At 40.0% G+C, this 141005-nt stretch overlaps 3 protein-coding genes across 6 annotated transcripts in view; all 3 read left to right on the top strand.

Annotated features, from left to right (window-relative positions):
• Positions 1–49814, top strand: part of SPATA13 (spermatogenesis associated 13) — a 69561-nt gene extending 19747 nt beyond the window's left edge. The window contains exons 2-13 of one of the 2 annotated variants that reach the window (XM_066175884.1): positions 5167–6963; positions 19803–20165; positions 23304–23448; positions 32050–32186; positions 32760–32939; positions 33997–34182; positions 36246–36425; positions 37078–37310; positions 39674–39803; positions 40363–40735; positions 44537–44611; positions 45825–49814. In XM_066175884.1, the coding sequence (XP_066031981.1) occupies positions 5326–6963; positions 19803–20165; positions 23304–23448; positions 32050–32186; positions 32760–32939; positions 33997–34182; positions 36246–36425; positions 37078–37310; positions 39674–39803; positions 40363–40735; positions 44537–44611; positions 45825–46006 (3822 nt within the window). In that variant the 5' untranslated portion in view covers positions 5167–5325 and the 3' untranslated portion in view covers positions 46007–49814. Of the gene's footprint in view, positions 1–5166; positions 6964–17677; positions 17762–19802; positions 20166–23303; positions 23449–32049; positions 32187–32759; positions 32940–33996; positions 34183–36245; positions 36426–37077; positions 37311–39673; positions 39804–40362; positions 40736–44536; positions 44612–45824 lie in introns of those variants that run through there. The other variant, XM_066175885.1, reaches the window with a different exon arrangement.
• Positions 49815–53545: 3731 nt separating this feature from the next.
• On the top strand, positions 53546–59162 carry LOC136285922 (complement C1q and tumor necrosis factor-related protein 9A-like). Its single transcript, XM_066177433.1, has 4 exons — positions 53546–53635; positions 55169–55360; positions 57106–57168; positions 58096–59162. Exons 2-4 carry the CDS (start codon positions 55195–55197, stop codon positions 58899–58901), a joined length of 1035 nt encoding a protein of 344 aa, XP_066033530.1. The 5' UTR covers positions 53546–53635; positions 55169–55194; the 3' UTR covers positions 58902–59162.
• A 1254-nt stretch (positions 59163–60416) lies between these two features.
• Positions 60417–127669, top strand: MIPEP (mitochondrial intermediate peptidase). Of its 3 annotated transcripts, XM_066175881.1 has the most exons (19): positions 60417–60609; positions 63618–63791; positions 65638–65726; positions 66459–66545; positions 67514–67577; positions 69271–69453; positions 72031–72187; positions 72603–72651; positions 73289–73349; positions 73995–74047; positions 88181–88334; positions 89282–89359; positions 90331–90535; positions 93349–93458; positions 99103–99177; positions 104812–104931; positions 118842–118963; positions 119785–119858; positions 126627–127669. In XM_066175881.1, the coding sequence occupies exons 1-19, from the start codon at positions 60436–60438 to the stop codon at positions 126719–126721; spliced, it is 2124 nt and encodes a 707-aa protein (XP_066031978.1). In that variant the 5' UTR covers positions 60417–60435; the 3' UTR covers positions 126722–127669. The 3 variants fall into 3 exon arrangements, with proteins under 3 accessions (XP_066031978.1, XP_066031979.1, XP_066031980.1); XM_066175882.1 differs by lacking the exon at positions 104812–104931; XM_066175883.1 differs by lacking the exons at positions 104812–104931; positions 118842–118963; positions 119785–119858; positions 126627–127669 and adding an exon at positions 100018–100531.
• Positions 127670–141005: the final 13336 nt, after the last annotated feature.

The following is a 141005-nucleotide window of genomic DNA, read 5'->3' as shown; positions in this document are numbered from 1 at the left end:
CCTGTAGGATCTGTCAGTATGTAAAGATTCCTTGGAGGTTAATTGCTTGCAGAAGAGACTTTGCCTGGGATCTGAAAGGAAGGTGCAGACTGCACAACTGGAGCCTCAGCTATGTACTGCAGCCTGGAAAAGACATTGTGATTTAAAGAAAAGGGATCTCTTTTTTCAGTAATCCTGCATCGTAATAATTAAATTTGGTCATTTATTTATTGAGAGTATGTCTTAGAGAGTTACTTCCTTTGCCATCTTGCCCAGTAGCTGTGGAAGTAGGACAAGTGCTTTTATGTTTTATTGAAAGTATTCCTTTTGGCTTGTTTTTGTTTGTACTCGCTTTCAAGAATCCTTTTTTTTTAAAAATCACTACTTTGAAGTAGACTTTTAGAAAGTATTTATAAAAGACACATGAAAGAAATAACTGTTGAGGGAGTGGAAGAGAGGATTTCTAAACGAAGTAGATCGAATCATTCTTATTTAGACTTTTCAGATTTATGTGTGTGACTTCATTATATAAATGTTCCCTTTGCTATTCTGAAAAATCTAAGAGATGTATCATTACCAATTAAAATCCAGGGGAAGGTTGTTCCTTCATCTTTAAAACTCTATATTCATTCTCCCATGTCACATTTTTTGTAATCCTTTCCCACCTGTATTACACTTGGAATAATCCTTCTCACTCCTTGTCACATGTGCATTAAACCTCTTTTAAAGAACAGACTTAGAGCTTCTAAAACAAGCATTTCATTTCTGTTGTGCTAAGTGTGATGTTAAGTCACTATTAGAAATCTCACGCATATACCAATCTAGAATTTATTCTGAAGTTCCTTCCTTCCTTCATAAATTGCTGTACTTGGTCAACCATAACATGTACTGCTGGCATTGCCCTTCTGTTCACTGCAGCTTTTGTTGTTCATCTGGAGGCAAAATATTAGCCTGTAAATAACAGAGTATATAGCTCATTCTTCCGGAAATACCCATGCAAGTGCTATGAATTTGTTTGCACTAGCAAGGATTCTCAATGGCAAATGGTAATAGTACTCTCATTTTGCTTTTTTAGGATTGTAGAAAAACCTTAATATAGGAAGGACTGATCTCTTGAAACTTTGGTTTGTAAGTTTGAGGAAACACTACGGCTTGTATGAAACTAAAAGAGGTTTAAGTTTATAGTTGGAGAAGGGGTTTGCCTTTTTTCTCATGGCAGTTCTGTTCATAAATTCTGTTTCATATCATTTTACTAGACCTTGGTGTGATGGCACCTGACTACTGTATACATTTATCAGCCTTCAAAAAAGAAAGAATTCAGATTAAGAAAAGATTTTGTTAATTATTGGTTTCCAGTACAGGAAGTCAATCCTGTTCTCAGACACACTCCTCAGAGTACTGCATCCAAGCTTCTCTGAATAGCACACCCATGTGGAAGGGCTGACTGAATGAGTGAACCTGCAAGATTTAGGAGAGGGTTTTACTGCACTACCAGCAGAAAAGCTATGATGAACAAGTCTGGAAGATTAAAACTATTTACTTTTAGAAACTTGACAAATGTCTAATTGACTAATACTGTTGTATATTATCTAAAGTGAGTTTTAGGGTGGCTTTCTAAGGAAATTAAGTTTTTGTGAGCACTTGGTTAATTTGTCAATACCTTCTTTGATAATTTCTAGCACTTCAATCTGTGTAATCTGTTGATGAACTTCAAATACATTTAAAAGATGTTTTCAGATCTCAGTTATCAGGATTTCCTAAGTTTCAGAAACACTGTTGGCTGGATAAAGAAAAGACCCAAATTAGTGGCTCAGTTAGCTCAACAGTTTTCTCTGCTTTGTCTTTTTGTCCAGCTAGTGGATAGAGGAGACCTGAGGAACTCAAGGTTCCCTTCTCTGAGCAGCCACAGGTTGTGGATTAAAAAGTATACTCAAAAGCAGTGTGATGCATATACCTGGGGTATCTCTGTACAGGAACTGAAAAGAACATAGGAACACAAATCCGTTGAAACTCAGGGTTGAATAAGCCTGTTAGAAGTTTTTAAGTGACCAGGACAAATCATTATAGATACCAGGGAGGCTGTGTGATAAGTTTAGTAAGACCTGTTGAAAGTGGCTTTTAACTTCTGACACACTTCTTGTCTCACATAAATGAAAATTTCCCCATAATGTTGCCACTTAAGGTCCTTCTCTTGCCCGTTTAATCAACTTCACTGAGTTCCCCTTCAGAAACGCCCCTTTCCCAAGGTCTGAAGCAGATACCACTGACACGAGAACTCCCCCAGGCCCAGGTAGTTCCAAGCTAACACAGATCACCAGCTGTGGTCCATATGGACCCTCTCCACATCATGTCACCATTTCCAGTCTTAATCTGCATTTATTTCTCCTTTGCTTTCCATGCCCAGCACTGTAAAGCAACCATGCTTTGCCCCCTCATTTAAGTCATTATTCCAAATTCACTCCTTCCATAGGGTGTACCAGAAAGCTGTGTCTGGAAGAGCAGGGCTGCTGGCAGGCTGTGCCTGCTGCTGCTGACTACTGGAGAGTTCTGTAGTCACTCCCAGTTATTTGCTACCTCATTTGACCTGCATCCCTTAAGCCCATTTGTTTGCCTCATCCCCTGACTACACCTTGCCTTTGGGAGTGTGTCTCTACTGCTCTCCAGAGAAGTAATTACACTGCATGTGCAGTCACACCAGTCTTGGAGGAGAGGCAATGGGGCTGATGGCCTTCACTAGTTCTCTAGGGCATCTGCTCTACCATGCAGTCTGTCTTCCCCCAATTCTTTTTGTATCTTACCTGAGCTACAATAAAACTGTTGAAATTATCTCTACAGTTCCAGTCCAAGTCTAGAAATATTTTTTTTTTACAATAAACTGTCTGAGCAAGGACTACCAGTTTGTACAGGTCTTTGCCAGGAGTCGTGACACAGGGCTTTAAGACATTGTCTCACAAAATTTTCTTTGTAGTATCAGATTGTGCATAAAATGTTGTTCCTGCTGTTAAGTCTGAGGAAAAGCAGCAAGCCAAAAAGTTGTTCAGATTTTGGATAGAAAGGCAGCCTGGGAACCAAGCGTGAGTTTGGTCAATGGGCCGTCCAAACTGCACTCGTGAGCAGGACATACGGACCTACGGAGGGAGAGGCGGGGCGGGGCCCCATCGAGGAAAATTTTAAGGTTCTAAACGTGACCATCCCTGCGCGGCTGTTTCTTCCTCGGGCGCAGGGAAGGAAGGCAGCCTCCTTTCAGCCAGCGGCAGCGCGGGAGCCCCGGCGGGAGTCCCGGGGGCGGACGGACGGGCCGCGGTGGGCGCGGGGCCGGGCGGAGCAGCCGGGGGTGCGCGCCCCGCCCCGCCCCGCCCCGCCCCGCCCCGCCGGGCGCCGCTGCCATAGCGATGCGGGAGCGGGCAGCCGCCGGGGCGCGCGGTGGTGGCGGCGGGCAGCCCCGGCTCTCCGCAGGTAAGGGCGCTGCTCCGGGGCTACTTCCCGGAGAATCTGTTGCGGGCTCCACGCTGTGAGCTGGGTTTATAATCTCATCTCGCTGTGTTTGTTCTCCCGCCTGCCCCCCCGCGCCCCTTCTGCCCGCTCAGGTGCACTTTCTCCCAGAGCCTCTTTCTGTGAGAACTGCCCTGCCGAGAGCAGTGTCTTGTGCTCCTTTAGCGTTTGGTGTTTTCTTTCCGCGTGGAAAGTTGCAAGTGGTACCAGGACGCAGGGACCGGCCGAGGGTTGGGTGCCCGGCGGGCTTTTGTCCGGCCCGGGTGCCGTGGCGGCGGGGTTCGGCCCGGCTCTGCCCTGCCCTGCTGGCCCGCAGGCTCCGCCGCGACCTCCTCAATAGCGGGGATTAAAAACTGCGGCGGGGGATGTTCCAGGCGTCTCGCTGAAGCGCAGGCAAGTCCTTTTATCCGCGGAGGAGCAGAGGCTCGCAAAACTTTCAAAGTGCGCTCAGGAGGGAGCAACCCGAAAGCCAGCGGGCACGGGCTCCGGGGCTGCCGCGTTTCACGTGGAAGTGGGACTGGCTCTGCGGGTCCCGCCGGGCTCCCCGGCGGTGTCCTCGCCATGGAACCCCCGGCGGGCTCCTGCACCTCCTGTCGCTGCGCCTCCGCCTCGCCCAAACCCCCGGCCCCGCTGCCCCCCAGCCGCCCGGCCTTTGCCATGGGGAAGAGACAAAGAAGGGTCGGGGGCTGCCGCCGTCCCCAAAGCGCAGCTGTACGCGTTCTCTCCTTGTTTCGGGACGAGGGGGAAGTCCCCCAGCCGCCCCCGTGACCCCTCCCCCCGACAGTGGCAAGTTTTCGAAGACCCTCCTGTCCCTTGCTGAACCCCAGGGGTTTTTGGGGCATTGTTTATCTTGGTGGGGAAAACGCCTGCCTGGCAAAGACCCCTGGCTGGGTCAGGAGACACATGGTCGGTCGTCCCCCCACAACTTTCCTACCAGGCACTGGACTGTGATGTGGTCTGCTGGATCTCAGGCTCAACTGAGCAGGGGATCCCTTACAGCATGTCCCAAACACTGCAGTCACTTCCCGATTCAAGTTTTCATCTTGCTGTCACCACAGCATAGGGTGGCTTCTGGGCATACTGCTTTTAATTCTTGTTTTCTTTTGTAGGGAAAATGACTTTGCTGTGCACTTGATGTAATTTTTCAGGATTTTATGTGCCAGGGGACAGACAAGTCAGTCAAGTGTCACACAGCCTTCCAACAGAAACAAGTCTAGGAAAAATTATGCCTGTTTTCCTTTTCCTTGCCTCCTGTTTGAGAATTAGGTGTCACTTGATGAACGTGTTTTATATGAAAACCTCCCATGTGTCTTGGGGCTCAGTGCAGAGCACGTGAGGTTGAAGGCTGGATTGCTGTTACTGGGAATTTCTTTCTCTTAAATGTGTGTGAGAATTGTATTTACCATTCATTGTAAGTTAGGTGTGCTAGTCATACTAATTTATTAGCTGATTAGCATTAGAGAAACAAGTACATATTGAAATTATTCTGGTCTCTTAAATTGCTAACTAAAGCAATTAAACTTTGAGGGAGTTAAAAATGCCTTCTCTGCACCCCTGCAACACACCTTTGTTCACCATAGAAGAAATCCTTCATTTTGTGTGTGTCTTTGTTTCCTACAGTGTAGCTGAAACTTCTTTTTGTTGGGGACTTGTTAAGAAAATTTCTTGATGGTGGCTTTTGTTTTCCTGATGCAGGCAGCACCACCTGAGGAGCTCAGCTCACCCAGTCCATGTGAAGGCAAGGCAAACCGAGGTGTAGCTGATGGAGGGGAGGCAGTGAGGTCAGCTGGTGGAGACAGCAGTGTTGCTTTGAGCTACCCCAGCCTCTGCCTCCATGCCTACAGCATCGAGGACATGACAACATTTCCGAATGGCTGTGGAAATGGCACCACCGTTACTTGTATAGTTATGGATAATAAAGAGCCCCAAAACCAGACTACCTGTGCCAGCCATAATGGGGAACACAGCACCAGCAACAGTCTTGAGGAGGAATTTCAAGAGGATAAGCTCAGCCCTTCCAAAATCATGCGTTTTTTCACCACCCCTAGGAAACGGGCTAATTCCAGCTCCGACAGGCCTCGTTCTCTGGTTGTGATGGGCAGCTCATCCACATGGAATGCCTTTTCTTCTATCAGAAAGATGGGATCTTTCAAGAAGCTGAAGTCTTCAGTTCAACAAGGAATTCAAACAAGGGAATGCTCAGACATCTTAAATGAGAACAGCATAGGCAAACATGGTTCAAATGGAGCAGTGGTGCGAGTTCAGACTAACAGGTATTCCTATTCGGGGCCTCTCCATGATTTCCAGAATGCAGTGGATGGTTTAGCTTCCGACTGCTCTGATGTGGAGGAGAGCGACGAGTCATTCCTGAGAAACACCCATCGCTCACGCAGCATCAGGCGGGCTTACGGTGCTGGCCGCATAAACTTGCTAGACACAGATAAAGTTCCGAGTCGCCACAGCTGTGTTAGGCCAACATCACCTGTCATCACTGAACCAAAGATCTGTGAAATTTTGGTGAAAGACTCTGAAAACAACAGGATCATCTATTGGAGAAGCCGAAGTTCAGATAATTTGAACTTTCTGAAGAAAAGCTCATTCAAACGGAAGTCCACCTCAAACCTTGCTGATCTGAAGGTTGCGAATGAAAAGCAGCTGCCATCAAGGACTGTGAGTGTTGCTTCTGCTGACTCCGACAAAAGTAGTGGAAACCCTGAGAGGAGATCCAAGCGGTGGAAGAGCCCTATCAGAGCAAAGGATTTTGACCGAGTTTTGAAACTTGTCAGTAATGTTACAGATGTTGCAAGGAAGAAGGATAGCCCCAAGAACATGGCTCCTTCTCCCAGTGAGCTGTCCCAGAGAACAAGGTCGAACAGCAGGCTGCACGATGACTACTCCCGCAGGGTTTCCAGCAGCACAGATCATGACAGGAAGAGATGCACCTCCTCGGTGTCCAGTCCAGACTCTTCCTTGCCGGGAACACCTTGCTTGCAAAGCCCTGTGATTGCTCAGGATAAAGAGGCTGAAATGATTGTAGCTGTCACTGAAGATAAAAGCCTCAGGACGTCGTCAGGTATCCCAGACTCTGATAGCTTTTCACCTACTCTGAATGACATTAGTCCATTTCCCAATGAAGTCTTTTATTCGGACTCAGAGGAATCAAAAGCTACCCAACAGTGTACAGATGAAGCTGAAAACCTTCACATTCCAGTCAGGCCAACTACTCCAAAGCCTCAAAGTCCAGCTGCAGGGAAGGTCAAGTGCAGTATGAATTTCCAGTGTCCAAACCATCACAGCACGTTGTCACTGAGCTCATCAGAGAGCGAGGAGAGAGTTGAGGTACCGGCGCTGAAGCTGGGCAGGAATCCTGTTTGCTTCCAGGACTCAGTGCAAACTGTCTACTATGATGATGGAAATGAAGACAGTGGCATTAGCAGCCACTCTCAGCTGAGCCTCAATTTAGCCTCTAGTACTGAAGAGAAAAAGGAAGAGGTAAGAAAGAAAGCAAAATCCTTCAGAAGCGATGTATGTTTCCTGTTGGGTTTTGTCTTTATTAATGCAAAACAATGCAAACAATGCAAAGTAATGGCTGCTGCAGCTTGTTATTGCTAAAATATGCTGACAGCAATTATTTCCTTTAAATATTCTCTTTGGATGCTAATGTACAATTATTTTTTCTTTGCACATTAATATCAAAGGAAGTTTTGGCAGCAAAGCTATTAATGTACCTTTTCAAGGGCAGCTCATTGCACCCTGCAGATACACCACCTTATCATGTGGCCTTGTCAGATTCGACCAGCCTGAACAGGATCTGGCTGTGTTTCTTTCACAACTAAAAGGTCTTTTTTAAAGAGTCCGTATATTCTGAAGTAGTGTTGACTTACTGTAAAACACTTTGCCTGTGGAAACCTTGCAGAACATGGTAATATTTGTAGAGCAGTGTGGCGTGAAAGACACAGCACAGAGGTTTAAGCATTCAGTTGTATCCAATGTTTTCCCTGTGCAGTGATGAGCATACTGAGGGCAAACTGCTTATTTTGCTTGCCTGCTGCAGGCAGCAGTACTTTAGGTGCTGGGCTGAGTGTGTTGCTACTGTTGTTTTGGTGAAGACACTGTTGTTTTCACTGCACCTAATGAGTGATTTCATATTCTCAGTGAATGGGTAGGTAGCTACATTGCAGCACCTCTGAGGTGGTATGCTGATAACACTGTGCCCCCACCTAAAATACGGTGTGAGTTGGCACCAGAGAAGTTGCTATGATTTGGCAGCCTTGGTGAAGAGCTGTCAGACATACCTTGCACCTGTCTGAAGCAGTCAGGCTTAGCTCAGCCCCAGCTCACTGGGGCAAAAATCCATCTGGATCTGTATAAATATGCAAGTCATTCACAAAATAAAGCTGGCATATCTTTTAAGCCACCTCACTTTGACTAAAGTATCTTAGACCTTAGGTATGAGATAGGCAGGGCAATGCTGCAGCTGCACAAGCTTCAACCTTTCATGCTGTGAAGTTTTCAAATGTCTGTGTAGCTGTCCTACTTTTAAAGGCTTGGCACAGTTTTTGCAAACTAGCTGTAAATGGTTACAGAACTTATCAGTATTGTCCTTCTGCTGGAGAAAAGCAATTTTGTTTACTGTTGAGTTTGCAGCATTGGTAAGATTGGAAAAATAAACTCAGTGTATATAAATGGCTGGACTTAGAGGTTATTCCTCTTCTGGAGCCCTAGACCTGCTCCAACGATCCATATTTTCCAAAACTCTCACTTACATGCAAGAAGGAGCTTTCACAGTGGCAGAAGAGGCGAGAGCCCTAGTGTGGATGGATGCCAGTTGTATTTCTCAGGAATAAAATGGGAGGTGGAATTAATGCTACTCATCTACCATCTAGTGGTGAGCTGCCATCATGACCCAGGAGAAATTAATCTGGCCCTTCCCCTTGGCTCCCAACAAACCAGTACAGTTTTTACATGAATATGTGTACATTGGGTGGATAAAAGTTACTGCAGTTTTTAGTTTTAACACCACGTTCTGTTATTATCTAACATGCAATTTAAGCTTTCTCTTTATATTATAACATATTTTAGGGTAATTGTGAGTGTCTTTTAGTGCTTGCTTCAGTTGTCTAAAATACAGAGTGTGCACTGGTGGCAGCTCTGGGTTTGTGTAGTGGGCAGGCAGACAATATGGGATGGATCCCAGCAAAAGATGAAGGAAGTGGTGGCCAGGAACAGGCCCTTTGGCTGTAAGCCCTCACTCTACTGAGCCCCCGTGCTTTGTAAAAACAGCTGTGGCTGCTCACATGGTGTAGCTGCATCCAGACAGAACTCTCTTCTGATGGAAAAAAAGTTTTTGGAGGTGGTAGTTGTGGGTTGGAAGCAGGAGCTGTGCAGGACAGGGTCTGCTTATATCTTGCTGTGCAAGGGATATAAAGTCTGTTGTTTTGTTTGTTTTTTTTTTTTTCCATGCCTGCTTCTCATCTCATACACAGCCCTAAAGCTGTGGCACTCAGAGTGACTGCAAAACAGGTAGAGTGGTATGGTTTCTTCCTGCCATTTCTTTGGAGGATTTAATTTCCTGCTTTACAGCATGCTTCCCTTAGCATGGAGCTAGCTTGGCACCAAAGATACTTACGCCAGGTTATATTTTAATCGGAGTTTATTCAGCCTGTAGGCACTTTCATGAATGCCACATGATCACATAATGAGGTCACTGGGGTTTGAACTTTTGACTACAATTCATTTTTTACCTTACACCTCCGCGTTACTGAAATGTACCTGCCCAACAAGTTATTCTGTGATGGCTTAGTTTGCTCTCGACAATCATTTGCAATGTAGTATGGAGCCATGGACATCACACATTTTCAAATATTTTTCTGAACCTTTAATATACTGTGTTGATGGACAATTCTGCACTGTTTCCATGTTTCATGGATCTGCCTTTCTGTACAGATTTCATGTATAAGCCAGTATTTATTCCAGTACAGCCACTAAAGCTTGAAGACATATTTCTGTACAAAGCTTCGAAGGTCCTAACCAGTCAGGCTCAAATAGGTTCTCTTTTCAGGACTGGCTGCTGTCGCTGGAAGCAAGTGTAGCTTATTCCCTTCCTCACTCACCTAGTAGATTAGTCAGCAAATGAAATCTGTGGAATTTGGACCATCCCTGTATTTTCCCAAATATGGAAAGTAAAACTACCTTGTGTTTCCCCACCCTTGTAAAGCTGATTTTGCAGTATTCTTGCAAGGACATCTATTCCTTCATCAGAATTGATGTTTTGGGGTTTTTTGGGTTTTTTTTCCTTACGTGATTGAGTCTTGAGATCCTGTCACTTCTGTTGCTTTGTTAATTTCACCAAAATGCAAGATTTGGACTGGAGCAGGGGAGATTTCTTGGGTTTTGGTCCTGACAGGGGTTGCTTCCCAGGGAAGAGCTAATTAAGTGCAGCCTGGATCCTTGCCTCTGCACTTCTGGAGCTACAGAGGTGTGAGTCACCAAAGCTCACCTGTGACATCCCATGCTTTGCCACTGTCTGCTTCATGCTATTGTCATTTATATTCAATATGTTCCTTTTAAATAGCATGAAGAGATGATTAAGTACAAGCTTATACTTGTTTGGAGTGTTTCACGTAGTCTTTGCTTTCTTGAAGAGAGAGCCTCGTGTCACTGGAATAATGAAAACTTAGTCTGCTTCAGACTGGCACGTGTCAGCTGCTGAGGCTGCCTGAAAAAAATACTGTTCTGAATTTGTTACAAAAAAGTAAAAATCAATTTATTTGACATTTCACCTAGTCTTTCACAAACTCTTAGTGTCTGGTATTTAGGTTGCCTTGCTGGCATCTGGCTTCACAGTACACCAGACTTTTTATTACTTAAGTACCTTATCTGCATGACCATAAGTGAATGATAAATTACAGTGAAGAGGTAACTCTGCTGTAATTATGGTTGAGTCACAGTTTATTTGCAGACAATATTTTAAATGTTCTAAGACCTGTCTGTCAACTCATTTCTGTTCATGCCATACAAATGTCGCTGGTCCCAACTAGTCCACATCATAAAGTTCCCAGTGCTCAGCTGTTGGCAGAGTTGAGCTGGTTTGTCCTGGACAGGTCTCTGGGCTCTGAATATTGAGCACACCGAGCTTAACTTGGAGGGCAGCTTATAAAGATGGAGAGGAAGAAGAGCTTTATGGGTGGGCTACAGAGGACTTGGAAATGTTCTCACTGTTTGTCCTCAGTATTTCTAGCTTCAAAAAGTGTCCTTATAGTGAAGGACCAAAGGGTGGTAGCTTGATGTGGTCATGTTCAATGCCTGCAAGGAGCAAGCAGTAGCCAGGATCTGAGGGTGATCATCTGTAGTACCTCCCTCAAGTTCCTGAGTGCCATGGGGCTGGGCATGAGCACACCTGCTGGGAGCTAGCTGCATTCGACTCTCTGAGCCCTTCTTTTTGGATTTATTCACCTCTGGTTCATCCATGTGCAATTTAGAGTGTAGCTTAATCACCCTAACGTGTATAGCTGGAAATGTGATAAACTGAAGGATAATTTGGTGTAGTAGTGGGGGGAATTTCTTAAACTGGGTTTATTCCTAAGGGGCTTGTAATTTAGAGTGAGGGCTCTCCACTCCAGTGGCACCCTGGTCTTGCTGACTACGGGGCCTGTGGACAGAGCAGCAGAACCCCATCACAGGCTCTCAGCAGCATCTTACAGAAAAACTGAGGTTTCAGTTAGTCCAAGCAACAGTGGATTTGCACTTAACTCTGAGCTGCTCTGCACAAGTCAGGATGCACTCACACAATGTCCCCACAGTCACTCAGTGAGTGACTTCCAGACGCGTTTGCCCAGAGCTAGACTAGAAAGCACAGCGCATTGCTAGAAACCTAAATTGCAGAATCCACTGCTGCAATAATGCAGAAGGGAGCCCTCAAATGATAGCAGTATCTTCCTATTGCAGCAAAAGCTCTTTCAACTCTCAGCATCAGAGCTGTCATCCATTTGGTGCAGCCTATAATCATTTGTTGCTGTATCCGCTACTAGGAAGAAGAAAAACAAGGCAGTTGTGGTGGTAATCTGAATTCTGGATTGGGTTGAATTTTAGACCAAGTAGCTTTGCAGTTCTTAATAAAACTGGCCATTCCTGAAAACTGTAGGATAGTACAGGAGTTACTGTCATTCCTGCAGAAATGTTTTGGATGGTGACAGGGAGAGCTCAGGTGGACTTTAGCCTGGGGTAAGCTGCACCCTTCATTGCATTTGTGCACCTCTGCCTTTCCAGAGTGTCTCATATTTGAGTCTGCTGTAGCTGTCCAGTGGCACCTCAGTAATACCCAGGTGTTGCTCACCCTGGGGTCAGGAGTAATAAATATTACCCCAGAAAATGGAACAGCACCTCTGGCCATGTAATTTAGTTTCTTATATCAAGTGCAGTGTTGAGTTGTTGGCACTGAAAATCCATCTCAGTGCTAGGTGAAATAGGTTGAGGTAGCCAAAGTGAGCAGAGGCAGCTGCAGAGTTTCCCCTGAGCCACCTGCATTTTCCCTTTCTGGCATCTGGAGGCTGCTATGTTGCTTGTGGTGCCAGGATGCTGTGGCAGGCTGGGAGACCAGCCAAGTGCTAGGGGGAAGTGAGCACAGCAGCCTTGCCCCCGTGCCATGTTCTAGGAAGTAATAGCTGGCAGACGTAGAGTTGCCCAAGGCAGCTCCACCCCTTGCAGGCTGGGGTTTGTGACTGCTGCTGGGACTTGCTTCGGGCAGGGCTGGGACTTGGGCAGGGATGATGAGGCTTTGCTCTGGAAGGGTTGAGAGAGTGAAGAATCAGAGGACCTCATTTTGAGAGACTCTGAAGAGAGGCAGAGGCTTACGGCTTTTTATGTTGTGCTTTGTTAGCATAAAGTTCTACTTCCAGCCTGTGGTCATCATCTGGCTTTTGAGATTTGCTCATGGGTATTACTAAGATAGCCTGAAAAAAGTTTCTCATTTTGCCAAATAAAGGGAATTTTTTTTTTTAGACCTGTTACTTGTTCTGGGGTGTTCTGAGTCAATTCAGAAAATACTTAGGGATTTATTTTGGATTTTTTAATATCTATGCATCTAAAAAAGCAGAGAATATGAATACCCCTTTTCTGTACACTACATGCTTGGTGTTCCAGTTAAGATACTCAGGTAAAGAAAGGACAGTATGAGAGCATCATCCAGCCATCCCCAAGTATCAAGTCACCAGAAAACTGAAGGAAACACTTTTCTGGTTTTATCACATTTGTGTTTTTATATGACTGATAAGATTATTTCTGCAAAGGAAATACATTTCCCTGCAAACTCCTCCCCTATGCCATTCGGAAATAGGTTAGCTGACTTGGTTTTGGAAATGCATTAGAGGAGAGGGCGAAGGAAATCCTTGAGGCTGAGGAACAGATTTGAGAATCATGAGATCTGCTTGTCATTTCCAGTCCTGCCCTATGCTTCTACATGACTTAACTGTTTTGTGTCTGTTCCTTATCTGTGAAATGTGGATATTACCAAGGTGAACTCGCTAATCTTGGTGAGACATATTGCTGAGAGGGAAAGCTTTATCATGGATTGTGATAAGCAAGCTTTCAAGGATCAGGTTAAATGAAGCAAACCTGCATTAAAAGGCCTTAGGAAATAGATGGCTAAATTTTCTTTGTACCTATATAGCCTGATCTCTTAATGTAGTTTTATAGGTGCATTTTCTGGTTAGAACACTACAATTGCTTTAGTGTCCACAGATCCCAAGAGGAGAATTCTATACATTTTCCCCCCCAATTTTTAAAACTTCCAAAATGAGTATTTTACCACAGCAGTTTGTGTTGCTAATGGGGGTTGCTTTTGCCATGTTACAGGGCACAGTAATATCATTTTTCTTTACTAAAATGCATACTATTCCCTGCATCTATTCTGTGAGCTTATACTGGTGTAGTCCAGTGGTATTCCTTTAGGGAGTTCCCCTCAGCATCAGGACTTTGCAAATTTTAGAAGTGTGGCTCCACACAATTATTTTTTTTGTATGGGGGGAAGGGGAAAAGAAAAAGCAGGTTATCCTCTAAGCAAAACTTGTGTTAAATGTTGGCCATGGTTGTATTACTTTGATTGCTTCTGCTTTGCTTGTCTATATAGGTGTAATTTAAGCAGTTTTGGGTTTTTTTGCAGCTATTTCATGGATTGTATTTTGCAGACTACTGGTTGAATTGCCCTTCGTATTCTAGGGATAGATAATCAATGCATTTATGTGGGGTCTTCTCAAAGGCTAATTGAAAAGAGATGATGTTAGTGGCACAGGAGGCAGAGGGATGTAAAGAAAAAGAATATAATGCAATTTGCATTTAATTAGAAAGGAATAGATGGAAATTTTCTTGGATTGGACTGGTTTAATAATTCTCGTTTGTTTGTGATTGAAGATGCAATTACTGAAAGTGTGCTTACTTCTACAGTAAAAGCAATCATTTCCTTCGTAGCTATTGCTGTGGTATCACTGTTGGAAATTGTCACTTTTGGATCAGTAGGGAGTCACTGGGCTCTCTTAACACTTCAGAATCTTTTTATGAAACCTAGAAAGAAAGCAATAAATAAATTTTCTCTGGGATGCTTTATTTATCCAGGGTTTCATAATCTCTGTGTCTGTCGCAACAATTTGCAAAAAAGAGAAAGTATTGATCATATCCATGAAACATAAAACAAGCTTTTGACCTCATTTAGCATTGATGATAAATGAACTTCAGCTAATGCTCTCCCAGCTGCTATTTATTAACAAGAAGTGCAGTGGTTACCTTTTATCGTGTACCTGGGTGGAGACGTGTCAAGACTTCTACTCCGTTAGGTCAAGGTGGTAAAATAATTTATAGCTACTAGGTCACAATCACTTCACCCTTTTTATGTTGGTGGCTTGTATAAACTGAAAACAAATTCTACTATTACTGCTGAGTTCCTGAGATTGGGCAGTTATTGCCTTATACAGAAATAATAGCTGTTTAGTAATCACCAATGTTATGTTATATAGAGCTGTCATTGCTAGTGTAAGACATTTGTACATTTTTATATAGACCCCTAAATATATGCAGAAATGTATATTCTTGATCAAAATACAAAGATACCTACATGACCTAGAAGTATTGTGATAGTTTCAAGATAGATTCTCATCATATGCTTAATTAATCACACCTTTTAATAAATTGCATTTGGAAATTAATACGCATTTTTGTAAAGACATTACTAGGTTTTGATTATGTGTTTTCACTGGGTTAGAAAAAGGCAGCAGTAGTTAGCAAAATTACATTTCAGCCAGGCAGCTCAAACATACAGAGATAACAGAACAAGAAGTATTGCAGCTTACTGTGTAACTAAGGAAAACAAACAAATAAACAACAACAACAAAAAAAGCACACAAAAAAAAAAAGGAGGAAAAGAAAAAAAGCAGAAGCAGAGTCAGGATGCTCTTTTGCCTGGAGAAAAGGAAGGCTGGGGATCTGTATCCAAGAGGCACCTACATGTGATTCATGTGACTTCCCAGCAGATTACCAGATAGGGAAAACCTTTCAGGAGAGGTGTGTCCTCTTATACCTTTGTACTTGTCTGTATGTGCATGTTATGGAATATTATTGCATTTGAAACATAAAGATAAAATTTTAAAAATACAAATAGGTAACAGTAGGGGTTGAAATGCAGATTAGTGGTCAGAGAGCCTCAGCAATGTTCACAGTCATCAAGACCTTCATAAAGAGGGAATTTTAATTAGGGAGTTTATTGGCTAAACACGTTGACAGAAAAAAATCACTCAGGGCTTTTCCTTTGCTATCATGGTGTCAGCCCTCAAAAGTGTCCCAACAGCAGGAAGCTGACCAGCAGCAGGTTCTGTTGGGTCAGACTTCTGGTTTGGGCTTTCTCTGCAGCAGAGAATGGGGTCAGGTATAGAGGATGCAGGGTTATTTATGGTTGGTGTAACTGCACCAGCAGAAGTCCTGCCATGCAATTTCAGGTACTGGCAATTTCTTTGCCATATCACTGATAAAAGTTGCATCCACATAAGCAATATTTTATCAGTACTGTAAAAATCACATGTTGTGCTCCTTGAGCAGCACTTCCCCTGAAATCAGTTCTGAGTGCTAAATTTATCAAAGGTACACAGTGGTCTGAGTAATAGTTGGAGAACCAGGCTCTAAAGACTAAGCTCAGATTTCAGTGATTAAACATCTGATGCTGATGTTGCTTACCTTGGTTATTAATGAGTACAGAGAATGCCGATAGCAGTCATGTGCCATTAAATGGGGCAGGGTTGTACCAGTGCCAGGTTGAGCTGAGTGAGATCATGATCAAGTCCTTGAAGCTGCTGTTCCTGGATTGGGAAATCAGTCTGGGCCCAGGCACGGGAGGGGTTTGGTCTGGCTGGGCACAGGCTCTGTGGTGTAGCTGTTTACCTGGGAGCAGCCTGGGAGAGCTCCCACTGTAGCCCGTTGGGTGTGGTCAGGGGGTCCTGGGGAACACAGCATTAACAGCACACCTGAGTGTGACACCTGGAGTTGAGCCCAAATAAAAAAAGCTGTCAAGTGAAGTGAGGGACAGCTATCAGAAAGCTGCACACAGCTGGAAAACACTTTGTGGTGAAGCTGCACATTTCTGGAGCAGGAGGTGAGGACCAGGCAGGGTTGTCCACAGCACTGGGGAACATGATTGTAGCTCCATCTAAACCTACCTGCAATCCAGCTTGACACCTGATTCCTCCCTGTAGTGCTGCCTGGCTGGTCACTGAGTAGGCTTGGCTGATGGTCTTGTTTAGGGGCTCAGCTTGATTCCTGGAACATAAAAGACCCAGCACTGCTGGAGATGTCCTGACAGGCTTCCCTTTGTTCCCAGGGGCTGATTCTGGATGGCCCAGGTCTCCCATAGGTCGTGTGTCATACTTGCATGATGCATGGCATGTGGAGATATCTTAGATTCCTCTGGACATTTGAAATGGCCCTGGCTGCTTATGTTCAGGCAATGAAATTTCATCCTAGATTTCTTCTGGCTGTGATGACAGCTTTATTATCCAGTTAATGTACAGACAGCACTATTGCAGAATTGAAATTTAAATGTGGGAATCTGCAGCTAAGAGTGACATATTTGAAGGGAACTATAGCAAATGTAAGTGTTACCTGGATTGAAGTAAATGTTCATTTTAAATGGTTGTATTTGTAGATACACTGGTGTCAGGAATAATCATTGAAATACAATGATGCAACTAATTTGCTGTTGTAGAAATTTAGTTATTTGCATCAGGACAGACAAGCAGAGCTGTTTGCATTTGCAGTCTCAGAGGAAACCTGAAGATACAGCCTAAAAGGCAAGATTAATAGTCTTGATTGCTAGTATTGGTGATCCTGTGCTGTTGCTAGACTAGCAGGTATGAATTTCAGAAAATCCAGTGTGGATTAATCTTAGACCTTAACTTCTCAGAAATCTCAAAATGCCTTGAAATTTTTGACCAGCACTTAAAATGCATGAGCTGGTGCCTGAGATTTTGATTTTCATCCTATATGAGGTGGCATGTATATCTCTACACATCTGTAAATGTTCCCAGTAATAATTGTTCAACATCAACCTTCTTTCACTTATAAAAGATTCATTAGGAGAAGGTAATTTGAGGTCAGCAGTGGTGCACCAGTATAAAGCCAGTCACAGGTGGAATCCAATTGTTTCCTCAGAATTTTTCCTTAATGTCAAGAATCACACTTATGCTTAAGTGACTGCAGTCACTGGAGCAGACTGGAGCCTATGAGTTATGTACTGGATATTTTTATTCCTGCTAGTAAGTGGTCACTTGATCAGGTCCTGCTTGAGCAGGCTACTTAGAGGGATGTGAGATTATCAGTCCAGTTTCCCCTGGTTTTTGCAGTGACAGTATTATGTTTTCTCTTTTTGTTTTATTCAGTGCAGTTTATTGATCTAAGACTAAAAACACACACCCTTCAGCATTGTTTGTTGTACAGCAGAGATTAATCTGGCTGTCATTTGGATCACTACTGTAGGTGGAGTCCTGCAGAGTGAAAGCAGTCCTCTGCAAATGTTATTGCTCAAGATAAGGGTGTAAGCAGCAGATTATGAGATGACGTGTGACGTGTCCTTCCCTCAGTCTAAAAGTACAGGATCATGGTATGAACTTTGCCTGACTGGTTATGCAGAGAGTGTGCTCTCATTTGTAGCTCTTATGGACAAGACTTTGCGAAACAAAAACATAAAATGACTCTCATGAGCTCCTTTCTCAGTCACTGCATATGTGGAGACCCTTTACCTGTGTCTGATTCTGAGGTAAGAACTTTATTTAACCCATGACTTTGCTGCTCAGACTTGGCGGGGCTGTGCTTAAGGGGCAGCTTTGCTGAAGCTGTGTTAATGCACCAGCCGGGCAGTGACTCGCTGCTTAATTAAATGCGCTGTTAAAACTGGTGCTGAACACAAATCTGTAGAGAACCTGAAGTTCTTGCTTGAGTGACAGGTGTCATGCCATAGAAACCAAATTTTTTAAAGTACTCTGTTTAGAATAAATTTCATTCTGTAAGTGAAATAATTGAATGTAGAGCAATGTGTGATGTTGATTTTTTTTTTTTCTAATTGCAGTAATTGTGTTAAAATATTGACTGGTTAGTAACTCTGCGTACTGGCTAAGTGCTTTGAAAAAAGCACTATGATGTGCTTTCATACCATGGAATTAATCTTAAGGTGTGTTTCAAACAAAAAGCAATATCTGCTCACTGTGGCTTAAAAAAGACTCGTTTTTGTAGTGGATTTTGTAGTAGACTCGGATTTGTAGTGGCCTAGCTGAAAATGGCAGGTGGACAAGGAGGTGACAGAAGATAAATCCTCTGTCACAGACATCATTGTAAAAGGCTGCTTCTGGGCTGCATGTTTGCTTTGGTTATGCAATATCTGGAATGCCTTCATCTGGTCTTGAACAGATGAACGAAATAGAGTTAGAGAGAGACAAAATAGTGCTTTTCTTTCTTGGAGTACTTACTAGCTTTCTCTCTTTCTTTTCTATTTTTATAAAGGAACTGGGAAAAGCCAAGAAACACCAAGAAATCAGATATTTGAGGGAAAAATGAACATTAATTTTTGTGTGCAGGTTTTTTTTTCTGAAAAATTGCAAGGGTTTTGCTAGAAAAAAAATACAATAGTATTACTTCAAATGCATTGAAATGCTTAAAAATGTTCCCTCTACCAAGTATTTCAGCGGAGGTTATTTTATTTCCAAACTTGTAATACCACTGCAGTTGTGATACTTGAAGGCATTAACCTCTATGAGCCAGATGTGCTGTTAAATAGGAACAAAATGCTTGTTTTCCAAGCTTCCTATCTAAACCCATCATTTTTTCCTGTGTTAGTGCAATAATATATCTCTAATATAATCTGTATAACTTTAACCTCTCAGAGTGCATGGGAAGCGAGCTTCTCCCTTCCAAACTGGATGAGCTTGCTCACTTAATTCACTCCTGGCTGCAGAATCTCTAGATCTGACCAAGTGGGGTTGTGGGAGTGAGTGGTAGGAGGGAGTGTGACTGCCCAGTCTGGTATCAGCTTACAGTTACATGGATCTGCAAGCGGTCGAACTGCAGCCTTGCCGTTCACTTTCATCACTGAACAGAGGTGAAACAGAGAAATTCCATAGAATGGGTTGGCTTGGAAGGGACCAAGATCATCCAGTTCCAATCCACCAGCCATGGACAGGGACACCTTTCACTAGACCAGGTTGCCCAGAGCCCCATCCAACCTGGCCTTGAGCAATACCAGGGTTGAAGCATCCACAGCCTCCCTGGGCAACCTGTTCTTGTGCTTCACCACCCTCATGGTCAAGAATGTCTTCGTAATTTGTAATCTAAACACACTTTCTTTCAATTTAAAATTGTTGCCTCTTTATCCTGTTGCTACAAGCCTTGGTAAAATGTCCAAAACCCCAACTGAGTTATTTTTACTGCTGTTACCTGTATTATCCAACTTGTGCATAGAAACAGGTCCTGTGAGCACAGAGTGATCTTTCCAAGATACTGTTCCACGAATTCAGTGTTTGAGATAGGACCTGTCTGTTCTGCTGAGGCAATAGCTGAGTTTTTTAGTGTTATTAGTCTTGTTTGCCAAAGAGGTACTGATTGTTGGGTGTTTACCTTACTCATCACAAGCATAATGTGTCTGCTTTGCAAAGTTATCTCTTCCTGAATTGTCAATTGCATTTGTTTTATTTATGGTAACTTCTTCTGTTTTAGACATGTTAAGTTGATCTGCCATATGACAAACTCATAAATGATTAACTATCAGAAAATTCTGTGGCTTATTTGACTTGTTCACATTTAAAAAGGTTGTTTCTGATGACCACTGGAAGAGGTCCACATCCCAGGATGAAGAAAAGGCAGACTCACAAAAGGTCACACCCAGGAAATGGGGCTCTGGAAAAAGATCCCGGCCCAGACCTCTCTCAGACTATGGGCAAATGTGCATCCGAAGTTTCTCTATACCAGAAGATGCAGTTGCAGTGGAGTCTCACAAGACAGGCTGCACAGATGGAGAAGATCAGCCAGGACTGGCGTCTGTTGGGTCTGTGATCCAAAGCAATACTGTAGGCTACCACAGAGGGCGAAAAAGAAGACCCATCTCTGTAATAGGTGGGGTCAATTTCTATGGAGACGATCAAATAGAAGAGAGAGAAAATCTGCTGACACAAGTAAGATAAACAGATGTGCTCTGCAAACTGCAAAAGACCCTTTCACTTCCTTGTCTCTATCTTCAGCCTAGAAAATAGAATGGATACTTCCTTCTCTTCCTTCCCTTTTGTCAAGCTGACATCGTGTACTTAGTATACTGCTTTCCTGGTCACTAATTGCTTTGTCTTCTTGCTAAAAATACAGCGTGGAACAAACCTGATACTGACTTTGGGATAATCTTTTCTGTATTGTAAATTAATCTGATTTCTTTCTTGGCATGGTCGTTATGTCTCATGTTTGTGTATAAGGGCATATTTGTGTGTAAGACGGATGTGTGTTTAGTGTTACTGTTGGGCCTGAGGAACAGAGTAGTACAATCAAACACAATGATAACACATGATTTATTGATCATTTCAAATTACCCAAAAGCAAGCCTGTTCAAAAACTGTGGCATTAAAAGTGGGGTTCAAAATCCTAGTTTTGGCATAGCAAAGATACTTAAAACTAATGAAGACATTGCTTGAGAACATTGGTAATAAATTGAGATATTAATGAAATTAAGAATTTTAAGAAAACTGACAATATGAATACAATATCTGTCTGTGTACTACTAAACTGGTCAGATGAAACAAAGGTAGGAAACCTATAAGCAAGCAGTGTGTACTTGAGTAGTACCTGTATTTTCCATCTCTGTTGGCTCAAGTAAAAGAGTGAGAAATTAAAAACTGAAAGGTAAAAATTGCTCCTTACTCCCTGGAGGTAGTGCTGAGCAAATACAATGTGTAGAGGAACTTACTGTTGTGTTGTGTTGGTGGTTGTGGACCCATCTTGCACTTGGTTGCAGAGCTTCAGGCTCACAGGCTTTTGTAAGAGTGCGCTCATCAGGTATTTTCTACTTTCCAGGAAAGCTGGAGGACTTCTGCCTAAAGCCATTGTCAACCTGATAAAGCAACAGAAAAAAGAATTAGTATTTGCATCCTCAGAAAATTTAATTCTGGTGATTGTTAATGAAATTTGAGTCCTGTTAAGTATTTCTCAAGCCACTTCATCTCCCACTGGGAACTTTAGTGACGGTGAAGTGCTGAAACAATGGCAGGATTTTCAGTTCCATGTGAAAAACTTTTTGTAATACGAGCACTGTTCTGTATTACATACTTTTTAAGTCCCTGATGAAAAAATGCATCTTGATGTAGAGCCCCGGCTGAAGCCAGTGGACCTTTTACTTAGGCAAAGGCCTTGGTTTCAAATCATATGTAACTGAGATATTTTAAAATTAATTCTATCTCTGAACTTGGAAGGAAAAAAAAAGAGGAAAATTATTGTTATAAATTCTAGGCCATCTTACGCAAGAATAATAGATGGATTTCAAGGGATAGTAAGTGTAAGAGATTAAACACTCTCCAGGCCTTTCATTTAGTGCTGAAACCAAATTGATCTTTTTTCAAACCTTGTTCACATCACTTTAATAGTGAAGGAACATGCATCAAGGCAGCTATTTGAGTTGACTCTTTCCGTGCTCCAGTGCTGCCATGAGAGCTTGGCTGGGGTTGAATCAGCAGATTGCTGGATCACTGTGGCCAAGACCAAAACTATGGAGCATTCCTAACAAGGGCAGATTATTAAACCAAGTTATGGCTTTCCCACTGCCATAACACTGTCACTGTGTAAAAGCACATCCATGTCTGTCTGGGGAAAGGGTTTGGACTAAAGTCTTATAAGAAAATTGTAGTTGCCCCGAAGTAGCTTTTTTTTGCTTACTCAGCCAGTTATTTGCACACAGTAATTGCCATCACTTCTATTAGCTATTTGATAGAACAAATCAGACTTTCTGTGGTGAAGGATCCTGGTATACTGATGAGAAACTTAGGAAATGAGGTTTAAAGATGAGGTTGTAGATAAAACATATTCCGTACGCATTGAGGTTTTTGGCAGTCATAATAACAACTAAACTTTTAGCCGGAATGTGAGAAAGAACTCATCAAGCAGGCACTAAAGTATTTTATGTGGGGCTGTCAACGACTGCTCTTCCCACTGGTGATTTTTTTTCTTTAAAGCTTTGAAAACTCATGGGAATATTTGAAAAGTACAAAGCTAATTCCTTATCCTCTGTATTTTGTTTTGGTCTGACAGCTTAGGTGTGAGAAAACATTTTCAAACAATGCTGTCATTGGATTTCGTAACAAAGTGTCAAGAGATAGTTCATTAAACCATCCCTGATGTTTCAGATTACTTGATAGAAGAACAGTAACAACTGAACAATAATAGAAGGTCTAAAGAAGAGTTTCTCTGAAGTTCATGTGCTGAAGCCTGGCTTTTTAATGTTGAATGCTTATGCAAGATCATTCAGCCTGGCTAATGTGGAGTTGTTCAGGGATAACATAAAATCAGACTCAATTTGCAAATAAAACAGGGGTAGGTCTTCCAATCATAATTTAACAAAGGAATGATTTATCCTGAGAAAATGGCTTTGAGATAAAATTGCAATAAACTTAGTATTATCTTCTTTCTTACCAGACTCCTGGGAACTCAAAATAGAGCATCATTTAGACAATTATTATTGTCTTGTTTATTTTACTGACAAGCAATATTTTAACTGATGAAAGCAGAAATTCATCACCTCTGCAGAAAACCTGTTCCAGTGTTTTACCATTTTCATTAATCTAAATTGACCTTCCTTCAGTTGAAAGCTGTTCCCCCTTGTCCTATTACTACATGCCATTGTAAAAACTCCCTCTCTAGCTTTCTTGTAGGCCCCCTTGGGTACTTAAAGATCATAGTGAGGTCCCCCTGGAGCCTTCTCTTCTCCAGGCTGAACAACCCCTGTTCTCTCAGCCCAGTCTTCATAGGAGAGGTGCTCCCGCCTTCTGATTGTCTTCAAAAAAGTGTATTACAAGATGAAAATTACAGAGCATGTCTGACCACAACAGAAGGCTAAGGAGTTTTTAATGTAACAAAGAACTGTAATGTAATAAAACTTGTTCTGTGATGCTGGTGCACATGGTATGCAGTGTTTAAGCAATGTCACTTCAACACAGGAGATTTTACTGCCCGTGTAATTACCTGGACTATCTGGAGAAACCTTACTTCATACCTGAGCTTTGCTCAGTTGGACTTGCCAGTAGCTTAACTAATACTGGATTTTCCTGTTTCCTCGGTAGCCTGTGGCACGGCCACCCGTTCCAGCACACAAGGTGCCCCCGTACAAGGCTGTTTCAGCCAGGTTCCGGCCGCTCACCTTCTCACAAAGTACCCCCATTGGCCTGGACCGGGTAGGACGGAGGCGGCAGATGAGAACATCTAATGGTAAGATGAGTATTTTTAACTTTGTAGATCAGAAAGCCACACCCCAAGCTAAGCAAGAATTAGAATATAGTATGGAGGGCAAAAGGGTACAGGCCAACTCAGTGACAAAGTAATACCCAGCTAAGTTGCTTTGTTTTGTGAATTTCTTACTAGTCGATGCTGTTCTTATGTAAAACTTTTTTCACATCTGCTCTTTGACATTGCTATGGTTTATTGTTCTGTACCACTTACACACCTGTATAATCCACTCTCTTATTCATATACTTGCCTGAAGTCAATGGATTATGAAGGGAGTTCTAGTATGCTTGAGTTTGTACCTGAACCCTAGCCACACCACCACACATGTATTTTTAATTTTGTGTTTGCCATTCATTCAGCCTTATTTAGATGGGCAAGCCTTAAATAATTAAGTAGCTTGCTGGTGAGTGTAGCCCAGCCAGAACTCTGGTCCATGAGGGGACAGGTTCTTGGTAAAAATTGCCTTTTTGGAAGCATTATGCTTTACCAGGCTTGCTGATGTGTCCTGTGTAATTTTGCTGTAATTCTTTACTCTTAGCATGCAGTGCTATCTGGAGTTAATAGAAGTAGTCTAGTAACTAGTCTAGTAGAAGTGGAACGTTCCTTCACAGGTGGGACCAGAACAACTTGGGTTAACACCATTTGTGGTCCTTTAGACACTAGCAAGAGTTGGAAATAAAAGCAAAATTCTCACTTTGTATCTTACACTGTTAATGGTGAACAAAGCACTCTTGGGAACCTTCACCCTGAACCCTTCTGGATCAAGGCTTCCCATGACTGAAGCAGGAAACTTAACCAATAGCATTTTCAACGTTTATTAAAATTACATGTGTGTTTACAAGTCAGTTACTTGGCTTCTATGTTTCTTGGCTGAGTTTTAGCTGCAGCGATGTCCAAATTGTGCCAAAAATGCTTTAACTACAAAGTTGTTTAGGTAAGAACATGTTAAAACTGAATTCTCCTGTTTTGAATAGAACGTGACAGTTTTTTTCAGGTGGTGCTCTTTAAGAAGCAGACTTGAGAATTTGTAACTGTGGCAATAAGAGGGACTTATCCACTGAGATGAGCTCAGTTGGTTGCAGCATGGTGTTGATAATGCCTAGGCTGTGGGTTTGATCCCCATATGGGCCATTCACTTAAGGGTTGGACTTGATCTTAGAGGGTCCCTTGCAACTCAAAGTATTCTGTGATTCTGAGATACATTATTATGCTGGTTTAGACAGCTGGTTTAGGGAACTAAACTCCAAATGAGCCACTCCCTTTTGCCCTGCCCCTTCTAGTAATGGAGGGACAATAAGGAGAAATGTCAAGATACAAGAGAGAACAATTTACTAAAATCACAATAACAACAGCAGTGTTAATGGCAAAAAGAATGCAAAAAGCTGGTGCCCACAAAAAAAGGGCTTTTACTACTCTGAAAAAAACCCCCAGCGCTTCTTGAAGACAGGTCCTGCTGTGGTCTCCACACAAAGGCAATATAATTCTATTCCTGCATCTGGGCCACGTGGTACTTGGGACACAAAGGCAATGTGTCAAGGAGAGCTTCCTCTGCTTAATGTTCTCCCCCATCCCAGTAGGAAAACAACAAAGGAGTAGGACAAGCAAACCCCTTGGAAGCTCAATCATCACATTGGGCCACACTACCACCTCAGACCGCTCCGCTTTGCTGGTTCCATTCTGCACAGCTGCCTCTGGCACTGATGTTTCTCCACCCAGCTGGGCTCAGTCCCGCACTGCTGCCTCCAGCACCAGTGCTGCTCCAGCTGGGCTATTCTGGAGCTTGGGCTCTGTAGCTCAGCTGGGCTTGGCTCTGTGCTGCTGCCTCTCTCTTGCTTTTTGTTCTCTTGGAGTGGCGTCCCAGACTCATCGTCGCTGTCCTTCAGCACTGTGTCTTAAAGCTGCGACTTGAAGGAATGGGAGAGGGACTGACAGTGGCAGAAAGGGTCTGGGTCCACTTGGCTGATCCCAATACCTTCTCCCTGGAGAGATCCAGCAAGATGACAAACTTTGGTTTCCAGTGCCTGGCTGCTCCTGCTAAAACCACACCCCCAGCGATGATGTGGGTGGTATGGAATAAATAGCACTACAAGCTCCACCCCCTCATCTCTCTAACCAGGGTGATTATATACACTCCATTTGTATTTTCCTTTTAATTTATATTGTAACAAAATATTAGGAATTACTTTAAAACCTGTGTCTGGAGTGTGTTCTGCTGTATGCTTCTTGGTACACTTAAGGATCCAGGTCAGGCGCAAAGTAATAGGCCTACCATAACATAGTTAATGAGAAAAAGGGGCTCTTTTATTATCACAGAGTGGAATTATTTTTTCTATTTTTAGTTATCCTTTCCAATTCATGTTTGGAAACCATATGAAATAGAATTAGTTACTAGTAGAAATAGTATTATTACTAGACAACTGCCTGAGAGCAATATCTCTTCAGGTATTTAGGATGTGAATAACTGGTCTCCTAAATGTAAGCATCAGGATGACAAATACACAAACTAAGATTTCTGCCACTTCTCAGTACAGTGAAGCCAAAGCAACCTTGATTGTGTTAGGTGTGACTTTTATGAGACCTTACAATAAACATTGAAGTAGAGCAGGAAAAGTTTCTGAAATCAAAACTCTGAAGGAAAGTGGGGAGTATCATGGACTTCACAGTTTGAAAGCAGTTGCAAAAATCTATTAAGTAGCTCCAGAAGAAAATCTTAAAGTGACTAGTGTCACACATTCTGATCTCTTTCCTTTTTTCTCTTAAATCACAAGGCACTTCCTTGTCTTTCAACATGTGAGAGTTTTTTGTTTGCTCATGCACAGTGAAATTTGATAGTACAAAAGCCCTTTATTATAGAAAGTAATTCTAAACCCAAGCACTGAAAACCAATGGTATCTTACTTTAGTTAGTTGCTAAAGCCCAATATGTTACATGCTTTCTTCTTATAGGAATGGCAGGTAAAAGTGGAGATGTAAATTTTTAGAAAACAGATGTTACAAGACAGTGAATCATCATCTGTAGGAAATAGAGTAAGAATCAGACGACACAAGGGAAACTGCTCTTGAGACTTAGATTGTTACTCTTTTGCTTTGAAGGGTTACAAGTTGTAAATTATATTAAACAGGTTGCCTATTTGTCACTGCAGAGCAATTTTTATAAGCATCTTAAAAACTAACCCATCTTTTTTTGCATATTTTTTGTGTTGGACTAGAATTTGGCCTGTGGAGCCAAATTTGGACTGTGTGGAGCACAGCTCGGGAATGACTCAAGAGAGTGGTTGGTTTTCTTAAAGAGTGGAATCAGATGGTCAGTGTCTGCATGAATGATGTGGAAAGGGAGGTATAAAATGAAATGGTAATTCTTGCTTGTTTGCTGAATTATTCACGGTAGTATAAGTGAGACATGAGGCACTGCACTGGCATCAGGTGTTGGTAAAGCCAAGGTAATGCACCTGGATGAGGAAAAGAGCCTGATGTGCTTGCAGAAGGATGGACTTTGAACTGGATATTGCCATTCAGGAAAATGTCTTGCAATCTTAACAGACATTTACAGAGTCAGTGCAGTGCATAGTAACAGTCAAAACAGTAAATAAAAGGGCAGGAGTTTGTAGGAAATGAATAGAGAACAAAACAGAAGGCCCAATTGTGCCACTGGTGTGTGTGGGGGCCATCTCCCCATTCCTTTCCATCCCAAAAGGCATTCTTTACAGGGGATGACACAGAAAAAAAGAGAAAGACAAGAAAATCGATTCTGTGTGTGTCTCTGGAAGGGGTGATTACTGCGGCTTGGGCTCTGCTACATGGAAAAAAGCACAGTAGGAGAATAAAAGTCTGTTTGGCATGGGAAAAATGAACAGATAATAATAGTTATTGTTTCTAATAATTTCAGAACTAAAGGGCAGCAAATGAAATCACCAGAGAGCAAGCTCAAAATAAAAGGTAGTTTTCACAGTCTGTAAAATTAAGCTATAAAACTAATTGCTACACATTATATTTCACATCCCAACAGTTTAAAAAATTCAGAAAGTGGTTTGAAAAATCCAGTTCATTAAACACAAAGTTATAATTTCTGCCCCTGGAGGGATCTCTCTGATCTGCAGATAACTGGAATTTTAAAAAGTACTTCAGAAAAATGCTATCATATGCCTCATCTATTTTTATGTTCCTCCCTGGGGATCTGGTACTGGCTGCTGTCCGAGAATTGGTTGGGGGTGACTTGTGGTCTTCCCCAGGATGGAGGGTTCTGTGATACCAGAGTGTTTCTAAAACTGAATTTTCTTGAGGTGGATAAACTAGCTTTTCGTATTTTAGTAAGTGCTACCCACAGCCTTTTCAGAGTGCCCTGTGCAGTGGCTAAGCCAGCTCAGCATGCAGTTGGACAAGGTCACTGTGGACTGCCACTACAAAGGACAGCCTGTGCCTCCTCCTGTCCCTCGCTGTTCTACAAGGAAATGAAGCCACCACCACCACCTCACCCCAAATGAGTACTTTTGTGATGGTTCAGCTTGCCAGATGTGCCCATGCAAAGGAGGGAGAGCAGACCCCCCTCCATCTGAGCAGGATCTCACGGTGGCAATAGGTTAGCACAGTCTGTTTCTTTCTGCAAAAATCAGACCAAAAGAGTTTTGCATTGTTTTTCAAAGGTTGTTTTTGAAGTGTCTTGTAGAAGAGCTGTATGGAGTTTGATCTGGTTTTCCTTTGGCAGTTGAGCTGTTTTTCCCTGATGGGCAGGGGTTTGACATGGCAAAGAGCTTGTCCTCCGGCTGACATAAAGTGTGAAATTTTCACTTGCAAGTCCCAGGATCATCAGCACTTCGGTGTCATCAGTGTCACTTCTGCTTGCCAGCTTGCTTTTTTTAATGATTTATGCCAAGAAAAATGCTGTGTATGAGGATCTTACGTTGTAACTTGGTCTTTTTGTGCTATCCAACTAAAGTCCTTGCAGCAAGAAATAATAGGGAAGTTTGAGACATTCAGAAGGTGATTTCTGTCAGTCTCCCATGCAGCGCAGCACAGATAAATTTTTGCAGGAAGGCGACATTAATATTGTAGGGCTATGTTTGAACTTTCCTTCTCTGTCTGAGGCAGTGCTGGGGAAAACCATGTGATTTTAGTGGGTGTTGAGAAGTTGCTGTGTGCAGAAATGCCTCCAGGGTTTTGTGAACACATCCCTGGAGGAGGCAGTCCCCAGTTACGGGCCAGGCTCAGCTGAGCAACAGTTTTCAGGTAAAGAAGAAGCCAGTAAGTTTTTGCGGCTTTCCAAATTAAGCGTGGTGCTGTGTACAGACATAGGTTGCAGCAGGCTTTGCACTCTCCTGATGGGAAGAGCTCCTGCCTTTGCTTTCAGTGCATGGACTGATCCAGCTTCACTGCGGGAGGACACAGATGTAAGGGTTAATGCTGGCCCATGGTGAATGAATGAGGTTGTGTTCTGGCTGGGTCAGACCCAGAGAAAGATGGATGGTTTGAGTGCTTTCTTGCTTCATTCCCTATTTCATAGAGCAGCTGAATTAGGTTTGTAGTTTCAGTGAGAAAACGTCTCCCTCCTCTCCTGTTTTCTTGGGAGCAGTCTGCTGCAGCCTTAACACTTGTGCTGTTTGTGCCCTAAAAACGATATGGCGTTTGCCTGTGAAGCAAGAGAAATTGTGCAAAAAATACCTTAGTTGTTTACTTCTACTGGAATTTTAACTGGTATAGTATGACAAAGATAGACCGATACTCTGAACAGTGTTGTAATACAAGGAACTCCCAACTCCCATCCAAACAGTCTCTCCCTCTGGATTGCAGTCATTTGAATATAGATTGAAATCGCATTTAGCTGCTTTAATGAAAAACAAATGCACTCCCTGGCTTGCGCTGTTCGCGATGTTCAGGCTCTGTGGGAGCAGTCTGAGCGGCTGCAGGCACAGCGCAGCCAGGGCCAGGCAGCCAGGTTTTTGTTTCTTTTCTGGAACTTCCTCCCTAAGGGCACCCCATGATGTCAGAGAGCCGGGAGCAGCCAGGCTGAGCGGCTGAGTGCGCTGCTGGCAGTTCCCAGCCGGGCTCAGCCTCGGAGGCACCGCCGGGAGCTGGAGGCAGCCGACAGCCTGTTCCTCCAAGCTGTGGGTAGCTTAGAGCCTCTTGTGATCCTCCAGCAGCCCTGCAGGACTGAGCATCATCACCTGTTAGAGGTCTGACAGCAGCATGGTAGCCAGGGGGGCAATGGCACATTTTTGGAGTCTGGAGAGCCTTCAGATGGGTACGTGTGAGTAGAACATGCTCGCTCTTGCTTTTTTCATGGTGTTTTTTGATTGAGGTGGTAAACAGTGGCAGTCAGGGGGCTTGACTCTGATGACACTTACTCTGTGTCATCCATGGGAACCTGCAGTGCTGGTGAAAAGCTGCTAGGAGATCTGCATCAATCCCAGGCTGTCTTTTAAGTTTTTTGCATCCCGTTGGTGCAACTGGGAAAGCACATCCCTCCCTCTGGTATTTCTGTATACAATAAAGGAAAAGATGCAGAATGTGAGATTTCACTTGATTCTACCCTACAAAGTGAGTGTAAGCTTGTTGATTTGGTACAGGGTAACAAACAGCTTTCTGTCCCAAAATTGTAGTTATTTTTGTCTGGAGAATTAGGTTATTTTGATGTGCCATTATTACTGGAACAACCCCACAGGCAGTACGGATAGTACAGTGGAAATGTATAAAGGATCACTGGAATTAATTTTTTGGATGTTGCTTTATAAGATAAAAATTGATTTAATGGAATATTTATTTGCATTTTTTTAATAAAGCATTTTCAGTAAGTTTCTCAAGCTTTATTTTAAAAGTTTATCAGTGCTCAGATTAGTGAGTTTGTAGGGGAAAAAAATCTTGATTTTTTTTTAAAATAGGGATTCTGCATCCTTCATGCTTAGGCAGATTATACTGTTAATGTGAATGTATATTTAAAATACTAGAGGGTAGAACAGAATGGCTAAATAGCCATGTTCTGTTGTATCAAGACTATCCCATATTTTTCAGTTTTTAATGCAAAGAAAAATCTTGCAAGTTTTTAGTGAATCTCTGTGGCGATCTGCTTTGATCTCTCTGGCAAATTAATGCTCAGATGAGCGAAGATGCCGGCGATGGTATGTGTGCCCTGAGGAGGGGGTTGCAATATTTTTCCCTTTAAGGTAAATAGCAGGTGGCAGCAGAGTGCCTGGTGGTAGTAGGTGCATGGAGTAAAGCCAGGAGTTGTCTCTTTGTGACTCTCACCCATCCAGAGCCCAAAGCCCAGCAGACAGGCAGTGCCTAGGTCTGAAGCAGAGTAGAGAAGAGGCAGGGTCAGGATCCTGCTGCTCGGCCTTGCTGCTTGTTGGCATTGGCAGGTTCAATAATTCTGCTTAAATGTCCCTTCCCAGGCACTCGGGAGTAAGAGCTGCTCTGTTGACTGTGTGGCAACTTCCCTGGGACACACTAACCTTCAGCAAAGAAGTTCAGTGCTAACATCTATTCTGAATTTGACTTTTTACTTTTTTAATGTGTTTTTGAGCATTGTATGATGCGTCAGACTCTCTAGTTCACAGTTTGGGCTTGCCATAAGAATAAATCTTTAGGACTAAATTAACAAGGACCAGAGAGTGCACTCAAGCATGAGGCCACTGGTCATGAATGCTTCTTGATCCCGAGTGGTTTGAACGTTGCAGGCGGCTTTCAAAGGCAAACCCACTTGGACAGGGTCCAGCACTGAGCAGCGTGGGTGTCAGTCAGTCAGTCAGACTTGTTCCTGAGATCAGCCCCCAGTTCCCTTCCTCTGCCACTGCGGAGGTGATTGCCAAAAGGATCTGTTACCCAGTGGTGTACCCCAAATGGGTTTTATAGTTTTATACAGTAACAGTATTTCTCCTGGCTTATCTGGCTGTGTACTCTCTTTCTATACAAAACTGCCTCTTTGGTCAGAAAATGTACAACTGTCAAACCAAGAAATTGTTGTGATTTGGGACAAGTAGAACAGGTTTTTTATAAGGCCGTTCCACTCTGCCCAGTCTGGACTCCTTGTCGCCTTGAGCCTTTCTACTGCCAGAGCCTCCCCAGTGCATGGGAGAGGTGGCAGCATCCTGTGCAGAGCTGGGCTGCAGGCAGGCTGCCCACCCCTCTCCCGGGTGGGGGGCACGGAACCATTGGGTCCTTATGTCCTGCAGGGGATGTGATGGTGTGAGGGCACGTGGCCTGGGGGTGACAGTGTCCCCACTGACTGCTGGGGGCTGCTGGGGCTCTCTCATCCTGCTGCCTGGGAAATGGCATCAGGGCCTTCCTTCTGATACAGGTCATTTAAGGTTTCCTTTGATAAAAAATAAGTAAGGAATTGTTGCAGTTCCAGTTTTTTTTGCGTACAAAAGTTTCTCAGTTTTATCAGCTGCTAAATGAGAAAATTCTAAAGAAGAGTAAAATACATTTAATGACGGAAAGGTGGTTTTCCTGAGTGCTCTGCTGCCCTCCACTTCTGCTGTTATTGTTTTATTCGTGACAACAAAGGCAATTTCTCAGCAATTCCTCTTGCATTGTTGTCTTTCTTTGAATCATAAAAATGATGAAGCAAACAGCTGTTGCACTTTTGTTTTAGTTGCTGCAGATGGTGGGACTGAATCTTCAGCCTTAGTGGATGACAATGGCAGTGAGGAAGATTACAGCTACGAGGAGCTCTGCCAAGCTGCTCCCAGGTACCTCCAGCCTGGAGGGGAACAGCTAGCAATTAATGAGGTAATGTCCAGGGCTTTGCCTTGCTGGAATGATGGGCCAGGGAGAGGTGGGGGATGTGGAGGGATGTTTTCCACAATCTGAGATTTCATAGTCATAAAAAATGCAATGGAAGTAGATAGTTTCTTTGGGAGGCATTTTTGTTTGCTCAGTGGTAAATACCGTTTTGTGGGTAAAACTTTCTTTTGTACACTCTTTTACTAGTATTGTTGTGGTTATTGCAGTTTTTCAGTAAATTGTGATTCCTTTTATAACCTCTCCTAGTGTTTCCTCTACCATAGGAAGGGAGTGGGTGAAAGGGGATAGTTTGAGTGGGTTTAATTTTCCCTCTGGGTTTTAAACCATCACAGACTGTAACTGTTACCCTATGTAACTGCTCTGGAGCAGGATTCTAATTGTTTTCACTAATGAGCATATGCACAGATTTCTGAAAATCTGAAATTTTAGTTTTATCCTGTAACAGGAGCAATAGTAGGCAATCTAGTGAGCTATGTTGATCTTTGATCTCTTCATAGTTTATAAACACTTCATAGTTTATCTTCTGTCCTTCACAATCTCATTTTCTGCCTATCTTAGCTGATAAGCGATGGCACCATCGTCTATGCGGAGGCTCTCTGGGACCATGTCACTATGGATGATCAAGAGCTAGGCTTCAAAGCTGGAGATGTCATTAGAGTTCTAGAAGCTTCCAACAAAGACTGGTGGTGGGGAAGAAATGAGGACAAGGAAGCCTGGTTTCCAGCTAGCTTTGTCAGGGTGAGTAACTCTTTTGCTTCTTGCTTTTGCACCATTGCAAGATTCCTATCAGAGTGCAACAGTTGTCATGGCATTACACTTCATACCTGATCCTCAGCATGTTTATAGCAGAACATCTGTGGGGTAACTCCTAAGGGAGTTCACAAGGGAAAAAAAATAATAGAGAATCACACACTAAGATCCCTTAGCTCCTCTGACAACTTTTATTTTGTCTTCTTCATTTGGTCTCTTTGTAACCAAAGAAATTTCTCAAACAGAGATTACAAGAGCAGAAAGCTCAACCAGAAAGTCATCAGTGTATACATAGAGGACACAACAGTTCTCGTAAGGATTGGGGAGAGCTGTGCTGCAGGGATTTCTTGGTAAAATAGGACTTAATTTACTATCCATGACATTGCATAGAAATCTGGTTCACAGTCTGAACTCTGCAGGCAGAACTCACCCAGATTAATGACAGTATAACTCTCAGATGGTAAAAATTGAAGTATGTTTTAGATAATTATTTGAACTACCTTTTGGGAACCTGTAGTAAAACTTGGGCCACACTGTGTGAAGTACTACATACACAAAGAGCAGCAGGTGGTTCTTCCCTTTCCCCTTCCTACATCTCTAGAAAACACGAGCAATCAGACAGAAGTCAAAAAAGGAGGGACTGCTGTCTATATCATGGGGGTATAGGGATGGGGCACAGGGAAACTATTTAAAAGTGGTTAAATGTCCACTTTTGTAATTTTTGTGGTTGGCCAAACACATTAACTATCAGTAAGGGTCAGAAATCAGCTTAACCCTGAAAAGTGCGTGGACAGTACAACATGGTCTCTCTCAAATACTGTGAGTAGAAAGTTGTGTATTTAACCAGACAGAAATCTCAACACTTTATTTGAATATGCAGTGAGTACAGTGAGATAAATCCTGTTGTGAAGCCCCCTCAGTAAGATAAGAATGAGAACATGTCTGTATCCACTCTTCTCTTAGCTACAAGAAGTTCGTAACTGTTTTACCACATTTTGTAAAACTTTCTGCTTCACTCTAATTGCTTTGTTTGTTCTGGCTGCAGCTGCGAGTTAATCAGGAAGAAGTGCCAGAAAATTGTTGTTATATCCAGGACGAAGAGCAAGATTCAGATATTAGCAAGCATCGCCAGAAAATAGCTGAAAACAGGGATCAGATGAGAACCAACGTTATACAGGAAATTATGAAAACAGAACGAGTCTATATCAAGCATCTCAAGGACATCTGTGAGGTACATTGCTTTAACCTGAGGATGTTCTGCTGACCTAATGAGTTCAAATCATTCCATAGAAGTTGAGAACCACAGTGGTTTCTGGTATCAAAATAATCCCAATTGCTATTCTGACGCTGTCAGTCAGATTCTTCATTTCCTCTTACAGCTTTCCTCTCTGATGACTGCCATGAGCCATTACTTCCTTTCGTTTAAAAAAACTTCCATTTTTGACACCGAAAAAGTGCCTCTTTGACTGCTATTTCCATAATAAATGAGAGAAGGAAGTCCAGTTTATTTAGAGCTTTTTGCCACTGTATAGAAAACTTTGAGTAATTGTAGTAAAATAATTTACAGTTCAGTGACAAAACTTCTTGGAAGTAACTTGGAAAGACTATTTGCTAAGTATTTTTTTCCCTTTTTCTCAGGTGAGGAGGTTTTTACTAGATCCTTAGGAGTTAAGAAGAAATTTATGTGTGTTTAAAAATGCCTTGCTTGTTTGAACCATAAAACGGGGGTGTATTTCTGCTTTTTTTCTCAATATTTGTTGGAGGCTCACACTTGCGCAAGAAACTTCTTAATATTTTTCACCAAAGTTTGCCTCTTCTGATGTGAGTTGTGATGCATTTGACCTGTATTTGACTTGTCTTAGTGGTTTGCATCTGGAATGGTTCTAAGCAACCTACCAAAATATTTTTTGTAGCCTTAGTGTGCTGGGTCTGTCCTTGTATTTGTCTTGCTGTCATCCCTTAGTCCACCACTTCCCATTAGATTATTTCATTCACAGCAAAGTAGACAAGACAGCAGTAGGTTTTGAATTTTTTTTTTTTAAGATCAGGCCTTTTTGATGCATCTTGAAGAGAGAAAAAAGGGAGAGAAAGGACGAAAATTGACTACTAACTGGCTAATTTTAAAACATTAAATGTAAATTTTGTCATTTATATTCATCATTTACTTAAGCTAGTAAGATTGATTGTGTGCATGAAAGATCAGGGAAGAATTTGTATACTCTGCTATGCTGCTCCCATGGTTAGCTGAGCTCCAGGACATGACTCTGATATTTTACTGACCTGTTAAGACTTAGGCATGTATTAATTAATTATTTTTCTCTAATATGTATATCTTTTATCTGGTTTTTAATATCTGGCAAGCCTCTGAGTTTAGTACAGGAGAGCAAGCACACATTTTCCAAGAAGAGAAGCAATGGGCCATGCTCAGCATGTGGGGTAGAGATTGTCTGCTGTCCTCAGAGTGAATCTGTAGTGTGGTGCAAGTAGGACATAAGGCTGAAAATACACTCAAGTAGGACTAAGCCAGAAAAGCTACACAGATAGTAACCCAAATTTGCAAGCTCAGCCCTAGAATGAATTACTCAGGCTGGTTGTAGCCAGGATCATGAAGCTAGAGTATACCCGTAAAACATGTTTTACATTCAAAAAGTGTCTGCAGTCCACATTACAGGAGGTATTAGCTTCACTTGTTGGTGCAGTAGGAAATGCAGTGGCTGGCTTGCAGCATAGCCACTGCACAGCTCTCAGACCAGATGGCTGTGGAGACAGGAATATTCCTAACAGTGCCAGCAATAGCCAGTGTTGCTTCCTGGTAAACCTCACTAGAGCAACTGCAAGGCTAATTCAGCTGTCTGCTCCCAAAGCTGTTTGTGGGAGGCCTTGCCTGACAGCAGCCAAGTGGAGGAGCCTGGCAGATAGCCCCTGTCACATCAGTTAACCTTTGCCCTCCCTGAATCCTGGTGCCAAAACTGCTGTGAGACACTGAGCACAGCAGCTGTTCCTGGAGCTTCAGTCCCTGCAGTGGATTTGTAACAGTGAGATGCAAGTGGGCTTTACACTCAGGAGGTTCCCTGCTTCATTTGGGGTACCCCGAGACAGGGGCTGGACCCCAAGAATCCATTTGTGAACATCTCAGGTGCAAATCTGAACTTGTGCTTCTGTGTGTGTGTGTTTGGCTGGTGAACAGCTTCCTTGCCTAAAGACCACAGGGGTCTTCCCAGCTCAAATGATTTTGTTCAGGGTAGGACCTGTCTCACATCCTCAGACTAAGGAGTGTTTTTTATTTCGTTTCAGGGTTACATTCGGCAGTGTCGCAAACATACAGGAATGTTCACCACAGCTCAGTTAAGCACCATTTTTGGAAATATTGAAGATATTTACAAGTTCCAAAGGAAGTTTCTGAAGGATCTTGAGAAACAGTACAACAAAGAGGAACCTCATCTAAGTGAAATAGGGTCATGTTTTCTTCAACATGTAGGTTGAAAAAATTGATTTTATTTACGAAATTAACAAAATATGATAATAAAAAGCCAAGTTACTATATTAGGAGGGGATTTTACTAAAAAGTGTTTCTTAAATACTAAAATAATTAAATACTGGCAGCATTTTAGAGTGTAAAGTAACTTGCAATTAATTAAATATTTGTTTTAGATTTCTCCTCATCTTTAGCAATCACATAATTTTGTAAACAGTTGTGAGGTTCCTTGTCAAAACTGTAGTGATCACAGATGAGCTGGATTATTTGCAGTGATCTCATATTCAGCATGCAAGAACTCCATAAAGACATTAAGGAAGGTAGGTAGTGGGGAGATAGGCTGTCAGTTCTTGATAGAGACTTGCTAAGCCTATAGCTGTCTTCCCCAAAGAAAAATACTTCTTAAAGTGGGTTTGATTATCCTGATTCAGGAAGAGACCTTTATTTCTGTGTTCTGACAAAGAAGGGTGCATAGTTTTGAGAGCTGCAAAGTAGATTTCTGCATATTTTCAAGGCTGATCAGCCTGGAAGCAATATAGAAAATGGATTACTTAATCTAATTATATATAATAGATATTACAAAAATAGCTTTTCTCCTTTATAGATAAATACTTTAGTAAAGTTGTAATTTTTTTTTTTTTTTTTAAATAGCAAGAAGGCTTTGCTATTTATTCAGAGTATTGTAACAATCATCCCAGTGCCTGCATTGAACTCTCCAAGCTGATGAAGCAGGGCAAATACCGGCACTTCTTTGAGGCCTGTCGCTTGCTTCAGCAGATGATTGACATTGCCATTGATGGTTTTCTTCTCACGCCTGTTCAGAAAATCTGCAAATATCCTCTGCAGCTTGCAGAATTGCTCAAATACACTACCCAGGAGCACAGGTGAGAGAACTAAAATAACAAATTCTATAATAGTAGTAACACCTAATTGCTCAAGTTTTCTGGGTGACACAACACTGAAGCATTTGAGATGGGGATCAAAACTGCCATGGACCGTGATAAACAGGGCATCTTGGAACCATCACAGTCAGTCACAAAAACAGTATTGAAGGTGCAGCACAGGGGACTGAGAGGATGCAAGACACAATGAGGAAAAAGTCAAAGAGGGAGAAGGAAAAGAAGATGGTGTTTAAATAGGATGCAGGGAGAAGGATTGTAAAGAAGAGGGGAAGACTCATAAAAGTTGTGGATGTAAGAAAAAGTAAAGAGTGCCTTAGAAAAAAAAAGACAACCTGAGCAAGTTTGGAGGTAATCTGTTTTAGAAACTTAGTAGTAATAAACATTACCTTAGTTTGCAGTAAAGTCCAGATATTAGATTTTCAGCTGGCATAAATAAAATTTGAGGTTGCAGATTATTAGCCTTTCTGGTATACCCCTGTGCTGATTAAATCTTTGACTAAATTCAGATTTTATCTATAAGGGTCTGTCATTTTATTTTGCATAATTGAAAGAATTGTGACTCCTGTGCTTAAAAGTCCAAATGAAGCCTGAGACTATGCTTCCTTGGCCAAAGTCAGTACTTTAACTTTGAGAAAATTCCCCCTCGGAGACCACTGGATTTTTGCCAGGGGCAAAATATGAGGTGTGTGAAGTACTGCCATTTAGATGTGAAATGCCTCTGTTCAGTTCTGTGACTACCTGGGATGTACTGCAATAGCAATTACTTACAAGGGTTTCTCCTTCACTGCTACCACTTGTAGAAAGGTTATTCTGTGAGCTATTAAACCTTCAGATAAAGTGACATCGAGGTCTTGCCACCTTCCACCCTAGTACCTGTTTTCCTTTTGTGTGGCACAGCATCCAGAGATGCCTTCAAGCACAGAGAGGTGCCCACTGTGCAGAGATTCCCACAAACATGCTGACCTACACCTACACAGAGCCTTGGGAAAGCTCCAACCAGCTGGGGGTTATGGTAGCATTTTGTTTTCATAAAAAATTGAAGTTCCAATATGCACAGCCTGCTGTGAAGGCCACAAGTTGTGTAGCAAGTGTGGAATAAATACCAAGAGAGAAGAAAGGAACTGAGATAAGGAAGGGCAAGTGTGGCAGTGTGGATATCGTGGTCACCCTGTGGGACATCTCCCTGTGATGTGAGAAGGATCCTGTTATTGTTAATCTCGCTTTCTGTATTCAGTGTGGCAGAATAGAGTTTCCACAGATATAAATGAGGAGAGGAGAGAATGTACACATTCAGAAGAGGGAAGCACATCCATCAGCAGTAGTCAATGAAAATTGGAACTGAGACAGAAGCAGATAAAAAGGACAGCAAGGCTAACCCCCTGGCAGGATTTATTTCTGGTCTGTGCTGTTTTCTGCCTCTGGCTCCCTTTTCTGCAAGAGGCATTCTAATGAAAGAGGAAAAGCAGCTGCTCTGCTGGGACTCCTTAGGCAAGAAATATGTCTCTTCCCTTCTGTCTTCTGAGACCCTCCATTTGAGGAAGGTGAAGGAGTGATGGATGCTATTCAGGGGAGAAAAAAAAGCCTGCCTGCAAGCTTGGGGAGATCCATAGGCATGTTGGGAGCTCAGGAAAGGAAGGAGGGGAGCAGACCATTGTAAGGACAGGAGGACTGGCCTGAGTTGATTGCATTAGTCCTGAAGCAGGAAGAAGGTGGCCATCATGGATGGCACTCAAACATTTGTCCCGGGGAAATGGGATGCTTTCTTCATATTGTGTCCTTTAATCCCTCTCTCTGGTGCTCCTGTTCTTGTGTTCCTCTCTCACCCTGTGCAGGGTTGCTTTTGGGTTTTTTTTCCTGTCCACGTAACATTCTCCATTTGTCTTCATTGACATGGTCACTGGGAACAAGAAGGAGAAAATACCGTTGTTAAGCAGGATTAAAAGAATGCCCTTCCCAAAAAAATGCCACTAAAATCTTGCTTTAAAACACAGTCCTTCGGTGAAATACAGCTATCACTGAAGTCAGTGGGAGTTCTGCCATTGTTTTTAGTAGAGACAGTGGACAGTGTTGCAGTTCATTATTCTATCTCCTCTGCCTCCTTCCACCAGTCTAACAATTTGCTCCTGGACAGGCCCAGCAGTACAGCAGTACTGAATTGTACAGGCTACTGGTGTGGGGTATGGAACAGCAGGAATCAGGTTTCTCTTATTTAAGTGCCTGAGTATGGGGATAAGTGCATAATGTGGGCTAGTACTGCAAGCGCTGTGGTTGCATCATTTCCATGGTTTGTGATTGCATCCTGTCCATGGTGTAAGTGATCCTTGAAATGTGCTTATATTTCCCAGTGATTATAGCAACATAAAAGCTGCATATGAGGCCATGAAGAACGTGGCGTGCCTGATCAATGAGCGAAAACGAAGACTAGAAAGCATAGACAAGATTGCACGTTGGCAAGTCTCTATCGTAGACTGGGAGGTGAGTGTCAGCCTGTGCCTTTGCTGGGCAAAGGTACTGTGTACAATACTTGATGTCCCCTGCAGGGTAGGTCGTTCTGCGTAGGTGGTTGTTTATGGTGCCTGTTTTTCAAGTGGTCATTGCTCAGTTAAAAGTCCAGTTATTTCATTTGCAATGTTTCTGTTACTGATTAACCTTGTTTGTAGTTCAGGAAGAGCAGCGTGTATTAACATGGACACTTGCCTTTGAGTTGAGATTACAAAATGGAGCTTTTAAAAATCTAGGCCTGTTGAACCTCATTTGGAATTTTGGTAGTTCTGTCAGAACGGGAACCTGTTTCACTGACTTACATGTTTCCCTCTGTTTATGCAGAAATGAAGTAGAACAGAGCCACATTGATTGAATTTACCTGTGCGATATTATTTACATTGTGTAACATTTTCAAATCTAATAATAAAAATACAAGAAAAGTGAATAAACTTAAGACTTGATTAATATAGCAAGATTGATTAGACACATAATCTTAAAATATTATTTACTTACTACATATCTCTATATATCTATGTATCTATCTTCCTAGGGACCAGATGTGCTAGCCAGAAGCTCAGAGCTGATCCACTCTGGAGAGCTGACCAAAATATCAAAACAAGGCAAAAGCCAGCAGAGGACTTTCTTCCTTTTTGACCATCAGCTTGTCTTCTGTAAGAAGGACTTGCTGAGAAGGGACATCTTGTATTACAAGGATCGTATTGACATGGATGAGATGGAAATTGTGGACACCGAAGATGGTAGAGACAAAGATTTTAACATCAATGTCAAGAATGCTTTTAAGATAATAAACAGAACAACAGAAGAGATTCATTTGTTCTGTGCAAAAAAACAGGAGGATAAAAAGAGATGGATGGAGGCATGTGAAAGTGAAAGGAGAAGAGTTCGAGAAGACAAGGAAATGGGTGAGTGGAACAATTTCTAAACAGTGGTTAAAACAAACTTGCTTTTGCAGTTCTTTGTTTTTTACAGATGTGCACTGTCTTCTTGAGCTGGTGTCCCTTTCTTACCTGACATAATGTTCAGCTGTGTAAGTGGAGCCTGTTGAGGTGTGTGTGCCCTGTCAGTGTGGGCCAAAGGTCCAGGGCAGCTAGCGTCACCCATATGATTCTGGTGCATTATGGAGCAGAATGAGAGATGAGATAGGACAAGATGTAATTCACAGTGACCAATCAATAATAAAAATCCATCTAAAATCCTAGCACTTTTGTATGAACTATTGGTCAAAAATATCTGTTTGTAAAGGACACTTTTTTACAAAGCCAAGCAGCAATAATTGTAGATTTCTACTGTCTGTGTCATGTAGTGGCACCTCCTGTGTCCAGAAAGCCCATGCAGTTGTATGGTGTCATTAACTACAGACCAATCAATAGCACCACTGGGCAGTGTACAGAGAAATGAAGCCAAACCTTGAGTGAGAAGGAAAAAAGTTAGCAAATCCTAGGAGCGGTTTTAGACCTGCAGCCTGTGGGACACTCCAAGGACAGTGTGTCTTCTTTGTCAGTGGATAGTTAGGATTGCTTTTTTGGTTTTGCATGATTTCATGCTTCCTTTAAGATCAGTGACAAAAGCTCCAGCAAAATTTCACTGGCAAAACTTACACAAAGAAAGCAGCAACACTAATTAAAAACAAGAAAACTCTTCTTAGTATTTCTAAAAAGTCATGTTAGTACATCTGTTGTATGTCAGCTGCATGAGAACTTCTCCTGTTCAATAACACTCTTGAGGCTAAGGCTTTGGACTGACGTCAGGTTAACACTGGAAGTGGAGTGAAATGGATGATACAATTCAGAAATTATTAAAACTTAAACAAGACGCCAAATCTTACGTTCCGTGTTCATGTAAAACACCTGGTCAGAATAATAGGAAGACAGGAACAGCCCTTACATTACAAATGCAACCCTTTTGATCTTAGTGGCTTTCTCTTGTTTGATACTGTTGTAAGTATGATGAAAATAAGGCCTTTTCCATATGTATTTTAGATAGTCCATAAGCAGAAGAAAACACTTAAAAGTTTGCCAATTCATTCTCATTTTAAAATCAGTTTTAACCCTTCTGCATTGCACCAACTGTTCCAATTAATCCCAGTCATCTTGAGTCTAGACTAAACAATGAAGGAGCCGCAGCTATATTTCCTTCAGACTTTCCAAACGTGACTCTTCTCCAGTGCTGAACGTCAGTGTGACATTATAGTTGGTGCTGTTGGGCACAGTGCTGATTGCTTTCATGCCTTGCTCTGTGTGGAACCTTGCGCTCACAGTGATGGGAGGTAGCTGCCTTCCCTAATTCACCTGAACAGAACTCTAAAATAGTGGATATTACAAAAGGGTGAAGGTGATCAGAGGGTAATAGGGCAGTGCTGAGGATCTGATCATAATTGTCCACACAGTCCCTCTTACAACAAAGTTACAGAACGACTCCACTCCAGTATACGATGAGAACCATAATAGAGTGACATGGAAGGATGCTGCTGAGTAAAACACAGCTCCTGCACTTCTGTGAACAGATTGAGATAAAGAAGATCAGAAGTGAACAAGTGAACACTTCCATCTCCATTCATTCTAAGAAGAAGCATTCTTGAGCTCTGCACCTCCTCCTGGGTGGTTACTTTATGGAGCATTGGGAGAGTGTGTTGAGCAAGTTAAATGCTGTCTGTCAGGAAGCTCCTGAAGCTCTGCCCTGGGCAATCACAGGTCTGTCTTGGTGTTACCATTCCTCCTAAGTGATGCTGCTGCAGAAATCTCCAAGCATGAGGAAATTGCAAAGGTGTAGCAGCTACAGCCCTAAACTATTTATTCTGCTGGGACCTCATGAAAATCAACATATGAGATTCAAAGGAGTAACCATTCAACAGTGGTGGCACTGGCAGTGAGATTTGTCATAATAACACTAACCCTTATTTTGGGGCTAGGTCACAAATTTCCATGGTTGCTGAGAACAAGAATTGCACAAAGAGGGTCCACTGTGCTTGATGCTCTTCAGGCACAGTGCAATATAGTGAAAAAACCCCAAAAAACCAAACCCAGTTAAAAGAGAAACTGTATGTTTGATAATGGCACATAGTTATTATGCAGACATGCAGTCTTTTCTGCCCATGTAACATCCAGCCTTCTGTAAAGTTGCTTTTCAAGTGTTGCAACTCACTATTCTGATATTCCTGTTTTGGGACAGGTATGATGAGCCAGAGGAAAGATAGCTGAGTTGTAGTAGCTAATGTCCATCTGGTCTTGTGAGTCACAGTGGCTTGGATGTTTTCTCCATTAACCCTAAGACTGTTTCTTTTCTAAAATTTCTTCCTTTTTTTGGCATAATTGAACATTTCCTTTAGCCAAAACCAATGGAAAAATGCCACTATTCTCAACCTCAGGTTTAAATTTGTCTTGTTGGTTTTGTAAGCTATCTTGCTGGACTATACACAAAGCCTCTAATCTGACCACTCAGAGAACAAATAATACTCTTTCAATTCAGAACTGCAAATGGCATTTTACTTCTATTTTCAAAGACAATTCAGTGTGAGTCATTGTGTCCCAAACTGTATCTAGCTTTTCTTAGCTTTTATGAATATATGAGAGAAAAGGCCACAGCCAGAAAATCCTTCTCCAAACCACTAATAGTAACCCTAAGAAAGTGGTCTGATCTCTCTTGATGAAATTTCTTTCATTTTTTAAAATCTGTTTCCTTGTTTCTATAAAGGAAAAAAAAAAACCCAACCAACCCTGCAGAATAAAATCAACTTCTGCTACCCAAAAAGCATAGATGTATTAAGTTAATAGACTGATTTATGATAACTTCTTCATAAGTTCAGGATAAAAAACAAAGGAAATTTTAAAAGTATGGAGAAGTGAGGGAAGATGCAAAATGGAGCCAAAGCAGACACTTCATTCTGGCTTTGAACCACAGCTTCTGTGCTCTTTCTTTGCCTATGTGTGAAATGAGTGCAGCCTTATGCATAGCATGAAATGAAACAGCATGTGCACCCTCTTGTCACCTTGTGCAAATGTGACATTTCCATGTATCTCCGCTGTGCTGTGCACAGGGAGAGGAAACTGGAGTGCTTCCACCTGGGCTGCAGACAGCACCAGTCTCTGGTGCCACCTTCTAGCAGATGTCTGTCACCTCTGTACTCCCCACAGCTCAGCTGTACACCTGTCACACGATAGTGAATAGCCTGGGCTTCCTGTAAGTTACACGAGTACGTGAGCAGGTGCAAGAGAAACCCGAGTGAGGGATCCAGCCCCAGAATGATGCAGCCAAAACCACATCACAGCCTGCTTCAGCGTCTGCCAGATTTTGTGATACTCTGCTCTGAGTAAAGGGAACAATACTCAAATTTGTACTACTGCAATAGCACTGACTCCAGTTTGTTACCCGGGTTAGCTCAGAGTGAGTGAAAAACAAAAGGATTCTGCATTTGTGATCTATTACTTGATGACTTGTAGATTTCAGAAATGTTAATTTACACTCCTTTTTTTTTTTTTTTTTTTTAAAAAAATCTCTTGTTATCTGGAATTATCTATCATTATCCCTGTGGAAAACCCTCTTAAATATATGACAATATAAAACATACTTCTAAAAACCGCAGGTGTATTGCTGCTGAGATGTACTAAAAATTGTTTAAGATGTTTACTTATTTGTTTTAATTTAATGTAATCTAGTATTAGAAACAGTAATTCTGTACTAGTGCCCTAATTTACACTTTGACATAGGTATGGAAATCTCAGAAAACCAGAAGAAACAAGCCATGCAGAATGCCCGTAAGTCAAGGCAAGGAAAAATTAAAGGTGGGTGTTCAGAATTGCATTACCTTCTTACTGTGTTCCATTGATCTTTTCATTAGGAAATAGCATAGTCTGGCTGTGGCTGAGTTCCTCAGTCTTAAAAAAACATCTTTTATGGTTTACATGGAGCCAAATAATTGCCATTAGCCTGTATTTTAATATTAAATACCAGTCTCTCAGCATCCTGAGCTTTGTCAAACAGACAAGTCAGTATTCTGTATATTAGAGAAGAAACTCAAGAGATAAGGCAAGCTGTTTATTTTTAAGCTTGTGAGGAATTGGATGCACAGGTTAAATTAGAAATAAGTGTTAGAATTCCTTTCTTTGCTTTTACTCAAAGAGCTTGTTCCTCCTTACCAATTCTGTGCCTTCTTTAAAATGTTCTAAAGTTCTTTTTGCAAGCCACATTGTTATATTATTTACAATAACAGTCAAAATGGCTTCTGGCATCCCTCTAGAAGGAAGGATGGACCAGAAGCTTGTTTATTGGGAGATGGCTTTTTTATTAATTTCCTCTCTCAGGAAATAATCACAACAGAAACAAACCACAACAGATTCTGTCCTTTTCCATCTTAAAGTCAAACTTGGGTAAATTTCTATTGTGCTGAGAGAAAAGTGGAACAAGATTTAAGTCTGAGTTTAGGAGTGAAGGAGTTGATGTTGAGTTGTCTTCTATTCCCTGGGATTAATATTCTTAAAGTATTTTCTCTTTATCGATCAATAGATACCCCTAGAACCTGTCTGGATTTTCAGGGGAGTGGCTCAAGTTTGTAAGTTTGTGATTAGGAGATTCTGTTCAGGATGCACAGAGCTCAAAGTCTTAAGAGCATTAACCCAGACAAATACATTTCAAAAGGAAGAAGCAACATTCTTGTTGGTAGCAGTATTTTACCCAGCCTTACTCGGAGAGTGGATTGAAGTACTAGTAGCTGCTGTTTGAAGTCATTACTTGGAAATACCAAAATTTATTTGTGCAAACAATGTAGTCCAGCTGTGTGAAACAGCTGCTTGTTTTTGGTAATTCTTTAATATTTTTTTAGTGGTACTGTTGTCTTCTTAAGGCAAATGAATGCAGCAATTAAATGTCAAATGTCAGAAAAAGTGACCCATAGTAGTTCTGACGTTCAACATCATGGCAAAATTCATCATGTCCCCTGGCTGTGTGCTTAAATTTCCCTGGCTGACTCAGGTGCTTTCTCTAACTGTTCTTCTGCAGGTGTGAGCTATAATGGATGTCCTGTGCCTCCTCCACACCAAACTCTGCATCCCCTTCACCAGCGACACATCACCGTGCCTACCAGCGTCCCGCAGCAGCAGGTCTTTGCCCTGGCAGAACCCAAGAGGAAGCCATCCCTCTTCTGGCATACCTTCAACAAACTCACTCCCTTTAAAAAGTGAGGGGCCAAGGACCGGGAAGGGCATCAGCACAGAGGGAGGGAGACTCACTCCAGAGGAGGATCTTGGAGACACAGTCAAGCTTACTTGAGCTCAGCAAGTCTCCCATTTTGGAGGCAGAACCTTGGGTTCTCTTGAGCCAGGAATGCAGCCTTTGTCTTGGACAAGAAAGAATTTTGTCAGGGCTGCTCTGAAGTCTATGTTGCCAAGTGTCAGCATTGCTTATGAAGAGCAGTCTCTCTTCCGACAAGGACAACTTGCTGTTACTCAGAAACAGCAGTATTTGATCTCTTTCTTAGTTGTGTTGAAGTAGTGATGGAATCATGCAGGTCATTGTAACATTTCATTTTTTGTAACCTTATGTTGATGGCCAAATTTTGGATAGGGAGGAATTTTTCCGTAGGGGTGCATCAGCAAGGAGTCTTAGGAGAATTTTCTCCTTCCTTCTGGAGCACTGAGCACAGATTAAAATCAGGTGGACATACCCCATGTGATTAACCAGCTATTGCAGAATTTAGTGGACCCTAATCCTTCCTGTCTTTTTTCTATTACATTGCCAAATGGCAGGAGAACATCCCGCAAGGCCTTACCATATTCCAGATTGGAACAGGGAAATTTTATTCTGTCCTATAGAAACATGAACAGAGTGTGAAATGGACTGTAAAGACATGTGCATTTATTGCACACAAGTGGGAACAAGAGCAGCCCAGACCATCTCAGATTGATTTGTTTCAGTCGGGGCAATATATTGCATGCATGTCTGCTCTTCAGTGTAGAGCTTTTATATTGCTTTTTCATGCATTTCTTCACCTGGGAGACTCTTCTTTGTATTTCCAATATTCTTACTTCTCTGTGTAAAAAATACATTTTTATTTTCTCACGGTGATAATGTGAATGTACAAAATCAGAGTTGAGACAGTACGTGGTGACTGCTGGCTATGTTACATAGGTCTCATGCTTTTTATTCATAAAGTTGGACTTTGAAAATGAATAAATAGTAATGTAAATGTATTGAAACGGTCTGGATCCATGCTTCTTGTACACAGTCAGTTGACAACGGGTTTTGACCAATAACTTCTTCAAAAGGAAAGAGAAATCCTTACTGGAAGGGACAAAGAAATCGTGTGGACCAGAGATGGATTTTTGTCTTGGTGTCATCAGTCCCCCTTGGAAGGGGAAAAACCTGACTTGATTCAAGGTTAGCTCTGGCCAGCATGTGCAATCCATGATTTTGCATTGCTTCAATTCATCTATGGTATGAAGTTGATCTGGGAGAATACCTTTTAAAAAGCCACCAGGAAGAAAGAGGATCCTGATATTTGTAGTACTGATAATTTCTGCTTGCTTGCTCTCATCAAGGATGACTGGACTGCTGGGAGTATGGAAGGAAACAGACTCAATATATTTCAGAGCTGATTTGCTATGAATGTCTTTACAATACTTTCTCCTATGCTGCTGATTAGGGGCATTACCTGATGATTAGGATAGATCCAAGAGTATTCTTTGACAATGGGCACAATCAGCTTTGTCATGGATCTGTAATATATGAAAAACAAACAAGGGGCTAAACGCCAGGCATTTTAACAACAATGTAAAAAAGCCTTATTTTAAAGATGTATTTGTTCCCACTACTATTGTTATCTCCATATTTTTATTTATCATCAGTGTTGTAAAGCGGACTAGTAAATAGGTTTTGTGATTTCATAACTTTGTGGCCACTTCTGCAAAGCCCAGGTTTGTGGTTTTGATTTTAAATTACATCTTTTGACAGCAGTACATTTCAAATGCCTTGTGTATATAGCTCAGCAATAAGGCAAAGTTTGGTATGCTCAGCCAAATTGTGCTCTGCATAGTGAACTTCATTGCTTGTGCTTTCCCATAGCAGTGGGAGGTGCCCTAAAATAGTTAAGAACTGGAAATGCACACTGACATTTGTAACGATCCAGCTGAAAGAAAATACACGGGGAAGTCAGTGGAAGAAGCTGCTTGTATATTTCTCTTGATATTTAAGCCAGCCACTGCTGCTCAGATTTTTAAAATAGATAATTCTAAAAATTTAAACACAACGAGCAGACTTCCAAATGCAGGCATGGATGCATGCCCTTCCCCTCAAATGAGTAAGCCTTTAGTGTTTCTTACATACCCATTTTCGTGGGTACTTCACACGTTCAGGCCTGTAAACCAACAAGATGCATGTACGATGCGAGCAAAGATGATGCTTTTCATAATCACGTTTGGAAAGACTTGTTCTAAATGCAAAAAAAGGCTGAAGTTGGATTGCAGTGCTCACCCAGAAACTTTGCCAGCTGGACCTGAAGACATTATGAGATCCACACTTACATATGTGTCTTTGCTGAAACCTGCTTCATTCCAGCACTTGGTTCTGTGGAGTGCTGGAAGAAAAAGGTTTGGGGATCTTTCTTCTGACATGTCAGTGCCCATGAAGGTTCTTCCCATGTATTAGTGCTGGTGCCTTAGCCCTAAAAATGAACAGAAATGCTTGCATATGGTTTTGGATACAGCAGGTATTTTCTCAAGAAGTGAATTTCAAAGAGCATAAAAGAAAATATTTCATGGTGCAGATTACTCAGGACAGTTTTACATATAGTACCCTTCATACAGACATGGTTGTTTAGTAATACTCTCTGTCTTTCTTTGCAATATGAACTTGCAACAGATTTAAGATTGAATACAGTAAGACAGGCCAAATTTATACTATGCCATAGTCTTTTAAACAAATTCTAGTGAAGTGGAAACACAATTATATTATTCAACAATTAAGACAAGTATTTACTTGGGAGTTAGCCTCACTTCAGCATCTGTGGGACGGAGTTGTAACTAAAATGTAGAAGTTTGATCTTGCCCCGATTCTCCTTCTGGTGACAAAACTTATATATGTATCATCAGAAAGCTGTGATAGCAACATCTGTTCTTTTCCACTTGCATACTTTAAGTTACTATAAAAAATTCTAGGGCAACTACTAAGAATATTTGTGCCTCATTTTGACAAAGCCCAGCCAGAGCCTTCCTGATGGCCTGCTGAGCAGATAACCTCAGACTTTTTGCATGAAATGCAGTAAAATATAATTGTCCTCAAATGTGTTCCCACTGAGTTTGGAAAATGCCAAACCATAATTGCATCCAACTCAGAGCATTTGATGTATAAAATAATAAGATTGTTTTACAAGTGGCTCTTGCCATGCTAAATTTCACATTGAATTTTAGTGGTCAGTGTAAGAACTGAGTTCAAAGACAGACTTCTCAAATGTTCCACATTTTAGTTGTCTTTTGGAAATAATTATATCACAGTTTTGGAGCCAAAGGTCTTTAGCCATAACTAACCCAGTACCTTTTTCTGACTGCCTTTCTGCTTTTTTTTTTCTTTTTTTTCTGTATGTGTGGCATTTGTATGTAGGAGATGCCTTCTGAACGATCTCTAATTTAAAACTCTTTGTTGTAAATACTAGGGATAACTTGCATATATATTTTATTTTGGTAAGTGTTTTGTAACATTGTACCTTCCATACATTGCTTTGTGCATCTTACCCTGTGTGTGTGCTGTTACACATGCTGTAAATGAAGTGTTCTGGCTGCAGAGCAGAGGAATTGGCTGTTGACAGCTGAAGTACAATGTATAGGACTGCAGTAGCTTTATGCGCATTTGTTCTGGAGTAACTGCATTGCAAGGTTTATTTACTCTTCGAACGTTGTTTGTCAAATGAATCTATTTTCTGGAAATAAGTACAAACTTACATTCCTATTATTTTTCTCTTATTGTACATGTTTGAATTAAATAATATACAAAGCCGAAGTTCCTCATCTGTGTCTTATAAAACTTTATTGTGCAGTTTTAAAATTGTTGTGGTTTATTTTATTGTCTACAAAACTTCCTTTGTGGTGCAAAAACATATCAACAATGACACAAATGACACAAAAATGTGTCATTTTTCTTCTGTTATTTTAAAGAAAAAATTCACACCATCCTCTCTTGGTTTCCCGGTAACAGCTTCAGTACTTCCCAGTACAAGTTCATTTTAACAATGCCTGGGTCTGGTATTGAAGTCTTCATTGTTCAGGCAAAGCCCTTTACTCGTTGCTGTCTCAGCCCATGATTACTGCGCTTTACCTTGTCCTGGCAGAGGGTTCATACAGTACCCCTTGGCATATATGCAGGTGCAGCTTCTGTGCTAATAAAGCTCCTGCTAGCAGAGGATGGTGACTTAAGAACTGCAGTGCAGGTAAGGAGGATTAAATTGTATTTTCTTTGGAACGAAAGCAAAGCCATTTAAAGGGGTTCACCCAAAAGGCATGTTCTGTACATATATGTGAACAGGCTTACCTTCCTGCTTGACAGCAATGGTTAACACAACTGCAGATTCAACTTCTCTGGTTCAGGGAAGTTTTTTGTATCTCATTATTCTGACAGGGCAGAGGGCCATGTCTGAAAGGTGTGCCTGTGTCCTTCCTGCTCCAGGCTGTGTCAAAATTGTGTTTTGCTGAGACACACCAGCTTTAACAAAATACCATACTTCTCTGAAATCTTTTCATCAGAAATGTTTCGACGAGGTCAAATCCTAGCACAATAGTTGGTTTGCTAATTCTTTACCTCTTCTTCCAACATCCAGGCTCTTATCTCCCTTGGTTCGTCTCAAAGATGAGAGTTTCTGCCTCCCAAGGCTGCTGCTGCTGCCGTGGGATGTGTGCTGAGTGCTCCAACATTAAAGTGAAAGGCACAGTTTGAGCACTTAGTGAGATAGATTGGATGACACAAAAACATACCCTAAGGAAACACTGGAGTAGGATGTAGCAGTCTATAGGCTTTCTAAGGACCCTGTGGTTCATCTGGCCAGGATGAGCTCATTTGTGCATTTTATTTCATGCTTGAGAAGTCAGGCTAAATCCTATAGATCATTCTGTACTATCACCTTTTAAGTTCCTTGAGAGCTGATCTATCAGATGGAGCTTTTAGTTTGCATAGAAATAGCACTGCTGGTCTTAGAATTTTTTTTGTTGTTGTTTGTTTAGGCTTTTTCCAAAGGCTGCATAATGACGTGTGCTTGGTAACAAAGACAACAACTCAGGCCTTTTCATGTTCCAGAATCAAAGGAGAAATGAAAAACTCAGTAGTGAAAAACAGCACACCATGTAGCTTGTAAGGAAAGCATACAAATACTCCTTACACAAATAAATGTGTCTCTAAATGCCTTACAAAATCTAGTTTATCTAGAGGATATGTAATTGTGACAGTATGACAAAACTGTATAAACTGTCAGCACAACACTTTTTTGTTAATCTTAAGTCTCTTTTAAGTTCACTGCAATCAGAGTTTGTCCAGTGCCTGGGGCTGAGAACTCACCTACTGCCACTATTAGGTATTTAGGCTCTGATTTAAAAAAAACAGACGTGTGTGTGTGTGTGTGTGTGTGTGTGTGTGTGTGTATGTACATGTGTTTACACCTACACCTCCTTTGTAGCACCCCATGTGGCATCCCCAAATGTCTCTGCTGGCACCTACAGCAGGTTGCACCAGATAAGTGACCTGCATCCATCACACCTTCCCTCTGTTTACATTACACCATTACATCCTACATTACATTCTGTTGTGCATCTGGGGGTGTGTGGGGGGGATGTGGGTGTGTGTGTGATTGACACCTGGACAGCATTTATCTGAGCGATTTTAATGTTTTAAGCATTCACCTGCAATGGCAGCCAAACTGCTCTGTGGACAAGCAGAGGTTGGAAGGTGTCCGTCCACGTCACTGAAGTCGTGTTAGTGAAGTTCAGAAGGGCAGATCTGAGAAGGCAGAGGTCAGCAGAGGAAGGAGTACCACTGCTGAGTTTCTCTCCAAACACAAGGTGATGTAGGATTTATCAGCTGTTGCTCCTAGGGATTTTTTTTTTTTTCAGGAAAGCTAAAACTGCTCAAGAGGAAAGGAGGAGCCCCAGGTGCACCACGGCCCCTTCCTAGAAGCACATCCAGACTTTAGAGATACTGACTTACTGAAAAAGGGTCTAGAAACTGCTTTGCTAATAAGGTCAGGTATATCTGACCATCATGGTCATTGCTGTCATATTCATCTCCTAACAAAGAGAATTAACACAGCAATCAACCTAAAACCCCCTCCATCTCCTGCCTTTCAGATACAGTGTTTTTTAAGAACAAATGACGAACTCTTGCTTCCATGTAATTATTTTAAAATCACTATTGGCTGATGAGACAAGACAATAAAAAGCAGCTGAAGGAAACTTTTGTCTTTAAGGCTATTTCTACAGCACTTCTATTGGTTGTCTGTTAAAAATGCATCAAACCAGACTAACTGCAGGGTCCATCAAGGTATAGGTAACTAATGAATGACGTTATTCCTAACTGGCAGGATGGGCTGTTTTTTAATGACCCAAACTTTTAAGTGAGAAAGGAGGCTGAGGCTTAACAGGCTTAGAAAGTTTCAGATGATGCTTAATGGGTAAAGAGAAAAGGATTGCTCATTGTGGCTCCCGTTTCTTCTCAGCGTATCTAATATGTTAATTTGGCTACAGAAGTTCATTCAAGTAGAGCAGCGAATTGCTGCGCATGGTCCTCCCTTTTCCTCGGAGCGCGGTGTGGACACGACGTCCCAGGTTCATGCAGGGGAACTCAACTCTTGCAATATTTTGGTGTCGCCACAGGGTGGTGGTGAAGATCTTACGGAAAACTTCGTCTCTCTGCGGTGCTGAGGAACATTGATATGAACAGAGCACACGTGTCACACCTTTGCAGTGTGGTGACGCCCTCGGACACTGTTTGCAGTCACTCGAACCATCAAGGGTGAATTAAGGCCACTTCCTGTAACACATTAACTCCTGTTACTTTTGGTTTTATCCTTCACTGTTGATGATCAGTGTTTAGGGAGTTGATGATAAGCTCACTTGACTTCCACTAGGCCTTAAGCAGCAGTTTCAGTAGTTTCAAGAAGACAGTTAAGAATTGAGTTATGGCTTTTTCAAATTATTTACCAATATTATATAATTTAGTAGCACAATAGCTTTGACAGTTGCTTAAACAGTTAGATAGAGAGCCTGCTAACTACACATGAAAAACTTTGTAATTCTATTATTTACTTCAATTCAACCTTGTTACCTCTTTTCCATAATCTAATAATTGTAATGCCCCATTCTCAGCCTTTTTAGTTTTAATTTTCATAGTCTTTGTCCCTAAATCCATTGTGAATTACCTGATTCAGAAATGAACTTCATTACATATTTTAGCAGCACAATCATAGTGTGACACACCTTCCATCGAACAAATCAACCAAGCTGTCAGAAACTAACATTTGTGTGATGTATTTGTACAAAGGAACAGGGAAATGAAAGCCTTATTGATCCATTTTAACATTTTTTCTTTCATGTAACAGTGGTAAAAGGCAAAGTACGGAGCACTTCAACTTAATATTGGAATAAATAACAAGATTTCACTTTAAACCTCTGTTTTAATTATTGAACAGCTCTCAAAATTAAATCACTGACCTTTGAGAACTTAGTGACCAAACAAGTGCTTGTCCTCAAGGCACATCTTGGAGTGTGCATTCCTTTACATGAAGCTTTTACACTCTGTTTAAAGATGGCCAAGAACACCGCAGGTACCAAGTGAACGAGGTAAGAACAAAGGTCCTATATATGTGATGATGATACTGATGTCAGGTTGTGGAGAGGAATGCATGTATGGGGACCACACTGTCTATTCTTCAGGCAAGAAACGCTTCCCTAGACAACTGGGAATGGGGTTCTCTCTAAGTGGACGAGGACTGTCAGACTTCTCCGTGGGATGCATCATATCCTAACAGCATCATATGGAGCACTTCTTCCTTTTGCACTCTTCTGGAGTCCCTTGACTAAGGCAGCAAATATTTATATACCTCAGAAGGAGCAAATGCTTTATCTATTTTCATCTTTCTTTTGTGCCAACCAGCAGCAGCAGACAGAGTGGGATTTTTCTGGTTGGTGATCAAACATCTCGGAGTAAATCCATTGGCAAAGACACCATAAATCATTTCTAATAATGGTTACAAAATGGAGAACTTTTCTGAACACAGAATAAAAATATTAAGGAACATGTCTCAAAGCTAAAGTCTTACTCTACAAATTAGGTTAAGGGTGTAATTACTCTTATTGAGGACATACTGGTGTCTCTCTACATGGTACTTGTGTGCATTGTTTCATGAGAGTGAGAAATTGTGGGGAAGAGATTAAAGACATCATTTTTTAGTTAATGCTAGTTAATATTGCAAAAGAAATACTGATCCTATTCTTCATTAATAAAAGAACTAATTCCAAAGCCAATTGTGTAAAATTTACTCATACCATCACTTCAACCTGTTTAAATACTTAACCTATATAGCTGATACTTCTGTGCATTAGACATTTATGGATATTAATTCCAAATCAAACAGGTATTAATTTTGTTGCTATTTGCTTTTTATTCCTCAGTCTAATCTCTTCCCAATAATTGCTCTTACACCAAATTAAACCAGCTGTGTCCAGGATTAAGTCTTAATGTATTTAAATGGGCCTTTATTAAAAGACATTATATAGGAGGGACTCTCTAGTCAAAAGATAAGCTGGACTTTCAGTAGCAAAGTTACATGAATTGGGAGCACCCAGCTAAAGACTTGTTTTTGCCAAAAAACTTTTATTTGATCCCTCATACCTTTGCCCTCATCTCACACTGCTCCATCTCTAACCCCTCCTCTGAGGTCACTCCACTTATTAACCCGTTAGGGGACTAATTTGAGTGTATAATAATAATTTAAAAAAAATTTAAAAAGTGATTGCTTTGTGCTGAATGAGGGGGTTGAATTGCCTTAGCTCACCTCCCATGGCACCATTTCCTGGGAGATGAAAGGTACAACTGTGCAGTCACAAATAGGTACAGGGAGAAATGTGGATGGAAAATTGTGTAAAGCTAATATTTTAAATGTAGAATGATGCTATGAGTGATATCTCCACTAAATAATTATTTAAAATAGCACTTGGTAGTTTCCAGGACTATAATTAATGCTAAATAGAGATTTATAAATTAAAGAATAGACATGGTGAAAATCCATTTCCTTATTTTCCTCCCTCCACCACCATGCGTTCCTTTCTAATGTAGACATAGGCAGATGTACTTTTTCTTCTTAAACATTTCAGCCAAAGTCTCATAACCTATCTAAAGAATGAAAAGCTGGATTGTACTGCTGGCTATTGTAGTCAGCACAGGAGAAACACAAAACCAGGACGTCTGCACCCAGGGGTATCCTGGCATCCCTGGCAATCCTGGGCACAATGGAATACCTGGTCGTGATGGACGTGACGGGTCAAAAGGAGACAAGGGAGATACAGGTACTACATTAAGAGTGAATCATTTAATATATCAAATGCAAGGCCATTCACTTCCAAATTTGTCTGTAGTTACTCTGCATGAATGGGATTATTCTGCCTTGCCTTCAGAAAACATTTCAGACATTTATCGTTTACCTGTTTGAAGAAGGAAATATAAAGAAAGGCTTAATAATGAAAGCAAGACAGAATTTACTATGGAGATGTCAGGTTCATGGTATAAAAAAGAAAAACAGTTCTACCTTCTATCATGGGAATATTTTCAAGTCTACTTGAAAATTTCAAAGCCTGCAAACCTACTCCTACTTCTCTGAGATAGAAACTATATTTCTGCAAAGAGCTTCAAGCCCACTAAACAAAAAAAGCAACAACTGATACCTTGTTTGGTGTAGTAGGAAGTATGCAGTGATGCAGAAGATTCCTCTTTCTTATCTAAATTATACATTTGTAGGACTTATTCTGAGTGTGCCTACTTGCTGTAACTCAAGAGTCACTAGAGTAAGTTCAGAAATGGAGACTATTGAACAACAGTGTAGGATTTATTATAGCCAGCAGGCTATAATGGAGATTTGTGTGAGATATCAAAGCCAGAGATAATCTCAGCATCCTAAAGCTAATCACTTCCATAATACCTTAAGCCTTAGGTTAATGACGGCCCTTGTATCCATGCTGGAATATCAAGGCCAGGGTGGCACAACGTGATGAATCTGCAGGCATGTGGACATATAACACTTCATCACCTGTTAAAATATAGAAAAAACCCAAAGATTTCCACAAGCATCTTAATAGGGACATACATTTAACTGCCCTTTTTTTTTCTGTATGCAGGGTTCCAGAAAGGTCTGAAAAATAGAAAACCTAAAGCTTTCTTATTTTCATTTATTTTCTGAAGGCCCTTCCTGCACACCACTGAGTTATCACGATACCATTGGATTCTGATAAACTCCCAAACTTTTTTCCTAAGTTCATCTGTTATGATGACTGTGCTGACTATTCTTTGTTGGAACAAAGTGTGGTGAATGCCACCATTCTTTATACTCTGTGTAGATACTTCTTTGTAGTTTAATACATGAGAAGTCATATTGTTCTTTACCAAGTCAATGAAATTTCAGCAGATGCTGGGATGCACCCATTGTTCAGGAAACTGCTAAAGAACTGTTCTCTGGTCCATATGGCTGGAGAACTACTCCTGGAGTGTGATTACAACCAAACTGCCAACTCTATTTTTCTTCTGTTGCTGCACTCAGGATGTATCCAGTTATTTGATCACGGGCCTCTTGGTCTTCTGTACTACCTCTGTACTACAAAAAAAACTTCTATAATTGCTCTCTGTAGAGCAGGGGAAAGTCCATGTCATGCTAGATACAGGCATCAAGAGTGTGAATGCCTTTGTCCTGGTTTAGGATACTGCTAGGCTTCCTGCCTCAGCAATTCTTTTTGCTCAACTTCCATGGATGGAGGCAACAAGAGAAGTTTTCACACTGTACATGTCTCAATAACTCACCTCTTTATGCCAAGGATTCATTCTGCATCCCAAAAGCACCATCCTCAAGTAGAGGTTCTCTGTTCTTTGTCAATCTCTCCATAAGATAAAAGCGCCAGCAGTGGCAGACACTAAAAGTCAGAAATAAGGGTATGCTTTACATTACTGTTTGGCCAGGCTTGAAGAGGAAGGATTAAAGAAGAACTCTTCCCAAATTTTCTGGTAATTTGTTTAATGAAAATCTGTGTTTTTATTTCTGTACTAGGCAAACCAGGAATTCCTGGCAGTCCAGGAAAAGACGGTGTCAATGGAGAGAAAGGTGAACAAGGTCAGAGAAATGTTTCAATTTAATATTTGGCTATGAACTGCTGCCCTTGTGTTTGTGAACTCATCATACAATCTCATCAATTTTAAATTCTCTCATTTCTAAATTGAAAACAGCAAACTGTACAAACAGCATTATTCCTAACAGGAGAAGCCAAAGGCTGTTGAACAGAATTGATCAGCTTCTTTTCCTGATGGATTGAGCATATGTTCTTTATGGGGGCTTTTGTCTATCAACAGCTAAAGCACCTTTCACATCAAGAGATCTTCACCTTCAAAACCTTGTGCAGTAACCAGAGCAGTTTTGAAGGCTTTGATCTTCAGATCCATGATGGCTGAAGGATAAATAAAGCACAGGGCGACAAATAACCAGGACAAAAAGCCTTTGGCTGTGCTGCAGTAGCAATCTACTTAACCCAAGAAAAGTAGAAATTAAATGTAGAAATTATAGAAACGTCATGTAGATATTATAGAAATATGTGGCAAGCAAGTTCAGGGTGTTGTAAAAAAAAACCCTTCCTCTTCCTCTGATTAAATGGCGAACCTTCTCACCCATTTTATACACCAAAGGCTGTAAAAAAGTGTGGACAGATGCTGCTTTTGTACGAGATGATATGAGCTGTCAGTGTTATCATCAGCCCAAAGACAACCTTCCTTTCTTTGAGCTTATTTTTGCTGCTGCCAGCCAGAGTACCTGTTTTCTAACAAAATAACAGGCTCTTCAGATATTATGCTTATCCTGAACTTAAATGTATGAGAAATTGTGTGTACAGTGAGCACAGCATGCACAGTGGAGACGCACACCTGCACATGTATCACCTCATGATGCAACTCAGTTTGAGCCTTCTAATGGAGGATCAGAAGAAAGTTGTGGAGTTGTTTTGTTTTGGTTTTATTATTTGGGTTTTTTTTTTTGTTTGTTTTCCTTTAGGAACCAATGGGACTGTTGAAGAGAAGGGGAACAAAGGAGATAAAGGAGAAAGAGGACCACCTGGGAAACTGGGACCAAAAGGATTTATAGGATCAGTGGGTTACAAAGGTCAGAAGGGAGAGCTGGGACTGCAAGGACAAAAGGGGTTAAAAGGAGACATTGGACCTATAGGTCCAAAAGGGACAAAGGGTGAAATTGGTCATCCTGGAAGAGTTGGTTTCCCAGGGCCGATTGGCCCGATTGGTAATCCAGGTCCTAAAGGTAATGTTGGAGCTATAGGGCCACAGGGTAATCCAGGAGTTCAGGGGGAAAGAGGCTTGAAAGGAGACAGAGGAGACAAGGGGAACGTAGGTGCCCCAGGAGTCCTGCCAAGGAGTGCTTTCAGTGTCGGCCTTACAGCCAACACCAAGTTTCCCCCTCCGAATCGCCCGATCAGGTTTGACAAGGTGCTGTACAACAGTCTGAACGACTTCAACTCAGCTACGGGCAAGTTCACCTGCAAACACCCCGGTGTTTACTATTTCACCTACCACATCACCGTCTACTCAAGGAATGTGCGGGTAGCTCTCGTTAAGAACGGCATCAAGATGCTGCACACAGCGGACAGGTACCAGAGCGGGGAGGACCAGGCCTCGGGAGCCACCATCCTGGAGCTGCAGGGAGGAGACGAGGTGTGGCTGCAGGCCCACCAAGGAGAGGCTTACAACGGGCTGTTTGCAGATGGCGATGACGATACCACCTTCTCTGGGTTCCTCCTGTTCAGCACCGCTGACCCGCTGGAGCCACTGCTGCCGCCCACCCTGTAACTCCGCGTTATCCCTGCATGCTGCATGCCTGCGCCCTTCAGCCCTCCCTGTTGTTATCTGCTCGACAATTCCTGCTGGATTCAACAGAAAGTGGATGGTTTCAGGAACAGCTTCTGCGCAAGAGAGGACAAGTCTTCAGAATCTACAGTGCTGGGCTTAACACATTAGTGGTTTGGCGACTTACTGTAGGCATTCACAGGGGTGTGCACCCCAGTTCTGAAGAAAAATATTTAAAGCAAAGAGAGATGAAATAAAAGACAAATGTTCTAGAATTATGTAGTGTGGGACATCTTGTATAAACAAGAAGCAACAGTTATTTCCAAGCCGGTTTATGTCTTCCAATGTGGCATGTGTAGATGGACTTGAAACTCGGTTAGTTTGCACCCAGCCACTTTAAAATAATTTGTAAGCTTGAAATTAGTGTAGTTTAATACCTCCACAGAAACTGCTTGCTGTGTGGCACAAGCAAGTTTCACTGTTTCATTTACAGCTTTTAAACATGGTTCTTTGCTCTCTGTGTAGTCACAGGTCTGAAACTGAGCAAAATGGAGCGATAGGAGGAAGTGCCATGTGGATTCTCTCATGAGGGCAGGTATTCAAGGCCAGTGCAAAACTACAGGATAAAGCTGCTGTACTTCAGAATTACAGAACAAATTCTCCCAGATTAAAGATAATATTTAATCAACACTGAAGCAGACATGCCAAAGAACTGATCAAGAGGTATTTCCTGTGCCATAAAACATCTCTCATTTTTCCCCCAGATTTTCTTCCCCACTCCCATTTCTTTTTCTTCCCCACTCCCAACTCCCCCTCTTTCTTCTAAAACTCAAAAATTATTAAAAAGAAACGTTGGGAAGTCTCATTCACTTCTCTTAGAAGAGAATAAAGTCGAGATGCCAATGGAGATGGGTCAGCATCATGAAATTCAGTGCCAATGCAGTGTTGGGAGCACAAAGCCTGGCTTCCCACAGCACCCCAGGGTGCCAGGGGAATGTGGACATGTCCCAGCAGTAGCTGAACCCCGAGTGTGGATCACAGAGCCCAGAAGGAAAGGGCTCGGTGGGTTAATTCAGGAGGGACAGCTGCACTTCTCAAGTGACAGCGAGGGAGATACATGGGCACTCCGGCGGAGGAACGGGCTATTTTTCAGCTAGACGAAGTTTTTTCCCCGTAAGCCACACGCTACAAGTTTGTATCACAGGAACATCTAGACCGAACAAACGCTTTAAGAGGGCCCCAGGTTCAGCTGGAGAAGGAGTAGGCCAGCTATCAGCCAGCAGAGGCCCCGGCGCGGCCGCATCGGGCGCTGGTGACCGGGAAGCGAGGCACGCCGAGGCAGCGCCGGGAGCCCAGGGCAGAGGCGCCCGACGGCCTGCGGGGCGGTGGGAGCCCGGAGCTCCGCCTCGCTCCGCCTCGCTCCGCCTCGCTCCGCCTCGCTCCGCCTCGCTCCGCCTCCTGCTGCCGCTCCTCCCCTCGGCGCGGACGCGCGGAGGTCGCGGCCGAGCCGGGCCCGCTCCGCCGCGCTGCGCTCGCCATGCTGGGCGGCTGCCGGCGGGCGCTGCCCGCGGCGCTGGGCCGGGCGCTGCGGGGCCGGGCGGCGGGGCAGGGCGGCCGGGCCGTCAGCACCAGCTGGTGCCCCGTGGGCACCGCCTTCGATGCGAAGCAGCAGCAGCAGCCGCTGCGCGGCGGCGCGGCGGGCAGGGACACGGTGAGCGGCGGGAGGGGAGGGCCGGGCCTGCTGCGGCAGGAGGCGGCCCCGGCTGCTGCCAGCCTCGTGCTTTGCTCTGCTTGTCTGAACCGTTTCAAGGGGATTTTTTGGGGGGATAATTTTTCTCTTGTGTGTATTTTTTTTTAAAATAAGAGTTTATTTTAGTTGTAGCAAACCCAAACGTTGTGGCTTTTGGACACAGAAGCGTTTGCCAGTGATGGCCTTGTGCGTGGGAACGCTTTGAGCCCGGGTGGTGCCCATATGTCCATGAAGTGAGGTTACCCCTTCCATTAGCCCTTCCCTGCCCGCCCTGCCCTGGCTGTGCCGTCGTTCCCGTGCCAGTGCTTAAGGAGCAGCCACGCTGCTCGCGTCCCCTTGCTTGGGCGTTATTCTTCTTGTTTTTTACCTGTGGCCAAAAAAGGGTTTGTTCGCTAATTTATTGACACTTGGGTTTTCTGATGCGTAACTTTCTAGGGTGAGTCGGGGACGTTTGTTAATGTGTGTCCAGGGAATCTACAGGCTCCCGGAGAGGGTAAGATGGCACAGTGCATACACAAGAGGTGAAGCGGTAAAATCCAGGTGTTTGCCTGCTGACTCAGCTGTTCCTGCCATGGTGCCCAGCCTGGTGGAGCTGTTGAACTTTGGGTTTTAGAGAGGACAAATCGAACCTCGGTTTACAATCTGGCACTTGCTTGGGAAACCTTTCTTCAGGTTCTCATGCCTCTGCAAGCACACTGCTGTAAGTCTTCAGGAAATGATCCAGTTAAATATTGGCCATTTGGCTGGTCTAGGGAATGGGTTCCAGATGATTCACTTAACTCACAGCTCTTTTGGAATAGAGGTGTGTATTTCAGGCTCACAAAGAGGCTGTGCCAGGTAGCATGTAAATGCTGAGACCAAGCGAAGACAAAAATGTTTCAGCCATGCAGCCCATGCCATTAAAGAGCAGAGAGAACTGCATCAGGCTTCATTTTTTTTTGTTTTTTTTTTTTGTAATTTTAAAATTTTTATGTTGAACTTGATATCATATGTAAGAGGAGTTCCATGGCTAATTTATCTCTTAAGAAGTGATACATCCTGGTCACGGAGCACTGCATGTGCAGGAAGAGCTCACTTGGGAAGTGGTGATGATGTAGGGCAGCAGGAAGAGCTGGAGCTCCCAGGGGTGTTGGAGGACACTGCATCCTCTGGCTGAGGATCTGAGTGAAGGGGCAGTCTCGAGTGTCTTACACAGCAAACATTATTCAAGAGTGCTGTGATACAAGTATATTTATATTTGTGTGCACGCATGTATAGATATAAAAATACCTTCTTCAGTGTTCACTTCAGTCCAGTTCCCGTTTCCAAATAATTAATTAAAACATGGGAAGTGTGAGGAAAAGTTTTCTTTCTTTAGTAAAAAACAGGAGGTGCTTTTAGAAACAGTGACAGCAAGAAAATAGGAAAAAGCGACCCAAAATGTTCCAGATGTGTACTTGAAGGGTTGCTTTTGCTTCACAATATATACTTGTACAGATGACCTGTCAATTTGTAGCTTTTTGTTTCATTTGGGTAAATACTAGCAAGCTATAGGCAAACCTGCAGCTGACTGCTGCAATACAAAGAGTTTGCAGAAAGTGGGTTATAAACTGAGTGGACTGCAGATTGGAAAATCCAGATTGTGATTTTTATATACTGAGGTTGAATTTGGGAAGGGATAGATGTTGTGTGAAATCACGTAGCTTTCACTGTTCAGTGCTGGTTCGGGGGGTGATGAGATGCTCGTGTTGTACTTGGGCAGTTGCAAAGGGAGTGTATTGCTTAAAGAGATGTTGCTTTAACTTAAATGAAATCAAGGAGTTACTAGGATAAGGTTTTTCACCCAGGGGGTGGTTGGGCACTGGAACAGGCTCCCCAGGGAAGTGATCGCAGCACCAAGACTGGCAAAGTTCAGGAAGTATTTGGATGGTGCTCTCAGGCACATGGTGTGACTCTTGGGGAGGTTGCTGTGTAGGGCCAGGAACTGGACTTCAGTGGTCCTTGTGGGTCACTTCTGTCATGTTAAATAAAACAAAAACCTTTTCCAACCAGTTTTAAAATGATAATATAAAAGCAAATCTTTAATTGAAAGCCTTCAAGATGCACAACATGGTGATATGTACACATGATCCAATAGTGCTACAGTTTCTATAAGGTTAGTCAATTAGTATGCCTATCAAATATTGTCCAATTAGAAGAGCAGTTGGGTTACATAATTTTCCCTCTGGGTTCAACCCCATTGGAGCCTTCTCGCCCTGCCCCCAGTCTTCTAACTCTACATTTTACTGTGTCTCTGCTACATGGTGCAAAATAAAGTGTCCTTGCTAAACTAAGAGGCGAGACTAAACAGAGTTTCAAGAATGCTTCAGTAGAAGTTTGTTTGCTGTGAGAAAGGGAGCTGGAAAAGTACTAGAAGTTACAACTATGTTTTAACAGTCTACAAAGCTACAAATACATGAAGAATACATAAAACCTGAAAATCTTTAGGCATCACTTCCAACTCAGGGGATTCTGTGATTCTTTGAAATCTTTTTATTGTTGTAGGTCTGCACTGTGGAATTTCTCTATATGCTAGCATTAGGAATTTTGTTTGATCAGTGGTAGAACCTAAGTCTCTTCCACAAATGTAAAACATAAATGCCATCTGCATTTACCCTGCACAAATGTGTTTACCTTGCCCTGTGGGACAGAGCCAGGCTTGACAGGAACTTCAGGAATAAAACTGTTCATTCCACAAACATTTTCACTGGTTGTTGATTATTTCTTTGAGGTCTGCTTCCAGTATTGGGGGCTCATTTAGTGAGCCTGAGACAACTGCCCAATTGTCTGCAATCTCTTGTTATCTGGTGCTGCTGGCCAGTGAAGTGTTACAATATGCTAGCTAGGGTCACTTTGGTAAAATTCTGTGGTGATAATTCAGTCTTGAGACAAAGGTGCAGAAATCAAGGAGGGCAATAGTGACGTGTTTTTCATTGTGTTCTGCACTGCAGGGTCTGTTTGGTGTTCCAGAACTGAGCTGTCCAGAAGGATTTCAAGAAGCACAGGACAAAGCATTGCAAGATTCAGAGCAGCTCGTCCAGAAGGCATGTTCAACACCCCCTGGGCCAGAGACTGTGATGATCTTTGATCAGCTTTCAGATAGCCTGTGCAGAGTAGCAGACTTGGTACGTTACTTTCTTATTTTTACATCAATTCTTTTAAACTGGCTGAGCTTATACCATGGTCCATTTTATGATTTTCTGCACTGAAGTAAATAGCAGATCCAGCTCCGTGAAGTTTTATGTTAAGACAGAAAATGAAATTGATTGAAAGTGAATTACAAAGGCTTTTAGCAAATGATAGCTAAGTACAAATCCTGTCAAACAGTCCAGTTATTTTTAAGACAGATGCAAGAATAATATAGAAGCCACAACAAGAAAAACAACAGTGAAATCATACTTGTGTTTCAGCTGCAATATTAATACATAAGCTCTCCAGCATCACTTATATTGTGGAAAAGAGGGATTTGATTTCAGAGTTAAAGTTGGAGTGGCAATACACGTGTTTTAAGTTATGATTATTTATAGGTGAAGGTCCATAAAGAACTTTGAGAGTAAAAGCAGCAGATGAAACTCAACAGTATCACTTTTTTATTAACACAAGAAAGGGCAGGAATTTCTTAGATTGTAGTTTTTGTGGTCCACAGATTTAGAGTACTTGGTCTGATACTTTGCATCACAAAATTTTAAGTTTAGTAGAGCATTTCATACTGCTCTCTGGAAGTTTTCCTGAGGTATATATCTTATCAAAGCATCATTCTTTGGTTGAAGGAAGCAGAAGCAACCTTCATACTGAAATCAGTTCTTAGTGAATAGGTCAGTGAGTTTTTTGAGGTCACTTGGGTTTTCACACTTGAATGTCTCTGTGTTTTTGGTTCTTGAATCTTGTTTCTTATTCTTCTGTAGATTTAAGACATCTTTTGTGCCAGGCACCTTTTCCTTCTGAAAATACTTACAAGCTCTGTCGAGTCACTAATTCTTATGTTTTGTATAGACTATGCCTAATTCTGCTTAATCAATCAATACCTAAGTAAAACATTAATGTCAGAATTCAATGGCCATAGTTTCGTATCAGTTTCCTGAGTTAAAATTATCTTCTTTGTGCTATATTCAGGCATTTTATGTTCACCGATGCACAGCTTGCCGAACTGTCTGGAAGTTATTTTGTGATTGTTTTCTGTTGTTAGGAATTTTGATATCTGTCATTCAGCACCTTTTCTGTCAGTATTTTACAGGATTTAAATAAAGGAATATTAAGAAGTAAAAATTTTAAGTGTGTAACATTTTTAAGGGTGCCTTTTCAATCAAACTGCAATCATACTTTAGACTGTCAGCATGTTGCATGTACTTTCTGTAAAATTGTGCTTAATGTCTTGAGTATATTCTTAGACTTTAAATATGTTCCTGATCTTTTAAGTCTCTCATTTCTATGCTAAAACTGCCCTAAATAAATGTCAGCAGTCCTGGAAGCCCCTAGCTCCCCAGCCCCTTCTAGCCTTATGAACTCCCTGAAGTATTTGGAGATTTACAAAAAAAATCAGTATTTCTTCCTGTTAGGAAATACCCACATTTGGTGGTGTACTTTCTTCTTTACTAGAAAATTTAGTTTTAAAAATCTTGTTTAATAACATTTAAATATGTTGGAGTAGTTCTGTGTTAAGAACTCTTAAGTTACACACTACTTAAAATGTTTTAAGAAGTGTGTGAATTAATGATGTTTATTGTAAAGACACAGGCACTGTGTGGTTTAATAATTGTCAGCAAAGTTTTCCAATCAGCTTTATGTTTTAGACCAAAAAGGCAAATTCTACAAAATGATTGCATAGAATGGTAGAAATAAATGTTCATATAAGTGGAACTGCTTGAATGCAATTTATTTATATTTTTTTTTAAATTTTTTAAAAATAATTTTTCTTTGTCTTTTTTTAATTTGTCTTTTTTGCCTCACTGTTTTCCTCTTCTGTTGTGTTAGGCTGATTTTGTAAAAGTTGCTCACCCTGACTTTGCATTCAGAGAGGCTGCTGAAGAAGCTTGCAGGAACATTGGTACCGTGGTAGAGAAGTATGTTTTTTTTTTTTTTTCTTTTAATTTCCATATGCAGTTTTAAAAATTACTGTATGATCATCTATGAACACAGCAATCATCCGAAATATTTGTGCCTGGGAACAGTGTCAGTCTTCTGAAATTATTCACGTATTATCTTGAGAGGCGCATAAACTATTGTGTGCATGTGTTTCGTTGCCCACTGTATCCCACCTGGGAGTGCGGGATAACATGCCAGCGAATCCAGTTGACACAGTGTTCTCTGCATGGGGACAGTGCTTGGTGTGTGGAAATGTTCCGGGCATGGTAAGCTCTTAGTCTGTCCCAGTGGCGGTCAGCAGCACATTTATCTGGTGGCAAACTTGAGCACAGGTTTTCCTTTATGGGAGTCCTTTCAAAGTAAGGATTAGAAAACTGTTCTCTCACCTTTATGCTCTCACCATGATTATCTTTGTTCATAAAAAAATAAGCAGTCAGTGTTAGACTTGCTCATATTGCCACAAAATACTGTCCAAAAGTATTTTTCTGTCAGATGCACAAGACCTGTTTCCATGCTGGTTTGTCCACACGTGGTCTGTACAGAAATTTTCAACTTTTTAACTGTGGTTGTGAACCCGCAAGCATTTTGAAAATACAGTCCTTGGGTTTGAATGTTGTTTCGTTGAATACTGCCTTTGCATGAGTAATGCCAAGAAACTGAAATATTAGTGTGTTGCTAATGCATGATTCTTTTACTCTGTATCTTTTCAGGTTAAATACAGATGTTGAACTGTGTCAGAGTCTGAGACGTCTGCTAGCTGATGAAACTGTAATGAGTTCCTTAGATCCAGAAACCAGGTACTTATTAATGCTTATAGATCTTTATAGATAATAAATAGAATCTTGTAGGGTTAAATTCTTAGATGATATATATTGTTCCTTATTGTACCTATATTTTGTGTTTTCTTGAATTACTAAATGCAGCTTTTGGAAAACCAACCACATCTCCATTATTAATTTATTAGTCACTACCAAATTACTTACACAGGAATTAGGAAGTTTGTGGTTGTGTAATGTTGGAGAGTGTCTGTGACTGTGGAGCACAAGATATATTTATCCTGTATTACTGAGATCTTGCAAGAACAAAAAAATGAAAACTTAAGAGTTTCTTCAATAATATTCTTTTGATTAAAATTATGTACTGTACTGTGGTGTATATATCAATGTTTTTAGGAATAAAATTAGAGAGCAGACTATATAACTTGATTTCACTTTATAGAAGTTTATTTATATTTTTCAAAATCAGATTAGCAGTATATTTATTGAAAGGTTACTTTATGATTGCTGTAATAGGTTTTATTCACTGTTTATGCAGTTACGGTTGTGAATTATTTATTCACTGACATGGTTAGACAAGCTTAATGTATAAGTTATTTCCTTCTTCTTTCTTTCACCATGATCAAGGATGTTAGATTTGGAAAGGTGTTTTTCTGATGTTAGGATAAATATGCTGTGAAAGGAAATTAAAATGGTAATTTGCACATACTGGTTGAACGTCTAGATTAAGGTACTGGAATTATTTTGAAGGATATTTTCAAAGCAGATGACTAATCTAAGAACAAAGGACAAATTGTTTCTCACTGAGTAAATTGTTAAGGACCTAAAACATAGGAAATCTTTGTCCCTAATAAAAACATGCATATAACTATGGCATTATTCTCTGTGAAAGACATGAAACATAAATAACTACTAAAGGCAGAATCTGTTAAAGAATGATGCTTGCTATCAAATGAGGCTATTTTAACAGGGATTTACTGTATTTTTAGGCGAGTGGCAGAACTTTTTATGTTTGATTTTGAGATCAGTGGCATTCATTTGGATGAAGAAAAGGTAATTTCTGGCTACAATGTATGAACAGAAATTTGTCTGTCTAAAAAAGACCAGATAATGAAATATGTGGGACGTGAAATCATGTGATTCTGAGTCAGTTTGTCCTGTGTGGAATTTTGTCGCCTTAGAAGTGATGAATTTTGTCTGTTTTAAATCACTTCTAAAGATAGTTTTTAGATGGTTGGTTGTTCTTCCTAGTTTGGTCCTCATCATTCCTTTCATTCTGAGGAGTTAAAAGCAAGTCCTGGAATCCTATTTTCTTTCTTGGCTGTCTGCATCAGATATTTAAAATAGCTACTCAACTATCAGAACAACATACTTACAGAGACGGAAAAGCAGCACTCCGTGCACCTTTGATGACAGGTTAATCAAGTGGAATGTGTTAGAAGGGATCAGGTCTGTGTTCAGGCACTCCTGGCGTGCTCACATAACCAGAAGTTGTAAATCTTGTTCAAAACTGAGTATCTGGGCATTGTCTGATTATCTGTCTTGGAGCCTTTACGTACTTTCGCAGTAGTTAGTGATGGGTTTTCCAAACCCAGCAGCTTACACCATACTTTGTGGTATGGATCCTCTGTCTGTTCATAGTTCATGTCATTGTATAAACTTAATTCCTTGTTCATTGGAGTCATCCCCTCCAAAAAGATCTATACAAAAGCTCTTCTACCAGATTTATGCTACAGAGTTATTCTAAAGATCATGGTTTTGATGGTGTTTTGTGACCCAGAAAATGGTTCTAGAATATGTTTTTACAGTTAGTTTGTCCAAAGAACAACCCTGAAATTTCAGCTCTGGGGTTTATGTCTGATTTGAGTATTGGTTCTATGGTGCTTCACCTCTTTTCAGTTACAATTTCACTTATTTTTGCAGGTTTTCCTCTTCCTTCCCTGCCTATCCCACTTTTCTTGGTTGCTGCTCAGTGTTTCTTTTCAATTCTTATTTAAGACTTTAGAAATCCTTCCCTGTTGTAAGTTGAAGATTACTTCTGCTACAGAGGACTTCTGCTTTTTGAAAGGAAACTCAAAAGATATATTTTCAAGAGAAAGGGTGGGAATGGGAGGACGGAGATCATGTTATGTCATTCTTTGGACTTTACAAATTACGTTGTATCTGTACCCTCAGCCTTTGTTTTTTTGAGCTATGAACACACAGACAATAGAGACCATACTCTGCTAATGTGAGCATGTTCACTGAAGCAAATCTCGCATGATTAAATGTGTGTAATGCTGTAATGATGGTGATAAAACTCTAAATCACAAACTCCTAAGAGAAGGATTGAAATTCTATAAATATTTTATGATCTCCAGAAAACAACACAATACAAACAGGAAAAAGAGAAATTTAATTCTATATATATATTTTCGGATATTTCTCTCAAAGATGCTTCTTTTTTTTATTCAGTGTTTTACATAGCAATCAGTTACAAGGTAGCAAAACTTACTTAAATTCTGCTCAAACTCCACTGTACATTTTCTTACTGCAGAAACATGGGCATTTCCTTTGAAATTTCAATGCTTTATGAGCATCTGATCTTGTTGACTTGCCCTGCATTATGACTTTGTTGACTTTGTAGGTATAATTTTAAGTGTTGTATTTTCTGCTTCATTTTTGAAAGTCTTCTAAGGTTTAAAAACGTCGAGTTCTGCTTGTACTGTGCCTGAAGATGTTATTCTGTGCTTTATTTTTCTTACAGCGTAAAAAGGCAGTCGACCTCAACGTCAGAATTTTGGATTTATGTAATGAATTTCTGATAGGAACTCACATTCCCAACAAGATTGACAAACATGTCCTGCCAGAGCATATTCGGTATAATTTTACAGCCGAAGGCAATTACTTACAAGTGGCTGGTCTGCATGCTGATTGTCCTGATGATCTGGTTTGTATTCCCTGACTTTACTTTGGCATCCTCTATACCAGAACTGCATATCAGTTATTTGACTTGTTAGTGAGGCAAATGCCTGTGGTTTGTGGTTATGCTGTTACTACTAATAATGAAAAACTTTCATAGAATGTGATAATGGCATATTTGATAGCAGCAGGCATGAAATAATGGCTGTGCAGATCCTGAAAGCTGCAGGCAGAAGAATGGCAGATACGGGATTTTAGGCAAGCACACTTCAGTTTATTCAGAGGTGGGATCCCAGGAAATGCAATTCTGAAGGGCAGAGGAGCTCAAGAAAGCAGGTAGTTCCTTGAAGGCAGCATCCTCCAAGTGTGTGAGAGTATTGAGATGCTCAGTGTTAATGCAGCCTGATCCTTAAAAAGCCAAGCAGTTGTATCAGGAACCAGGCTTGACAAGCTGACACCTCTTAACAGAGCTTCATCTCCAAGAGATAGCGTATGTGGAGTGGGAGAAGGTACAAGATCCAGGGGAGGAATGCAGACACATTGCCTGCATGTGTAGGGGGTGGTGTTGGAAAGGTCAAAGCTCAACTGCAGTTGTGACTTGGAAGAGACATCAAAAGCAATGAGAGCAATTACTGCTGCATTGGTACTAAGAGCCTGAGCAAGGAAAACATGGACTCAGTGCTGAGTAAGGTGGGTGACAGTGGCAGCAGATATATAAGGCTGAGATGCTCATCACTTTCTTTTGCCTCAGTGTTCATCAGTCACTTTAGTCCAGGGTAGGAGATTACAGTTTGGATTGGTGGGCAACCAGATAGGTAAAAAAACTGATTTCATGATCAGTCTCAGAGAGTAGTGGTTGAAATGCACCCTACAGGAAGATTGGTAATGGAAGAGCTCTTGCAGGCGTCTGTCCTGGGTTCCCTGATTTACACCTTTATCAGTGACGTAGAGGAAGTGACAGAAGGCTTGCCTACCAGATTTGCAGGAGAGAGCAAATAGGGAGGAACAATCGGTACACTTGAAGGTCAAGGCTGACATTCAGAGTGGCCTAAAAGCTGGAATAATGGTTCAGTGGCAGTCTTACGTAATTCAGAGAGGACAAGAGCAAAATCATTCACCTGGAAGTAGAGGATTCCTGGTTATAGGACAGGCTGGCACTGCCTGGTTGAGTCTGATTTGTGGCAAAGACCCACAGTGTTGGTGAGCAGCAAGCTGAGCATGAGCCAGCAGTGACCCTGGCAGCAAAAGGGGCCAACATCATCTGGACTTCCCTCAGAGACTGAGGGAAGAGATTCTAGCCCCACTCTTCAGGAGTGTCTTCAGCAGAGGCCACCAAGATGGGCAGCAACTCAAGTGCTTGCACTGTGAGGGAGGGCAGAGGGATTTGGGCTTGTTCACCCTGTAGCAGAGGTGGTTTGAGGGGACCCTGGCAGCACCCTGCCAGTACTTACAAGGATGGAGTGGAGAAAAGAGAGCCAGGCTCTTCAGCACGGTGCATGACAGGAGAACAAGTGTCAAAAGGCTCAAGCTGAGATGAGAAATGCCAGTTGGAGAAGTTTTTCCTGCTGATGATACCCAAACAGTGAAATAGTGAGGTCATGCTGTCTCCCATATGTGCAGGGTTTCAGGTGCAGAATTGAACAGGCTTTGTGTGACTTGGTTTTAGCTCACAGCTGTCTCTGCCTTGTGCAGGAGGTGGGATTAGAGACCTCATGAAGTCCCATGCACCTAAATTATGCTGAAAAAGAAAATCTTACTTTAGTTATTGTTCATGTTGTTTTTTTAAAAAAGATTTAGAGTTATGAATTTAAAAGTATGTAGCAGTGGTTCCCTAGACTTTCAGATGAAATTCTAGGATCAGGAGCATATTAAAACACTCCGGGGTTCTTTCTTCTCTTCTACTATGTAGAGAGAAGCTTAGTTCAGATGACGGCAAGTATAAGTTGTATTTCTTGAGCTTATTCCATGTGTAGGAAATAAAATTATTTGTGATTAGTTTGTGAAAAATAAAAGCATTTTATCAAATTTTATGAGTCTCCAGGTGGGTGGGGTTTTTTTTAGAGTTATGAAAAGACCAAAACTAAAAATAGGAGAAAAGGAGAAAGTTTTGGGCAGATGTACAGGCTAATAGTTTTCTAATAGAGAAGAAATAAGGCTTTTCTCTTCCTCTCTTTTCCCTGACCCTGTCTCGTTTTCTTGTCAGGTGCTTCCATAAGCAAACTTCACTGATATGCAGAGAACAATTTGAGTTTATTTTCAGGACTTTAAATGAGTTTAGACAGCCCACAGAGTGGTCTGAAAAGCACAGATATTGGCAGAAAGAGGGAGTTGATGAGAGACTCTTGACAGGAGTAGACAACAGGACCCTTTTTGGCAGTCTGGATCTGTTAGGTTGTCTCATTGTATTTCCTCATACCAGTTTTAATGGGTAAGAGAGCTGCAATTGTCAGGCAGTTTGTAATTACTGTTGTTAAAAGGCTTTTGGCCTTTTCCCACCAATATCAGTTAAATGGGGCTATAATGCCAGATCTTCAATTTCGTCACTTGTTTCTGTTAAAAATTACTCTAGCAATGTGGCTTTTTCTTTTTTTTTTTCTTGTATTAGGTGCGAGAAGCTGCTTACAAGATTTTTCTCCACTCCAACACTCAGCAGTTGGCTCGGTTGGAGGAATTGCTTGCGAGCCGAAACAGCCTGGCACAGCTGGTTGGCTACGACACCTTTGCCCACAGGGCTCTTCAGGGAACAATGGCCAAAACTCCAGGTAAGAGGCATGTATGGAAGGACATGTTGAGAAATCAGATGTATGACATACGAGGTCAAAGGTTGTTGGTTTCTTTAGCTAAGTTTACACGTCCTTCTTCCAGTGAAGTGTTTCATTGTGGTTACATTTTGCTGTGTGCCATTCTCAGCGCTCACTGTAAATAGCAGTACTCACTGAGGAGGATCTGGTGTTTTGGTCCAGAATTGATGCTCACTCCTTCGTTTTTGAATGTGTCATTATCTCAGCATGTAACAAAGTTAATGTAGTACTAAATGCTCTTGAAATAATGTCAGTGTTTCAAAGTCAATGGAGTAGTTAGTTTAAAAACCTAAAGGAATTTTTGTTTGGGATATTCTCATGTAAATTTAACATCCTTCAGGGAAAAATAATTCTAATATTTTTTCCTTCTTTTTAGAGACAGTAAGACAATTTCTGGAGAAGCTTTCTGAGCAGTTGTCTAAAAGGTATGTCTTTTTCACTAAGGTTTTTTTTAACCATACTCTTTATTTCAAGAACAGGGGGACTTGTGCACTAATAAGTTAGTGCTGCTTATTATGTGCTCTGATGAAATAAAAACCACGACTTCCCCAAAATTTTTAGGGAAGGCTATTTGCTTAGAATAAATTCTGTGTCTGTGATCAGAGAACACAGACTGAATGCAAGAAATGCAGTGAACAGCAAACAAGAAGACCAAGTTGAAGTGTAGAACACCTCTTCTGGTCTTCTTGCCATATGCACAACTTCAGATAGTTTGCATCTATAAACAGTTTTCACTGTTTTTCCCTCTTGCCATCCTGATCTCCACACAGCACAAAACAGGTTCATCACTGGGTATAAATGGGGTGTATTGTAAGAATGAAAATGTTTGGAGCTGTTCAACCCCAGGAAGAGGGACTGAATTTGAAAGTACTTGAATAGCTGAAGCAGAATGAAAAGGTTTTCCTGTTGTTATATGTGGGCCTGCCATTTTATATAGTCATTTTATATATTACTATAAATCTCAGATGATGGACATTTTATTAGGATGGAATATTATCATGTACTATGTTTCACTGCTCAAAAATCTTTCAATAATATTTTCATCATTAAAATATTTTTCAGAACTCAAAAAGACTTTGAAATGATGACAAAGATGAAAATGAAGCTCAACCCCCACAATTCAGTAAGTTACATTTTCGTATGTGATTGTCTGTTTTGTTTCTTTTGCAAAATATAGTATGAGATAATCATGTTCTACAGTTACTTCTACTTTAGTGTACAAGATGTAGTACGATTAGAAACATTCTCTCTTCTAGCTTCAAATGCTTTTTGGCTACTTACTTGCTGTATTAAAACCAAATATTGAGTATGAGAGGGCTGTTGGTTTATACAAAGTGGTACTGAGATAACCTAAACATAAAGCAGTGAAAGGGAATATCACTTTGCTTTGAATTATTTGACTAATTTGAAAAATAAAGGCTATACTTTAGATTAGATGGAAGTCCAGTTTGTATACTACATTGAATGTCTCTTAATGCTTTACATATCTAGGTTTATATTTTTATTTGAACTGTGAGCATTTCTTGAAATCTGGTATGAAGTCCTATCATATAACTGAATACGAAAGCCAATCTTCAAGAAATGTTAAGCAGGTTTTCAGGTTATGGTATATGATGCTATTTTTGGTTTGAGCCCTAACTGTTGCCCATCACGTTTTAAAATTCTGTGACTTGCTGAAACTGCAAAAATACTCCAGTGAAACAAAGCTTTTCCTTTAGGGTTCACTTGTTGTCCATTATTGTAATTATAAGCTGGAGTTCTCTTTCAGATGCTGATGCCATGGGATCACCCCTACTACAGTGGAGTCCTTCGTGCTGAGAGGTAAGCTTCTTATGTTCCTGATTGTAATGTAAATGAGTGTCCTCGCAATAAGGACAAAGAAAGTACTCAATTCAAACAGGATTTCTTTCTTTGAAGATGTACCTCAGTATGAAAAAATAAATATTATCTGGTGGGAGTTTTGTAACACTTTTAGTTACTGCTGGAATGCCTGGAGAAGTCTTTGGCTCCTGAGTTGTTTTGCAGGGAAGTATTGGCCCTCTTCAAAGATAAGAGGATGAAGCAATTTCAGAAGGGATAGAAGATCTTTACTCTTGTTTTGCTTTTAGTTCTTAGCTGGGCTGTAGTACTGTTTAAAAATAAATTTTGAACACTGAATACAGTTCAACTCCTCTTCATGTTTTGACTTCATTGTGCTTCTTACCAAATGTACAGCTTCCTCCTCTTCTGCAGAAGTGAAATAGCAACTTCTTCAGTAAATCTTCACCGCTTATGCATAGTATTCATTCTTACCTCTCTTGTAAAGACTGGGAAATAAATCCTTCACACAGACTTAAATAGTGCACAGGGCCTTTGCACATAATGAGATGTCAGCTCCGAAAGATGCAAGCCCTGCACGTTGCCTTTATTAGATCAGCAGCAGTGACCTTTTAGGTTTCTGTTGGAAAAGAGAATTAAAAGTTGTGCTGCTCTCATAAGGGGGTTTAAGAAAAAAAATCTTCCTTCACTGCAGATTTACAGTTTTTTGGTTTTTAAACAAGCAGACTGGATTTATCTGATTAAAATAGTAGTTTACTCTGGATCAGAAAGCTATGGTAGTAGAGACATGGCATGAAAGGATTGCCAGCAGCTGGCCTGGTTGTTTTCAGAATTGGTGTGTGCAATGAGGGTTAGAGCATTAGGTGTAGAAAGCACCGTGTTTGTTACTTCTCTTAGAGGAGTGTCTTCTGATGCTGATTGTCCTTGGTCTTACTGTTCTTCTTAGATCTCCTTGTGCAGCTAACCATCTCATAATTGAGTTGCTGATGATCACAAGTAGATTATTCTCCTCTTTTTGGCATTAGAAAGAAAAATGTTTCCTTTCCTTGAGAGGCTTTGTAAGAGACCCAATTAAGTTACTTCAGGAGTTGCATGGTGGCTTTGTGAAGGGAGACCTGCAGGTAAAACAGCCCTAGACACTGGCAGTGTATCTTTGCTATTTTTTGTATTCAGGCACCAACTCTGGAATTTGGATCAGTGTGAGGAGTCTCCTGAATCTATGTAGGGCCTCCCTGATTACAGTGCAGGATTGGGGCCCAATGTATTTCTCCCTCCAGCTTGGGCAGGACACTTTGTCTCTGGTAGGTACATAAGAATCTACAGGGCTGGGGGAGAAGTAGTTTTCCTTTCCATTGTGTGCAGAGCTGCCTTGCTTTAACACGGGAGTGTAGATCTTTCACTGTTGTGTTTTCTGGATAATTGTGTGTCTTTGGAAAAAATGTTTAACCTAACTGACTGGACAAGGCTTTACATTTATTCTGCTCATGTTGTGGATGTTTAACAGGGTACTGGATACTGGGTAATCAGCTCTGAAAGGTAAAATTCGCTTCTCCCCTGCATAGTGTCAAGGACTGTGCTTTATGAGTGAAACTAGGCAGGAGTCAGAGTATTCATACAACAACCAGAGGATGGGAATATACCTTGTCCTGCCTGTGCCCTAAATGCCCTGTTACCCAAATGGGAATCTCCTATCCTTTGTCTTGTATTTGTACTTACCTTGTTTGACCACATCTCTTCTTGAGTGCCCTGTGGACCTTATGGTATGTTCAGTTCAGCACTTTTGTAAGTGGAAGGTGAGAACTGTGTCTGTCATGCCAGACACACAATCGTGCTTGGCTGGAGTTTGACTTTTGGCTATTTGTTGTTACTCTCTTCCTAACTGAGCCAGTTATCTTGTAGCATTAAATTATTCATCTGAGGAAAAGTGATATTGTTTTCCTTGTTTGGTTGATTGTTTTCTTCCCATGGGAAAATGATTGAATGCTTTAAAAAAAAAAACTGTTTTTTTATTTTATTTTTAAGTTCAATAAATAATTTATTTTTTACTTCTGTCTATTTTATTTTGCGTTTTTTCATCTTGGAATCACAAAATATGTTTTCAAACAAGATGCACTTATAAGTGTCATGCATTTCTCTTGTTCTTTATTCAGTCTATCATGTTTTTTGTTCTCAAAGGATTTCTTTCTTTTGGAACGAGTTTACTTTTAGCTTTAAGTCTTCAACAGAAGTGTCATGGTTGCATTTGTAGTAGTTCTGTGCACAGAGCATGGCTTATGTATTTGTCGCTCATGTTTTAGGACTCTGTAGTAGTTTGCATGGTGGATTTTTGTATTAGGAATTTCTTGTTCTGCTTAGTAAAACATTTTTGTTGAAAGGGAAGCAAATGTGTGCTTTTGGGTATTCCTTTTGGACTCCTGTTGTCACTGTGGCTCCAGCTGAAGTACAGACCCATTGCTTCCTAGGTATTGACAGGTACATAAGATGCAGATTATCTTTACAAATGTAGGTATAAAGAAAGAGACTATGGGGATTTACTTCTTAAGTAACTCAGCACTAGGGGGTGCAAGAAATATTAGATGGGACGGTATGTCTGCTGGAAAATGCTGTTTCTTAGTTTGGCCTATTCAACCGTTCCTCTTTAGTCCTCCAGATTTTGACCAGCTACATCTCAAATGGCGCTGCAACTCATGATATATTTTTAATGTCTCTATTTTGTGTTTGCAGCACATTGTGTATTTTAAATGTATTTATCTATTTTATCTTCTAAATATACATTTAATCTTTACTGTAGCAAGATTAAGGAAACAAATCCTTCACTGGATTTCTAATAACTAGTTTTTAGAGCTAGATATTTACTTCTGAAGGAGGCAGGATGCCCTCATGCGTTTGGACTGTGGAATTTTGTTGCTATTTGCTGTCGAATCGGGTTGGTTTTTGTCTCTGCTTTCCGCGGCGTTACCGATCGTTGCTGCTGTTCTGTCACTGAACAGCAGGAGGCGCTCCAGATTCAAGCCACACAGTTGCGGTTGTTCCGTCTAACCCCGGCCACAACAATTTTGTTTCTGTCAGCTTTCACCAAGTCTTTTCCCTGGAAACTTGATTCTACTTCAAAAGTGTAAGCCTCCCATTGATGGGAACAGGATATTTTACTTTTTTTTTCTTTCTTTCTTTTTTTTTCTTTTTTTCTTTTTTTCCCCAGACTATGTTAAGTAGCCTCTCTGTCTTTAAACCTACATTTAAGACAGTGTAATGTTTTTGTAGCTATAGTTTAAGAGGCTGGGAAAATATATGTCGGTATAAATGTACTTTTAAGAGAAACAGGAGACAAAAGTCTGAAATTCATGGTAGTACTATCTTAAAAGAAGATAGAGTAATTAGGAGAACCTCAAGGATTTTGGCAAGCTAAGGGTAATAAACCAGTGAATGCTAGAACATGCTTCAGCATCTAACAAGTAAGAAGATGTCTAACATGTATATTATAAAAATAATAATGTTGTGTTTTAATGGAGACAAGTACCCAAGTATTAATTAAATTGCATTACTTCTCAGTAAGTGCAGCTGTAATTCTCAAGGCCCTGATCTTGCAAAGATGTGGTAGTCCTGCTGACTCCTTCCGGGTCAGAGAAAAAAACACAACAGAAAATCACCCCAAAACGCTGTGAGAGACTTTTTGAGGTCAGCCATTTGCCTTGAAGGTGAGATTGGCTGTGCTTAATCACTTCTGACAGAGGTGCAGAACTGTTCTTGAGAACTGTCAGCAGTGAACTTTGTGTATTTGACTCCCGGTGTTGACTCCTGCTTCTTTAACCTGTGATTCTTGCCAGGCTGGGTGGACTTCACTGGCTATAATTCACTGTTAGGATTTTTGCCAAAATGTCCCAGATATTTTTCACCTTGAAGCTGGGATGTGCTTGCAGAGTACTGACTCTGTGCTAATCCCTTCCTTTGGGGTTGCAGAAGAAAGTAAGAGCAGCCTTGAGGATGACAGATCAATGCGAAAATAAGTTAGTGTCCTGACGTGTAGGAAAGAGAAGCCATTATGACAACTGCAGGCATTTTGGATCTTGGGGTGTCATCTTCGCAGAAATTAGGAATAAATCACCTCATTTCTTGTTGGAACTGTACATCAGTGCTGGCCTTGGAGGAGGGTAGGCACCACTTTGGGTTTTTTCAGAGGGGTGGGTTCAGTACCAAGATATGCAAATGTGACGGGATGTTTCACAAGTTCCTAAAAGCTGCAACTAATATTGAGGTTTGCAAGTTACTAGTAAAGAAACTTGTTCATGGCTGCTTTTTGTAAAATTATTTTTAGTTTTATGAAAGACTGTTTTCTCTTGGGAATGCCATGTGGAAGAATAGCCTAGACCCTTTGCAGAACGTGTGAAAAAACTGTGACTGTTCAATTTGAAAGCTGAAGTGGAAAAGTAATGCAAAATGTTACTAGGAAATCTTTCAACCAAAGTGCTCAGAGAGAAGGAGAACTTTCTGTAACAAACTATTTATAAGAAAGGGAAGGCATACCTTCTGTTAAATCTACTAGTGTAGGTATGCAAAGTCCACTTTAACTCAGCAGTCACTATAGCTGGTGGATTAAGCTTTTTGGAGGGAAACCTGAAAGTTATTGAAAAGCATTGCTGTGAAGCAGAATTCAACTTTCAAGAACTATTTCTCTATTCAAAACATTGTGGAAGAACAAAGAAACTGTTGATTTGAAAATTAAGTCAATACTAAAAGTTGCATGCAGTGTTGATACCAATATTCCAAATTACCCCTTGACCTCCTCCAAAATATTCTAGGAAGTACAATTAACAGAAAGAAAAAAGGAATGTGAAATACAGGTGCTACTTTGTGGTTGATGAGACTACAAAGGCTTTCTCTTATTATTATTATTATTGTTGGTTTTGTTTTTAAGAAATCCAGAGTTTTCCATAAATCATGGTTAAGAGTTTCCCTTTAGGTAAAGAATTAAGTTTCATAGTCTGGCATGTAAAGAAAATTGGAAGGGGTTTTCCTTGTCTTGATCTCTTCAAGTTAACCTGAGGGGTTCATCTCACTTTTATCTTCATTAGCAAGATCTTTTCAAGTTTCTTTGAAAGTTTTGACAGGATGTGTTTTGTTAGAGATAGTTAACTTCATCTTGTATGTTTCTGTGGATGTCAACAGGATAATGATTTTTCTCATAAAACCCCCCTAAGAAGTCAGGATATATCAGGGACTACATTTAATAGCCACCAATAAGAATTTTTGCCTGGTAGCTAATTTGCAATTGTTAGGAGTCTGAATGCTTGTGTTCTGAAGAACAGTGATCCTGATTCACATATCCTTAATGTTCAATTTTAGAAAAAGCATTCTCAATAGAATAGATGAAAGTCATGTTGCACAAAGCAGTCTTAGCCTCGTTCTATAGATACAGCTTAAATGAAAGTGATTTTAGGAGTCTGCATTTTATTTAGACTCAGTGAAGTCATGCGAGTTTAGAAATAATTATTTATAATCACATACTACATCTTTGTTTCTCACAGGGGCACAGCCTTTTTGTTTGAAGCCTGCTGTTCTTGAAGGATAACCAAACCTCATTGTGTCAGTTAACTTCTTTTTATAATTGTTTTTTTAATTGGTTTGGCTGCTTTGCTTCTCTTAAAAATACTGCTGGGCTGCAAACTGTGAAAGTGTCTGGATTTCTTAAATGTAGTTTATCCTTTAATAAAAAGCAGGAATTTACATTAAAGAAACTACAGCTTCCTTTGATATTTCTACTTTTGTTAGGAGCTTACTAAGATTTCTCTTCATAAAGTTACTGAGCTCACATTGTGACATAGAGTATATGAGAAAAATTTTATTCTTTCCTGGACTTTGTTATAAATACAAATGCTTTGGCATTTGAAATCAGATGTTCAGACTGAATTAAGTTACTGGAATGTGCAAAATGAATACAGAGCAGACCTCTTATGTTGATGTGTCTCAGTCTTTTACAGTTTTTGACATGTAAGCATGAGAGTTATACATGTCTACAGGAGAAACAAATAATTAAAGTTTCATTATTACAATAAAAGGGAATTCTTTGAGTCTTGATTTTTATCTTTCATAAGTCAAAGCAGCTTAACAGAAAGTCTGGCACAGTGGAAAATATTCTTTTCCACTGTAGAGGACTTCATGTAGATATTTGTTGACGCTGTTGCTGATTGTGCAAGGTGAGTCTATGTTGGTGTCCACTTTTTTTTTACATAAATGCTATATTACCTACATCAAAACTAAAAGCAATCTTTTAAAAAAATAATATCTAGGCATGTACAAAATCCTTGATTTCAGGAAGTCGTCTTTTAGAATAATCATTGTGTTTTCTGATGGGTGTGTGTATGTCTGTAGCGGATAAAAGTTTTGATATTTCCTTTTCCTGTTCTTCCACAATTACATTCAGATCCTTTATGTTTCACATAATGGCTTAAGTAATTTTATGTGCTCAAGTTCAAGGGTGGTTGGGAAAAATCTTTTTGTAGCAGTGCAAGTTGCAAATATTAAAAATCAATCCATACCTGTGTGTTTTTTTTACCAGAGATGCACTAGAAGAAATGTTACAGGGTAAGAAATCTTTTTGACTGGAGTATGTAGCTCTCTGCAAAGTTAACACCATCTGAGATCCATCTCTTTTGCCTGCATTTTCAAAGGCATATTCCCATAGAAAATGCTGTGCTCATCATCCTTTTAGGATTCAGCTATACAACTTACAGTCAGTCAGAGAAGCCTAAGTTCCAGAAACAAGCAAGAGCTCGTAGCTGAGCTCTAGACTTGTGCTAGATACCTCTGATTGGTACCTTATTAAGCTTGGAAGTGTTATTATATTTGTGTCTGCCCTTCTCTGGTGACGTAGGCATTCTAAGGCCCAGAACTCACATTTTAAGCAAAAGGGTACCCAGACAGGTGTTCGATTCTTGCCCTTGCTTGCTTAGCTGCCCTGAATTCTTTTTCTTCCTTAAGGAAGTGCTGTAACCATGTTTTCATGTGTTTGCTGGCTTTGGAGACTGCAGTACAATATTTTGCTGGAGATGCTACTGTGCCATGTGCATCATCCTCCCTGCTGAATTCTGTCGGTCTGCTCTTCTGGGGCTGCAAATTACGGCACACAAGAAAACCTGTCTTCCAGCTCTTTTTGCAGCAGTTATTGTCACTAAATGCTGTCTGTCTCCAGAACATTAACCTTTCTTCCTTGTAGCAGTAACCCTTAGCAGAAATTTTACTGGTAGCGTTGTGTCTGTTACTGTAGTTCAGTGTAGGTCATGATAATTTCCTTTCTGATTCCTTTTCCCAAAAATACTTGAGTGCACTTTCTGTTGGAGATAAAATCATAACTTGTCTGAATAAATGTGGAGGCAGCTTGCCAAAGAGTGTACTCATAATAAAGCAGCTGCTTCTTGCAGTTTTATGTCAGTTTTTTATTGTTTGTTTTAAATAGAAGGCACAAAGCTGTACAACTATTCAGGCTCACAATTGATAACAACTTGAAAATTGTGTGTAAGGTTATTCTTAGAATGGTTGTCGCTTTAACGTGTAGTATAATAAAAATAATTCTATGCACAGTAGGGTCATCAACATTTATTAACAAGTAGATTATGGAGATTGCTTTGTTCTAACTAGTGAGCATTTCAGTGTAAGGCTAAGCTATAGCACTTTGGAAATTTTGCTCCTATGTAGAGGCAGGCAGTATCAGCTAATTTGTTAACTGAAGTTGTTGTCCTTTCATTCTGTCGGTTGAAAAGTAAAGTGCAGTGGAATCCCAGAATCACAGAATTGTTAGGGTTGAAAGAGACCTCTGGAGATAATCTAGTCCAACCCCCTGAATGCCTGGGTTTTGTTGGGTAGGTTTTAGTCTGCATTTACAAATACAGTTGGTTTCACGTTTGAGAAAAAGGGATCAAAGAAGCACCATACACCTGGGATAGAAGATCGGGAACTTTGAGTTTTTCCTTTAGCTTCAGGAGAAATTAATTTTACAGTCTTGGATCAGCCCTCAAAAAGGCTCTGCATCCTACACAGACAAGTTCTGTCTTTGTTACTGGGCAATTTAAAATGCCAAAGGAGTGTATGGAGGGAAGTCTTCATCTTAAAGTTTTATGTGGTCTTTTAGAAAATCTGGCCCAGGTCGAAGCGTGTTTTGAAGATACAGCCTGAGACCCGTTAATAGCATGACAATTTTTGTTCAAAGGACTGAGGGAAGAGAAGTTTGGATTGCTGTCACAATCACAGTCCCCATTGCTGCCAAGAAGTTGAGTTACCATGTTTTTAGATTGGTATGAATTTGAATGCCAAAATACAGTGCCTGGGAAATGTGTTCCTGGAGTTCCACTAATGTGATGAATCTGTCAGTAGCTGAGATTGGGTAATCATTTGCTAGCTAACAGATGCTTTTTTTCTTGTCATCTGGAAACAATGAAGTTGCTAATGACTGCTACCATTTGAGTGTCTGAAATCAACCAAGAATCTTCAACAAGGGAACATCTACTTTGTAAACTCTTCCAAATACTTTTCTAACCACACCCATATGCCAGATTTAAATATTAGAGATCTAGTAGAGATTGCAGCTATTTGCTGTTCTGTTCATCGAGTATTTTTATTTTTGGGGAAAGCTCAAATTTTTCAATTTCTTCCCTTTTCCTCATTGTCCTCTCATCTTACCTAGTGTTACACCTTGTATTTTTCAGTGAGTAGCATTAAATCTGGAAGGTGGGGGCTCAGAAAAGAGTCAGTCATATGCTTGCTCTTGCCACTGAAAGGCAAGATCATCTATCAGTAATAATTCCAAGAACTGAAGTTTTGGTTATAGAACATCAGTTTCAGATGGTTGAGGTTTTGGCTAATTGCTGTTCCTAAGTAAGTCCAAAGAGAAAGTTTTCCTGGAATCAGTGCAAGTTTGGGGTTAGGTTTTCTTCAGTTATAGTCGGTTGTACTTAATTTGTGAAAATAGAGTTCATGTATGAGCAAGGACCAAATTCAGAACTTGGGAATTGAATCTGTGTTTTGGTGTCTGGACTGATTACTGCTTACTGGATATAGACTGGTACGTAGACAAAGGTTTTTGAAGATGCATTACACACTTCTTGGAGGAGTAGCTTTTTTTTTTTCAGTAGCCAGTACTCATTTTGAAATATTATTGGTTATTACCATCTGATTGTGATGATTGCACTCTATTATGGATTTTAACCCCTTTCTCCGTAATTCCTAGGACATTGCACTGGCTAGCAAACAAACAGTGGATTCCAGATAACTTAAAGTATAATAATCTCCGCTGACTTCTGCCATGTGTGTCCAAAATTAATTTCAGTATTGGGTCTGTGGCATAAGACACTCATGGTATTTGAGGATTTTTTCAATAACTTCTGCTTTGATCTTTTTTTGCACACTGGTGTAATAGGCAAGGCAGAAATGGACAATTGAGATCAGAACTAGAAACAATTTTGTTTTGGCATTCTGTATTAAAAAAAATGTAGTTTTCCAGAACTTTTTTAAATTTTCCATTGGCAAGAAGAACATTAACACACATCTTCCATTAAACGTGGGAGAGGTTTGATCCTGACAATGTTCTACCAGAAGGGACTGACATTAACTTTGTGTAGTTTCTATTAAAGTGGTTGTTTAGTCAGGACCTCATTGTACTCAAAATGTCAAGATTGTGACATCTTCAAACATTAGCCAGAGTAGGGGGCTAGTTCCTGTGGGGAGTCTGTCTTAAGGCATTATAGTGTGTTACTGCTGTTTTTCTGGGGGGAGTGAATAAGTATCATGCTTTTTTCAAAGGACAAAACTATTACAGACTGATTTCCTGCCACCACCCCAACCCCTCACCCCACTTAGGATAGTGACAGTATATTACAAAATACTTATCAGAAAGCCTTCTTCCCATCCTTTTCATCCTGGGATAGGGTCATGAGGACATCGTGCATGTTCAAGGAGTGCTGAGAATGAGGCAGAAGTAGGCATTGATCTTCTCCCTGCAGTATATATGTGTCAGCTGTTCTATTCATGAAGAAAAATCATTGCTTTCTCCTGCTAGTATGTATCTGTGTTTTTGACAGAAAATGAAATGAAACTTAGTTTCATTCAGAGCTTGTTTTCTTCCTCCCCTCCAGCAAACACATTAATCCAGTATTTCAAGCGAATGTCATAATCCTTTGCAGTTAGTATGGAACATTGTCTTCCTCTGATAAAGCTGGAATTTATCTCATATTGCAGCTGTGTGCTCGTAGTCCTAGGTTCCATAGGACATCTTCACATAATAGGTGAGGTTGGAAATTTGCTCCGGAGGTCATCTGGTCCAGGCTCCTGCTCAAGCAGGGTCCCCTAGAGCTGAGTATCCAGGATCATGTCCAGGCAGCTTTTCAGTATCTCCAAGCTGCAAAACTTCATAGCCTGAGTAACCTGTGCCACTGCTTGCTAATCCTCACTGGGATAAAAATGTTTCCTGATGTTAAGATGCAACACCTCGTGTTCCATTCTGTGCCTGCTGCCTCCAGTCCTGTCACTGGGCAACACTGAGAAGAGCCTGGCTCTGTCGTCTTTGCACCCTCCCTTCAGGAATTTATAATCCTTATTAAGATCACTCTGAGCCTTCTCTTTCTCAGGCTGAAGAGTGTGGCCATGTCTCTGTTCTCCTGATGAGCCAAGCACTGGACACAGCGTTTCAACACTGGACACAGTGCTGAGTAGAGCAGAAGGATCGCCTCCCTCAGCCTGCTGGGCATGCTCTTTCCTAATGCACCCAGGATGCCATTCACCTTCTTTGAGGCAAGGATCCCTTGCTGGCTCATGTTGAACTTGGGGTCCACCAGGATCCCCATGTCCCTGTCTGCAAAGCCCCTTTCTTCTGGGTTTGGGTGTCCCCCAGCACATACTGGTGCCTGGGGTTGTTCTCCCCAGGTGCAGAGGGAACTTTTTGAACTTCTTGAAGTTCCTGTCAGTCCATTTATCTTGTAGGCTGGAAGCAAGACTCTCTGATCTGTCAGCCACTGCTCTCAGTTTGGACGACAGATTGGTGTTACCTGCCAATGACTGGACAGGACTGGGCCCGGTATTGACCCCTGGAGCACGCTGCTGGTCCTTGGCCTCCAAGCAGCCATTGTGGCACTGATCACCTCCTTCTGGGCCCTGCCATTCAGCCAGTTTTCTGTCTGCTCATCCAGACCATACACTGACAGGCTCTTTGTGAGGATCTTATGGGAGACAGTGTCAAAGGGCTCATTGAAGTCCAAGGAGGTGACATGCACTGCTCTCCCCTTTTCTGCCAGGCCAGTTATTTCATCATATGAGGTTATCAAGTTATTTAAGCATGACTTGCCTTTGGTGAATCTATGCTGACTGCTCCTGGTGACATGTCTTCCATGTACTTGGAAACAGTTTCCAGGGTTGGCTGCTCCGTCAAAAAAATTCTGCTCTTTACAAAGTTTTGAGCAGTCTCTACGCATATTTTGATTTTTCTTATTTCTTGTGTAAAAGTTACCTAATTTTATGAAACGTTTTCAAGGGTGCTGTTCTTTAATTTCTTATTATTTTCGTGTTCTCTCATCCTGCAGTTGAACTCGCTGTTGGGAGTTACACTGTTGGGAGTTTTAATTTCCTGCAGGTGTGAAAATCTGATGTTTTATTATGAATGCGAGCTGTTGGTAGTATGAAATTTTAATTTACTGAAGTGTGTATTTGTAGTACTGTATTGTATGGGTTCTTTGTTGAAATACCTCATACTCTTTTCTCGCTTCTCCCACTGGGCAGGGAGGAAATGGCACGAAAACCCTGGATGATACTGGATGTCTGGGGGGGAGGAGGGTGTGCAGGCTTTGCACGTAGGCGTAGCTTTGGCAGGACTGATTGAAATGCACTCAGCAAAAAAGCCCTGCAAAGAGCCCATGTGCAATGAAACCACTTGAGCTTGTCTGTGGTATGTATTGAGACAGTACTTTTCTTGCCACATATTAGTTTAAGAAGTGTTTCTTTGAATTACAAATGGAAAACTCAGCTTACTATTCATAGTGGCATGTAGGATGATAGTACAAGATTTTAAAGTGGTATGAGAAAAACCAGTTCTAAGCTGTTATGGAGGTTGTTACGATTTTCTGCCAAAAGAAGAGTTCTTTTAACAGGTCTTCTAGTCTGTGTGCAGGGAGAGCTTCAGAGCAGAATCAGGAGGTCATGAAGTACTTCTGGTGTGTTTCAGTTTTCACGGTAACAGTAGGGTGAAGGCAGAAGGTGATCGCTGGGTGATTCTGTAAAAGTGTGGAGACATTTGAGATTTACCTGCTAAAACCCTTCCAAAAATCACCACTGTTGAAAGCATTGCAGTTCTCAGGAATTACTGATTTAAAAATTCTTTGGATATTCAACACATACTCTGTAATTCTGTACTTGGGGGTGAAAGGGGGAGCTCTGTGTGTCAGTCAGTGTCCTTTGTACTCCAAATTTCTGTGGCTTATATGAAAATTAACTCCTCTCTTCTGCTTTCTTTTAGACACTTGCTTTCAGTCTTTTTATCTAACTTGATCCAAAGTGATTTATATCAGGCTTATTTCCTTGGGTGTAAGGACTTTTTGAGTACGAAGGAAAGCGTACATATGGAAGCATGCAGTGTGTGAATTTAAGTGTGAAGTTCTTCAATAAGTGTGTCAGTATGGTAGAGGCAAAATCTGCTTTATTTTCTGTGTTCTAGTACAGTTTAAAATAGAATGGCTTTAGCTTCTTGTATTTGTGGTGTGAAAATAAGCAAAATCTTGTACTTCACCATATTGTGGCTTAGAGGAGTAACCCCACCCTGCTGTGCCTCACAGCTCAGTGACAGAGCTGCAGTTGTAAGCAGCATTTTGGCAAATGAAGTATCCCGAGTGGGCTTCTTTTTCAGGTCTTCTCTGTGGGAGTGGGAAGGAAGGAAGGGTAGGTGTGTGGGTAGTGACTAGCTGGCTCTTTCTCAGCTGCTCTGTAACTTAGCCTTTTGATCACAGGCCTTAAAAAAGCGTGGTTCTCATCTTTGGTGTGCAGCTATTGTAGTCTTTGGTGTGCAGCTAGCTGATGAATGTTTAAGTTTCAGTGACTGTGATTGTCTAGAGTTAAACAGTCTTTACTGTGAGACCCTAGAAAATGGTATAAAATAACACTTGGGCTTTGTATATGAAATGAGGCAAGAGTATTTTTTTGTTGTTTGAGGTGCACATATAACTACAAGCAGATTCCAGTTCTGATTTTGCTGTTGTCTCAAAAGAGTTGTGTGGTGCTGATCAACTTGTGAAAGGTGTAGTTTTGCAAAGCATTTATTTGCTTGGTATGCTTGTAGTGTGTTTACTTTTCAGAGTCAGAGTCTCAGAGAGTGTAAACCCTATTACAGACTGCATACATCTCTGAACTACTTTTTCAATTTTTTGTTCATTCTCAGTTTATATGCATGCATGCAGATGTATGATGTCTTCCTCCCTGTGAGTGTCTTCTGTGCTACAGCAGCTTGAACATAGTTGGTTGAGGTTAGGCTCGGGAAGCTTGGCCGTGTTTGAAATCCACGCCACATACTAAAATTTTCAGGTGGCTCACAGCTGTAAGATATTTTCTACATGGTTCAAAAGAGTCCCCGGAGCTTGAGGTGTGATTTTTGTGTGGGAGGTGGTTGTGTCTACTTAGTGTTTCTGTTGCTGCAGTGAAAGGCAGGACTGCAGAGTCAGCAGTGCTTACCAGTCGGTTTCCTGCCCTAGCTGAGGATTTGGCTTACACCACAGCCAAAGCCAGCTTGTTTTTCTGATCAGTCACACGATGCAGTTTTGGCACGGGAAAGACACTTGAGTGCCAGTGGCCTCTTGAGTATGGAAAGCCACTGCTTGGCCACCCATCATGTTGCCATGGTCTGTTTGGGCTACATGTTCACCACATTTCTAAAAATCATAGTCAACATCTGTTGAATTTGGTATCCAGATTCGAATATAAGAAAAATTGAGGTACTGCAAAGCTCTGTGCCTATAATTTGGTTTCGCTATTTGAAAAATAAAGCCAAACATGCTCACTGAGGGCCTTTGGGCTGAGCTGGTGTATTTTGTGACATCCTGTGGTGTGAAGGTGAGTACTGTAGTTTACGTAGCTCTGCTGACTGACTGGTTTGGGATTCTTGTATTCCCTTAGGTACAACATTGATCCTGGCTTGTACTGTCCATTTTTCTCTCTTGGGGCATGCATGGAAGGTTTGAACTCTTTGTTCAGTCAGCTCCTAGGGATCTCTCTCTATGCTGAACAGACAAAGAGAGGAGAGATTTGGTCTGAAGATGTTCGAAAGTTGGTAAGTGTTCCTGTTCCCAGCACCTGAAACTAAAGAGAAGATAAACAAGATAGTGTGTTCCTGTGAGCTATGAATCAAACTTTAAAAAAAAGTTACTTGGATACCTATCAAAAACACAAGCTACTTGTCTAATTTTAGTTGAAGTTAGACCTCAAGAGCTTTATCATCTCTTTAAGTGCCTTTTGGATGTTTGGATTTTATGGCCCTTAATAATAGCTCTCTGTCAAGGATGCCTGAATCAGAAACAGTTTCTGTGTTTGGAGATAATTGCTGCGCCTTTCTGAATGAGCCCTGTTAGTTTATTTAGTTTCAATTTGTAGATGACCATAGATGACTAGAATGCTGTAGGTGTGTGTCCTAGCAGTCATGTGGCTTTGCCTCATTTTTTTTACTCTGTAAGTCATCTTTATTTGAGGTTGATTTTTACCTTTCTTTTATTTTTCTGCCCTCTTTTCAAGAGAGGGTAGAAATAAAAACTTGGGTAATAACTTACTCATCAGGTTCCCAAGTTCTTCTGTTGTCTTCCTACATTTATTCACTGCCAGATCTTCTTCGCTGCTCAGCCTCCAGCGAGAGATGCTGTTCTTTATATGCTGTGGATCAATTTTTAATTACTCCTTACTCTTTCTATTTTTATTTCCATCGTAAATCAGCTTCTGTTTGCCATTTGGGCACTAGAGACAGTGCTTTTTTAACACAGAAGGTACTTTTATTACTAACCTGTGACTAGCTAGTTTTAAGCGAAATGCAGAAATGCCTGTAGTTTGAGGTACAAGATGTGAATTTTGTACTTTTGGGTTTTTTTTAATTAAAATTACATACGCATTTTATATTAATTGTTCTTAGTTCGTTATTTATTAATTTTAAGTCTTAGGATTTGAATATTAGGTCTTCAATTTACACATCACTGCTTTCACTATGGAAATGATGCTCTTTTTTTTCTTCAGGCTGTTGTTCATGAAACTGAAGGTTTGCTAGGATACATCTATTGTGACTTCTTTCAGCGACCCGATAAACCGCATCAGGTAACATCTATGATCTGACTTCAGCTAGGGTTTTATGTAAGTAATAACTGTAGCAATAGTTCCATTTGCATTCAGTAAGTTAATAAAACTTCCCTCATTTTAAAATGTCTGTAACTTCATGTGTGAGTTTAGGTAAAATATTTTTCAGAGCAAGCTTTCGTTTAAAAAAACATCACCCAGTAGGTTGAACTCAGACTCTGTGGTACAGAGTAACAGGTATTATGAAATGTCATAGAACTCAGCTTAGAGAAATGGTAGGTATTTAAACGCTTATTTTCTGGCCCACTGTTTACAAGTAGAAGCAGTCTGATATTTACACTTTCTAATCTTTACACTCAAGTAATTTTTATTCTAAAGTCTCAAAATGGTAGATGGTTCTAACTGTTGTGGCTCAGTCACTGCCTAGTGCCAGTCTATTTGCAATAGGATGCAGTACAGTAGACACTTCACTCAGTAGAAGCATCTGCAAATTACCACCTTTAGTGAGGAGATGAGTGGACAAACTTTGAATCCACGTTAGTTTAATACATAACTCTGTTTTGCTGGTATTTCACAATATACTACTAGTGCTGTGCGGTATATTTTATAAAGAAGTTACTGGTGAAGGCTGAGGAGAGAACTTAATCTATACATTATGGATTTGACACATCAGTAAATTTCTTGGCACTAGTGGTACCTGTTAGAAAATTTGAATGGTTTTGATCTTTCTAAAACATAAAGAAATAATTTTATTTTCTAAAAGCAACACAGTCTTTCTTTTATGGAATAAATTTATTTCCTTATGAATTTGAAGCATATAATAAGGATGGAGAAATAGTACTGCTATTAAACAACACTATTAATAATTACTGAATTCTACTTGTGTAACTGAGTGCATGTTCAGATTTGATTTGACAGTTTAATTTAATCATTGTTTTAATATCATTCATATAATGACATTGGCTGTCCATGTTTGCTTTTACCTTGCAAAGGACTGTCACTTTACAGTTCGAGGAGGCAGGCTAAAGGAAAATGGAGAGTACCAGCTACCTGTGGTTGTTCTTATGTTGAGCCTTCCCAATTCAGCGAGGGGGGCACCAACGCTACTAAGTCCTGGCATGATGGAGAATCTTTTCCATGAAATGGGACATGCTATGCATTCTATGCTGGGAAGAACTCGGTACCAACATGTCACTGGTAAGAAAGTTATAATAGTGATTTTTTTGTTTTAGTCAGATGTTTCATTTCCAGAGGAAAGGAATAAAAGGATTAAAGAAAATTAAAAAACAAATGGAACAAAACAAATGAATAAAAAGGATATGAACCAAAAATGGTTGCCATGTTAGTAGTTCTATACCCTTGATGATTGGAGAATACAGTATCAGATCCTCAGATATTATGTAAAACTCAAGCAAACAACACTTGAATATTTTTTTTCTGATAAGAATGAGGTGTTTGTATCTCTTCTTTATGTACTGTTGATCTTTATTCTGTTGGTGGTATGCACTCTTGCAGGCTTGTCTTATGTGGAGTGTAATCATTGGAATAGTTGGAGGTTGGGAAATAGGTTGTATGTAGTGTAAAACCACAATGAATCCTGGGTTGGAAATGACTTAGGAAAATAAATGAAGGAAAATTAGTGAATTAGGTCTTACAAAGAGTAGTGAGGGTATTGGCTGGCAGGTCTCTGGCTTCTATAACCTTCTGCAGAGGTGGCAAACAGGTCAAAGACCCATGCTGGCTAAAGCTCCTTGGTGTGCTACTTTGTTTTTTTACTTGTGAATAGCTTGGTATATTCTTTTTTATAATAGTGTGATGGAAATCTCAAGTGCAGTAGACATTTACTTATTTAAAAAAAAAACAAAAACGAAACAAAACAACAAAAACCAGCCAAACAGATGAGATTGTAACTCCCTTGTCTGAAGAATTATTTTTTAATATGTTTTGCCATTTTTATGCTAGTGATACAAAGGGGTGTCCCTGGTACAGTTAATGTTTTAGCAATAGACACCTTTGCACTCAGTGGCAAAATACTCTTTTTTTAAGTTGTCCATTTAGAATTAAAATTGACTGAGCTGTTTTATAAGTATGTCACTACTGGACATTGTTACAACAGGTGAACACTGCATAATTCCTTCAGGGTAAGGGCTGTGTAGTCTTGGGGACAGCTAAGGGCTCTTCCCCCAACTCCTTCTATTCATATAGCCTTGCTCATCCTGAGCTACAGAAATACTTATGTGCCCAAAATAGCTGCTTTGGTGTGAGTTCTCTTGGACTGAATCATGTGTGTCTGCATGTCAAACTCTTGAAGGGGCAGGAAGTGGCTAATTTTGAGGCTCAAACTTTTCTGGAGCCTCTGTGTATGATTTCTGTTGCCTTAGCTCCAGGCAGTTCTGCATCCCAGAGGATTTCACTCTAGATCTAGCATTGCAAAAGCAGCACTGGAGGTTGGAGGTCAGTGGTGTTGTTTCTGCAGAGAATTCTTTTTTTATGGATTTGGAATGTGTAACAATCAAAGGGCTTGTCTCAGGGCTGTCTGCTCACATGGAACATGAGGGTGGTAAAGTATGGAAACAAGATGACTACAGGCTATTGTGAGAACAACAAATTTGATGTTCTAGTTGAGATGAGCTGAGTAATTTGACATCTTTCCTGGTCTCTCTTGCCTTACTTTTTTTTTTCTAGTTCAGTACTACACAGTGCAGATCATGCATTTTCAGAATAAAAGGAGAATTTTTGCTATCAAATGGATTTTTCAGCAGTGGTGGACGAATAGAATCACAGTTTTATGTCAGTGCAGAAGTGCATATAGCTAATGTGTCTGTGAAAAAGTCCAGTGTGGTTTGAAATTACGTCAGAGCTGTATCTAATAGCAGTAGGTATTAGAATGGTAAGGGTGCTGGTGAAACCTCATGCAATGTTTGGGCATGTTCTTTTTGTGTGTCTAGTCTGAAGGTGAATTCAAACTGCAGCAGGTACAAAGAACTATAATGGATAGTTTCTTATAGTTTATCTTCCCTTTGGATAATGATGGTTCAGAGAGAATACAGTTTCTCTCAATTTAGTAGGTAAAAACCAGTGTGATAAATGCTATTTATATTAAAGAGCAGTATCAGTCTGAATCATTGAGTGTAAACAGCTTATAAGTTAAGATTAAAAATTAGAGAAAAGTTTGTAGAGGTCAAAGAAGTGATTATAGAAACTAGTCTTCAAAAACTGGTAAAAGCATCCTGGGGTTCAAGACTAATTCTGAATGTTGACATTGTCTCTGGCAGATAGGTATAAAGGTGATGACCCAGTGGGTCCACTATGAAATCAACAACTTTTACATTGCTAACTTTAATATAGAAATTCGAAATTCAGCTTTGATTGGGCAATGTGTTACACTTTTTAAAAACTTCCATTAGGGAAGATGCTGATTAAGATTAGAGTAAATAAGGTTTTTGGGAAGGTGCTTTTTGAAAATAGTAACAGCTAAGATATTACCTCATTGCTCTTACATGGAACACGTCTTCAATCTGCAAGAGTGTTCCTTGAATGAATGACTCGCTATTATAAAGCAAGGTTAATATAAAGCATAAGTAAGCTCAGCAAACAGATGGAATTTAAAACTTGTAACTGTGAATGGGATTAAGGCAGAGATTTATTTACATTGTAGTTTAATTTAGGTTTAGGACACTTAAATAGATTTGGTGTTTCATGTAGGGCCAGTTTGGCTACAGTCTGGTTTAGTTTAAAAAGGGTGTGATCCAGAGCTTTATAAGGTGCCTCACCCAGCTGTTCAAATATTTTGTTTTACTTTGTGATTTATAGTAAAATGTGTAGGATCATAATGAAGCTTTTCTGGCAGTATGTACAATAATGGAAATAAAATATTGACTTAATAAATGAAAGAACATTAAAGTTCACCAAAAGTCCAAACTGAAAGTTGCAAAACCTTTTGGGAAGAGTTAACTATTTGTATTAGTGGAAATAGCAAATGCTAATGTGTACAATTATTCTACCTCTAGGAACCAGATGTGCTACTGATTTTGCTGAAGTTCCCTCAATTCTGATGGAGTACTTTGCAAATGACTATCGAGTGGTTAACCAGTTTGCGAGGCATTATAAAACAGGACAGGTAGGGGAAAAAAATGTAAAATATTGAAAATAGGAATAAATGTATGTAGAAGAAGTATCATATTTACATGTGTTATTAATTAATAATGTTTAAAGTAGAAATAAACAGTAGATAAAATTATTTTAGTATTACAATTTCAGTTATTCAGAAAAAATGTTAATCTATGGAAGAATACGAGGTTCTTATATCCAAGGTTCCAATTACATATTTAAAACTTTCAGCCTTTTTTTCCTGCTAACTGTAGTAGGTGAACAACTTCTGTGTGAATCAAGTTGTTTGGAATGGTTTAATATAATTACAGGTAAATTATGACAAAAATAGGATTTGTCATTGAACTCTCAAAAGTCGGTCTTAAAATAAAGCTCAGGTAGCCAGTCATGGACATAAATGGACGTGATTTGCAGTGTTTCAAAATTTCCATTTTTAGCACAGTGTAGGGCAGTGATTGAAATATTTTGTGATGAAAAACATACTGCTCTGTTTAGGATTATATTAGGATTAGTTAGATTCTGTCAGTTGTGAATTTCTGCATTAAAAAGCTGATGCTGTTCTTACATGAAGTTATTCTTTAGCATTCTATTGCAAGGAGCTGCTTTTGTGGGGCATTTGGAAAACAGTGTTCTTTGGGACAAGGTGACTTTTGGTGGTCACTTTAAGACATGGCAGTGAAAAATTATTTGAATTACATAGGTATTTCAAAAATTCCTCCTAAGCTGTGTTGTGTCATACTTTATTGGAGGTTTTTATCCAATACTAAGCATTCAGTGTTTTTCAGTATTAGGGAAGCAGAATTATGTTTTCCTCCATTGAACAGTTAGGAAAATATGTTGCTTAACTTCTATTATAATAGATACTGTCTGGGAAATTTGTGCTGTAATTTTCTTTTTCTTTCAACAGAGCAATCATTTCTGCACAAAGAAAGGTCTCTTTGAAACCTGGGAGTTAAACTGAGTTCAGGAGTGTTGATTATTTATCTACTTGAATCCACGTACAGAAATAGATTTTCTAATGTTCTCTATAAAGTTCATGTCGTGTTTGGAGTTAATGCATGGAGTTAATCTGGTTGCATATGAGTTCAGAGAATGAGCTTCACTAAAACATCTGAAAGAGATTTATAGAACATTATTTATGGCTTTGTATTTTCAAAATGACTTGACAAATCTAAAGCATGTTTAGCTCCAATGCAAAAGCTAAGAACCAGACACTGTGTCCCATTTGGCATCTCCATAAACTAGTTTATTGGTGGTGAAATCTTCCCCTTTCAGGGAGCAGTTGAGAGAGGTTTGATGTAGAAATCCAGTCTCGAAGGGGGCAAGAATGGATTATGCTGGAAGATGAGAAGAAGAGCCTGAAACTACTCTGTGGCTCTTGAGAGCTTTAGATGGCTTCCTTTTAATTGCTTTTTAAAAATTTTAGAATGCATTTGTAAGCCATTATCCAACATACATAAATCTGCTTTTGCTTATGTTGGTTCATCTAAGGTGATTTTAAGAATCTGATATCAGATTTCTATGTTTGTCATTTAAATACAAATAGATTAAAGTAATCTTTTCTATTGTGTATATGTAATGAAGTACTTTGACTTAAATCCCATTTCTCTTGCATTTTCAACCTCACAAAGATCTTTTTGGGGCTTACTTTCTCTGCTTGTTCTTTTAATTAATTCTTTTGTTGAGCAAATAGAAAATTCGAATTTTTTTTTTGTTTATCCAGTTTTTGATATATTTGAGAAAAAAAAAGAGTCCACTTTACTCCCTTTTCTAGGGGAAGTAAGGAAGGTGGACGAAAAAGTTTAATTGTGAAAACTGTGAAGCCATTTAATCAATATGTTGTTCTGTCTGAGAAGTTCAATTAATTTTTTTCTTATGAATTAAGGGACTGAGCCTTTCTGTGCTAGTAGGATCTTTTCTGCAACAGCTACACCAACAGAGCTCTGCTGGATGTTGGCAGGAGGACTTGCTACTGACCCAGTTTGTGTCAGAGGCAATGCAGATAACTTGACAAAGCATCTTCCTTTTGGCATTGCTGCATCTACACTCTAGTTTTTGCACGTCGACTTCAGGTGGTGTGGTTTTTAATATTCCTACTGAACATAATTGCATCAGAAAAACTTGTCAGTGTAATCTCATATTAGCCATTGCTATAAAAGTCAGTTGTAGAAGGATTCATCTTTGAGGATCTGCACTTACAATCAGTGCTTACGCTTGTGGGAAGAGGAGGGGAAAGAGGCGTTTTGATTATTAAAATGTGTGAACTGTTGAAAATTGTATTTCAGTAGCATTGCAGAAAAAGAAATTGATGTGCAGGCCTTCAAAGATGACAGTTCATTTTGATGTAGATCATGAGGCTCTGGTCCAAAATATCTTGAAGTTTATAGAAAGCTTGTCCCTGCCTTCTGTCCCTTTTGAAAGGTTGTGCTGTTGAATGTTGAGGAGTGACAAACCTTGCAAGCTCTTCTGTCGAAAGGAGCAAGTCTTTTGAACTTAGTTGAAAAAGTGGGCCAGTACAAATCTGTTTGTTTCAAGAAGATAGCAAGCCTACTTTTCCTTTCATCCAATAGATGACTCCAAAACCAAAAAATCCTAGAGATAAAGTGAATAAATGGTGAGGACTGTAATAATTAGTTACTAAAGTTGAGTTAGTCAGGTAAGCTCACAAAGTCAAGCCATACCAAAATGAGGGCATTACAGTGCTTAAGCAGACAATCTGGTGCATGGGTGCCATTCTGTATCACTGTGATTGTTTAATTTCATTTGTAAAGTGCAGAGTTATGTGGTAGGTCTGAGCTAAATCATTTTATGCTTGTGCCTCTTTGAAGGCTCTCTTGAATAAAGGCCAGTGTTTCAGCTGTTCAAATTTGAACTGAGTTCATTTTTCACAGAGATGGAATTACAAAGACAGTATTGTAATAGCATGATTACAAGAAAAACCCCACAGATAGTAAAGAGTTGTAGTGTATTGCAGTTGCTACACAATGGTAAGGAGTTAAGCATGCTTTGGGACACAGGGAATTCTGTTCTTTCAGCCACCATGAAAAACATGCTGAAAATTTCATTTCAAGATCTTAAAGTTACTTACTGGAGAAGGATAGAAAAGTGAACCTCAAAGTAAAGCATGTATTGTTTAAATTTAAATAATGGAATGGTTATTCAATGACATAGTTTTAGCCAAAGCTCTGTGAAATCTTTCTTTTAGAAGAAAGATGACAGTCTCATGCTGGTTTTATCAGAGAGTTCATCTTTCAGGAGAAGTGAAGTAAGAATGCTGATGCCTTTTTTTAATTCATTCAGCTTCTTATTAAGGGACTTTTTGAGATTGTAACGGAGCAAGGAGGAATAGATGCTATTGCCTGAAACAGTGCTTGCTCCAGTTCAAGATCTCAGCATGTCTCTGTGCATGATATTCACAGAAACATACCTTGGGATGGAGTTGTGATCTTTGAAAAACCCTCTGGAGTAAAATTTTGCTTCCCTGAAGTCTTAAGTATTAAGATCTAAAAGGTGTTTTGGGAAAAATAAGTGATTTCTCTATCAATTTAAGTTCTTTCAATTTAATCTAATTTTGGTATGGTTTTTCTGCTAAGCTAAATTCTGCTTGGCTTGTGAATTATGATCACGACACAATCTTTAAGCCAGCTTAGTGGCTATCACACTGAGAAATTTAAGGAAGACATAAATGTTTTTTCTTCCTTTGCCTTTTTGTCAACAAGTGTAGTCATAAGAATGACTTGTACTTTCTTGTTGATTTTAATCTGCTCAGACAGTAGAGCTTGCTTTTCAATGCACAGTAAATTGACATTGTTTGTTTGACATTCATATGGCTACAAAAAAAGTTAACAGAATTTTCTTGGAGACTCCTGGTAAAATTGCCTGTATTTTACTCGGTCTCTAGAATTTCCTCTTGCCATCATTTAATATAGAAGAAATATAAAATTGAGTAGTATTATGTTTGAAAGAGTTTGTTAGACCTTACTGGTAGGAGGGCTCTTGACTTTAACACTCTTAAATGATAACTTTGTAAAACATGCATATTTGCTTTTGCTAAGCTTTTGGTTGTTCAGGTCTGTAGCACTGACAAATTGCAGTTTAAGAATTTCCATCCAGTTTTCTCATACTTTGCTGTATCCAACATACAGATGCCCCTAGAAGAAATCTGTTTTATTTAATTCCATGTTGTACTAGTTCATTAGGGGAAAAAAGCCTCCAAAAAGCTGCCATAACTTGCTGATAGGTTTTGTGCTTAACCAAATCTGTTCAAAATTCTATAGGTTTCCTTGTTGAAACAATGTTATTGCAAACCCAGATGTACTTTACTTCCAAGATGAAAAGGCATTGAAGGGTGTGCCCTGCTTGTGTAAGAGGATGAGGCAAAGACATTCATAAAACAGTGAAAATAATTGTCCAAGCAAAATACTTTCACCAATTGTAACTTTTTTTCTACTTTACTGTCTGCCTTATTAAATTCTCTGGTTTTATACCATGCTTGACCTAGCTAACTTTTGACTTGGAGAAGTGGTTGCATGCCTTAGCAAGTACTGCATAAAGCAGCTGTGCAACCAGACCATTTTTCTTACCTGCTTCAACTTTGAGATTCCAGAGACAGTTGATAAAATTTTCTTCACTTAGGTGCAACTTCTCTAGAGCTGGGTTTTTATTCTGTGAACACTGTTTGTCTTCAATTCATATCATTTGCAGAGAATCTAAACATACGGCTTTGTCATATCTGTAGACTTTCTTGGATTATTTCTTGAATGCTTCAACACAGTATAAAAGCACAGGTGTGATTTTAGAGTCAAGTTTAATACCTAGCATCTCTATAACATTGTACAGCTTGTAGTACCTTTCTTAATATTTTACCAAGAATGCTGTTATTTTAACTGTATTTCATTTGTTTCGTTAAGGAAGCTGCTAGGATAAAAAGTAAATGTTTGTTAGGGAAAATATGTATTGAAAATCTTCAGCAAGTGGTAGAAGAAATATAAGGTCAAGCATTCATAGACAGATGTTCTTAAAAATCTGACATAAAAAAGTCTTCGGATGTATTTGCAGACATCTGGATGGAAAGTCAAAAAGTTTATTTAATGACTTGAAAAGTGTTTCTGACTTATCAGTATGTGGTGGCATGGATAATTTTATTGCCATAGATGTGGAATAAATTTAACTTTGTTAAAAATTTCAAAGGGTAGATATTAACTGTTCAGTACAACTAAATATTTTTATGTGGGTTAGGGTAGAAGGTCTGATGCTGTCTCAGTTGAAGTTATGAAAACCCAGTATTATTAACCTCAATATTAGAAGTTATATGATGTGGGAGGGCTTTAACTGCCCCAGTCTGTTCTTTATGTCTAAAAGTAGTAATAAGATCTTTAACAGGCATATAAGGGAGTATGGAATCAGTTTATAGAAAAACACAGATTTCACTTAGTGATTTATCTGTTGCTGTGTGGATTGATGCTGATATCTTAGTTGGCCATTTAATGCTTTGCTCAGCAAATATTTCCTTCCTCAATGCAAAGCACTTCAAATGTGTTTTATTAACACCAGGATTTTTCTTTTATCTTCAACCTCTTCTAGTAATTAGCTATTTAAACACAATTTATAAATAAAGAATAAATCTAAATGTGATCCGATTTTTTTTTTTCAAGCCGCTACCAAAAAACATGGTGTCAAGACTATGTGAGTCCAAAAAGGTGTGTGCTGCAGCTGATATGCAACTCCAGGTATGTGTTTTGCATTCTAGTTTCTACTCTCTGTTCAGCACTTGCAGAACATATTTTAGTTCTTATAATTTGACCAGATTTTTTATTTTAATGCAGATGTGTTATCTAAGTATATGCAAATCAGTTAATTAATTTTTGTATTAATTGTTATGATTGTTTTTCTGAACATATTCTATCTGCTTAAACCGAAATGCTTATAGCTGTAGGAAAATGTCATGAAAACCACAGCTTTTGAAAATGGTTGTATTATCAGAATTCCCAAGTGTAGCTTAAGATTGAATTCTTGAATTAATGGAATCATTTAAGGAGAACTTGAAGTAGAGGATGTATTGTGTACCTTGGATCATTAAATTATAATAGGCCTGAGAGATACAGGCTACCATAGTAAAATGAAACCAGCATGTTTATTTACTACAGTGTGATTTGAGCTCCTCTTCTGCAGCTCCAGAGGAAAGTGGCCACCTGTCACATCAAAATTGCTGGCTGAGCTGTAAGGATGTAAGACTTCTCTCTCACAGTGCTAACAGAAGTAACTAAATTCATAAACCTTTATTTTCTGTGGGTAGGTGTGATTGATCAGTGATTTCCGTAAACAATCAGTGATGCTGTTCTTCAAAGGAAGTGAAGGAAATTAGACTTCTATCTAAAATGGTGTTTGGCCTTTTTCAGTCGTGCAGGAGCAGTTCTCAGATGTGTACAGTAGCATTAGCATCCAGCCAAGTTTTTTTACAGTGAGCTTTTGGCTGCATTTAGTGTCCTACAAGTTTTTGCTGTGTGATTTTGCTGATTTTCTTCTTCGATTTGCCTTAAGCCTGAAGCATATAGTTTTTCCTTCTACAGTTAACCTGGTGTTTAGGTGAGACAGCTCTGCTAGTACCTTAGTGAAGGTTAATTACTGAGATGTGGAAAGAAACCAACCTTCCTTTGAGAAGTCGCCAAATGATCACAACCCTGTCTACAAACATGAGTTGGGCTGGTTCACTGAAGTTGATCTGAAAGAGAAACTTAAATATTTGCAGTTTCCTCTGTTCAGTTACATAGAAGACTTTAACCAGAAGTCTGGAGTGTGGACCTGTAAGTTGTGTACGTGTCATTTGCACTATTCAAAACCAGACTGAACACTGTTTTCAGTGTATACATGTATTTTTCATTGGTTAAACTTAATGGACTTTTGAATTGTGCTTTCACTGCAGTGCTGGCTGTCAGCAGCCAGTGTTGGCTGGGCAAGTGTTTGTTACCTGTAGCTATACATCCATGACATGAAAATGTAAATGCACCCTGTCTGCAGGTCTAATTTTGAAATGCACCCTGTTGACTTTGAAAGATTCTTATAGAGATTGTCTGATAATCCAGAAAGAATGTGGGCAAGAATATAAATAATTAATACAGGAGGCTTTTACTGAAAAAAAGCCCCCAAAATTCTAGATTGAAATAAAATTTATACTGTGAATGCTTAATCGTGGACCTTTATTCATGAGGGCACAGCACATGTACAGATGAGAAACCACCAAAGTGTTGATCAAGTCCTTTCAAATGCACCCATTCTTTTCTGATGTTTCTGTCCATAACAGCTATGTATCGATCTGACAGGTGTCCTTTCAACTTTTTATATGTATTTGATATGATCCTGTCAAGGTTTGGGACCAAGTTGGCATTGTGGAGGCTAAATGGGCTTGGATATTGAGCAGTATAAGTCACAAATATATTCACAAGTGACATGGCCTCCCTATTCTGTGGTGAAGGAGAGAGTGTGCCAAAAGAAGTCATTACATCAGTTGCTTGTGCTGGGGCTGTGCAATGCCCCTGCTGCTGTTGGCCCTCAGCTGCTCCTGGGGCCTTTTTAGAGTCTGTCTTGGAGTCACTCCACACCCCATGGCTCAAGAACACCCACTTCTGTTGGGCTCAAGTTCCCATGGGTGCCCAATGATTTACTGGTGCTGGCAGTGATGCAGTGATTTAGCAGCCTGCTTGCAATTGAATTTTTCTTCTGCAAATTAAGTTCAACTAGTTTCAACCCGTGCCAAATGACCACAATGCCATACTGATTAATATAATTTATTTCCTACTTTCAGCACTATGTTTTTGGAGATGCCAGGTGTAAAACCTGCAGAAATGTGCACTCATTTCAAAGAGACAGGTTGGTAGAACTGTTCTGTTGAACAATTCAGAAAAAAATGTCCCAGAGGAGTTGACTACATGGCAGATATAAAGCTAATACCTTCCATTTTAGAAGGGCATACTGTTATTCATATAGATTAAAAAATATAATAATTAATTGAAGCAAAATATATTTTAGTTTGCAGATGCAAAGTATGTATGTGCTGCTAGCTGTGTGCCTGAAAATACTATGAATGATTCTAATACTGATTATCAGACTTTTTGCAAAGAATATATTCTGTATTGATGGCTAGATGCAGTGTTAGCTATATTTGACCTTTAAAAGAAGAAAAAATGCTGACAAATATTCCAACAGTGTGGAAAACACCTGGAGGTTCTTCTGTGGTCTGTTCAGAAAATAAGTCTATTGGCTTGTGAAAGTAAGAAATATTGCTGCTTTTTTGTCACTAGAATACCTCTGAATTTTCTTCTAGGCCGTGTAATCAGTTACTCAGAAGGAAAGATAGGAGAGTCCATACTTCTTCTCCTAAGGCTTTTGCTAGGCAGTTTGAATCCCAGAGTCTTTCGGTCAGTTGTAACTGGAAAATGCCTAAGTATGTGCATATTAATGGTATTAAGCAGACAAGGAGCTAGAAAGAGCTGTAGTCAAGTGAAACTAATAAATACCAATGTAAGTGCAAAATAGAGAGACAGTATGATGATAAAATACTATTTGATGGAGTTTTTATATTTTTAAGTCTTTTGGGAAATGCCTTTTACTGAAATTAGAAGTCCTCTTCTACCTACTGCTTGATACTAAGTATGAGCTTGCTCCTCGGCAGCATCACCTAAAATCCTGTGGTCCTGGGATGTGTTTCCCTTTCCCATTTCAAAGGCTTGTGTAAACAGACAGAACTGTGGTTTGTAGCTGGAAATGCATATGGGCATAAAGTTCATCCAAGTTTATTTTAAGGGATAAAGGTTTTTTTAACTGTGCTGTCCAGGTGGCCTGGCTCATAGCTTCCTTCCCACACTGTACCTGTGCCAGGATCAAGGGAGAGCTTATAGCTGACTTCAGTGACTCATTTCCCTGTCACCACATTGTTCCTTAGGCAGAACATTTCACTCACCTTCAGTTGACATTTCCCCACTTCCTAGCTGTGAGTTGAGCTTTTGCTCCTTGACCACAAACTGCTTCACTCCAAATTTCACTTTAGAGAAGGTCCCCTGCAGTGCAGATGCAGTTCCCTCATCTTGTGAGGAACACTGAAGAGCAGCTGCAGACTGGTCCAAACAAAGATGGGAGACAGAAGGAGGATCAAGGCTGTACTGAAGCTTGACACTAAAGTCTGTTGTCAGATGCTGAAGTTCCTCATGATTGATTTGGGTTTTGTAGAGTGGAGAGGGGAAGTTGGTGTGAAATGACAGCTGCAGAGTTAAAAAGGTCTAAGGTGACAGGAGAAAGTGAGCTTTTGTTAAACTATTACATCAGGTCATTTTCAGGTCTATTCATGGTACTTACTGTGCCTCATGCTCTCAGTCACCCCTGCAACCATAAACCTGTAGCTTTTGTTAAACTATGTAAAAAAATTGAATGAGATTCTAGTGGCTAGGAATGCAGAGCCATTGTAAAGCCTCTTTCTCTTCTTATATAAATAAGAGGAAAAATTATTGTAGTTTTTGCAGTGTAGTATAGGTTTCTCTATATTTTTAGTCTGAACAGGTGCTTGCTGCCTACTCTGCATTTGTAGATGTTGAGTGCTTACATGTCTTGTTCAGTGTTGCTACCTGGGACACAAAACTTGCAATGTCATTAATGGGTGGTTGTGCAAGTTGAGTCTTGCTGACCTCTCTTATCCTTGTTAGCCATTTAGGAAGCAAGCAGGAAATCTAGGAGTAGCTCCTGCAAGTCACGGCTTATTCACCCCCCTGCTTATAACCCTCCGTTTTTCTTGGAAAAAAAATCGATGTGCACATTAGTTATTTGTCAAGAGAGATTGTCAAAGGGTTTATCAGAATTCTGTATGTTAGAAGACAGCTTATTCAAACGGAAGGAATATACTCCTGTAGAAACAGTCACGATTTTGGTGAAACGACATGTTGTATCCAGAACAAATTAAAAGATGCTGAATTCTGATAAATTATTGAAGAGTTCAGAATGATTTGTACTAAAATTTCATAATAAAGAAGCTTTTCAGAGGTTCAAGGGGCTGTTTTATTTAGATAACATAAAACATGCAAACAACTTTTTCTCCATAAAATTTTGTGGTTATAGTTCCTGGAACAGTGTGTTTGTCATTGGGGATGGTATTGCACTCTGGGAGTGTGACTGGGCCTGAATCTCTAGCCAAATTATTTGCTTCATTCCTTGCAAAAGAGCTTTTTAAGGCTCCTTATTGTCAACTTTCCTATGAAATTTGCCTACCACAGGATGATCTCTTCCCTTAAACATCTGGATCCATCAAACTTCTCAAAAAATCTTGTGTTGCACAGCAGTGGGTGTCCTCTGTCTTCGTTGTGCTTCCACAAAATAGGAAATCTTCATACTAAAAAAAAAAATGTTGCAATCATTTCTTCTGTCCATGCCTGTTTCATGTTTTTTGTTACCGTGCCAGAGACTCGGCTTTGCTGTCTTTGCTTGGAAAGTCTTTTTAATGGTGCAGCTTTCCCACTGTCAGAACACCTCAGTAATTTGGTCACACACCTGGGTTCTGCTGTAGTTCACATGCATAAAAACTGCTCGTGCAGCAGCTTTTACTTCTGGCAGAGTACCCTCCTGGTGCAGTGTGCTTTGAGCTAAGCTTACACTTTACCGATTTATTGCTCTGATGGTGACCTAAAATAAAGGAAAAATTCTGCCTTAGTACTGTGCTGTTGCAGGGCTCTAGCAGGAGCTCAGTAGCATCAGCTACAGCTCTGTGTGGTGCATATGGTGCTTTGTTGTCAAAGGTTGCACTTGATAATCTTGGAGGTCTTTTCCAACCTCGTTGATTCTGTAATATTCTTAACATGATTCTTATTTTCACTGCCTAAGCCATAACTTGCCCCTGCAGGGTTGAAGTGTTCTCATGGCTGCATGTACACATCTTGAAATAGATGTGTCTTATTCTTGAAATAGATGTGTCTTATTTTGCAGTGTCCACTTAAATAACTTGAAAATAAATAACTTAAAAATAGGGGGGTTTTATTAAATCTATTTAGAAATACTGTTCTTGAAAAGGGGAATTATTGGAGCACTTTAGGGACAGATCCTAATTTATTTTAAAAATGCGGACAATTTATTACTCCATGTGTGCTAAGTGGCCTAAACATGGATTTATGAAAGGTCATGATGGTGCTGGTTGGTGTTCTCCAAAAACCTGTTTCTCTCCTTGTATGACATCAGTATTTTATACTAATGATAGCAGATTTCCAAACCATGTGTATTTAGACTATTCCCTCTCCATAGTCCATATCTCATGTTCTTTTCTTTGTGTCTTTTTTGGTTTTTGTATGCCAAAGACATGTGGCAAAGACAAATGCATTTTCTCTCTTCAGGTATTTTATGCTGTCTTGGACCAAATCTACCATGGTAAACACCCTCTAAAAAAGTCAACCACAGAAATTTTAAAGGAAACACAGGAGAAAGTTTATGGATTGCCATATGTACACAATACAGTGAGTAGCAACAGAATAACTGTGTAAACTGTACCTTTTCTTTGACAGCATAATAGTACTCCTCCCTCTCCCTGACTGTTGCCCTGCACACTTAAATGCTTCTTGCTGTATTATTATATTGAAAGAGGTTTCTTTCTTTCACTCAGTTGATCCAGAGAGTAGTGTGTTGGAAATTTTCAGCCCAAAATCAAAATTAATGTACTTGTTTTTGTTTAGGTATAGTCTCATAATGATGAACTCCATTACCTTGACTTTATCTTCTTAGTAAGGAAGGCACTGGAAACAATATACTGAAAATAGGGTTTATTCTAACTTTCTGAAGGCTGCTTATAAAAGGCAGCAAAACACTATGCTGCACATTGGTGTTTGTATGTGGTCAGCATGAGAGAAAGTGTGAAGCAGGAAATGGAAGTGTTTTTTTCACTGTATTCCTGTGGCCTTTGTCATGTCATTTATCCTTCCATGTGTTATCTGAAAGTGTAAAAGCCTAGAGTTCTACTGAGCTATGTAATTTTGATCTTCATCATGACATGTGTTTGCTCTGTACTTCATGTGATAGCCCAAGGTGCAGTTTGCATAGACAGCAATCACAGGATTTCCTGGTCTGTGTGAAGCTGAATTCCCACCTGGAGCCTGGCTCCCCAGTCACTGTTTGACACTGTGGTCAGAATACCCAAATCCTTTTTCTGCTTCTCATAAAATGTACTTTTCTCCTTAGCAAAATGTGTATTTCCTTCTCTGAGAATGGTGTTGGGACATCCATTTCCTTTTCAAAACTCTACTGCCACTGCTCACACCTCCAAAAAAGTGTAACATCTTGTAGTGACGCTAGAATCGTTTTGAAGTGGGACAACAAGTTTTGGCCTGGAACTTAATCCCAGCAAAATGTACTGTGAATTTATGAATAATCAAAGTCTATGTTTTTATTTATTGAATGTAGCATTACTGTCAAGAACTGTAAGACAGTTTAAATTTCAGTGAAACAGTGAAAAATTGCATTAGAATAACATTAGTACTCTGTAGAGTAATTAATGTCTGTAGTTTGTCTTGCTGTCCTTTGCTGTTCTTTCTTCCAAACTTGAGACACGTTTGCAGTTTAATTTGTAGTACAGATTAAAAAAAACGCCTTGAAAGTAAAAGCTGGGGTTTTTAAGTGAAGAGAATATATTTCCTCCTTGCATTTGATTTCAGAGATAGACATTGAAATACAGTAGTAGAGACCAGTTTTTATTTTCGTCTGTTATTTGGCTAGGTACTTACAGAGCTGGCGGGGAAAACAAAGTGTTTTGATTATTTGAATTTTATCTGTTCTCCATACATTTAGATTCAGTTACATATTGCTAAGTCAGGCTTCTATATCTTCAGTCAGTGCTGTTGGGTAAGAGTAATTCTTCCTCAGTGAAGATCTTCACTGCATTAATGTTATTTTCCTGTGGCGGCATTATCTGTCAGGGCTGCAAGCATCCATTATTATCTCTTCCTGATGAACTCTAATTCTCTTTTACTGGTCTTGACAGGCAAGTAAATTCAGTAAATATCCTCTGAATGTACTTGGTTGGGCTTCAGTCTAATTGTGCAGACTTACTTTCTGAAGTAGAGCTACAGCATGTGTCTTCAGCAGATGAATTTCTGTCATTCTCAGGCACAGCTCAGATAATCAGACAATTTGCATGTGTCTTTTTGTTACAGTGCTTTCCAAATGAGGCATATAAGCTACACCTAATAAGTAAATGCTGTTGCACCTATGGGGTGTACCTATTTAAGGTAAACCTAAGCATCACGCGTAACGTCCCAACAGTAGGAGGAATGGTGCAAAAAAAGTCCTGTTGAGCGATAGTGGAAAAGAAGTCCTGTTGAGGTCTAGATTTGCTGTTCAAACAGATTTTGTAGACACTGGGGCAGCAGGCATTGCACACAGCAGTGTTTGCATTGGCTGCGTTGATGCAGACAGGCACAGGAGCTGGTGCCACATGCAAGGCAGAAAGGAAGTCACATGGAAGCACAGGGAAGCAGCACCCCACTAGACTTTGTTTGTCTGAATAATGCAAATCTCAATTTCTGGCTGGCCGTTGCTTATCTGTTCAAAAGTGTACAAAGTTGACTGCTGGCTCCGGGAGGATGAAATTCCCCTGGGATTTCATTGCTCTGTTACTGAATCTAGAAGCTGATGACTGCCAGGCAGGGGGCAAGGAAATGTATCTGCTTGTTTTTTGTAATGTCTGGCAGGTTTGTTGCCAGAGGAGATTAGTGTTACTGAGTCTGGAAAATGAAGAGCAGTTCTGCACAGGCTGGATTCTTGAGTCCTTATGATACCTTTAAAAAGCAAACAAGTCTTTTTTTTGGTTCTTTTAAGAAAGCAGAATAAATATAATAAACATAATAATAATAAACATAATAATAAACATAATAATAAACATAATAATAATAATAATAATAATAATAATAATAATAATAATAATAATAATAATAATAATGGCCGTACTTTTTCCAGCCACTTCTTCCTGAATGTACATTGTGTCAAAATCTGTGCACTGTGGGGAATTCAGTACTCTGCTTTTGCCCCAAACTTTTCTTCTAATCATGGCTTATTTCTTATCTCCTGTGAAGTCAGTTCTCATTTATTATGGCCTGCCTTGCAGTTGATGATACTGTCTGCTTTTGGAGTATCTCCTCTGGTCTGTACCTTTGTCCCCAGGATGCCCAGAGAGGCTTTTGAACATGTATCAGGTGACCCTTTGATCAATCTGAGACATGATCAAAGTTTCTCCCCATAATCTGTTGCTTTGTCCCCTCATGTACCCCAAGTTCAGACTTGAAAACTACTTTCCTTTGAGACCGTCATCAAAACTTAATGGTGTGCCCTTGCTAGTCCTTCGCCAAGCATAATAATTCCTATCTCCTGCTGGGGGCTTGGTTCAATACTGTAACAGAAAACGACACACAGGGTAAACAGACTCTGCACTCATAGTGGAGTTTGCAGCCTCCTGCAGTTACAGGAAAGAGCTCTCAATAATGAAGTGGTTGTACAATAAACACCAGCTGCCCAGATCATCATACCTGTATTTTCTTTGTAAGTAGTTTTAGTTACTGATTCTTATTTTCAGAAAATTAATATGGAGTTACCTATTAATTGTCTGTGCATTGCAGTAACCTTTTCTAATCTGGAATTTTGGTGGGAGATGTTGGTTTAACTGTGACTGTGAGGAAAAATGGTTTTGAAGAGTTAGGCATAGTGAATCTGGGTTCTTTTTTAGATCATTGCCAAATAATCTCTTTTGCATTTTTTAAAATTATGTGGTCTTCTGGTTTGCTTTTCTTCCAGAAACGGCTAAATTTCTTGTGTGGTGCTTGAATACAAAGTGTGTTGATGGAATTAACCCGCACACATCATTATAATTATATTTGATAGGAGGCAACATGTTGCTATGTTGGGCGCCTTTGATATTTTTTTGGAACACTGAGTAATTTGCTATATGCCTTTTTGTTTGAGCATATTAAAAATGCATATTAGTTCAGAAGGACCACCTTTACTGGTGTCATAAAATGTGCATCAGGTTACAGGTTTAATTATGGTTATATAGTTTTGTCCAGAATGCAAATTTCGTTGGCAGTATGGCCTATGGTTGCCAGTGTTTGGAAAAACCAAAACACCTGTGAGACCAAAAATGTTAGCCAGCCAAGTTTGCCAACAGGAGACAAGGCAGGTATTGTGAGAGATACCCTAGAGCAAAGACGTGTATGAAAATGGTGTATCACCAATGTGATTGTTAGTCTGTCTTCTTCCTGCAGCTGGGAGGACTCTGCCCAGACAGGGATCCTGACCTTGGAAGGCTCCACCTAGGTCCTTGTCTTAACTTGCTGTGGTTGTCTCTGTCATGTTCCTGACAAAGGAAATCAATGAATGAGATGCAACCTAACATTTGGAGTCCTTGCTCAGGGAGGCTGTCAGGCACTGTGGGAAGATGTGGTTTGCCATGGGTGCTGAAAACACAGGGAACATGCAGGGGCATGGGAGTTTGGTCAGCTGAGGAGGAGTTGATGTCAGTCAGCAGAAGTGGCTTCTCTACAGAGAGAAAATAGTTTTTGCATCACACATGGCTGCCATGAGCCAAAGCCTCCTGTTTTGTTGTTGTTGAAGAAAATCTGTGTACAAGAGAGTGTAGTTTTAACAGGCTTATTCCTCAGCCTAGTGAGGGCTAGCTGGCAGTTTGGGTGAAGTATCTTGTAGAATCTACCATCTGTGTCCTTGTGGCATGTGTTTTAGGATTTCTTGTTGGGTTTTTGGAATGACTACTAATGTGCAGTTATATATAACTCTCATTCTGTATGTGAATTTCATGTGAATATCAGTAATGCATATAAAAAGAATAAATAGACTGAGCAAGCAATGAGGCAGCTGGCTTAAAGTAAGTAATGATAACCTTTAACCTCTGATGGTAAAAGTGGTTTTGAATTCTGAAAACTCAAGTGGTGAACATAAATCTTAAGATTATTGGTAAGGAAGGCTACATAGTGGCTGCCTATTAAATTTTAAACTGTAATTTCACTTCATATTTATTCTCTCTAAAACCTTCCAAAATTTATTTTAGATTTATTAGGCTAAGCTATGATGTAACCTTGGAACCTAAGCAAAGCTGAAAGCCAGATTAAAGGAAATGTAAAAAAACCAGTTAAAAGGTAGAATGGGTTCTACTGGCAAAGAACTTTTAAAAAAGAACAGTTCTGGATGGCAGATGAGGGAATAAAATTTATGGTGCTAATCAGTGAGATGCTAAAAAGAGCTCAGTGGGGGAAGAAGCCTGTGTATCTGACTATCTGAGAAAGGGAGGTTATTAGAAAAGTGAAAGCCATATAAAAGTGCGAAAAACTGAATACAAGTTAAGTACTAATGAGCAGCTTAGAAACCAAACCCAACAATAATGATTAAAAACAATGCATCAAAAAGAGGAAGGCTGCCAGATATTTGCTGGAACTGGAACGCAGTTAAGTATGATGATTCAAAAGACATTATGTAGTTATCCAAGAGACTGAACCAAGGATACAAACCATCCTGATGCACAAAAGCTTTGGCAGTAAAGGACCAAGCCCTTGAAAACTTTATTAAGATAATAAAAAGTAGAAATCATTATATGACTAGAGATAATGACTAAAAGAATGCAAGAATTCAAAACAAAAAAGGCTAGAAATGCTGAGTTGCAAATTACAAGTAAAGAAGGTAATAGAATTACATAATTACTCAAGAAGCAAGAAGAGAGTGGGAGAAAGAACAACAATAAATACCAGAGAAAGCAGTGATATTCTATTCTGCCTCAGTATTTTTTAAACAGTAAGTGAAATTTGATGAGATAGGTAATACATGCAATTTTTGAGATGGATTGAAACAGTACTGAGATTACAGAATAAACCAAAATAACTAGATTAGTTGTAGTCAGATGGTCAGAATATTTAAGCTTGTCAAAACAGTCAGTGAATTAGAGGAATTATCACTCACAAGCTCATGAAAAAGTAGTGTTATGATAACTGCTCTTATAAGGGAGAAGAACTTGGGAACTGTGGACTAATTGTTCAGATTCTATCGCTCAACAAGTAGTAGAAGCAATTACTAAGCAGCTCATAAGAATCTTGAGAACAATCAAGTGAGCAAAATAACCCCAGTTTTGTTATGAGCTGCCTAAGATAGAAAAAATCCACTTTCTTCCTAAGACATTGGTTGATCTTGGAAACAGGTTGTAAGTAATTGATAGCATAACTACTCTTAGCAAGCTTTCTGACCCTTGCAAATCATAATTGTTCAACCAAACTGTAGATTTGTGGCTGAGTCAATGCACAGAAAACATGCTGACAAAGGTGAAAGCTTAGTTTCAGACAGGAACATTATAAGTGGACATCACCAGGAATCTGTTCAGATTGGAAACATGAACTATGAGGAAAGTTAAGGAAATCCAATATTTGGCTAGCAAGGAGAGATTTATGAGCACACATGAATGGTATTGAAAACCTTTGTGAAAAATTATTTGGGATTGAGGCTGTGATTATTTGTTTCTTATTAATGAGAAAATAGTACGAGGGGAAAAAAATTATATAATTTATAGCAAATGTGACTATGGGTAGTAGCTAATCTTTTAAAGTATTGTTAATTTTTTCCCTCATTTGTTGAACAGGGAAGCAGACACCCAGTGTCTTGCATCTCTCTTATAGGTAGGTTTAAAGAAACCACTGTTGTAGATCACAGAGATGTAAGTTTCATAGTAAAGTCGGAGAACCTTCAGAGAGGATGGCTTTTCCACTTCTTCTCCCTCTGCAGTTACTTGAGAGGTACTGATGTTGCTCATATTGCACTTTTTTGAGTTTTGAAGAGAGATGAAGTCATATGTTAGTACTCAACCCCTTGAAGTTTGTGTAACCTGTTCAAGGTAATTTTTACCTTGCCGTGTTGGAAACTAAAGTTGTTTATACAGAGTGCAAGTCCCTGGATTAGTTTTCATATGAGCCTTCTTAAAAGTATACTTTAAAATCAGGTTGAAGAGTCTGGGTCTGAGGACAAGATTTATAAAGGAATGCACAGTAAACTCTGGGGAAGTGATAGTTTTATAAATAATTAATAGCTAAAAGCCATTTCAAGAAGATTGGTGCCCTGCTGAGGTCAGTATTAAAGTAGATGCTGGGAGTTTCAAAAGCTCTTAAAGTCACCTTTCAGGGTTTGTTTAGGTTTCTGTCTTTGTGGAGTTCAGTTCATTTTATGATAATGAAAATGCTGATAGCAAATACTGTGAAGATTTGTTTTCCAGTGGTTATATGACACTATTCACTGGGCAACTATCTACAGCAGTAGAGTGTTTACAGATATCATAAGATATGAAGCACTTTTAAGGAAATTCTTTTCCCAAGCATTAGCCCCATGAAACTCAAACATACTTTAGTGATAGTATTGACCATATTTACCATGTGGTAGACCATTTTAAGGAACAGTACAAGAAGTAGTTGCATAGGTCTCCTGTTAAAATTTTGAATATATTTAGATACATTGTACATATATATGAAAACCCAGATAGTTTCATCTAGTTTGATGTAGTTCTGTTTTCATGGCTCACATGTTCTTTTTCCCCCCTGAGACTGCAGTAGTGGAGCTATATTTGCAGTGATAGATACAACTGAATTGTATCATTGTATCATTACAACATCATTGCCATAAACACACCCTAGAAAGTCTGAAATGAACTTCTCTTCAAGTGCACTATCCTTTCTATGAAAAGTCAAAACAGAAAAGAGCCAGACAGAGGAACTATTAGTACCTTTGCTTCACAGAAGGTGGCTGAGATGGGGTGTATGTAATTCCTTTAAATTCACACTGCACTTGTAGCAGATTAAGGATTAAAGTCATGATCCCTTAAATCCATTTCTCGAATGACTCTAGCCAAAGATAGTAAATAAACAGGACTGTAAACAGGAAGTGATTTCATCTTCCAATGTTGGTTCAGATACTTTACTTGACTAAGTTGTACTTGCAAATATATTTTGCAGTTACCATGTTACTTAGGGTATTTCTTGGTCTGTATAAGGGCTTATCTTAAGCTGCATTCATGATGTTTATTTTAAAATAATAGGTCAATACGTAAAATTAGGTTTAATTGGAAAAGTAATATAAAAAATTTCGGCTTCAGTGCAAGTCTGTACCCAAAGGAAACAGTGACCTGATTCTGTTTATCTCAGGCTTATGAATTTAAATCTTAGGCAATCATAGAAATTACTAATTGTAATTGAAGAGGGGGTATTGCATGTATATCTGTGTAGAATTGCATGGTATGACATAAAGGATTTGTTTGGAAATAGTATGTTTGCAAATTTTTTGCATTTTACTTGAAAGACTGGTTACAATGTTTACAAGTAACATTGTCTCTTAACTTGTCCAAATAAGGTCAGTTAAAGGACACAATAAAGAATCCATTTTCATATCTTAGTCTTTTAAAGATTGTTAAGCAATGTAAATCATACATACAGATTTTTGATGTTAGTATTCTTTATTATCACCCATATCCCCTCCCCTCGGTCCCTTTCTTGGGAGGAGAGAAGAGGGTATAGAGTAAATAGTTCTAAATGATTTTGCTGTAAGCAGCTCAAATTCATGAATAGTTTATAAATAAAAATGAAATATTTTTCTTTAAGCAATTCAAAGACCATATGGTACATATCTAGAATCACCTAAGTGGTTAATTGCATGTTAAATTCCTTTCCTCTTCCTTAGTGTAAACAACTGCAAAAATATTTACATTCCCTGCCTTGCTAGATTTATTTATCATTTTATAATAAAAACACGGAAGTGTTGCAAATTGAAATCTTAATCTCTTGCATGACTCGCTTTCTGAAATGTCAGCGGTGTCTCTGGTTTGGTTTACTTTGTGTTCTCTCCATTCCTAACACAGAAACGGACGGCCCTGGGAAACTGAAGAGTATTGATATTAGGCGAGTTAGAGGCACAGCACGAGATGAGGTTTCTTGAAATTATTTTTCTGTTCTTCTAAGCAAGATCAGAAACTGCAGGAGAGAAAATGGTTCTTTATTGAATTTGTTATTATTGTGAAACTCCAGAAGAATGATGATGTAATTGTATAAAACTTAGAGGGATTGAGGTCAAAAATCCAGAACGTAAGTTGACAGAGCAAGCCACCTATGGAAGAGTTGTTTCTACAGTCAGGGAGTGCTCCAGCTTTTTCCCAGAGGTAGCTACTGGCACAAACAGTTTGCAGACTCTGCACTCTGATACTCATCAAACCATTTCTTCAAGTGAGAATGAGTCAAGGACATCTTCAAAGCACTGGCCAAAGTGTGCTAGTCTGCATGGCAGAGCAGCCTTGTCCTGGGTTTCCACTGGTGCTGATAAACCTTGGCCTCAGCAGAGGGAAGTAGCGTGTGGTGATTCCCATGCTAATGACCCTTCTCTTCTCTCCTGGCTCCGAGGAACCAGAGCCTGCAGCTTCCCCTTGACTCTCAGGAGTTTTCCAGCTGTGCTGATAGCTAAATTCAAGGGCATTGGGAGCAGCACTATCAAGTTAGTGCCAGACACAATGGGTTCTCCACCCAGTAGCCGCTGAAAGAGATAAGTTGGCTGCTCTTTTGTTGGGTTTCCTGCCAGAATAAGATTTTAATTAAGAAGGGGGAGGGCACCAGATATCATCTCCATCAAATATTTTTTTTCATGGAAACAATTCAACAACTTACTCATTGACGTAATTACTGTAGCACACATTTTGTAATTAGAAATCTTAAATGACAAAAATCCTTCCCTTGATTTAGTATTGGGTATTTTCAGGTTCTGACTTGTGCTTTTGTCTTTAGATACAAAGCAAAATGGACATGAATATGCTTTAAAGTACCTAAAGTCACAGCAGAAACTGTCAGAAGAACATTTTGAAAAGTCCAAGCAATAGTCAAGAATTTCTGTAGGATTTCTTTTCAAAAGATGTAGTAGGATTTTGTAGCATTGATTCCTGATGAAATTAGTGGAGCTCTCAGGAACAATTTTTACTCATGCTCAAGCAAAAGCTAGCTTAGTATATATTGAGCTACTTAGGGATTTTCTTTCAATTTTGTCTTTTTACCATCACACATAAATTTTTGTATCAGATTATTTTTGTGACATTGTTAACAGTTCTAAATTTGAAATTCAAATAATTGAATCCTAAACTAATGTAGCCCGCAAAATAGTTTTGTTTAGCTGATCCTACCGCATTGTTAAAATGAATGAAGGGACTTAACTTTTGAATAGAAGATGGGAGGTGTAGAAAATTATTCAGGTTTCTCCTAAAGCAGTAATCCTATCCTCTCAAAAGATAACAAGATAAATATTTCTGTCCTCTACTATAAAGGAGACCTGTGTGACTAGTTTGGGCAAAACAGAGTTTAAGATAGCTAAAGTAAAATGAACTGAATCTTACCCTAAGAATGTATGCTACAAGGACTTTAAAAATTAAAGTCCTGATAAGGTGTGAGAATGTTGAAGTATCAGTAAGGTATTTTTGTTTTCACATGATGGGGTGGAAAGCCATTGCACATGGAATTTTGGAAATGCTTCAGACATGGTTATAAGAAAAGATTGATAATGTTGGTGGAAAAAAAGCCTGTTTAATAACAGCAGTGGATCAGTCACACACCTTTATTGCAGTCTGTTGTGTTGAATAAAAAGCAGGCATGAACATGACCTGTGGATGGCATATAATCACAACCCATGGGCTATGCTGTAAAATGCGCTGTTTTATAAACTCCTGGAATGGGTTCATGGAACTTTTTGAAGTAAGCAATTACTCAGAGTTTCATTAACTTTCTAGCTGCTTACCAAAAATATAACATTTAATAAGGAGACTGTCCTAGTTCTACATGTCTAGCCTTTACCCTGTCCAAAAGGGAATTTGATATGTCATTTTTGGTTTTTTCTTAATTTCTAACTCCTCGTTAGAAATAACACAAGAAATCAAGTAATCTAATAGCTGAATTCATTAAAATAGAGAAATAGGGGTTTATGGTACAAGGTCAAGCATTTAGTTTTAAATACATTTGCAGTGATGGGGAATGTCTTTTTATTCATCATAGAACTTTTTAATGGAGCAGTAGCCTATATATTCTTGTTTTTTGAACATTTTATTGCCTAGATCGTAATCTCTGTATGAAGTAGGAGGAGAGGAAGTGGTTTTTTTATGTGGGCAGATAGCTCCTTGTGGATTAGGGTAGAGGATGGGTGTTTTGATGTTTAAATACATTTTTATAGGTGGCTAAGTCCAGTCTTGAAAAGTTAATTGTTAGGACAGCACAGAATCAGAAAATGTACTTGAATAATGTTATGGGTTCTGGGTAATATTGAAGATTTGGGAGTTCCTGATCAGGAGCTTTTTGTGAGGACTGGGACAAAAGTAGTGACAGGAAATTATTACAGGATAAAGTTATTCATGCTCTAGAGTGGGGAAAATCTGTACTAATTAAAAAAAATAAAATTAAATATAGGCTTCAAATTTAAGTAGGAAATAGCACTGTTTGTTATTGGTTTTCCTTTGCTGCTGTTTGCAATGGGAAAATAATCTTAGTTTCAGTTTGACTCATCCTTCATTTCTGTTTCTTGTTTTAGATACTGTCCTGCTCCGAATGAATTTTTAAATTTCCACTTCATCATATTTGCAAGCCTCTCCAGATGCAGGGAGGGAGATGAGCAGTGTCATTCCTTGGTCTTTCTGTATCCTTTCCTTTTCTCTTTGAAAGGAAACAATGGGAAGTTTGTTAGTAAAGGTTAGTAGCGAAGACAAGGTCGAACAAAATTGAGCGGAGGGTACCGAGGCCTATTTTAGGTGCAGCCTTTGAAATCAAACTTTTGATTTTGGATAGATTGCTGAGAAGTTGCTCTTTTCTCCTTGCTTATTCGTCATACAGAGTTTCAACAAACCCCATAAATTGAGCAGTTGATCAATCTGAAAGTGCAGATGAGCTGGTTTAGGTGGAGACCATTAAATGCCAGGAGCATTTGAGTGAGCAATGTAATCTGAGGTTTCAAGGAAGACATACTGTCTTAGTTACAGCTTATATGATCATCAAAGTAATTCCTTTCTGATGGGAGAGGTAGAAACATCCTTCACTATGCCAAACACCTGGAAATTATTTTTGTTTGTAGCCTAAAAACTATTTCTGAGTATGTGAAACCAATTCATCAGTAAAGTTTTCCGCATTCCAGAGAGAGAGAGTAGAAACTTCTAATCATAACTTTAAAAACTTATTATAAAAGAAACTGACATGTTTTTCTGCTCAGTCTTCTAAAAATGTAGTCTCTGCTTGGTTTCAAAATGTGCTTTTAGTTTAATGATTATGGTTATAATTAAGGGACCAGTTGGAAAAACTATAACTATATAGTATAAACATGGCAACCAGAATACTTTCAAAGCAAAGCAGAGACTCCGTGTCCAAGCTGGATGTTGTAACACACTTGCATTACAATGAAATACAGGACAGTGCTTTTTCTCTTTAAAAAAAGAGAAAAAAAGTTAATCCTTGTTAAGAATTTGTACCATGCCTCAAGATCCATTGGAAAATTGAAGACTGGAGATTTTTTATCTTATTTAACCTTGCTTCTCCTCTACTCCTACTTTAGTTGTGTAGGTCACCAGTACAGGCTCTATTGCTCACCCATGGCAAATTCCATTTGTTTTGGGTACCTGTGTTAGGGTGGAGGTAACCATCTTGTAAAAAGTAGCTTTAGAATGGCTGAACTACAGCTAACTTTGAGAACTTTATTTGTAGGTGTTGCTCAGGAAAGGCAGTGTAGCTAGCAACTTGTTTCTCGTCAGCTGTTCAGTAATTTAGATTATGAGGCACTGTTTGCTCCCTTTTCTTTTAAGGAAAAAAGACGTAAGTAAAAGCCAAATACTTACTTTTTCCACCCTTTCATTTGGTCTTTTTTTTAGAATACATATATATCTTTTTGGGTATTGGAGAATAAGATAATAATCAGCAATTTCTTGAACAAAGAAGCATAGTTTATTTCAGCTGTAAAAAAGAAGGAGTTTGTTAATTACACTAAAGAATCACAAAGACAAATAGTTTTGGAAAATTACACGTGTCCTTTCACTTTTTTGTTTGGCTGTATCAGAATTTCAGCCATTGATGGTAGGGTAAGACCAAGCATCTCACAGCTCATGGATTTAAATTTAAAACATCTGTTATGCTACATTATTGTTTATCTTCTAGTTCCTCTTTGAAACTCTGTTTGTTATATAGTACCTGCAAAAGTCATGGCAACAGACGTATCACAAGAATGTTTAGAGTTTTGACTTTGTATAGGAGGATGAATAAGATAGGGCACTTATTTTCTCTCTGGAGTTTCCTCAGAGCCAACAGGGCAAAGGAAGTTTCATATTCCTTCCTTTATACAGTCATCCATTCTCATTTCAAAAACTATGCCTGAATCTGTTGGGAAACAGCATTTCAGTTTAGACCTACTTGCCTTAACACATCACACTGGAGAGTTGATTAGATCTTTATCCCTGCAGACTTTAGACAGAGCCTTGAGAAATCTCTTCAGAGCTGGCTTTGCTTTGAGTGGGGGTTGGACCAGATGACTTTTGGAGGTCTGTCAGAGTTTAAATTATCCTGTTGAAGTCAGAGAAGCAAAAAGAAAAAAGTATTTTGATTTCTGTGAAGATAAAGCTGATAGTTCTGATTTTCTTTGCTAAGAAAACAAGGAAACAGTCAACACTAAACAGCATTAAACAATAAGTCTGTCATCACTTGAATGAGTCACAATGCAAAGTAACAATACATATGAATAGCAATATAATTATTGGATTATATTATCGCTATAATCTGCTATATATACACATTCAAAAATGTGCAGACAAATCTATGGATTGTGGCATTGCGTGTTGATGGAATTTGTGTACTTCTAAGATTGTTGCCAGGTGGAAAGCTGTATTTTCTTATAGCATTAAGCACAAGTCACTATTACTATTTTGTTTTCAACAAAAGTTATAAATTGTACTTTTCTGAGTGTGATATTGCACTTACCCACATGGAAAATTATCAAATGTTACTTGTAACAAGGTAGTTGTAAGTTTTGTTCAAGACCAATAGAACTACACAGCTATTGTCGAGTATGAGTATTTTACTGCTTGATTTTCTCCCCTTCTGACCCTGCTTATATATAGTTTTAATGCTCATGATCAGCATATTGGATATACAGCATTTCAGTTGAAAAATGCCTCTTCAATCAAGGATTGTTCATTCTGGGATTTATTTTCGGTGGCTATTTTTGTTTCTTTTTTTTCTTTTTTGTTTGTCATTAATAGTACCAGATTTCTTCCATCATACATAGGAAAATGTTGAACAATATAAAGAATTAAAAAGATAACATGGGGTTTGGGGTTTTTTTGTTTTTACAGGCCTGGCAGCTGCGATTCAGTCACCTCGTAGGCTACGGTGCCAAATACTACTCCTACCTCATGTCCAGGGCAGTTGCCTCTATGGTGTGGAAACAGTGTTTTGCTCAGAACCCGTTTGATAGGTAAAAACACAAAAATGTTAAATAGAATGAAATGCTAGTTGCTTCTGGAAAACATGAAACAAATTAGGTTAGTGGGCTTTTTTACGCAAATTAGTTTTTAGTGTTTTTCTTGATTTTAAGAGGAAATTTTAATTTTCTTGATTAAGAGGATTTTTAGAGGACTACAAAGCATGAAATAACCACATAGAGATATATATGTATACACATATATATAAACACACACACTTTGGGACATGTTCGTTGGTGCAAAAAAAATTGTGTCAGTGTTTTAAAATACAGGTGTGTCAGCTGGGAGGCACTGAAATCCCTATTTAGAATATCATTAGAGAGCTTGAAATTCATAGGTGCCTAATATCTTGTAATATTCTATTGAAATCAAAGCAGCTGTTGGTATTAAACAAGCTTCATGTTACCAACTCCAACGCTCAGTATAGCTATCCTACTCATTTCACTTTGTAAAATTAAAAGGCAAATTGCGAGGTCTCAAATTGTAAGCATTCTTATATCTTTGCTGAATGTTCAGGGTATTGTAACAGAGCAGCTTTTCCCTTTGGCACAGTGAAACCTGAAATGTTGTTTGTAAATTAGCTTCTATAAGCACCAGCACACCTATGTATAAAATTTGTCTAGTTCAGTTCCTCACAGTGGAATTTTAAATGTAATTTGAATTTGAGGAGTCAACGTGGCATCAGTCATTGTTTTGGGGTGGAAAATTTTATTTGGTCTCTGTCTGTGAATTCTGTAGAGATCCTAGAAGCAAACCTGAGTGAAGGCTGGACGAGTTGTGTTTGCAGATGGCTCTAACACCTGTCTTTCTCCAGGGCGATGGGGGAGCGCTATCGTCGAGAGATGCTGGCACACGGCGGTGCGAAGGAGCCCATGCTGATGGTGCAAGGTAGGAAATAAATTAACTGTTTTATTCCCCTGCAAAAGAAAGAAACTTCAACTTAACTGCATTTCCCAACTTGGTCTTTTTAGTTTAATTAGGATGTTCACTAGATTTTTGAAAGAAAAATTTAAGTGGACTGATCATCACCTTTGTATTGTGGTCAGTAGAACTCCATGTGGTATGTGGAGATAGCTAATACCCCACTTCAGCTGATAGCTGAGCTGAAGTGCTGGAAAGGTTTGTATTACAAGGCTGTCTGAAGAATTCAGAATAAACTTGAAGGAAGATAGATTACATTATTTCTTGGATACAGTTAGGTTGTGACTTTTCCATACATGGAATTCATAATATCTTATGGTTATTTTGTATAGGAGATGTTGAACTTGTTTTGGCCGCATCATTTCAGTGTCAGCAAAATATCTTTGGCTGTATCAGTACTTCAAGTATACATTTTCATGACATGCATCTCTGACAACTGTAATAAAGGAACACAGTTCGTTATTAATCTCACTACCGTATTTGCCTTTTGAATCTGGAAAATAACTTTTAAAAATCATTGATACTGATAGCAAAAATACTCTGTGTGTTCATACCTTAAAAAACAATGCCAGGAGAATGAAACAAATTTGAGAAACTGCTGACTTTATCTCAAGTCTATGAAATCAGGGTAAAGATTTCCTGTGTAATGTTGTAGAATTCAAAGCCAACATTAGTTTTGCTGTTCCTAAGATGAGCACTTGCTAAGTCCTGGCGCATCTTTCAATTTTCCCTGAAATTCTTGGTATTGAGCATGAATATGAATTCACTGGCCTCTGTTCACTCCATTTTAGCAGAGTGGAACTTGAGTGGCTTTCTTCTACAGTTAAGGAAGACAGTGGTAATGTGTCTGTATTTCATCATGAGATTGGCACAGTTTCATGACTGGAACATTTCAGTTCTTTGACCCATGTGTTTATATCTGAGGCCATGACCTCTGCTCTCCTTAGACTTATCATGTATTAAGTAACAACTATATATTCTTCAGGTCATTTATTTACGTTTCTGATCTACAGGGTTATTTTTCATTCAATATGACTTCCCAAACTTACTTTTCTTTACTGTTCTTGAAAAGTTTGTGTTTGTTACCTTGAAAAACGGTAGCCCAGAACTGTGGATTAAGAAGTTGCAAGGAATGTGCATCTGTACAAGCATATCAGATTTTTACATTGTAAGTCATATGGTGGAGAAAGAAAAAATGTTTTTAAACACCAGATACGCTTATGATCTCCTCTCTTTCTGGGATATATTCTTTATTTTACTGAGCGTGGAATTTTCTTGGAATGTCCTGGAAACTATGTTGAAGTTTCTGGCAGTGTGCTTCCTTGAATCAGGTACTATTTAAATGAAGTTACAAAATTCATCTGTGGATGGTCTTACAGAAGAATCTATGTAAGTAAAACTGACTTTCCCCCTTGCATGTGATAGGCTCTTATGGGAGACAGTGTCAAAGGGCTCACTGAAGTCCAAGGAAGTGACGTGAACTGCTTTCCCCTTTTCTGCCAGGCCAGTTATTTCATCATATAAGGTTATTAAGTTATTTAAGCATGACTTGCCTTTGGTGAATCCATGGTGACTATTCCTGATTTTTTTGCTGCTCATGAGTCTAAAATCAGTTTCCAGGATTAGCTGGTCCAGCATCTTCCTAGGGACTGAGGTGAGACTGACAAGCCTCAGTTCCTTGGGTTCTACTGCTTGTTCCTCCTGAAGATACACATGACTTTTGCTTTTTTCCAGTCTTTTGGTACCTCTGCTGTTTTAATAGATTACTGAGAGCTGCCTAGCAATGCCATGTGCCAGCTCCCTTTGCACTCAGGGCTGCATTCTGCCAGGGCCTGTGGGCTTGTTTATGCCCAGTTTTCTTAACTGTACCATGATCTGATCCTCATCCATCAAAGATACACCTTCCTTGCTTCAGATTATCTCCCTGGACACTTTTGTATTCTGAATTTCACTTTTACACTCTTTATACAGAAATCCTAACTGATATTCAAGATCATAAAAATAACCAGTGTTCATCAGCAGATTCTTTGTCTGTGCATATCATGATACTAATTTATACACAGTAAAAGTAGTTAAGTAAAAAGCTCTACAAACATGCTTGAACTACTCCCTGAAGAATGAAATCAGGGTGACTCAGGTGTTTGGACAAGACAGTAACTTGATTGCTGATTTGGGATTATTGAAAGCTAAATCATAGAACACACCTGATGAAAAAAGTTGTACTTGTACATGATTGGTTTGTATTTATTACAAAAAAAAGAGAATTTATGGAGAAAAGTAGGAACGATTCAATTTGTTTAGGTTCAGTGAGGTTCTGATTCCTCTTGCTGCCTTTTTTTCATTATCGATATTCCTGACTACTTGATTTCCATCTCCTGTTGGTTTCCATCAGTTGCAAAACTGTGCTTCCATAGCAAACAACGAAGCGTATCTGATTAAAGACAGATTCCACCAAACTTTAAAGCTTTTTGATTTTTCTCCTCTTCAGAGAAACAGTCCAGATTCTGCACTGACTAGTGCCCTGTTTCAGAAAGTTCTTTAGGTTGTTATTTCAGGTGTTTTTTTATATGGGCTTGCACATGTCTGGCTTTCGGATGCACATCTGCAGCCTCACCCTTGAAGTGCGTCCATACCTCATTAGGAAGTTAGCCATGTTCATTGGCTGTTTGATAGCAGGTTACTTCACGAGCACATTTCGTTAATGCAGTTTCTTTGTTATGATTTTCTTTTCAGAAGCTATCTATTGTCTTTCTTTTGTGTTTAAATATGACCCTAGCTTTTCATCTTTCTCCAACATGATTCCATAGATGTACTGATTAGGAAAGATAAAGGATCTGACCTGTGGAGTTACTGACAAGGTTCCTGTTTGAACTAGTCTTTAATTAGGAAACACGGTATACTTTTTGTTGTTGTTGTTTTGGTTGCATTTGATTCTCTTGGTATTTGTTTCCTTTTAAAAAACCAAAAATCATAGAATTTTTTTTTAAAACTTTCTAAACATTTTCTGAAGTGACCCTTTTTATCTTACCCCCTTGATAGTCAATGAAATACAGAAATAGTCACAAATACAGAAATCAAGAGCAATTGAAAATGGGTGGACAACATTTTGTCCAATAGGCTGATTTTCTTTTAATTTTTCCTTAGAGAAAAAACACATTTAGAGAAGAACTTGATTCCTCTGTCATTTTGTGTTGACTACATGGCTCTTGCAGATTTTCTCCTTCCTAGGACTACATGGCATTAAGGATTCCAAATTCCTTTAATGTTATATAACCCAGGTGTCCCTTTCAGGTCCGGTTGTGTGCTGGTTGCAGGTCTGAACAAGATTCAGGTGTGCACCATTCCTCCCTCTCTGTCTTGGCACTCCCTGGCTGGAAGGAAACCCAGGTGCATAGGCAGAAAGTGAATTGCAGTGTGAAAACTACTGGGTTGGATGTTTTGGGAACTGAGAGCATGGAACATATCCTGGAGTGCACTTTTCCTGCAGCCTTGGTGCAGCCAAATGGCTCTTGGGGCTTCTGAAGAAGTCCTTGTGCAAAATGTGTGTGAGGTTGTGTTCTTGGTTTGTTGATGCCGTATTACATTGCAGACAGTCATACTGAGCTCTGTGCCTACATGGTAACCAAACCAGCTGGCTGTGTCAATAAACACCCATTTGCTCCAATGCTGTTTGAAAATTTGCTTTTCCATGCCTCAGACTGTGCTTCGTGGAGTAATTATAATTCGAAGAGGCTGCAGAAATCTTCAGATAATGGTTTACATCTCTTTGAAAGTGTAAGAAATATGCATAAATCCTAGAAGGTGATGTGAATGGCAACATATGTTAGCTCCAACTACATGGACCCAAAATAATTAGTGTTCCGGGGGGCAGAGGCCAAATTTTGCCACAGGCTTTATTCTTCTCTCAATTTTCAGTGATTGCAGGTTATAGCTAACCATCTCTCAAAAGGGCGTGGTTAACCGCAATGCTGTAATGCGAAAGAGACTTCAAAGCAGCAAAGATAAGCTATGCAGTTGCCTTAGGCTTGGGAGAGACTGAGCTGAAATAGGAGTTGGGCTGAACGTATTAAAATACACTCCTAAATTTGAAAACTGCAACCATCAGACCTTGTGGACATCTTACTAAATAATTTGGACTGAAGTGCTGAGTACTTCCAATATATCAAAGCTGATCCTGCTTTGATATATTTTAATGGGGTTTGAAGAGAGACATGACCACTCTTTAGCACATCAATGTAGAGTAAGAGGTTAAAACACAGAAATCATTGCCTGTTTCTTTTGGAGCTGTCTACTCTAAAATCTGTAGTTATTTATTAAATGAGGGCATCATCATTTCACTACAGTTCTTTAGCAATGACCTCAGTTACTCTTCGTCCCTTTGCAAAAGTGAAGTCTGTTGGTATCTGCTTTTGATGTCAGTGCTGGGAAAACAGGAATGCAACAAACCACTAATGCGAGAAATCTGAAATCTGTTTTTGTTATCAAAAGCTGGAACTACTGGATAGGAGGTCATTTGACATCACCATTGCCAGAATAATTTTGGAATCTCCTGCATATTTAAAGCAAACCTGGTTTTAATAAATAAGTACAACTTGTGACAGGTTTTGAGTGATATTTGGTGAGACTGTATTCAGCTGCACTAAAATACATCCAAGTATGCTGTAGTTAATTATATTTCTCTTATTCATTTTGTAATATCCAGGGTAGGAATGTTTTTGTTACGATTTGCCATTTTTATGTAAGAGGGGAAATTAAATCTCCTTAAAGATAATCCCAGCTTCAGTTTCTTCCCTTCTTCCTATCATTATACTATTGGCTCTTCTTTTTTTGCAATGTATTGATAACTGGCAGAATAATTGTTAGCGTGTCAAAGAATTGGCTGAGCATCATCCAGACTGGCTGTTTTTCATAAAGTCAGTATTGGAAGGGGAGTTTTGTATAATGGGTCTCGGGGAGTGGTGGTTATGTCTGTTACGGCCATCTTTATGTATCATCTGTGCAGCATTTCAGTCATCTCTCCATACTGATACCTGGTGAAAAAGGAAAGATTGTACATGTTTCAGTGGGCTGCCCTCCTTGTCACCTTCTTAAGGCACTCTCTCCTCTTCTGTGAAAACTGCAGGAACATATGAGTTTAACTGGCATTTTTCCTAGCCTGTTAGGGACCAAATCTGTGTGTTCCCCAGCCAGGGACTCGGGAGAGGGAGTCTGCAAGAGGCCACGGCCCTCGGAGGAGCTCAGATCAGTAGCTGGCTGTCTGCACACATCTGTTTCTGAGCCCAGCACATTGAGAGCCATTTTTCATTGGGAACTACAAGTAATTCCACTGTGATTTTTCTAACATGAGAGTAGATGACAAGTTTACCAAGTACTTGGAAATATTAATTCTGTTCTCTTTCATTTTGAAAATATCTTAATGCAAACTTTATTTAACAGCATTTCAGTCAATCTATATATAGTGCGAGATTTTTTTTCCTTTTACTGTTGCTATTAATCTACTGGGCCATGACAGTTTGTGTTGACATTTGTAATGTGTTTAAATCAGATTGAAATGGAATTCTGTAAGGTCTTAGCAAGAAAATTCTTTTTGGTTGCTCGCACCAATTTACTTTGAGCTGGTCTGTTTCCTGATGGGTATTGAATCACTGTGTTATAGTAAAAGATTATAGTCTTTTAGCAGCATGCAGTTATAATTTCCTCTAAAAGAAAATATTGTTGAGGATGTGAAAGAATATAAATTAATGTTCAGTAGGTACACCGATCAGAAAGGGTAGAACAAGGTTATATTTACTTTGGCAGATGTCAGAAAGAAGAGATTGCTTCAAAGAATTACAAAGATCAAATTTTACATTATTTGGCAGTTGTACTGCTGGGGTTTTTTTGTTTGTTTTTTTCTTTCTGGTACAAGTTGTGCAGTAAATTTTCATGTGTAATCTTGAAAATGTTAATAGCAGTGAAAAGACCAACTATATGTGATGTTAAGTACAAAGAAATATCTGAAAATAATTTAAAGGATATATTCTCAAGCCGTCTTAAAATTGCGATTCTGGAGAGGAAGGGGTGAAATTTTTAGCTTCTCTGTTTATAGAATTACCTGGCAAAGTACTTGGGTATGATTTTAATACTAATTCATTGTGCTAATTTTCTTGTCTGTTATCGTGTAGCCAAGTGCTACAGTTAACAGATGCAGTAATTTAAATTCTTAGGAAAAGGTAAGTCCTAGTACTGTAAAAAAGGCAAAGCTAAAACTGCAGTATATTAAAACTGCTTTTGTTTATGTTTTGTGCCTTGTCAAAAATTTCAGATACGGCTGTACTTTAAATACTACATTAAATGGTTCTAAGGTTTGTAATGTTTTGAGAAAAAAAATATTTTTTGGCTTGGTCAGAACTGAGACTTAGCAGATAAGGATTTATATACCTGCTTAAAACCTAATTTATTTCAGTCATTTAGGAATGACTGAGTCTGCGGTTACATTGCTTTAAAACAGATATAATTCATGCTTAAACAAGATCATAATGACAAAAATCAGTTAACAGTCTTGAAACCTGTCAATTCTGTGAAAATGTGTGACAGGTATCTTGAAGAAATTAAATAATCCCTCTTCACTATAACTGTACTTTCTTCTTGACAGAGAAATCCAATAGCTTTTTCTGTTGTAGTTAACAGTAAAAAGACACAAAGCTGTCAAGGTCACAGCATCCTGATAAAGTCTCTTGTCTTGCTTTTTTGTAGGTATGCTTCAGAAATGCCCTTCAGTTGAAGATTTTGTGGATGCCCTTGTTTCAGACTTAGACCATGACTTTGAAACATTTATCATGGACTCATAACAGAACTGAATTCTTTTATGGAAGATTGTATATGTCTTCATAATTGTGGAGAGCATATTGTTGTGACTGGTTTTGCTTTTTGGTGAACACTTTTAGAGTTTGACTGTTCATGTTTGTGGAACAGTAATAAAAACTTTCAGTGGAGCACCTGGTTTCATTTATGAAGATGACTGTTTTCCATTGCATAGGACCTTAAGCATGGAATTTGAGAGAACAAATCCTCTACCGTGTACTGTTAGAAGATTTGATCTTGTTGGAAGAGAGTAAATGGGAATTGAACTCGTCTTTGGGGTGATTGGAGGGGTATGAAAGTTATTTTGGTACATGTATTGATTCACTTCTAGGGTTTACCTCTTGATGTTATGGCCCAGAACTGTTCACACAGGTCTTTCTCACGTGTTAATGGATTTTCTTCAACTTTGTTTAACCATATTTCTTGTAGGAGTCCTGCACTGGGGAAGAGCAAATTGTGCTTGAAACAAAGGGAAAATTGGAAAGAAAAAAGTGAAAAACTAGGAGCTGTATTTGAGATAGGGAAGGGAAAGATGGGAGAAGTAAATCTGTGGTCCTACTGGTCTGTAATGGAAAATTTTAGGTGAGGAGGAAAGAAATACATTGCAACACGTAAGAGGGACAAAGGAGTAAAATAGGTACCCTACAGCTGATCTGGTCCCTGCATGTTTGTTCACACGGAGTTTCCTTTTAGTGATGAGTGGACAAGTTTGGGAAGCTGTTTAAAGTACAGGGAGGGCGGGTTTTGGAGGGGAAACAAAAGAATTCAAAACAAATGTTTTTCCAGGATAGACTAGAGCAGTTCGGTAATGTTGCACATTATATAGTGGATAATGAACAAAGGGAATGTTATCAGTGGGTTTTTCCTTTTCCCTCTTAAGTAAATTATGAAATGGTATTTGAGGGTGTTTTGGAAAAAAAAAAAAAAAGAAAGAAAACTGGTGATTTTTCTGTATGAATGGCCTTGTTTAGTGGTCCTCTGTAGGTTGTTATAAAAGGTATGGTAAGTGTTCTGCTCAGCAGAAATGCAGTGAAAGAAGCAAGAGAGGAAGAGAACCAAAGGTGAGAGATGAGGGCGAATAACTGTGAGAGAAGCAAGTAAAGGTAAAAGAGCCCAGCCAGAAAAAGTGGGTGTTTGGGAAGAGATAAATAAGAGTGAGACCTGATTGGATGATTTGCCCTCTTTTCAACAGAGTCTGTGCAAAAGGGTATTGTTTGATATTTTACCCTGTTTTTTTCACTGCCTGTTTTTTCAAGGTGGAAGTTGCCTTGTGTGAGTAGCACTGTCATTCTGGGGGAGCTGGGTTTAGACATTTTTAGATGCTTTGATTAAACCACAGTGGGTGCATTTTCAGACACATACCACAACCAGGCTTCTGGCTTGTACTGCTGACTAACTCCATTGTGTGTCTGCAGTTGGTCCCTGAGAGGGAAGAGTGAATGGTTTTGCTTAACAAACTAGGTGGGCATTTTGCTGTAAATAAAGTCATTAAAAAACCCACAAAGTAAGTGTCAGTTTAGGTGTGAGTAAAACCACATTGTGAAGATGGGAAGGCCTATGAAGTATACAATAGCTGATGAATGTAAATTTAACAACCCATAGTGGGGTATTTAATGGAAGTATATTTCAAAGGGTGTTGCTAAGGGAGCCTTGCATTGTTTGTTGCCTGGGTTTTTGTGCTGGAACAAACTAACGATTATGTTTATCTGGAGCTGGCACACGTTGAAAGATTCATTGTGACAAAAAGAACTTAGCAAACGGAAATCCTCGTGCTGACACGGCTCTGGAAGCACTGTGGTAAAAAAAATAAAGCATCATAATTGGCGGAATAAGCAGAGCATTTACAATTAAGAGATTGCCCCTACATTTTAATTTGAAAGAAATTCAAGTGATAGTGGATTTAGTGTACAGATACCTCTTCAAAATATATGTAGTACTCATATTGCTTTAGGCTCATGGCTGCTATTACTTCTTTAGTTCACCATCTCATTTGATCCTTCTGCAAACAACAGTCTTTTCAAAGTTCTATCAGAGTGGCATCAAACAATGTCTTCCTAATATGTAATCAGATATCAACAAAGAAAGGAAAAAATCTTGCCTTTTGCCAGAGCATGGTGGATTGCAGCTTATTGCTCAGATTTATAACTCGTGGGGTGTCTGACAAAGATGGGAGCTGGTAGAAAAATAAATACATTCTTATGAGGAAACTCTGTTGCCTCCACTGATTTTTTAAATGAAATAACCTTTGAGGATTGAACAGTAGACATGATTAAGGCTCTAGAGAACATATTATACCACCACCATGAGGCTTACTATAGAAGGGGAAATATTATTCTAAATTTTTTCTCTCTTTTTGATAGTTTCTAAAAATGCTTCCAGCTGTTCAAATGTCTGATGCTTTTTTCCTTTTTTTTTTTTTTTCTTCTCAAGAGACTTTTATTTTCCAGCAAATAATGTGTACTCTCAGTAACGTGAGACCTCTCTTGTGACCAGCAGTGTAAGTCTTCATAAATGTAAAAACCACTGTAATCCTTTTCCAGCATTCCATGCTTTCCCACTGGGGCTGCTGAACCAGCTATTCAAAAGTTTGGTTTATAATACTGTAACTCAGCATCGTGCTTTTAATCTGAAATTTTACAATGTTTTGGATTTTAGCTTCTATGGAAAATAAGTCATGAACATCTTCAGAAGAAATTATACCCTTATGCAATCCTGAAATAATAACACATAATTACAACACATCAGAAAAGCACAGGTGGATTATGTTTGGAAGTCTGAGGTGTGAACTTTGCTGCTTTTTTTTTTAATGTTTGATGTGATTATTTTTCTGATTCACTTAAGATAGACTGAAGTATTGTGTAATAATTACTTTCAGATGACATAAATACAGCTGGTGCTAGATGAAGTTCTCTAAATACCAAAGAAGATAGTAGGAGGAAAAGGCAGCAGTTAAGAAGGCAGGGAAAAGAAGGGAAATCAGACAGGGAAGAATTGAGTATAGATTAGAAAGCAGGCATGGTACAGAAGCAAAAAAACCCCTCTGAGTTAAAAGCTTGGGCAGAGTAAAAGAGGGCTTTCTTTCCACAGCAGTGTCTAAAATGGAAATTACAGCCCTGCCAGTAACAGAAAAGGCAGAGGTGTTCAAAAATGTTTCTGCTTTGTGTTCAGTGGAATGCCAGATGGAAGAATTCATATCATATGCTGATAAAAGCTTTCCTACAGATGTTAAATGGCTGCTTGTACAGCAAGTCAGAATCTAAATCAGTGTGCGAAACTAAAAAGTGTATTTATATCAAAGAGAGCTTAGTATTATAGATGACACTAACATGGAAATGAGGAGATGATTGTAACTTCAATATTGATAGCTCAGAAAATATGCATGTTAATCTATTAGAAGATTAACATAATGATACAGAACTACAAATTTGAAAGATAGAACATTGGTCTGAAAACAAGTGTTTAACAAGAGCTGTTAGCTGAAATTAGACAAAGTTGCACCTGATTTCTGGATTATATGTTGACAGCAGGGACAACGCATGAGAAAGAGCTGGAGTTGACTGATCAGCACCAGAAATGTACATCAGAACTGTACTGTTCTGAAAAACCTGCCCTAATTCAGATTGATTCAGAGAAGCCCTGTAGCTTCAGTTATACCAGGGCAGCGCCGCCTTTTGTGGTCCAACAAGCTGTGAGTGAGGAGAGTGTCTTTGGAAGGAGGATTTTCCATGAGGGTAGCAAGTCTGTGCTTGCTGGACAGTTGTCCTGCTGGCGGCTTCCCCTTGTCTTTCGTGGAGAGCTGGAAAAGCAGTGTCAGCCAAAGCGCCTCCTCTGCTTGCTGTGAAGTGGGAGGCACTGTGTGTCTGCTATTTCAGATTGCTTCTGGGCAAAGTATTGGAGATTTTGTGTTCCCAGAGCCAGGGATTTGTTTGTGTGCTGTTGGGATCAAGTTCAAACCAGCGCTTCACCCCAGCAGGTTTGCAGTATAGCAAAAGGGAGTATTAGATTAAAGTCAGAATGAACTCAAGAGTTAAAGAACTTGAGACTTGAAGATGCATGATAGCAGAAGGCAAGCACACAGATTTCCCTGGGAGAAGGACCGTGGGAGAACAGCTAGTGTGCTCGGGGAGGAGAGGGAAGGAGATAAAAGATAAGGAAGTATAAATCAGCACCAGCAGGGCTGCCTGTCGGCCCTTCTGATCTTCCCCGGGCTGAGATTTGTTTACTTTCACGTCCACTGCGGCTGCTCCTCAGCAGCTGGCATGCGGAGCTGCACGGGTGTAGGAAATCATTACAACTTCTTGTTTGGGGGAAGTATCCAAAAAATCTCATGGAGACAAACTACTTAAACCAGAAGCAAAGTGGTGATACAGATCTGACAGGATGACTGGTTGGGGTGTTCTGCTGCTGCGTAGATTTTAAAAGCACGGAGGGAAGGGAGTGGGGTGCCTCTTGCCAGCAGTTGCCAAAGAGCCAGTAGCTTCTAAGACAGCTTGTAAGTGGCTAAAACTTGCCATTCTGGCTGCCTTCATTCTTGATGAGAAGAAACAGACATCTTCAAAATGGAATATCCTACCAGTCTAAGGATGGGGATGAACTAGGTGTTTTATGTGCCTTTTTTTGCTCCAGTAACTAGAGAGAGAGCACAGATGGCTGGAATAGATGTGTCAAGAGCTCTGCTTTCTGTTCAGAACACCTCAGAGCACTGAACTTTTTTTTTTTTTTAATGTTACAATTTTTCAATTGTCAAATGCCACCATTATTTACTTTTGCAGCCTGTCATACATGACTGAGTTCACACATCATTCTCAGCATCATGTAGTACAATATTAGAATAGCCACAGAAGATGCTGTGAATTAATCTTCAGGACATCTTGGTTTCTGTGAAGTGCTTTTTGGCCATTGTCCCTCTGACTCCTTACAACCCTTTCACTTCACTCCTTAGACACCTCTAAATGCCCCCATGTACACCTGCTCTTACAGCTGCAGTAGGACATGATCTAGAGAGTAGGAGGCGAGGGATGCTTTGGGCTGTGTCTGACCCATGGCTTGTGTTCATGACAGAGGAAAAGCAAAATGGCAGCATGGCAGGTTCTTCCCACCCTGTCCACAGCTGCTCCTGCTGGTGCCTGTTCAGCCTGGAGTTTGTATCATGCTCTACCAGTGTTTCTCTTCTGCCTTCCTCACACTGGGAAAACTGGGCCGTGGGGAAATGCCCTGAATGTTATCCACTAAGAAAGTGAAGCGTTTCCAAGCTGAACCAAGTCAGGGTGGATGAGCCCCTTTAGGTTACAGGCCACAGGATGGCAGCTCTCAATACTCTGCAGGCAGCTGCTCCTCATGAATAATTTATCAGGTAGGCCTTTGAAGGTGCTTGTCCCTTGAACATGGTCAGAAGCCAGTGTTTGGCTGATGTTTGCAGCAGCCCTTAACCTCATCAAGCTCCTCTGGAATACTCACAACAGGTTAGCAGGGCAGTCTTTAAAAATAGTCTTTTTATTAATGGTGGTTTTCAGAAGTAGCCACAAGGCTCAATCATAACCTACTTTCAGTGTTTGAAATACATATGAAATAAAAAATGTGTATAAGGTCAGAAGGGCTTGCTGGTTTCCCTTAGTGCGCTCTCCTACCAGCCCCACTTTTCTTCCTCACGGAAATGGAATCCAGTTAACTCACCTTGCAGCTCTCTGCACAGAGACAAATCCTCATCCAACATACACTTCTGTAGCTCAAATGAAGTTATTAAAGACTTGTGTTATTTATACCTGTCGAGTGTTTTCCCCCAAGGTCATTTGACAGCATCCCAGCTCCTGGGTTGCTGAGCTGCAGCATCTGCTGTGGACAGCCAGGGGCTGTGTGGAGGTGGCTGAGCAAAGGTTGTCTTCGGCTTTGGGCAGCTGATAGGGCTGGAGCCCACAGGTGCCTGTATTTCTTCATATGGATTTTAGAAACGAAAAAGGCAGTAAAATTGCCTTGAATGCCTTGGCTTACAATGCTTCTGACACAGATGTGCTCAGTTGTTTGCAATTCACTTCCAAGGTGAATACAGTTGTAAAAAATCATTTTATAAGAGAGCCCTGGGGGAACACAAGTGATAGAGCAGCTTTTATAACATACTAAAAGTTCTATAAAACTAATTATATATGTTATCAAAATGATTCATGCTAGCCAGAGTAAATCCTACTCATTACAAATGAGAGTTGAAGTGACAGTTCATTGTGTCTTAACATCTGCACAAATCTATTGCCTTTCCTCCCTGTGCTGTCACAGGCAGGTCGGGGAGGGAGTTCCCCAAGAACTGGAGGTGCCATTAAGAGAACGAGGCAGGGCCATTGGGGTCTGTAACCTCAGCTGACAGTGACGAGGTAAGTTCTGACCACACCTGATTCCTCACCACCGTGGCAAATTTTCTTCTTATCTCCTGTAAGCTTAGTTCGTTGTCTTGCCCTGAAGCCTGCCCAGCAAATGTGTCCCTCATGCATGCCATGTGTCTGTAGGTATTGCTCTTGCTGAAACTATTTAATATTGAAGGTCTTTTCCAAAACAGTGCCGAATTGCTGGCGGTGTTTTCCCTAAGTAGAGATTTAGATAACTTGTTCTACTTAATCAAATTAGCTGTCTGTGATTTAATCTAGTGTTTAAGCCAAATTCCCAAGACAAATTGGTTTTAATAGTCTGTTCAGTTTGTAATCTCTGTTTTCCAGGAAAATCAGCTTTTATTTATTTATTTGTTTCTGACAGTCTCAAATGTACATGAAAAACTGATGCAGGCTGGCTGAGTACAGGGAAATAGCTAATTTGACATTCAGTTTCTTCCTTTGTTAGCTATCCCATTTTCCATGCCTTTCCCTTGGTCTGTCTGTCAGCTGGTCTGGCACCTGTGCCTCTCTGGCTATAGCCAGTAATTTTTTTTTTCTTCTTCTCTGTTTCATGTTTGTTTCTCATCCCATCTTGCATCTCCAGTTTATTGGGGGGGGGGGGGGAAGAAAAAAAAAAAAGAAAAAAAAAATTTTGCAAATTAAAGTGAGTCAGTAAAAGCTACAAACCCCCTTTTTAGAACTCATTCTCTCTCTGTTGGGAGCCTTTGTGCCAGCTGAGAACACTTCAGATCCCAGCCACCACACCCTATGGAAAAGGTCACTTTGGGGTAACCTCTTTAGAAGTGCAGGACTTGCTGAAGCAAACAGGACCCTCGAGCTTTTCTCTTCCTTTTCCATTATTCACCTGGGTTTTAGGCTGGAGCAGAGCAGCTCTGCACCTCTTATCAACATCAGGACTGGGGAAGGTGACCCTCAGCTCACACTGTGCTCACCAAAGGCCCCTCTGGTGCTCCATCTGTAGGTAGGAGATCCATCAGTGCTCTCAGTCAACTAAAGGACATGCATGTGAATGCTGCATTAGCTCTGGACCTCTGAAACAGCATTTAAAGCCCAAAGTCAGCATGGGGATTCTGTGCTTGTTGAGAGACTTTGTTAAAAGTGAGCTCCTGGATAGTTTATTTATCAAGACCTGGAACCATGGTCACAGTATGAACATGGAAATAGGAGAAATTAGGAAGTTTGAGCTGGTAGTTTGGCTGACATCATAGAATTCTATTTAACTTCACCCTGGATGTTGGGGAAAATGATAGGGTAGATGAAAAGGTTTTGTTTTCTGCATGTTGGGGAAAATTCCTTGTTATGCCAGATCACTAAAGCCGATTTTGGGTCTTTCTATTTGTACTGCTGCTGCTCCTTACCACCCAGATAAATTTACCATGTTTGTACTGACTTACCCTACAGAGAAATCCCATCTGGACTCAGGGTGTTGCTCTCCAGCCCTGCAAAGCTGGTGCTGGGAGAGACAAATTCTGTCTCTGCAGCCAACTCCTCCCACCTTTTATTTGCCTTTTTCCTATTACTGTGCCATAAATACAGCCTCCTGGACACTGCTATTTGCACCAATAAAGTAATATGAACAGAGCACTAACAGAAAGGCAGGCAAGGGTCTGGCAAGGGCCATCTGTCTCTAAGTTTTCTCTCCATTGTTACTGCTCTAAGCAATTTGAATGTGAATAAACCAGCTCGAAGTGGAAGGAAGCACTGGATTCAGCATGACCACTGGTTGGGAAAGAGTAGGTGTTAATATGCCCAGAGGTCATCTGGGGATTGTAACATCTCTTGGCAGGGCCTGTGGCAGCCAAACTGGTATTTTCCTACACTTCAGGAGCACTGAGGTGTTTGCCAGCAGCCTCCACGTCTCACTCCACTTTCAGGATCATTATCAGTGAGGCTGCTGAATTGCCATCTCTACTGCAGGGACTGAAAAATGTCCACTAAAATCTGGGCACTGGTGGACACTGAGGGGATGAAGGTGTTGGTAATTGGTGGATTTTCTACGAGAAGGCTGTACCAGTGGAGACTGGGCCGGCTCAGCAGCACAGCCACAGTGTCAACGTCCCAAGTGTGTTTATGCCTTCAGTGGCTTTTCCTGTTGGCCTGAGTCTAGCATGCCTCTTCTCTCTCTCCCAGAAAAGGGATGCTGAAGGAGCATTTTATCAGCTAAAGCATTTAGGGTCTCTTCTGCCTGAGCCAATCTGTTGGCTGGCTCAGCTGGAAGTTTACAGTATTTAAATTACAGTTCCACACTCAGATCAGTGAGGTGGGATCAGCTAGCAAAGGAGGAGGTAATTAAAGGGCCATTACAGCAAGCTGGTCCCAAGGGAGCCATGATGGTCCTGGTGGTCCTGGTGAAGCTGCTGCAGGCAGGCACTCAAGTCACATCCTCTGCTGCCTTGCTGAACTCAGGGCTTGGGAGGTGTGTTCTTACAGGTTGGTTTGAACTGAAATGTGTACAGCACAGTTGTGCTCATTCAAAACGGAATTAAAAAAGCTCTAAAGAGGGAATTAAACTTCGCTGAAGCCTGCCAAGAAAATGTTGAGACCTTTTATTTTGACTGACTTAGTTAAAAACTGCTTTCAGAAGTGTTTATAGAGAGAGAGCCCACTGTCACTGTCTTCATACAATCCCAGATGGCATGATACAAATTTTACTCTTTTCTAGGATCTATTTTGTACATCCTGCTTTCCATCTTGTCTTTTCTTCCCCTTTGGCACTGCTGATGAATATGTTTCACTTTCCTATGGTTCCTACTCCTCAGTGCTGCACTGGGCTTGCTGCCAGCTACACCAGCTCTCTGTGCTGTTTGGAATCCCCTTCCTTGCCCATGTCAGCCTGAGACTTCACTTTTGCTTAGTAAAAGCATAAGAGGAGCAAAAAATCCTCACCCAAAAGAACACTGGAACTTGCACATGGCAGTGGCAACATTTCCAGACCGTCCTGAATCTGGGCTTCCATAAACCACAAACTGATGAATGAATTGGAGACAGAAGTACATTCTTCAGCTGCTGGAGGTCCATGAGCAGTTCTAAGAGAAAGGCTCTCTCATCCACGCCAGTTTGCAGTTTCCCACTCCATCACCTAATAAAGAGCCAGACCAGCAGACCGAATGCAAACGCTCTTTTGTGGCCACACGTCACAGCACAGCAGGACATTGCAATGGCGTACATATTTCCTCTGTAAAAGCCATTCACCCGATGGAAGATTTTGAGCAAAACACTTTGCAAAAGCAAAGGAGGAGCAGATTCCATGAAAACACAGGATTGCTCTGGCTGCAGGGACAGACAGAGGAGCTGCTGTGAGCCATGGCCATGACATCGCTTCTGCCTTCACTGGGGGCAGGTGAGGAGCTGCAGAGGGACTGGATCAGCCAGAGCCCAGCCCTGATGAGCAGCTGAAGGGGCTCTTGAAAGCCCCTGCTTTAGGGCCCTGCAGTTTTCTTTCCTGTAAAAGTGTAAAGATTGTAAGAGCATAATGTAAAAATATATAATTCTATCATTTACACTGGACCTGTTCACCAGCATGGCTGTTGAGGTTGAAGAGATAGGTCTGAGGTGGGAGTGGGGTGCTGCCAGTGAGCCGGCAGGCAGTATGTAGGTGTTTCCCTGCCCAGGCATCCCCTCCCACTGCCTGTGGGGACTCTTGCCTGTTTTGGCCGAAATTAGATTGGATTCTTTCTTCCACTTCTTCCATCTCACTGCTCTTAAGTTTTTGAAGTGTTTTAAAACATTAGTGTTAAAATAATTTCTGTTGAACTGAGTATAACCAAGTAAATTGGATGTGATTTGGGCTGATTTATAATTAGCAGTTCTAAGCAGGAGATTAACTGTGTCATCCTTTCTGCTGTAACTCCTTTGCTCTTGGGTGCTGTTTTCCATCAGCCTAAGAGCACATGAGGGAATGTCCTGCTGTGCCTCAGCTCACAGGTCAGCCCAACCTGCTTTGACTCACCCATTTAGGAAACTGAGTCGAATACCAGGTGTGCAAAGTAGATCTGATATGAAGGATTATTTGTTTTGCTACAGTATTTTGTGGTAAGATTATTTCAGGGAAGAGAAAGTGACTGTTCCAGGCCAAAAAAGAGGACAGCTTTGTGTTTCCAGTCAGTTTAAACCATCACACTTCCCAAATGACCTGTCTAATCTTTTCTACAGATAATTTGTTTTGCAGCACCTGAAGGTAAGTCCTGTTGTCAGCAGTTTTCACATGCTGTCATGGATAGCTCTGTCTTGCTGCTCTGACCAGCTCTTGTCCCTAATTTTCATGGAGGGTTCTTGCAGAAAAATCCCGATCAGGGCGTGCACTTAAAAATCACCATTTTAAGCACTTTACCATTATCTTCCATTTCAGAAGCAGCTGTCCACAGACAGGAATCCAGCCAAATAAATCCCTGGGTAGATTTGCGTTGAATGCGAGCTCTCTGCCTTTCTAAAAGCAAGCTTTACCTTGTGCATGTTATATCTTCCAAATTAATGAAATTGAGCCCCCAGCTCTGTTTTGCAGTGGCAATGGGGGATCAGAGCAGGCAGTTGAGGAGAATGGGAAACACAGGCCTGAAGGAAAGCAGGCAAACAAGTACCTGACAATTGCAGCAGTGATAAATAAGGCAGATGGGTAGGAAAGAGCCATAAAACAGGAGGAGAGGGGCTAAAAGAGAGAGACATTCCTTTCCTGAGTGGAAGGAGTCTTCAGTGTGTTACTATTTCTACACGGGGCAGGGGATGGGGAGGACAAATCATCCTGTGTCAAGAAAAAGGGGTAAATGCAGCATGTCTTCTTCACAAAATGGATTTTTTATGAAGACTAAGAAGATAAAATGCCTGGTATGCTTGAGGGGCAGAGTAATTCTGGAGAATAGAAGATTTTTCTTTCCTACTTGTTTTCCCATGCAGCCCAGGGTTATTTAGCTAAGCTTTTAATACACAAGTGGGAGTTTTGCTGAAGGATTCTCCAGTACAACTTTTATGCATTTTTTTTTCTCCTGCCTCTTTCCCTCCTTTTTTGTTTTCTTTTGTTTGAACTACCCATAGGCTGTGGTTCAATAGCAGACTTTTAAAGAATGGGTTGTTGGTGTGGGTTGGGGTTGATCTGGTCAAAGATGTGGGTTTTGTTTTTTTTTTTCCTTGCCTGGTTACTGGGCCAGAAGACAGAGCAGCAGTAACAGCAGGAAGCAGTAGCTGATTCCAGGGCCAGCTTCTGGGTGGCATTAGTATATCTGCCTTTTTTTTTTTTTCCATGAGAGAATGTAATGCAAGTTAGCAAAATCTGAATACAGTCTTTTTGTTTGTTTGTTTTGTCCAAAACCTGAGGTAATAAGGAAAAGAACAGAGATTGTCAGGCATTTAAACCCTCCAGCTCTCACAGCATGGAGTGTGACGACTGAAAGCCAACTTCTCTTCCCTAAGATCAGGTAAGAACCACAGGAGTATCCTCAGAAGAGCTGCAGCAACTGTAGACATTGGACTGACTGAAAAGCAAACATTAGAAAGCAGATCCAAGAAGGCCTTGAGTCCAAAAATTTTAGCTGTTTTGGGGTCACCCCTTCAGCTAACAAATGATATTAATTTCTTTTTACTTACCTCTTACAGCTGCTGCACATACAACACTGATACATCTGCAGAAGGTGCAATATTGCATCTTTGGGGATCTTGAGGCTTCCAAGCACTTTTACAGCTTATGTGTGCACCTCTAAACTTGAAGAGGGAAATCAGCTGCAAGAGGCAGCAGTGTGTGCTGGAAGTGCCAGCGCTGCTCCCTGTTCTCCCCTGCCTCCTGCAGCTGCTGCTGCTGCCCCCACTGCCCAGAGTCCTCTCGCTTCAGAAAGGCAACAAAAAGATTTCTCCTCTATGAAAAGCAAACATCTGGGCCATAAATGCCACAAGCCCTCCTCAGTGACACTCTGTGTATTAGGAGACATCATCTGGCACTCAGGTACTTTTCAGGAATCCCTACTACAGCACTTGCCAGCACCTTGAATAAACTCCAACACTATTTATTTGTTGCTGAAAAGCCACAGGAGATGTAATTTCTGACATTCTTGAGCTCTTCCTGCAGATCCCACAGCTTCTCTCATTGTATTGAGAAGGCTGAACCCACAGGGCTTGCTTCTAATAACCCATCAATACAATAGACATTTTATCACCTAAAACATTTAGAGTGTCTGCTGTCTGAGTCCATCTTTTCTGCCAGTTTAAAAATAGCGTGTAAAGATAACTTTGAGGTAGTTCTTGCCCTTAAACAGTTGATTGGTCCTCCTTGAGTAAGCAACAGATCCTCCAAAGTTTCAAGTACAAAGTTAAAATGTCTAAAAGTACAGCTTAAATTGAGGATTTCATTAGATTGAGGGTTTAACATGAAGACTAGCTGCACAAACCTTCCCAGAGAAAACTTCCTTATGTGAATTTTCACAGCATTTTGTCAAGGTGTATAAATTTTTTCTGATCAAGGATTTTGGTCTCTTTGTAGTCGCGAAATATCAGAAAAAGTGTGATGAATTTTGACAAAATGCAAGTGTTATTTGCTGGGATATTATGGGTCTGTTTTGGTATTACAGTCAGAATGATATTCTCACTCTTGCACTGGTGCAGTGTCTCCTTAACTTCAATTGCTCAGCATCTTTAGGAATAAGGTTTAATAAAGCTGAAACTCTGATAAAGGAACACAACTACTGTTGTATCTAACAACATAAACCAGCACCAGGTTGGTAAAAATCTTTCTTTTTTCACTTACAACAGAGAGACAACAAAAGGCCAAACAAATGGCCAAGCTGGTACTTGTTGCTAAACTTCTTCAGGCTAAACTCAGCTCCCTGATGTTGCCGGAATCAACATCAATATGCAAGAAAGCACATTTGCAAGGTATGGACAAAACTGGCATGGTCAATGCTGTTACTCTGCTGATTGCAGATCTGCCTCATTTTGCTTTGGGCTGCTGCAGAGTTTATGTGTGTCAAGGTGAACAGGAAGTCAGAGAAGTAAGGTGGCTGTAGACTAGTGCTTTACTTTGCCTTTTAAAGTATGTTTTGCAATGTAATAGCCCCTCTTGCCTTTTTTTTTTTTTTTTTTTTTTTTTTTTTTTTTTTTTGGTGCACTAAAAGATAGATCTCCTTTTCTCGTTCTTATTTTGATAGCAAATAACCTCTGCTACTGCCGTTTTTTCAATATTGGTCTGTGGAACACCCATTGTGTGGAACTTTTTTCCCCCCTAAGGCTCCCATATTGGCCTATGAAATGTCTGGGGCACTGAATGCCTGGGCTGAAAGGCATTTTAAAATAAGTTGAAACAGAACCTTTAGGTTTTTTTTTTTTTTTTAAATAATGTTCTCAGTTCATTTTGTAATCTCTGCCACGTGCAGAATAAGTGCTTGGGTGGTGTACAAGTCTCCCCTGAATTGGTCCATAGTATTCTGTAATTTCCTCAAGTTTAGGATTTAGGAATAAAATTACTAACTGACCTGGACAATGCCCTGCCTCAGGTCATGTGCAAGGTGAGAAGTTTATTATTTTGTACACATTCTGTATTTGTATATGTTTATCGTTATGTTCCAGTGAACTGTGTGATAAAGATCTGGGGCAAATCAAAATGATCTCTGGAATTCCAATGGTTTAATTTTTTTTCTGAGTGGTAAATCAATGCTCTCCCTTAAACTGTTGGTTACGACTGGATTTTTATACATTAGCTGCTATACTTAGGGGAATTTTTGCATACTAAATAGCATGTGAGTTCTGCATCCATAAACAGAGACTGAGACCTGGGCAAAAAAATTTAAAAATTCCACAAAGAGGCTCAGGGGAAGCACTTTCTTAAAAGCTGCCTTCTCTTTTTGTCTGCTTTTCCAGCAATGCTTTAGAAAAATGTCATTTATAACCTTTTGAACAAGTCAAATCTCCTTTTGTC

The sequence above is a fragment of the Chamaea fasciata genome, unplaced genomic scaffold (genome assembly GCF_029207755.1).
Source record: "Chamaea fasciata isolate MVZ Bird 193981 ecotype frontalis unplaced genomic scaffold, bChaFas1.0.hap1 SCAF_2, whole genome shotgun sequence".
Lineage (NCBI taxonomy): Eukaryota > Metazoa > Chordata > Aves > Passeriformes > Sylviidae > Chamaea > Chamaea fasciata.
Note: the sequence above shows the minus strand (reverse complement) of the source record. Positions and strands in the feature narration are given on the sequence as shown.

What these genes read in the sequence shown, in the direction of transcription:
- LOC136285922 (XM_066177433.1), top strand. Translation starts at nt 55,195, where the DNA reads ATGAAAAGCTGGATTGTACTGCTGGCTATTGTAGTCAGCACAGGAGAA. An exon ending in AGGAGACAAGGGAGATACAG is followed by an intron (nt 55,361 to 57,105) that starts GTACTACATTAA and finishes TTTCTGTACTAG; the next exon opens with GCAAACCAGGAATTCCTGGC. An exon ending in TGGAGAGAAAGGTGAACAAG is followed by an intron (nt 57,169 to 58,095) that starts GTCAGAGAAATG and finishes GTTTTCCTTTAG; the next exon opens with GAACCAATGGGACTGTTGAA.
- MIPEP (XM_066175881.1), top strand. Translation starts at nt 60,436, where the DNA reads ATGCTGGGCGGCTGCCGGCGGGCGCTGCCCGCGGCGCTGGGCCGGGCG. An exon ending in TCTGAGCAGTTGTCTAAAAG is followed by an intron (nt 72,652 to 73,288) that starts GTATGTCTTTTT and finishes AATATTTTTCAG; the next exon opens with AACTCAAAAAGACTTTGAAA. An exon ending in GGCATTATAAAACAGGACAG is followed by an intron (nt 93,459 to 99,102) that starts GTAGGGGAAAAA and finishes TTTTTTTTCAAG; the next exon opens with CCGCTACCAAAAAACATGGT.